The sequence below is a fragment of the Salvia splendens genome, chromosome 11, assembly GCF_004379255.2.
Source record: "Salvia splendens isolate huo1 chromosome 11, SspV2, whole genome shotgun sequence".
Taxonomy (NCBI): Eukaryota; Viridiplantae; Streptophyta; class Magnoliopsida; order Lamiales; family Lamiaceae; genus Salvia; species Salvia splendens.
In genome coordinates, this window is record NC_056042.1 from 944,896 (window position 1) to 1,053,605 (window position 108,710).

General features: G+C 39.6%; 10 protein-coding genes, 2 non-coding genes and 1 pseudogene across 15 annotated transcripts; 5 read left to right on the forward strand and 8 right to left on the reverse strand.

Moving 5' to 3' along the window:
- The first annotated feature begins 42,010 nt into the window (after positions 1–42,010).
- On the forward strand, positions 42,011–45,265 carry LOC121756003 (mannan endo-1,4-beta-mannosidase 2-like). The gene is made up of 5 exons (XM_042151456.1): positions 42,011–42,806; positions 43,571–43,768; positions 44,107–44,229; positions 44,317–44,528; positions 44,712–45,265. Exons 1-5 carry the CDS (start codon positions 42,435–42,437, stop codon positions 45,118–45,120), a joined length of 1,314 nt encoding a protein of 437 aa, XP_042007390.1. The 5' UTR covers positions 42,011–42,434; the 3' UTR covers positions 45,121–45,265.
- Positions 45,266–49,614: 4,349 nt separating this feature from the next.
- Positions 49,615–54,067, forward strand: LOC121754063 (probable serine/threonine-protein kinase At1g54610). The gene is made up of 8 exons (XM_042149398.1): positions 49,615–50,714; positions 51,346–51,630; positions 51,718–52,035; positions 52,142–52,369; positions 52,469–52,569; positions 52,686–52,800; positions 53,184–53,615; positions 53,735–54,067. The coding sequence occupies exons 1-8, from the start codon at positions 50,301–50,303 to the stop codon at positions 53,945–53,947; spliced, it is 2,106 nt and encodes a 701-aa protein (XP_042005332.1). The 5' UTR covers positions 49,615–50,300; the 3' UTR covers positions 53,948–54,067.
- A 2,776-nt stretch (positions 54,068–56,843) lies between these two features.
- LOC121756655 lies at positions 56,844–56,937 on the reverse strand. The gene has a single exon (XR_006041033.1). It is a non-coding gene; the product is annotated as a small nucleolar RNA snoR31/Z110/Z27 (small nucleolar RNA).
- Positions 56,938–56,996: 59 nt separating this feature from the next.
- On the reverse strand, positions 56,997–57,092 carry LOC121756656. Its single transcript, XR_006041034.1, has one exon. It is a non-coding gene; the product is annotated as a small nucleolar RNA R32/R81/Z41 (small nucleolar RNA).
- Positions 57,093–57,355: 263 nt separating this feature from the next.
- Positions 57,356–60,630, reverse strand: LOC121754065 (wax ester synthase/diacylglycerol acyltransferase 3-like). The gene is made up of 5 exons (XM_042149401.1): positions 60,448–60,630; positions 59,533–60,099; positions 58,408–58,761; positions 57,733–57,870; positions 57,356–57,626 (listed from the first exon to the last, which is right to left on the reverse strand). Exons 1-5 carry the CDS (start codon positions 60,628–60,630, stop codon positions 57,483–57,485), a joined length of 1,386 nt encoding a protein of 461 aa, XP_042005335.1. The 3' UTR covers positions 57,356–57,482.
- Positions 60,631–61,842: 1,212 nt separating this feature from the next.
- Positions 61,843–64,590, reverse strand: LOC121756015 (annotated as a pseudogene).
- A 1,148-nt stretch (positions 64,591–65,738) lies between these two features.
- LOC121754064 (wax ester synthase/diacylglycerol acyltransferase 3-like) lies at positions 65,739–69,978 on the reverse strand. Of its 2 annotated transcripts, none has more exons than XM_042149399.1 (6): positions 69,697–69,978; positions 68,807–69,370; positions 67,953–68,002; positions 66,839–67,142; positions 66,228–66,365; positions 65,739–66,138 (listed from the first exon to the last, which is right to left on the reverse strand). In XM_042149399.1, exons 1-6 carry the CDS (start codon positions 69,877–69,879, stop codon positions 65,995–65,997), a joined length of 1,383 nt encoding a protein of 460 aa, XP_042005333.1. In that variant the 5' UTR covers positions 69,880–69,978; the 3' UTR covers positions 65,739–65,994. The 2 variants fall into 2 exon arrangements, with proteins under 2 accessions (XP_042005333.1, XP_042005334.1); XM_042149400.1 differs by having other exon boundaries at positions 66,839–67,134; positions 67,945–68,002.
- A 6,170-nt stretch (positions 69,979–76,148) lies between these two features.
- Positions 76,149–81,237, reverse strand: LOC121753562 (transmembrane E3 ubiquitin-protein ligase FLY1-like). 3 transcript variants are annotated; one of them, XM_042148772.1, is made up of 14 exons: positions 80,732–81,237; positions 79,701–79,773; positions 79,302–79,429; positions 78,773–78,888; positions 78,587–78,647; positions 78,355–78,421; positions 78,188–78,265; positions 77,933–78,090; positions 77,749–77,808; positions 77,580–77,673; positions 77,296–77,463; positions 76,891–77,219; positions 76,693–76,809; positions 76,149–76,622 (listed from the first exon to the last, which is right to left on the reverse strand). In XM_042148772.1, the coding sequence occupies exons 1-14, from the start codon at positions 80,855–80,857 to the stop codon at positions 76,521–76,523; spliced, it is 1,677 nt and encodes a 558-aa protein (XP_042004706.1). In that variant the 5' UTR covers positions 80,858–81,237; the 3' UTR covers positions 76,149–76,520. The 3 variants fall into 3 exon arrangements, with proteins under 3 accessions (XP_042004706.1, XP_042004707.1, XP_042004708.1); XM_042148773.1 differs by having other exon boundaries at positions 79,701–80,000; positions 80,732–80,867; XM_042148774.1 differs by lacking the exon at positions 79,701–79,773 and having other exon boundaries at positions 80,732–80,869.
- A 3,248-nt stretch (positions 81,238–84,485) lies between these two features.
- On the forward strand, positions 84,486–84,932 carry LOC121756016 (extensin-like). The gene is made up of 2 exons (XM_042151469.1): positions 84,486–84,491; positions 84,585–84,932. Exons 1-2 carry the CDS (start codon positions 84,486–84,488, stop codon positions 84,930–84,932), a joined length of 354 nt encoding a protein of 117 aa, XP_042007403.1.
- A 3,501-nt stretch (positions 84,933–88,433) lies between these two features.
- Positions 88,434–93,968, forward strand: LOC121756331 (protein DETOXIFICATION 21-like). Its single transcript, XM_042151845.1, has 9 exons — positions 88,434–88,590; positions 90,359–90,645; positions 91,409–91,950; positions 92,424–92,510; positions 92,688–92,744; positions 92,820–93,058; positions 93,303–93,421; positions 93,601–93,687; positions 93,784–93,968. Exons 2-9 carry the CDS (start codon positions 90,388–90,390, stop codon positions 93,838–93,840), a joined length of 1,446 nt encoding a protein of 481 aa, XP_042007779.1. The 5' UTR covers positions 88,434–88,590; positions 90,359–90,387; the 3' UTR covers positions 93,841–93,968.
- A 1,149-nt stretch (positions 93,969–95,117) lies between these two features.
- LOC121756017 (toMV resistant protein Tm-2 netted virescent-like) lies at positions 95,118–95,705 on the forward strand. Its single transcript, XM_042151470.1, has one exon. The coding sequence runs from the start codon at positions 95,118–95,120 to the stop codon at positions 95,703–95,705; it is 588 nt and encodes a 195-aa protein (XP_042007404.1).
- A 1,348-nt stretch (positions 95,706–97,053) lies between these two features.
- On the reverse strand, positions 97,054–101,065 carry LOC121753855 (mitotic checkpoint serine/threonine-protein kinase BUB1-like). The gene is made up of 14 exons (XM_042149119.1): positions 100,923–101,065; positions 100,676–100,826; positions 100,231–100,388; positions 100,053–100,143; positions 99,697–99,807; positions 99,525–99,612; positions 98,865–98,968; positions 98,705–98,776; positions 98,538–98,627; positions 98,302–98,459; positions 98,137–98,197; positions 97,914–98,048; positions 97,558–97,679; positions 97,054–97,473 (listed from the first exon to the last, which is right to left on the reverse strand). Exons 1-14 carry the CDS (start codon positions 101,003–101,005, stop codon positions 97,284–97,286), a joined length of 1,614 nt encoding a protein of 537 aa, XP_042005053.1. The 5' UTR covers positions 101,006–101,065; the 3' UTR covers positions 97,054–97,283.
- A 1,863-nt stretch (positions 101,066–102,928) lies between these two features.
- On the reverse strand, positions 102,929–104,564 carry LOC121755547 (squamosa promoter-binding protein 1-like). The gene is made up of 2 exons (XM_042150858.1): positions 104,174–104,564; positions 102,929–103,322 (listed from the first exon to the last, which is right to left on the reverse strand). The coding sequence occupies exons 1-2, from the start codon at positions 104,467–104,469 to the stop codon at positions 103,106–103,108; spliced, it is 513 nt and encodes a 170-aa protein (XP_042006792.1). The 5' UTR covers positions 104,470–104,564; the 3' UTR covers positions 102,929–103,105.
- Between the last annotated feature and the right edge of the window lie 4,146 nt (positions 104,565–108,710).

Genomic DNA, 108,710 nt, shown 5'->3' on the forward strand with positions numbered 1-108,710 from the left:
AAAGTTTTAGTTCAGTTTAGAAGTCCAAATTCCTTCAAAGGCAAGTTATCTCGTCTTGCGATTGTTGGTTTCTCGGATTACAAAGATAACTACCGGGCGTAATACAACCCAAAAGAAAGGAAAGGAAGAACTGAACTTAAAAATACAACGTATAATCGAAACTACTAAACCAGTGTGATTAGCCGAGTCGAGGAGGCCTCTTCCCGCAAGACGAGATACGCCCCGGTAGTGCTCTTCGGTTTGGCGTGTCGTCCCCAAAGGTAAAACGGCTACGTCTCTATTGATGCAGCACCGCAATCAACAGAGCTCCGGCGAACTGGATGGAGGAGAGGGCAGAGCTTCGACAGAAAAAACTATGCAGGGAGAGGGAGAGAGCTTATGATGCAGAATGCTTTTTGAATTGTGTAGTGATGCATGGAATGGCTGGCCTATTTATAGGCTCAGTCCACTGCAGGGGGTCAACAGCCATGATGGCTGTCATCATGGCAATTCGTAACCGACGTCGGTTACAGACGTGTGGCAGGAGTGTGCCATCCGTGTGTGGAGCGTGTGGATTTCTCACGTGGCAACCGTGACTGTGCCTCGCTTGACGACGTGTCAAGCCACTTGGATTGCTGACTCGGCGGTGGTCCAAAAAGAATAGTTTGGGCCAAGCACCAAGCCCAAAGACCACCCAAAGACCAATTGCCAAGATCCAAGTCCAAGTCCAAGTCCAAGTCCAAGATCAAGATCGAGATCGAGATCGGGATCGAGATCGGGATCGGGCTCGGGCCCGGGCCCGAGGCCCGAGGCCCGAGGCCCGCGGCCCGCGCCCGCGACCACGAGCACGAGCACGAGCACGTGCACGGGCACGGGCACGGGCTCGGGCTCGGGCGGGCGGGCGGCGGCGGCGCGCGCGTGTGCCCGCGTGTGGGCTCTTTCACCCATCTTGGTCCACTATAATTATTAAGTAACATAAAGTCACTTAATTTATACACATTAAAGATGTGTTAATCCTCCAATGTGGGATAATTAACACTAGTTAATTATTCCCTAAGCTCCATCTCCAAGCTTTAATTAAAAGCTAATTATGCCCAACTTTAATCCACTATTTCTCACTCACCGGAAATCGGATTTGAGAAAGTGAATATACTACATTTACCTACGTAAAATGTAGATCGACGCTATGTCATTTAATTTCACAAAATTAAATGTCTCGTCACATTTATTATTTGGTCAAAATCCATTGACCGGGCATATTTAAAAACAACGTATAATCGAAACTACTAAACCAGTGTGATTAGAAGTCCAAAATACAACGACGAATGTTGGATCTTTCGGGATCAACACGAATGCTGGGGCCTTCGGGTCTCATGCGGGTGCTAGTCCCTTCGGGGCTGGTACGACCATGGCGGGCTCTATGCCCAACATGAATGGTGGGGGCTCTATGCCCAACCAAGTTGTTGGCTCCTTCGGGGGCAACGGAATTGGTTCCTTCCAAGGACCAACTGCGGCACCTTTGGCACCAAGAATGATGCCACCTGCCGAGAAGCCACCAAAGTTTGGAGGATCTGACTTCAAGCGGTGGTACCAGAAGATGTTGTTCTACTTGACAACATTGGGCGTCGCCAACTTCCTCACGGAGAACGAGCCGCCCGCGCCAAGCGACCAAGAGACTAGGCTCGAAGTCATGGCGGACTATGAAGCTTGGAGAAAAGGGGATTATCTATGTAAAAACTTTATTTTAAGTGCATTAGATGATAGCCTCTATAATGTATACTCCAATGTAACCACATCTAAACAAATGTGGGAAAGCCTAGAGAAGAAATATAGCATAGACAATGCTGCAGGGACTGAACAGGTTGTAGCATCCAAGTTTATGGACTACAAGATGGTCGACTCTCGACCCATCATGGAGCAAGTCCAAGAGCTCCAAATGATCATCCACTCCTTAGTGGCTGAAGGGATGACCTTGCCCGATAAGTTCCTAAGGTGCACGATCATTGACAAGCTCCCTCCAAGTTGGAAGGACTTCAAGAGTTATCTCAAGCACAAGCGAAAGCAGATGACCCTTGAAGACTTGATCGTGAAGTTGCGCATTGAGGCCGACGTGCGCAAAAGTGATCAAAAGGCTAAGGGCTTCACCCCAAATGAAGCCAAAGCCAACCTGTTGGAGCGGGGCGGTCCCTCCAACAAACGCCCTCGCCCAAACCGTCCAAACGACAAAGGGAAGGGAAAGCAGCCTTCAAAGAAGTTTGAAGGCGACTGCTACAAATGTGGCAAACCGGGCCACTTTGCCAAAGACTGCCGCAGCAAGAAGAAGAAGCCGGCAGCCCACGTCGTTGAGAAGGAGTTCAAGGACTGGGATGAGAACGACCTCATTGCAGTGGTCACTGAAGAGGTTAACCTTGTTGATAACAAGGGAGGCTGGTACATCGACACCGGCGCTACTGCTCATGTTTGCTCCGACAGGAGCAAGTTTGCCTCCTACACTGCTGTTGAAGGGAGGAAGATCAACATGGGGAATCAAGCATCGTCAGAAGTCCTCGGCGTTGGCAACGTGATTCTCATGATGACGTCTGGCCTAACTATCACTTTGAAGGATGTGCTGCATGTCCCGGACATCCGCAAGAACCTAGTGTCAGGATCAATACTAGTTAATAAAGGGTTTAAACTTGTATTTGAGTCCGATAGGTTTGTCTTGTATAAGTTTGGAAAATCCATCGGAAAAGGTTATGTAACCGATGGGCTTTTCAAGCTTAGTGTAGCAACTCGAAGTGTTGCGAAGCCATTGGCCAATAAGAATAAAGCATCTACTTCCTCTTATTTGATTGAGTCTTCAAATTTGTGGCATTGTAGATTGGGACATGTAAATTCAAAAGCCATTAAAAGATTAGTAAATTTAGATTTACTAAAGGCTAATGAATTGGATATCCAAGATAAATGTGAAATTTGTCTTGAAGCAAAAATGACTAAGTTGCCGTTTCACTCGGTTGAACGAAGCACAAAACCCCTTGAATTAATTCACACGGATGTATGTGATTTAAAGATGTTGCAAACTAGAGGTGGTAAAAAGTACTTTATCACTTTCATAGATGATTGCACAAGATATTGCTACATTTATCTTTTAAGAAGCAAAGATGAAGCAATAGAGGCGTTCAAAAATTATAAGAACGAAGTTGAGAATCAACTTGGTTGTAAAATCAAAATGATTCGAAGCGATAGAGGAGGCGAATATGTAGCCCCGTTTGAGGAGTTATGCAACGCAAGTGGTATAATTCATCAAACAACTGCTCCATATTCACCACAATCCAATGGTGTTGCAGAACGCAAGAATCGAACTCTAAAAGAGATGATGAATGCACTGCTACTCAGTTCAGGATTACCACATAACATGTGGGGGGAAGCTGTTTTGACAGCAAACTATATCTTGAATAAAATCCCTCTCAAAGGAAAAGATGTTACTCCTTATGAGTTGTGGAAGGGAAGGAAGCCATCCTACAAATACCTCAAAGTGTGGGGGTGTTTGGCAAAGGTGATGGTTCCTCCGCCCAAAGAAGTTACAATCGGACCTAAGACGGTTGATTGCATCTTCATTGGATATGCACTTAACAGTAGTGCATATCGATTTGTTGTTCACAAGTCTGAAATATCGACTATCACAGTAGGAACAACAATTGAGTCGAGGAATGCTGTATTTCTCGAAAATACCTTTCCTTGCAAAGATAAGGAAAAAGTATCAACCAATTCTGAGACAAGAATTGAAGAAGCCACTAGTTCTAAACAAGTGGAAGAAGAAGCCACTAGTTCTAAATCAACAGATGCGGAACCTGAATCGCGCAAGCGTGCAAGGCCCGATCCAAAAGATACAGTACTAAAGACGTGGTAATAGAGTCAGAACACCAAAAACTTTTGGTCCTGACTACATTGCTTTCATGTTGGATGAAGAACCAACATCGATAAAAGTAGCCTTTGCTGGCCCAGACGGGCTGCATTGGAGAGAAGCTGTTCAAAGCGAAATTGATTCAATTTTGCTAAACCACACATGGGTGTTGGTTGATTTGCCCGAAGGTGCTAAACCTTTAGGATGCAAATGGGTTCTTAAAAGAAAGTTTAAGGCCGATGGAACAGTTGATAAGTATAAAGCCCGATTAGTAGTAAAGGGTTTTAAACAAAAAGAAGGACATGACTTCTTCGATACCTATTCACCTGTAACAAGGATTACATCTATCCGGGTGCTTCTCGCTATTGCTGCATTGCACAATCTCGAGATTCATCAAATGGATGTAAAGACCGCGTTTCTGAATGGTGAACTAGAAGACGAAATCTACATGGAACAACCCGAAGGGTTTGTAGTACCTGGACAAGAGAAAAAGGTATGCAAGCTCGTGAAATCCCTATATGGATTGAAACAAGCGCCATTGCAATGGCACTTGAAGTTCGATAATGTGATGTTATCAAATGGGTTTAAAATCAACGAGTGCGACAAATGTGTCTACATCAAGAGCACTAATAACGGTCATGTTATAGTGTGTCTCTACGTTGATGATATGTTAATCTTGGGTAGCAACACTCAAGTAATTAACGATACAAAGGCCATGTTAAAGAGAAACTTTGACATGAAAGACATGGGTCTAGCCGATGTAATTCTTGGAATGAAGATTTTAAGAACGAATGATGGAATCATCTTAACACAATCACATTATGTTGAGAAGATATTGAATAAATTCAAAGCCTATGATGGCGCGCCGGTTAAGACTCCAATTGAACTCGACGTTCACTTGAGCAAAAACAAAGGCGAGCCCGTTGCACAAGAAGAGTATGCACGGGTCATCGGGTGCATTATGTACTTGACTAATTGCACTCGACCTGACATTGCTTGTGCCGTGAACAAGTTAAGTCGTTACACGAGCAATCCAAGCAAAGAGCATTGGAGAGCTCTTGTGAGGGTTTTGAGATATTTAAAACACACTCAAAATCTTGGGCTACACTTCTCGAGATACCCCCCGGTGCTTGAAGGGTACTGTGATGCCAATTGGATATCCGATAATAGAGACTCACTTTCAACAAGTGGATATGTCTTTACTATTGGGGGTGGTGCTGTATCGTGGAAATCCACAAAACAGACCTGTATAGCCCGATCAACAATGGAATCGGAGTTCATTGCCTTGGATAAGGCTGGTGAGGAAGCCGAGTGGCTTAAGAACTTCCTTGAAGACATTCCATGTTGGTCTAAGCCAGTGCCACCAGTGCTGATTCACTGCGATAGCCAAGCGGCTATTGGAAGGGCAAACAATGGTTTCTATAACGGTAAGTCTCGACATATACGTCGACGACATAACACCGTGAGACATTTGATCACAACAGGGGTGATTACAATTGACTATGTGAAGTCAATAGATAATCTAGCGGATCCGCTAACCAAAGGGTTAAACCGTGATCAAATGAATAAGTTGCTAGAGGGAATGGGTTTGAAATCCACAAACTAAAGAATTGTCATAGTGGTAACCCAACCATGATGACTGGAGATCCCAAGAACTTGGTTCAAAGGGACAACTAAGCTATGAGAGTTCATGGAAAAACACTCAAACTATATCTATTCCCTAGAGAGCAATAGAGTGTTGGAGAACTTGCCTCGTGGTAAAGGCTAAGTCTATGACTTTTAATGGTTCTTAAGGATCTCAAAGAGATGGAATTCTCAAAGAGACCAAGTATGGCAAGGTACTTGACTAAGAATCACCTACGTAAGTGCGAAGTGTGGTCGCTTCATAAAAAACGCACTTATGAATCCAAAGTGGTGTCCAAGACCGCAATGGACACAAAACGTGAGAACGGATGAGGTTGAGGTGTTTAAGTGTTAACACCATTGTCTCGGTGCACGCCGTGGGGGATTAGTTCAAAGCATCGCGCTACTAAGCCGCCTGTGTATCCGATGGTGTCGACTATGGAGGGTTCAAAGTCAACAACTACCTATCCTTATGCTTATATACCTCGCGAGGGTTGAGCTTGTGTCTGCATGCATATGCATTCGGCTATTTCCACTCATGTGGGGGATTGTAAAAAATCATGGATTAAATATGCCCGGTCAATGGATTTTGACCAAATAATAAATGTGACGAGACATTTAATTTTGTGAAATTAAATGACATAGCGTCGATCTACATTTTACGTAGGTAAATGTAGTATATTCACTTTCTCAAATCCGATTTCCGGTGAGTGAGAAATAGTGGATTAAAGTTGGGCATAATTAGCTTTTAATTAAAGCTTGGAGATGGAGCTTAGGGAATAATTAACTAGTGTTAATTATCCCACATTGGAGGATTAACACATCTTTAATGTGTATAAATTAAGTGACTTTATGTTACTTAATAATTATAGTGGACCAAGATGGGTGAAAGAGCCCACACGCGGGCACCGCAAAAGAAAGGAAAGGAAGAACTGAACTTAAAAATACAACGTATAATCGAAACTACTAAACCAGTGTGATTAGCCGAGTCGAGGAGGCCTCTTCCCGCAAGACGAGATACGCCCCGGTAGTGCTCTTCGGTTTGGCGTGTCGTCCCCAAAGGTAAAACGGCTACGTCTCTATTGATGCAGCACCGCAATCAACAGAGCTCCGGCGAACTGGATGGAGGAGAGGGCAGAGCTTCGACAGAAAAAACTATGCAGGGAGAGGGAGAGAGCTTATGATGCAGAATGCTTTTTGAATTGTGTAGTGATGCATGGAATGGCTGGCCTATTTATAGGCTCAGTCCACTGCAGGGGGTCAACAGCCATGATGGCTGTCATCATGGCAATTCGTAACCGACGTCGGTTACAGACGTGTGGCAGGAGTGTGCCATCCGTGTGTGGAGCGTGTGGATTTCTCACGTGGCAACCGTGACTGTGCCTCGCTTGACGACGTGTCAAGCCACTTGGATTGCTGACTCGGCGGTGGTCCAAAAAGAATAGTTTGGGCCAAGCACCAAGCCCAAAGACCACCCAAAGACCAATTGCCAAGATCCAAGTCCAAGTCCAAGTCCAAGTCCAAGATCAAGATCGAGATCGAGATCGGGATCGAGATCGGGATCGGGCTCGGGCCCGGGCCCGAGGCCCGAGGCCCGAGGCCCGCGGCCCGCGCCCGCGACCACGAGCACGAGCACGAGCACGTGCACGGGCACGGGCACGGGCTCGGGCTCGGGCGGGCGGGCGGCGGCGGCGCGCGCGTGTGCCCGCGTGTGGGCTCTTTCACCCATCTTGGTCCACTATAATTATTAAGTAACATAAAGTCACTTAATTTATACACATTAAAGATGTGTTAATCCTCCAATGTGGGATAATTAACACTAGTTAATTATTCCCTAAGCTCCATCTCCAAGCTTTAATTAAAAGCTAATTATGCCCAACTTTAATCCACTATTTCTCACTCACCGGAAATCGGATTTGAGAAAGTGAATATACTACATTTACCTACGTAAAATGTAGATCGACGCTATGTCATTTAATTTCACAAAATTAAATGTCTCGTCACATTTATTATTTGGTCAAAATCCATTGACCGGGCATATTTAATCCATGATTTTTTACAATCCCCCACATGAGTGGAAATAGCCGAATGCATATGCATGCAGACACAAGCTCAACCCTCGCGAGGTATATAAGCATAAGGATAGGTAGTTGTTGACTTTGAACCCTCCATAGTCGACACCATCGGATACACAGGCGGCTTAGTAGCGCGATGCTTTGAACTAATCCCCCACGGCGTGCACCGAGACAATGGTGTTAACACTTAAACACCTCAACCTCATCCGTTCTCACGTTTTGTGTCCATTGCGGTCTTGGACACCACTTTGGATTCATAAGTGCGTTTTTTATGAAGCGACCACACTTCGCACTTACGTAGGTGATTCTTAGTCAAGTACCTTGCCATACTTGGTCTCTTTGAGAATTCCATCTCTTTGAGATCCTTAAGAACCATTAAAAGTCATAGACTTAGCCTTTACCACGAGGCAAGTTCTCCAACACTCTATTGCTCTCTAGGGAATAGATATAGTTTGAGTGTTTTTCCATGAACTCTCATAGCTTAGTTGTCCCTTTGAACCAAGTTCTTGGGATCTCCAGTCATCATGGTTGGGTTACCACTATGACAATTCTTTAGTTTGTGGATTTCAAACCCATTCCCTCTAGCAACTTATTCATTTGATCACGGTTTAACCCTTTGGTTAGCGGATCCGCTAGATTATCTATTGACTTCACATAGTCAATTGTAATCACCCCTGTTGTGATCAAATGTCTCACGGTGTTATGTCGTCGACGTATATGTCGAGACTTACCGTTATAGAAACCATTGTTTGCCCTTCCAATAGCCGCTTGGCTATCGCAGTGAATCAGCACTGGTGGCACTGGCTTAGACCAACATGGAATGTCTTCAAGGAAGTTCTTAAGCCACTCGGCTTCCTCACCAGCCTTATCCAAGGCAATGAACTCCGATTCCATTGTTGATCGGGCTATACAGGTCTGTTTTGTGGATTTCCACGATACAGCACCACCCCCAATAGTAAAGACATATCCACTTGTTGAAAGTGAGTCTCTATTATCGGATATCCAATTGGCATCACAGTACCCTTCAAGCACCGGGGGGTATCTCGAGAAGTGTAGCCCAAGATTTTGAGTGTGTTTTAAATATCTCAAAACCCTCACAAGAGCTCTCCAATGCTCTTTGCTTGGATTGCTCGTGTAACGACTTAACTTGTTCACGGCACAAGCAATGTCAGGTCGAGTGCAATTAGTCAAGTACATAATGCACCCGATGACCCGTGCATACTCTTCTTGTGCAACGGGCTCGCCTTTGTTTTTGCTCAAGTGAACGTCGAGTTCAATTGGAGTCTTAACCGGCGCGCCATCATAGGCTTTGAATTTATTCAATATCTTCTCAACATAATGTGATTGTGTTAAGATGATTCCATCATTCGTTCTTAAAATCTTCATTCCAAGAATTACATCGGCTAGACCCATGTCTTTCATGTCAAAGTTTCTCTTTAACATGGCCTTTGTATCGTTAATTACTTGAGTGTTGCTACCCAAGATTAACATATCATCAACGTAGAGACACACTATAACATGACCGTTATTAGTGCTCTTGATGTAGACACATTTGTCGCACTCGTTGATTTTAAACCCATTTGATAACATCACATTATCGAACTTCAAGTGCCATTGCAATGGCGCTTGTTTCAATCCATATAGGGATTTCACGAGCTTGCATACCTTTTTCTCTTGTCCAGGTACTACAAACCCTTCGGGTTGTTCCATGTAGATTTCGTCTTCTAGTTCACCATTCAGAAACGCGGTCTTTACATCCATTTGATGAATCTCGAGATTGTGCAATGCAGCAATAGCGAGAAGCACCCGGATAGATGTAATCCTTGTTACAGGTGAATAGGTATCGAAGAAGTCATGTCCTTCTTTTTGTTTAAAACCCTTTACTACTAATCGGGCTTTATACTTATCAACTGTTCCATCGGCCTTAAACTTTCTTTTAAGAACCCATTTGCATCCTAAAGGTTTAGCACCTTCGGGCAAATCAACCAACACCCATGTGTGGTTTAGCAAAATTGAATCAATTTCGCTTTGAACAGCTTCTCTCCAATGCAGCCCGTCTGGGCCAGCAAAGGCTACTTTTATCGATGTTGGTTCTTCATCCAACATGAAAGCAATGTAGTCAGGACCAAAAGTTTTTGGTGTTCTGACTCTATTACCACGTCTTAGTACTGTATCTTTTGGATCGGGCCTTGCACGCTTGCGCGATTCAGGTTCCGCATCTGTTGATTTAGAACTAGTGGCTTCTTCTTCCACTTGTTTAGAACTAGTGGCTTCTTCAATTCTTGTCTCAGAATTGGTTGATACTTTTTCCTTATCTTTGCAAGGAAAGGTATTTTCGAGAAATACAGCATTCCTCGACTCAATTGTTGTTCCTACTGTGATAGTCGATATTTCAGACTTGTGAACAACAAATCGATATGCACTACTGTTAAGTGCATATCCAATGAAGATGCAATCAACCGTCTTAGGTCCGATTGTAACTTCTTTGGGCGGAGGAACCATCACCTTTGCCAAACACCCCCACACTTTGAGGTATTTGTAGGATGGCTTCCTTCCCTTCCACAACTCATAAGGAGTAACATCTTTTCCTTTGAGAGGGATTTTATTCAAGATATAGTTTGCTGTCAAAACAGCTTCCCCCCACATGTTATGTGGTAATCCTGAACTGAGTAGCAGTGCATTCATCATCTCTTTTAGAGTTCGATTCTTGCGTTCTGCAACACCATTGGATTGTGGTGAATATGGAGCAGTTGTTTGATGAATTATACCACTTGCGTTGCATAACTCCTCAAACGGGGCTACATATTCGCCTCCTCTATCGCTTCGAATCATTTTGATTTTACAACCAAGTTGATTCTCAACTTCGTTCTTATAATTTTTGAACGCCTCTATTGCTTCATCTTTGCTTCTTAAAAGATAAATGTAGCAATATCTTGTGCAATCATCTATGAAAGTGATAAAGTACTTTTTACCACCTCTAGTTTGCAACATCTTTAAATCACATACATCCGTGTGAATTAATTCAAGGGGTTTTGTGCTTCGTTCAACCGAGTGAAACGGCAACTTAGTCATTTTTGCTTCAAGACAAATTTCACATTTATCTTGGATATCCAATTCATTAGCCTTTAGTAAATCTAAATTTACTAATCTTTTAATGGCTTTTGAATTTACATGTCCCAATCTACAATGCCACAAATTTGAAGACTCAATCAAATAAGAGGAAGTAGATGCTTTATTCTTATTGGCCAATGGCTTCGCAACACTTCGAGTTGCTACACTAAGCTTGAAAAGCCCATCGGTTACATAACCTTTTCCGATGGATTTTCCAAACTTATACAAGACAAACCTATCGGACTCAAATACAAGTTTAAACCCTTTATTAACTAGTATTGATCCTGACACTAGGTTCTTGCGGATGTCCGGGACATGCAGCACATCCTTCAAAGTGATAGTTAGGCCAGACGTCATCATGAGAATCACGTTGCCAACGCCGAGGACTTCTGACGATGCTTGATTCCCCATGTTGATCTTCCTCCCTTCAACAGCAGTGTAGGAGGCAAACTTGCTCCTGTCGGAGCAAACATGAGCAGTAGCGCCGGTGTCGATGTACCAGCCTCCCTTGTTATCAACAAGGTTAACCTCTTCAGTGACCACTGCAATGAGGTCGTTCTCATCCCAGTCCTTGAACTCCTTCTCAACGACGTGGGCTGCCGGCTTCTTCTTCTTGCTGCGGCAGTCTTTGGCAAAGTGGCCCGGTTTGCCACATTTGTAGCAGTCGCCTTCAAACTTCTTTGAAGGCTGCTTTCCCTTCCCTTTGTCGTTTGGACGGTTTGGGCGAGGGCGTTTGTTGGAGGGACCGCCCCGCTCCAACAGGTTGGCTTTGGCTTCATTTGGGGTGAAGCCCTTAGCCTTTTGATCACTTTTGCGCACGTCGGCCTCAATGCGCAACTTCACGATCAAGTCTTCAAGGGTCATCTGCTTTCGCTTGTGCTTGAGATAACTCTTGAAGTCCTTCCAACTTGGAGGGAGCTTGTCAATGATCGTGCACCTTAGGAACTTATCGGGCAAGGTCATCCCTTCAGCCACTAAGGAGTGGATGATCATTTGGAGCTCTTGGACTTGCTCCATGATGGGTCGAGAGTCGACCATCTTGTAGTCCATAAACTTGGATGCTACAACCTGTTCAGTCCCTGCAGCATTGTCTATGCTATATTTCTTCTCTAGGCTTTCCCACATTTGTTTAGATGTGGTTACATTGGAGTATACATTATAGAGGCTATCATCTAATGCACTTAAAATAAAGTTTTTACATAGATAATCCCCTTTTCTCCAAGCTTCATAGTCCGCCATGACTTCGAGCCTAGTCTCTTGGTCGCTTGGCGCGGGCGGCTCGTTCTCCGTGAGGAAGTTGGCGACGCCCAATGTTGTCAAGTAGAACAACATCTTCTGGTACCACCGCTTGAAGTCAGATCCTCCAAACTTTGGTGGCTTCTCGGCAGGTGGCATCATTCTTGGTGCCAAAGGTGCCGCAGTTGGTCCTTGGAAGGAACCAATTCCGTTGCCCCCGAAGGAGCCAACAACTTGGTTGGGCATAGAGCCCCCACCATTCATGTTGGGCATAGAGCCCGCCATGGTCGTACCAGCCCCGAAGGGACTAGCACCCGCATGAGACCCGAAGGCCCCAGCATTCGTCGTTGTATTTTGATTGTTGGTTTCTCGGATTACAAAGATAACTACCGGGCGTAATACAACCCAAAAGAAAGGAAAGGAAGAACTGAACTTAAAAATACAACGTATAATCGAAACTACTAAACCAGTGTGATTAGCCGAGTCGAGGAGGCCTCTTCCCGCAAGACGAGATACGCCCCGGTAGTGCTCTTCGGTTTGGCGTGTCGTCCCCAAAGGTAAAACGGCTACGTCTCTATTGATGCAGCACCGCAATCAACAGAGCTCCGGCGAACTGGATGGAGGAGAGGGCAGAGCTTCGACAGAAAAAACTATGCAGGGAGAGGGAGAGAGCTTATGATGCAGAATGCTTTTTGAATTGTGTAGTGATGCATGGAATGGCTGGCCTATTTATAGGCTCAGTCCACTGCAGGGGGTCAACAGCCATGATGGCTGTCATCATGGCAATTCGTAACCGACGTCGGTTACAGACGTGTGGCAGGAGTGTGCCATCCGTGTGTGGAGCGTGTGGATTTCTCACGTGGCAACCGTGACTGTGCCTCGCTTGACGACGTGTCAAGCCACTTGGATTGCTGACTCGGCGGTGGTCCAAAAAGAATAGTTTGGGCCAAGCACCAAGCCCAAAGACCACCCAAAGACCAATTGCCAAGATCCAAGTCCAAGTCCAAGTCCAAGTCCAAGATCAAGATCGAGATCGAGATCGGGATCGAGATCGGGATCGGGCTCGGGCCCGGGCCCGAGGCCCGAGGCCCGAGGCCCGCGGCCTGCGCCCGCGACCACGAGCACGAGCACGAGCACGTGCACGGGCACGGGCACGGGCTCGGGCTCGGGCGGGCGGGCGGCGGCGGCGCGCGCGTGTGCCCGCGTGTGGGCTCTTTCACCCATCTTGGTCCACTATAATTATTAAGTAACATAAAGTCACTTAATTTATACACATTAAAGATGTGTTAATCCTCCAATGTGGGATAATTAACACTAGTTAATTATTCCCTAAGCTCCATCTCCAAGCTTTAATTAAAAGCTAATTATGCCCAACTTTAATCCACTATTTCTCACTCACCGGAAATCGGATTTGAGAAAGTGAATATACTACATTTACCTACGTAAAATGTAGATCGACGCTATGTCATTTAATTTCACAAAATTAAATGTCTCGTCACATTTATTATTTGGTCAAAATCCATTGACCGGGCATATTTAATCCATGATTTTTTACAATCCCCCACATGAGTGGAAATAGCCGAATGCATATGCATGCAGACACAAGCTCAACCCTCGCGAGGTATATAAGCATAAGGATAGGTAGTTGTTGACTTTGAACCCTCCATAGTCGACACCATCGGATACACAGGCGGCTTAGTAGCGCGATGCTTTGAACTAATCCCCCACGGCGTGCACCGAGACAATGGTGTTAACACTTAAACACCTCAACCTCATCCGTTCTCACGTTTTGTGTCCATTGCGGTCTTGGACACCACTTTGGATTCATAAGTGCGTTTTTTATGAAGCGACCACACTTCGCACTTACGTAGGTGATTCTTAGTCAAGTACCTTGCCATACTTGGTCTCTTTGAGAATTCCATCTCTTTGAGATCCTTAAGAACCATTAAAAGTCATAGACTTAGCCTTTACCACGAGGCAAGTTCTCCAACACTCTATTGCTCTCTAGGGAATAGATATAGTTTGAGTGTTTTTCCATGAACTCTCATAGCTTAGTTGTCCCTTTGAACCAAGTTCTTGGGATCTCCAGTCATCATGGTTGGGTTACCACTATGACAATTCTTTAGTTTGTGGATTTCAAACCCATTCCCTCTAGCAACTTATTCATTTGATCACGGTTTAACCCTTTGGTTAGCGGATCCGCTAGATTATCTATTGACTTCACATAGTCAATTGTAATCACCCCTGTTGTGATCAAATGTCTCACGGTGTTATGTCGTCGACGTATATGTCGAGACTTACCGTTATAGAAACCATTGTTTGCCCTTCCAATAGCCGCTTGGCTATCGCAGTGAATCAGCACTGGTGGCACTGGCTTAGACCAACATGGAATGTCTTCAAGGAAGTTCTTAAGCCACTCGGCTTCCTCACCAGCCTTATCCAAGGCAATGAACTCCGATTCCATTGTTGATCGGGCTATACAGGTCTGTTTTGTGGATTTCCACGATACAGCACCACCCCCAATAGTAAAGACATATCCACTTGTTGAAAGTGAGTCTCTATTATCGGATATCCAATTGGCATCACAGTACCCTTCAAGCACCGGGGGGTATCTCGAGAAGTGTAGCCCAAGATTTTGAGTGTGTTTTAAATATCTCAAAACCCTCACAAGAGCTCTCCAATGCTCTTTGCTTGGATTGCTCGTGTAACGACTTAACTTGTTCACGGCACAAGCAATGTCAGGTCGAGTGCAATTAGTCAAGTACATAATGCACCCGATGACCCGTGCATACTCTTCTTGTGCAACGGGCTCGCCTTTGTTTTTGCTCAAGTGAACGTCGAGTTCAATTGGAGTCTTAACCGGCGCGCCATCATAGGCTTTGAATTTATTCAATATCTTCTCAACATAATGTGATTGTGTTAAGATGATTCCATCATTCGTTCTTAAAATCTTCATTCCAAGAATTACATCGGCTAGACCCATGTCTTTCATGTCAAAGTTTCTCTTTAACATGGCCTTTGTATCGTTAATTACTTGAGTGTTGCTACCCAAGATTAACATATCATCAACGTAGAGACACACTATAACATGACCGTTATTAGTGCTCTTGATGTAGACACATTTGTCGCACTCGTTGATTTTAAACCCATTTGATAACATCACATTATCGAACTTCAAGTGCCATTGCAATGGCGCTTGTTTCAATCCATATAGGGATTTCACGAGCTTGCATACCTTTTTCTCTTGTCCAGGTACTACAAACCCTTCGGGTTGTTCCATGTAGATTTCGTCTTCTAGTTCACCATTCAGAAACGCGGTCTTTACATCCATTTGATGAATCTCGAGATTGTGCAATGCAGCAATAGCGAGAAGCACCCGGATAGATGTAATCCTTGTTACAGGTGAATAGGTATCGAAGAAGTCATGTCCTTCTTTTTGTTTAAAACCCTTTACTACTAATCGGGCTTTATACTTATCAACTGTTCCATCGGCCTTAAACTTTCTTTTAAGAACCCATTTGCATCCTAAAGGTTTAGCACCTTCGGGCAAATCAACCAACACCCATGTGTGGTTTAGCAAAATTGAATCAATTTCGCTTTGAACAGCTTCTCTCCAATGCAGCCCGTCTGGGCCAGCAAAGGCTACTTTTATCGATGTTGGTTCTTCATCCAACATGAAAGCAATGTAGTCAGGACCAAAAGTTTTTGGTGTTCTGACTCTATTACCACGTCTTAGTACTGTATCTTTTGGATCGGGCCTTGCACGCTTGCGCGATTCAGGTTCCGCATCTGTTGATTTAGAACTAGTGGCTTCTTCTTCCACTTGTTTAGAACTAGTGGCTTCTTCAATTCTTGTCTCAGAATTGGTTGATACTTTTTCCTTATCTTTGCAAGGAAAGGTATTTTCGAGAAATACAGCATTCCTCGACTCAATTGTTGTTCCTACTGTGATAGTCGATATTTCAGACTTGTGAACAACAAATCGATATGCACTACTGTTAAGTGCATATCCAATGAAGATGCAATCAACCGTCTTAGGTCCGATTGTAACTTCTTTGGGCGGAGGAACCATCACCTTTGCCAAACACCCCCACACTTTGAGGTATTTGTAGGATGGCTTCCTTCCCTTCCACAACTCATAAGGAGTAACATCTTTTCCTTTGAGAGGGATTTTATTCAAGATATAGTTTGCTGTCAAAACAGCTTCCCCCCACATGTTATGTGGTAATCCTGAACTGAGTAGCAGTGCATTCATCATCTCTTTTAGAGTTCGATTCTTGCGTTCTGCAACACCATTGGATTGTGGTGAATATGGAGCAGTTGTTTGATGAATTATACCACTTGCGTTGCATAACTCCTCAAACGGGGCTACATATTCGCCTCCTCTATCGCTTCGAATCATTTTGATTTTACAACCAAGTTGATTCTCAACTTCGTTCTTATAATTTTTGAACGCCTCTATTGCTTCATCTTTGCTTCTTAAAAGATAAATGTAGCAATATCTTGTGCAATCATCTATGAAAGTGATAAAGTACTTTTTACCACCTCTAGTTTGCAACATCTTTAAATCACATACATCCGTGTGAATTAATTCAAGGGGTTTTGTGCTTCGTTCAACCGAGTGAAACGGCAACTTAGTCATTTTTGCTTCAAGACAAATTTCACATTTATCTTGGATATCCAATTCATTAGCCTTTAGTAAATCTAAATTTACTAATCTTTTAATGGCTTTTGAATTTACATGTCCCAATCTACAATGCCACAAATTTGAAGACTCAATCAAATAAGAGGAAGTAGATGCTTTATTCTTATTGGCCAATGGCTTCGCAACACTTCGAGTTGCTACACTAAGCTTGAAAAGCCCATCGGTTACATAACCTTTTCCGATGGATTTTCCAAACTTATACAAGACAAACCTATCGGACTCAAATACAAGTTTAAACCCTTTATTAACTAGTATTGATCCTGACACTAGGTTCTTGCGGATGTCCGGGACATGCAGCACATCCTTCAAAGTGATAGTTAGGCCAGACGTCATCATGAGAATCACGTTGCCAACGCCGAGGACTTCTGACGATGCTTGATTCCCCATGTTGATCTTCCTCCCTTCAACAGCAGTGTAGGAGGCAAACTTGCTCCTGTCGGAGCAAACATGAGCAGTAGCGCCGGTGTCGATGTACCAGCCTCCCTTGTTATCAACAAGGTTAACCTCTTCAGTGACCACTGCAATGAGGTCGTTCTCATCCCAGTCCTTGAACTCCTTCTCAACGACGTGGGCTGCCGGCTTCTTCTTCTTGCTGCGGCAGTCTTTGGCAAAGTGGCCCGGTTTGCCACATTTGTAGCAGTCGCCTTCAAACTTCTTTGAAGGCTGCTTTCCCTTCCCTTTGTCGTTTGGACGGTTTGGGCGAGGGCGTTTGTTGGAGGGACCGCCCCGCTCCAACAGGTTGGCTTTGGCTTCATTTGGGGTGAAGCCCTTAGCCTTTTGATCACTTTTGCGCACGTCGGCCTCAATGCGCAACTTCACGATCAAGTCTTCAAGGGTCATCTGCTTTCGCTTGTGCTTGAGATAACTCTTGAAGTCCTTCCAACTTGGAGGGAGCTTGTCAATGATCGTGCACCTTAGGAACTTATCGGGCAAGGTCATCCCTTCAGCCACTAAGGAGTGGATGATCATTTGGAGCTCTTGGACTTGCTCCATGATGGGTCGAGAGTCGACCATCTTGTAGTCCATAAACTTGGATGCTACAACCTGTTCAGTCCCTGCAGCATTGTCTATGCTATATTTCTTCTCTAGGCTTTCCCATATTTGTTTAGATGTGGTTACATTGGAGTATACATTATAGAGGCTATCATCTAATGCACTTAAAATAAAGTTTTTACATAGATAATCCCCTTTTCTCCAAGCTTCATAGTCCGCCATGACTTCGAGCCTAGTCTCTTGGTCGCTTGGCGCGGGCGGCTCGTTCTCCGTGAGGAAGTTGGCGACGCCCAATGTTGTCAAGTAGAACAACATCTTCTGGTACCACCGCTTGAAGTCAGATCCTCCAAACTTTGGTGGCTTCTCGGCAGGTGGCATCATTCTTGGTGCCAAAGGTGCCGCAGTTGGTCCTTGGAAGGAACCAATTCCGTTGCCCCCGAAGGAGCCAACAACTTGGTTGGGCATAGAGCCCCCACCATTCATGTTGGGCATAGAGCCCGCCATGGTCGTACCAGCCCCGAAGGGACTAGCACCCGCATGAGACCCGAAGGCCCCAGCATTCGTGTTGATCCCGAAAGATCCAACACTAGTATTGAGCCCGAAGGCACCAACACTCGATCCATTAAAGGATCCGAAGGAACCACTAAAAGTGGAACCAACCGAACCACCAAAGGTGGAACCAGTGGACGCCCCGAAGGGGTTGTCCCAAACCCAAGGGACGGTGGATGAAGCGGCTGGGAAGCCAGAAGTTGGCATCATCGAGGGAATCGATGAAGTGTTGACCGGTCCAGTGGTCGCCATGGTGGAGGGAATGGCGGCGGCGGTGGTGGCAGCGGCGGTGTTGGAGTCGGTAGACATCTCCAGCAAAGGTGTTTAATATTTCGAAAGTTTTAGTTCAGTTTAGAAGTCCAAATTCCTTCAAAGGCAAGTTATCTCGTCTTGCGATTGTTGGTTTCTCGGATTACAAAGATAACTACCGGGCGTAATACAACCCAAAAGAAAGGAAAGGAAGAACTGAACTTAAAAATACAACGTATAATCGAAACTACTAAACCAGTGTGATTAGCCGAGTCGAGGAGGCCTCTTCCCGCAAGACGAGATACGCCCCGGTAGTGCTCTTCGGTTTGGCGTGTCGTCCCCAAAGGTAAAACGGCTACGTCTCTATTGATGCAGCACCGCAATCAACAGAGCTCCGGCGAACTGGATGGAGGAGAGGGCAGAGCTTCGACAGAAAAAACTATGCAGGGAGAGGGAGAGAGCTTATGATGCAGAATGCTTTTTGAATTGTGTAGTGATGCATGGAATGGCTGGCCTATTTATAGGCTCAGTCCACTGCAGGGGGTCAACAGCCATGATGGCTGTCATCATGGCAATTCGTAACCGACGTCGGTTACAGACGTGTGGCAGGAGTGTGCCATCCGTGTGTGGAGCGTGTGGATTTCTCACGTGGCAACCGTGACTGTGCCTCGCTTGACGACGTGTCAAGCCACTTGGATTGCTGACTCGGCGGTGGTCCAAAAGAATAGTTTGGGCCAAGCACCAAGCCCAAAGACCACCCAAAGACCAATTGCCAAGATCCAAGTCCAAGAGTCCAAGTCCAAGATCAAGATCGAGATCGAGATCGGGATCGAGATCGGGATCGGGCTCGGGCCCGGGCCCGAGGCCCGAGGCCCGAGGCCCGCGGCCCGCGCCCGCGACCACGAGCACGAGCACGAGCACGTGCACGGGCACGGGCACGGGCTCGGGCTCGGGCGGGCGGGCGGCGGCGGCGCGCGCGTGTGCCCGCGTGTGGGCTCTTTCACCCATCTTGGTCCACTATAATTATTAAGTAACATAAAGTCACTTAATTTATACACATTAAAGATGTGTTAATCCTCCAATGTGGGATAATTAACACTAGTTAATTATTCCCTAAGCTCCATCTCCAAGCTTTAATTAAAAGCTAATTATGCCCAACTTTAATCCACTATTTCTCACTCACCGGAAATCGGATTTGAGAAAGTGAATATACTACATTTACCTACGTAAAATGTAGATCGACGCTATGTCATTTAATTTCACAAAATTAAATGTCTCGTCACATTTATTATTTGGTCAAAATCCATTGACCGGGCATATTTAATCCATGATTTTTTACAATCTTTGTAAAAAATCATGGATTAAATATGCCCGGTCAATGGATTTTGACCAAATAATAAATGTGACGAGACATTTAATTTTGTGAAATTAAATGACATAGCGTCGATCTACATTTTACGTAGGTAAATGTAGTATATTCACTTTCTCAAATCCGATTTCCGGTGAGTGAGAAATAGTGGATTAAAGTTGGGCATAATTAGCTTTTAATTAAAGCTTGGAGATGGAGCTTAGGGAATAATTAACTAGTGTTAATTATCCCACATTGGAGGATTAACACATCTTTAATGTGTATAAATTAAGTGACTTTATGTTACTTAATAATTATAGTGGACCAAGATGGGTGAAAGAGCCCACACGCGGGCACACGCGCGCGCCGCCGCCGCCCGCCCGCCCGAGCCCGAGCCCGTGCCCGTGCCCGTGCTCGTGGTCGCGGGCGCGGGCCGCGGGCCGCGGGCCGCGGGCCTCGGGCCTCGGGCCTCGGGCCCGGGCCCGAGCCCGATCCCGATCTCGATCCCGATCTCGATCTCGATCTTGATCTTGGACTTGGACTTGGACTTGGACTTGGATCTTGGCAATTGGTCTTTGGGTGGTCTTTGGGCTTGGTGCTTGGCCCAAACTATTCTTTTTGGACCACCGCCGAGTCAGCAATCCAAGTGGCTTGACACGTCGTCAAGCGAGGCACAGTCACGGTTGCCACGTGAGAAATCCACACGCTCCACACACGGATGGCACACTCCTGCCACACGTCTGTAACCGACGTCGGTTACGAATTGCCATGATGACAGCCATCATGGCTGTTGACCCCCTGCAGTGGACTGAGCCTATAAATAGGCCAGCCATTCCATGCATCACTACACAATTCAAAAAGCATTCTGCATCATAAGCTCTCTCCCTCTCCCTGCATAGTTTTTTCTGTCGAAGCTCTGCCCTCTCCTCCATCCAGTTCGCCGGAGCTCTGTTGATTGCGGTGCTGCATCAATAGAGACGTAGCCGTTTTACCTTTGGGGACGACACGCCAAACCGAAGAGCACTACCGGGGCGTATCTCGTCTTGCGGGAAGAGGCCTCCTCGACTCGGCTAATCACACTGGTTTAGTAGTTTCGATTATACGTTGTATTTTTAAGTTCAGTTCTTCCTTTCCTTTCTTTTGGGTTGTATTACGCCCGGTAGTTATCTTTGTAATCCGAGAAACCAACAATCGCAAGACGAGATAACTTGCCTTTGAAGGAATTTGGACTTCTAAACTGAACTAAAACTTTCGAAATATTAAACACCTTTGCTGGAGATGTCTACCGACTCCAACACCGCCGCTGCCACCACCGCCGCCGCCATTCCCTCCACCATGGCGACCACTGGACCGGTCAACACTTCATCGATTCCCTCGATGATGCCAACTTCTGGCTTCCCAGCCGCTTCATCCACCGTCCCTTGGGTTTGGGACAACCCCTTCGGGGCGTCCACTGGTTCCACCTTTGGTGGTTCGGTTGGTTCCACTTTTAGTGGTTCCTTCGGATCCTTTAATGGATCGAGTGTTGGTGCCTTCGGGCTCAATACTAGTGTTGGATCTTTCGGGATCAACACGAATGCTGGGGCCTTCGGGTCTCATGCGGGTGCTAGTCCCTTCGGGGCTGGTACGACCATGGCGGGCTCTATGCCCAACATGAATGGTGGGGGCTCTATGCCCAACCAAGTTGTTGGCTCCTTCGGGGGCAACGGAATTGGTTCCTTCCAAGGACCAACTGCGGCACCTTTGGCACCAAGAATGATGCCACCTGCCGAGAAGCCACCAAAGTTTGGAGGATCTGACTTCAAGCGGTGGTACCAGAAGATGTTGTTCTACTTGACAACATTGGGCGTCGCCAACTTCCTCACGGAGAACGAGCCGCCCGCGCCAAGCGACCAAGAGACTAGGCTCGAAGTCATGGCGGACTATGAAGCTTGGAGAAAAGGGGATTATCTATGTAAAAACTTTATTTTAAGTGCATTAGATGATAGCCTCTATAATGTATACTCCAATGTAACCACATCTAAACAAATGTGGGAAAGCCTAGAGAAGAAATATAGCATAGACAATGCTGCAGGGACTGAACAGGTTGTAGCATCCAAGTTTATGGACTACAAGATGGTCGACTCTCGACCCATCATGGAGCAAGTCCAAGAGCTCCAAATGATCATCCACTCCTTAGTGGCTGAAGGGATGACCTTGCCCGATAAGTTCCTAAGGTGCACGATCATTGACAAGCTCCCTCCAAGTTGGAAGGACTTCAAGAGTTATCTCAAGCACAAGCGAAAGCAGATGACCCTTGAAGACTTGATCGTGAAGTTGCGCATTGAGGCCGACGTGCGCAAAAGTGATCAAAAGGCTAAGGGCTTCACCCCAAATGAAGCCAAAGCCAACCTGTTGGAGCGGGGCGGTCCCTCCAACAAACGCCCTCGCCCAAACCGTCCAAACGACAAAGGGAAGGGAAAGCAGCCTTCAAAGAAGTTTGAAGGCGACTGCTACAAATGTGGCAAACCGGGCCACTTTGCCAAAGACTGCCGCAGCAAGAAGAAGAAGCCGGCAGCCCACGTCGTTGAGAAGGAGTTCAAGGACTGGGATGAGAACGACCTCATTGCAGTGGTCACTGAAGAGGTTAACCTTGTTGATAACAAGGGAGGCTGGTACATCGACACCGGCGCTACTGCTCATGTTTGCTCCGACAGGAGCAAGTTTGCCTCCTACACTGCTGTTGAAGGGAGGAAGATCAACATGGGGAATCAAGCATCGTCAGAAGTCCTCGGCGTTGGCAACGTGATTCTCATGATGACGTCTGGCCTAACTATCACTTTGAAGGATGTGCTGCATGTCCCGGACATCCGCAAGAACCTAGTGTCAGGATCAATACTAGTTAATAAAGGGTTTAAACTTGTATTTGAGTCCGATAGGTTTGTCTTGTATAAGTTTGGAAAATCCATCGGAAAAGGTTATGTAACCGATGGGCTTTTCAAGCTTAGTGTAGCAACTCGAAGTGTTGCGAAGCCATTGGCCAATAAGAATAAAGCATCTACTTCCTCTTATTTGATTGAGTCTTCAAATTTGTGGCATTGTAGATTGGGACATGTAAATTCAAAAGCCATTAAAAGATTAGTAAATTTAGATTTACTAAAGGCTAATGAATTGGATATCCAAGATAAATGTGAAATTTGTCTTGAAGCAAAAATGACTAAGTTGCCGTTTCACTCGGTTGAACGAAGCACAAAACCCCTTGAATTAATTCACACGGATGTATGTGATTTAAAGATGTTGCAAACTAGAGGTGGTAAAAAGTACTTTATCACTTTCATAGATGATTGCACAAGATATTGCTACATTTATCTTTTAAGAAGCAAAGATGAAGCAATAGAGGCGTTCAAAAATTATAAGAACGAAGTTGAGAATCAACTTGGTTGTAAAATCAAAATGATTCGAAGCGATAGAGGAGGCGAATATGTAGCCCCGTTTGAGGAGTTATGCAACGCAAGTGGTATAATTCATCAAACAACTGCTCCATATTCACCACAATCCAATGGTGTTGCAGAACGCAAGAATCGAACTCTAAAAGAGATGATGAATGCACTGCTACTCAGTTCAGGATTACCACATAACATGTGGGGGGAAGCTGTTTTGACAGCAAACTATATCTTGAATAAAATCCCTCTCAAAGGAAAAGATGTTACTCCTTATGAGTTGTGGAAGGGAAGGAAGCCATCCTACAAATACCTCAAAGTGTGGGGGTGTTTGGCAAAGGTGATGGTTCCTCCGCCCAAAGAAGTTACAATCGGACCTAAGACGGTTGATTGCATCTTCATTGGATATGCACTTAACAGTAGTGCATATCGATTTGTTGTTCACAAGTCTGAAATATCGACTATCACAGTAGGAACAACAATTGAGTCGAGGAATGCTGTATTTCTCGAAAATACCTTTCCTTGCAAAGATAAGGAAAAAGTATCAACCAATTCTGAGACAAGAATTGAAGAAGCCACTAGTTCTAAACAAGTGGAAGAAGAAGCCACTAGTTCTAAATCAACAGATGCGGAACCTGAATCGCGCAAGCGTGCAAGGCCCGATCCAAAAGATACAGTACTAAGACGTGGTAATAGAGTCAGAACACCAAAAACTTTTGGTCCTGACTACATTGCTTTCATGTTGGATGAAGAACCAACATCGATAAAAGTAGCCTTTGCTGGCCCAGACGGGCTGCATTGGAGAGAAGCTGTTCAAAGCGAAATTGATTCAATTTTGCTAAACCACACATGGGTGTTGGTTGATTTGCCCGAAGGTGCTAAACCTTTAGGATGCAAATGGGTTCTTAAAAGAAAGTTTAAGGCCGATGGAACAGTTGATAAGTATAAAGCCCGATTAGTAGTAAAGGGTTTTAAACAAAAAGAAGGACATGACTTCTTCGATACCTATTCACCTGTAACAAGGATTACATCTATCCGGGTGCTTCTCGCTATTGCTGCATTGCACAATCTCGAGATTCATCAAATGGATGTAAAGACCGCGTTTCTGAATGGTGAACTAGAAGACGAAATCTACATGGAACAACCCGAAGGGTTTGTAGTACCTGGACAAGAGAAAAAGGTATGCAAGCTCGTGAAATCCCTATATGGATTGAAACAAGCGCCATTGCAATGGCACTTGAAGTTCGATAATGTGATGTTATCAAATGGGTTTAAAATCAACGAGTGCGACAAATGTGTCTACATCAAGAGCACTAATAACGGTCATGTTATAGTGTGTCTCTACGTTGATGATATGTTAATCTTGGGTAGCAACACTCAAGTAATTAACGATACAAAGGCCATGTTAAAGAGAAACTTTGACATGAAAGACATGGGTCTAGCCGATGTAATTCTTGGAATGAAGATTTTAAGAACGAATGATGGAATCATCTTAACACAATCACATTATGTTGAGAAGATATTGAATAAATTCAAAGCCTATGATGGCGCGCCGGTTAAGACTCCAATTGAACTCGACGTTCACTTGAGCAAAAACAAAGGCGAGCCCGTTGCACAAGAAGAGTATGCACGGGTCATCGGGTGCATTATGTACTTGACTAATTGCACTCGACCTGACATTGCTTGTGCCGTGAACAAGTTAAGTCGTTACACGAGCAATCCAAGCAAAGAGCATTGGAGAGCTCTTGTGAGGGTTTTGAGATATTTAAAACACACTCAAAATCTTGGGCTACACTTCTCGAGATACCCCCCGGTGCTTGAAGGGTACTGTGATGCCAATTGGATATCCGATAATAGAGACTCACTTTCAACAAGTGGATATGTCTTTACTATTGGGGGTGGTGCTGTATCGTGGAAATCCACAAAACAGACCTGTATAGCCCGATCAACAATGGAATCGGAGTTCATTGCCTTGGATAAGGCTGGTGAGGAAGCCGAGTGGCTTAAGAACTTCCTTGAAGACATTCCATGTTGGTCTAAGCCAGTGCCACCAGTGCTGATTCACTGCGATAGCCAAGCGGCTATTGGAAGGGCAAACAATGGTTTCTATAACGGTAAGTCTCGACATATACGTCGACGACATAACACCGTGAGACATTTGATCACAACAGGGGTGATTACAATTGACTATGTGAAGTCAATAGATAATCTAGCGGATCCGCTAACCAAAGGGTTAAACCGTGATCAAATGAATAAGTTGCTAGAGGGAATGGGTTTGAAATCCACAAACTAAAGAATTGTCATAGTGGTAACCCAACCATGATGACTGGAGATCCCAAGAACTTGGTTCAAAGGGACAACTAAGCTATGAGAGTTCATGGAAAAACACTCAAACTATATCTATTCCCTAGAGAGCAATAGAGTGTTGGAGAACTTGCCTCGTGGTAAAGGCTAAGTCTATGACTTTTAATGGTTCTTAAGGATCTCAAAGAGATGGAATTCTCAAAGAGACCAAGTATGGCAAGGTACTTGACTAAGAATCACCTACGTAAGTGCGAAGTGTGGTCGCTTCATAAAAAACGCACTTATGAATCCAAAGTGGTGTCCAAGACCGCAATGGACACAAAACGTGAGAACGGATGAGGTTGAGGTGTTTAAGTGTTAACACCATTGTCTCGGTGCACGCCGTGGGGGATTAGTTCAAAGCATCGCGCTACTAAGCCGCCTGTGTATCCGATGGTGTCGACTATGGAGGGTTCAAAGTCAACAACTACCTATCCTTATGCTTATATACCTCGCGAGGGTTGAGCTTGTGTCTGCATGCATATGCATTCGGCTATTTCCACTCATGTGGGGGATTGTAAAAAATCATGGATTAAATATGCCCGGTCAATGGATTTTGACCAAATAATAAATGTGACGAGACATTTAATTTTGTGAAATTAAATGACATAGCGTCGATCTACATTTTACGTAGGTAAATGTAGTATATTCACTTTCTCAAATCCGATTTCCGGTGAGTGAGAAATAGTGGATTAAAGTTGGGCATAATTAGCTTTTAATTAAAGCTTGGAGATGGAGCTTAGGGAATAATTAACTAGTGTTAATTATCCCACATTGGAGGATTAACACATCTTTAATGTGTATAAATTAAGTGACTTTATGTTACTTAATAATTATAGTGGACCAAGATGGGTGAAAGAGCCCACACGCGGGCACACGCGCGCGCCGCCGCCGCCCGCCCGCCCGAGCCCGAGCCCGTGCCCGTGCCCGTGCACGTGCTCGTGCTCGTGCTCGTGGTCGCGGGCGCGGGCCGCGGGCCGCGGGCCGCGGGCCTCGGGCCTCGGGCCTCGGGCCCGGGCCCGAGCCCGATCCCGATCTCGATCCCGATCTCGATCTCGATCTTGATCTTGGACTTGGACTTGGACTTGGACTTGGATCTTGGCAATTGGTCTTTGGGTGGTCTTTGGGCTTGGTGCTTGGCCCAAACTATTCTTTTTGGACCACCGCCGAGTCAGCAATCCAAGTGGCTTGACACGTCGTCAAGCGAGGCACAGTCACGGTTGCCACGTGAGAAATCCACACGCTCCACACACGGATGGCACACTCCTGCCACACGTCTGTAACCGACGTCGGTTACGAATTGCCATGATGACAGCCATCATGGCTGTTGACCCCCTGCAGTGGACTGAGCCTATAAATAGGCCAGCCATTCCATGCATCACTACACAATTCAAAAAGCATTCTGCATCATAAGCTCTCTCCCTCTCCCTGCATAGTTTTTTCTGTCGAAGCTCTGCCCTCTCCTCCATCCAGTTCGCCGGAGCTCTGTTGATTGCGGTGCTGCATCAATAGAGACGTAGCCGTTTTACCTTTGGGGACGACACGCCAAACCGAAGAGCACTACCGGGGCGTATCTCGTCTTGCGGGAAGAGGCCTCCTCGACTCGGCTAATCACACTGGTTTAGTAGTTTCGATTATACGTTGTATTTTTAAGTTCAGTTCTTCCTTTCCTTTCTTTTGGGTTGTATTACGCCCGGTAGTTATCTTTGTAATCCGAGAAACCAACATTGTTGGTTTCTCGGATTACAAAGATAACTACCGGGCGTAATACAACCCAAAAGAAAGGAAAGGAAGAACTGAACTTAAAAATACAACGTATAATCGAAACTACTAAACCAGTGTGATTAGCCGAGTCGAGGAGGCCTCTTCCCGCAAGACGAGATACGCCCCGGTAGTGCTCTTCGGTTTGGCGTGTCGTCCCCAAAGGTAAAACGGCTACGTCTCTATTGATGCAGCACCGCAATCAACAGAGCTCCGGCGAACTGGATGGAGGAGAGGGCAGAGCTTCGACAGAAAAAACTATGCAGGGAGAGGGAGAGAGCTTATGATGCAGAATGCTTTTTGAATTGTGTAGTGATGCATGGAATGGCTGGCCTATTTATAGGCTCAGTCCACTGCAGGGGGTCAACAGCCATGATGGCTGTCATCATGGCAATTCGTAACCGACGTCGGTTACAGGCGTGTAGCTGTAATGTGCCACCCGTGTGTGGAGCGTGTGGATTTCTCACGTGGCGTGGCAACCGTGACTGTGCCTCGCTTGACGACGTGTCAAGCCACTTGGATTGCTGACTCGGCGGTGGTCCAAAAAGAATAGTTTGGGCCAAGCACCAAGCCCAAAGACCACCCAAAGACCAATTGCCAAGATCCAAGTCCAAGTCCAAGTCCAAGTCCAAGATCAAGATCGAGATCGAGATCGGGATCGAGATCGGGATCGGGCTCGGGCCCGGGCCCGAGGCCCGAGGCCCGAGGCCCGCGGCCCGCGCCCGCGACCACGAGCACGAGCACGAGCACGTGCACGGGCACGGGCACGGGCTCGGGCTCGGGCGGGCGGGCGGCGGCGGCGCGCGCGTGTGCCCGCGTGTGGGCTCTTTCACCCATCTTGGTCCACTATAATTATTAAGTAACATAAAGTCACTTAATTTATACACATTAAAGATGTGTTAATCCTCCAATGTGGGATAATTAACACTAGTTAATTATTCCCTAAGCTCCATCTCCAAGCTTTAATTAAAAGCTAATTATGCCCAACTTTAATCCACTATTTCTCACTCACCGGAAATCGGATTTGAGAAAGTGAATATACTACATTTACCTACGTAAAATGTAGATCGACGCTATGTCATTTAATTTCACAAAATTAAATGTCTCGTCACATTTATTATTTGGTCAAAATCCATTGACCGGGCATATTTAATCCATGATTTTTTACAATCCCCCACATGAGTGGAAATAGCCGAATGCATATGCATGCAGACACAAGCTCAACCCTCGCGAGGTATATAAGCATAAGGATAGGTAGTTGTTGACTTTGAACCCTCCATAGTCGACACCATCGGATACACAGGCGGCTTAGTAGCGCGATGCTTTGAACTAATCCCCCACGGCGTGCACCGAGACAATGGTGTTAACACTTAAACACCTCAACCTCATCCGTTCTCACGTTTTGTGTCCATTGCGGTCTTGGACACCACTTTGGATTCATAAGTGCGTTTTTTATGAAGCGACCACACTTCGCACTTACGTAGGTGATTCTTAGTCAAGTACCTTGCCATACTTGGTCTCTTTGAGAATTCCATCTCTTTGAGATCCTTAAGAACCATTAAAAGTCATAGACTTAGCCTTTACCACGAGGCAAGTTCTCCAACACTCTATTGCTCTCTAGGGAATAGATATAGTTTGAGTGTTTTTCCATGAACTCTCATAGCTTAGTTGTCCCTTTGAACCAAGTTCTTGGGATCTCCAGTCATCATGGTTGGGTTACCACTATGACAATTCTTTAGTTTGTGGATTTCAAACCCATTCCCTCTAGCAACTTATTCATTTGATCACGGTTTAACCCTTTGGTTAGCGGATCCGCTAGATTATCTATTGACTTCACATAGTCAATTGTAATCACCCCTGTTGTGATCAAATGTCTCACGGTGTTATGTCGTCGACGTATATGTCGAGACTTACCGTTATAGAAACCATTGTTTGCCCTTCCAATAGCCGCTTGGCTATCGCAGTGAATCAGCACTGGTGGCACTGGCTTAGACCAACATGGAATGTCTTCAAGGAAGTTCTTAAGCCACTCGGCTTCCTCACCAGCCTTATCCAAGGCAATGAACTCCGATTCCATTGTTGATCGGGCTATACAGGTCTGTTTTGTGGATTTCCACGATACAGCACCACCCCCAATAGTAAAGACATATCCACTTGTTGAAAGTGAGTCTCTATTATCGGATATCCAATTGGCATCACAGTACCCTTCAAGCACCGGGGGGTATCTCGAGAAGTGTAGCCCAAGATTTTGAGTGTGTTTTAAATATCTCAAAACCCTCACAAGAGCTCTCCAATGCTCTTTGCTTGGATTGCTCGTGTAACGACTTAACTTGTTCACGGCACAAGCAATGTCAGGTCGAGTGCAATTAGTCAAGTACATAATGCACCCGATGACCCGTGCATACTCTTCTTGTGCAACGGGCTCGCCTTTGTTTTTGCTCAAGTGAACGTCGAGTTCAATTGGAGTCTTAACCGGCGCGCCATCATAGGCTTTGAATTTATTCAATATCTTCTCAACATAATGTGATTGTGTTAAGATGATTCCATCATTCGTTCTTAAAATCTTCATTCCAAGAATTACATCGGCTAGACCCATGTCTTTCATGTCAAAGTTTCTCTTTAACATGGCCTTTGTATCGTTAATTACTTGAGTGTTGCTACCCAAGATTAACATATCATCAACGTAGAGACACACTATAACATGACCGTTATTAGTGCTCTTGATGTAGACACATTTGTCGCACTCGTTGATTTTAAACCCATTTGATAACATCACATTATCGAACTTCAAGTGCCATTGCAATGGCGCTTGTTTCAATCCATATAGGGATTTCACGAGCTTGCATACCTTTTTCTCTTGTCCAGGTACTACAAACCCTTCGGGTTGTTCCATGTAGATTTCGTCTTCTAGTTCACCATTCAGAAACGCGGTCTTTACATCCATTTGATGAATCTCGAGATTGTGCAATGCAGCAATAGCGAGAAGCACCCGGATAGATGTAATCCTTGTTACAGGTGAATAGGTATCGAAGAAGTCATGTCCTTCTTTTTGTTTAAAACCCTTTACTACTAATCGGGCTTTATACTTATCAACTGTTCCATCGGCCTTAAACTTTCTTTTAAGAACCCATTTGCATCCTAAAGGTTTAGCACCTTCGGGCAAATCAACCAACACCCATGTGTGGTTTAGCAAAATTGAATCAATTTCGCTTTGAACAGCTTCTCTCCAATGCAGCCCGTCTGGGCCAGCAAAGGCTACTTTTATCGATGTTGGTTCTTCATCCAACATGAAAGCAATGTAGTCAGGACCAAAAGTTTTTGGTGTTCTGACTCTATTACCACGTCTTAGTACTGTATCTTTTGGATCGGGCCTTGCACGCTTGCGCGATTCAGGTTCCGCATCTGTTGATTTAGAACTAGTGGCTTCTTCTTCCACTTGTTTAGAACTAGTGGCTTCTTCAATTCTTGTCTCAGAATTGGTTGATACTTTTTCCTTATCTTTGCAAGGAAAGGTATTTTCGAGAAATACAGCATTCCTCGACTCAATTGTTGTTCCTACTGTGATAGTCGATATTTCAGACTTGTGAACAACAAATCGATATGCACTACTGTTAAGTGCATATCCAATGAAGATGCAATCAACCGTCTTAGGTCCGATTGTAACTTCTTTGGGCGGAGGAACCATCACCTTTGCCAAACACCCCCACACTTTGAGGTATTTGTAGGATGGCTTCCTTCCCTTCCACAACTCATAAGGAGTAACATCTTTTCCTTTGAGAGGGATTTTATTCAAGATATAGTTTGCTGTCAAAACAGCTTCCCCCCACATGTTATGTGGTAATCCTGAACTGAGTAGCAGTGCATTCATCATCTCTTTTAGAGTTCGATTCTTGCGTTCTGCAACACCATTGGATTGTGGTGAATATGGAGCAGTTGTTTGATGAATTATACCACTTGCGTTGCATAACTCCTCAAACGGGGCTACATATTCGCCTCCTCTATCGCTTCGAATCATTTTGATTTTACAACCAAGTTGATTCTCAACTTCGTTCTTATAATTTTTGAACGCCTCTATTGCTTCATCTTTGCTTCTTAAAAGATAAATGTAGCAATATCTTGTGCAATCATCTATGAAAGTGATAAAGTACTTTTTACCACCTCTAGTTTGCAACATCTTTAAATCACATACATCCGTGTGAATTAATTCAAGGGGTTTTGTGCTTCGTTCAACCGAGTGAAACGGCAACTTAGTCATTTTTGCTTCAAGACAAATTTCACATTTATCTTGGATATCCAATTCATTAGCCTTTAGTAAATCTAAATTTACTAATCTTTTAATGGCTTTTGAATTTACATGTCCCAATCTACAATGCCACAAATTTGAAGACTCAATCAAATAAGAGGAAGTAGATGCTTTATTCTTATTGGCCAATGGCTTCGCAACACTTCGAGTTGCTACACTAAGCTTGAAAAGCCCATCGGTTACATAACCTTTTCCGATGGATTTTCCAAACTTATACAAGACAAACCTATCGGACTCAAATACAAGTTTAAACCCTTTATTAACTAGTATTGATCCTGACACTAGGTTCTTGCGGATGTCCGGGACATGCAGCACATCCTTCAAAGTGATAGTTAGGCCAGACGTCATCATGAGAATCACGTTGCCAACGCCGAGGACTTCTGACGATGCTTGATTCCCCATGTTGATCTTCCTCCCTTCAACAGCAGTGTAGGAGGCAAACTTGCTCCTGTCGGAGCAAACATGAGCAGTAGCGCCGGTGTCGATGTACCAGCCTCCCTTGTTATCAACAAGGTTAACCTCTTCAGTGACCACTGCAATGAGGTCGTTCTCATCCCAGTCCTTGAACTCCTTCTCAACGACGTGGGCTGCCGGCTTCTTCTTCTTGCTGCGGCAGTCTTTGGCAAAGTGGCCCGGTTTGCCACATTTGTAGCAGTCGCCTTCAAACTTCTTTGAAGGCTGCTTTCCCTTCCCTTTGTCGTTTGGACGGTTTGGGCGAGGGCGTTTGTTGGAGGGACCGCCCCGCTCCAACAGGTTGGCTTTGGCTTCATTTGGGGTGAAGCCCTTAGCCTTTTGATCACTTTTGCGCACGTCGGCCTCAATGCGCAACTTCACGATCAAGTCTTCAAGGGTCATCTGCTTTCGCTTGTGCTTGAGATAACTCTTGAAGTCCTTCCAACTTGGAGGGAGCTTGTCAATGATCGTGCACCTTAGGAACTTATCGGGCAAGGTCATCCCTTCAGCCACTAAGGAGTGGATGATCATTTGGAGCTCTTGGACTTGCTCCATGATGGGTCGAGAGTCGACCATCTTGTAGTCCATAAACTTGGATGCTACAACCTGTTCAGTCCCTGCAGCATTGTCTATGCTATATTTCTTCTCTAGGCTTTCCCACATTTGTTTAGATGTGGTTACATTGGAGTATACATTATAGAGGCTATCATCTAATGCACTTAAAATAAAGTTTTTACATAGATAATCCCCTTTTCTCCAAGCTTCATAGTCCGCCATGACTTCGAGCCTAGTCTCTTGGTCGCTTGGCGCGGGCGGCTCGTTCTCCGTGAGGAAGTTGGCGACGCCCAATGTTGTCAAGTAGAACAACATCTTCTGGTACCACCGCTTGAAGTCAGATCCTCCAAACTTTGGTGGCTTCTCGGCAGGTGGCATCATTCTTGGTGCCAAAGGTGCCGCAGTTGGTCCTTGGAAGGAACCAATTCCGTTGCCCCCGAAGGAGCCAACAACTTGGTTGGGCATAGAGCCCCCACCATTCATGTTGGGCATAGAGCCCGCCATGGTCGTACCAGCCCCGAAGGGACTAGCACCCGCATGAGACCCGAAGGCCCCAGCATTCGTGTTGATCCCGAAAGATCCAACACTAGTATTGAGCCCGAAGGCACCAACACTCGATCCATTAAAGGATCCGAAGGAACCACTAAAAGTGGAACCAACCGAACCACCAAAGGTGGAACCAGTGGACGCCCCGAAGGGGTTGTCCCAAACCCAAGGGACGGTGGATGAAGCGGCTGGGAAGCCAGAAGTTGGCATCATCGAGGGAATCGATGAAGTGTTGACCGGTCCAGTGGTCGCCATGGTGGAGGGAATGGCGGCGGCGGTGGTGGCAGCGGCGGTGTTGGAGTCGGTAGACATCTCCAGCAAAGGTGTTTAATATTTCGAAAGTTTTAGTTCAGTTTAGAAGTCCAAATTCCTTCAAAGGCAAGTTATCTCGTCTTGCGATTGTTGGTTTCTCGGATTACAAAGATAACTACCGGGCGTAATACAACCCAAAAGAAAGGAAAGGAAGAACTGAACTTAAAAATACAACGTATAATCGAAACTACTAAACCAGTGTGATTAGCCGAGTCGAGGAGGCCTCTTCCCGCAAGACGAGATACGCCCCGGTAGTGCTCTTCGGTTTGGCGTGTCGTCCCCAAAGGTAAAACGGCTACGTCTCTATTGATGCAGCACCGCAATCAACAGAGCTCCGGCGAACTGGATGGAGGAGAGGGCAGAGCTTCGACAGAAAAAACTATGCAGGGAGAGGGAGAGAGCTTATGATGCAGAATGCTTTTTGAATTGTGTAGTGATGCATGGAATGGCTGGCCTATTTATAGGCTCAGTCCACTGCAGGGGGTCAACAGCCATGATGGCTGTCATCATGGCAATTCGTAACCGACGTCGGTTACAGACGTGTGGCAGGAGTGTGCCATCCGTGTGTGGAGCGTGTGGATTTCTCACGTGGCAACCGTGACTGTGCCTCGCTTGACGACGTGTCAAGCCACTTGGATTGCTGACTCGGCGGTGGTCCAAAAAGAATAGTTTGGGCCAAGCACCAAGCCCAAAGACCACCCAAAGACCAATTGCCAAGATCCAAGTCCAAGTCCAAGTCCAAGTCCAAGATCAAGATCGAGATCGAGATCGGGATCGAGATCGGGATCGGGCTCGGGCCCGGGCCCGAGGCCCGAGGCCCGAGGCCCGAGGCCCGCGGCCCGCGCCCGCGACCACGAGCACGAGCACGAGCACGTGCACGGGCACGGGCACGGGCTCGGGCTCGGGCGGGCGGGCGGCGGCGGCGCGCGCGTGTGCCCGCGTGTGGGCTCTTTCACCCATCTTGGTCCACTATAATTATTAAGTAACATAAAGTCACTTAATTTATACACATTAAAGATGTGTTAATCCTCCAATGTGGGATAATTAACACTAGTTAATTATTCCCTAAGCTCCATCTCCAAGCTTTAATTAAAAGCTAATTATGCCCAACTTTAATCCACTATTTCTCACTCACCGGAAATCGGATTTGAGAAAGTGAATATACTACATTTACCTACGTAAAATGTAGATCGACGCTATGTCATTTAATTTCACAAAATTAAATGTCTCGTCACATTTATTATTTGGTCAAAATCCATTGACCGGGCATATTTAATCCATGATTTTTTACAATCATGATTTTTTACAATCCCCCACATGAGTGGAAATAGCCGAATGCATATGCATGCAGACACAAGCTCAACCCTCGCGAGGTATATAAGCATAAGGATAGGTAGTTGTTGACTTTGAACCCTCCATAGTCGACACCATCGGATACACAGGCGGCTTAGTAGCGCGATGCTTTGAACTAATCCCCCACGGCGTGCACCGAGACAATGGTGTTAACACTTAAACACCTCAACCTCATCCGTTCTCACGTTTTGTGTCCATTGCGGTCTTGGACACCACTTTGGATTCATAAGTGCGTTTTTTATGAAGCGACCACACTTCGCACTTACGTAGGTGATTCTTAGTCAAGTACCTTGCCATACTTGGTCTCTTTGAGAATTCCATCTCTTTGAGATCCTTAAGAACCATTAAAAGTCATAGACTTAGCCTTTACCACGAGGCAAGTTCTCCAACACTCTATTGCTCTCTAGGGAATAGATATAGTTTGAGTGTTTTTCCATGAACTCTCATAGCTTAGTTGTCCCTTTGAACCAAGTTCTTGGGATCTCCAGTCATCATGGTTGGGTTACCACTATGACAATTCTTTAGTTTGTGGATTTCAAACCCATTCCCTCTAGCAACTTATTCATTTGATCACGGTTTAACCCTTTGGTTAGCGGATCCGCTAGATTATCTATTGACTTCACATAGTCAATTGTAATCACCCCTGTTGTGATCAAATGTCTCACGGTGTTATGTCGTCGACGTATATGTCGAGACTTACCGTTATAGAAACCATTGTTTGCCCTTCCAATAGCCGCTTGGCTATCGCAGTGAATCAGCACTGGTGGCACTGGCTTAGACCAACATGGAATGTCTTCAAGGAAGTTCTTAAGCCACTCGGCTTCCTCACCAGCCTTATCCAAGGCAATGAACTCCGATTCCATTGTTGATCGGGCTATACAGGTCTGTTTTGTGGATTTCCACGATACAGCACCACCCCCAATAGTAAAGACATATCCACTTGTTGAAAGTGAGTCTCTATTATCGGATATCCAATTGGCATCACAGTACCCTTCAAGCACCGGGGGGTATCTCGAGAAGTGTAGCCCAAGATTTTGAGTGTGTTTTAAATATCTCAAAACCCTCACAAGAGCTCTCCAATGCTCTTTGCTTGGATTGCTCGTGTAACGACTTAACTTGTTCACGGCACAAGCAATGTCAGGTCGAGTGCAATTAGTCAAGTACATAATGCACCCGATGACCCGTGCATACTCTTCTTGTGCAACGGGCTCGCCTTTGTTTTTGCTCAAGTGAACGTCGAGTTCAATTGGAGTCTTAACCGGCGCGCCATCATAGGCTTTGAATTTATTCAATATCTTCTCAACATAATGTGATTGTGTTAAGATGATTCCATCATTCGTTCTTAAAATCTTCATTCCAAGAATTACATCGGCTAGACCCATGTCTTTCATGTCAAAGTTTCTCTTTAACATGGCCTTTGTATCGTTAATTACTTGAGTGTTGCTACCCAAGATTAACATATCATCAACGTAGAGACACACTATAACATGACCGTTATTAGTGCTCTTGATGTAGACACATTTGTCGCACTCGTTGATTTTAAACCCATTTGATAACATCACATTATCGAACTTCAAGTGCCATTGCAATGGCGCTTGTTTCAATCCATATAGGGATTTCACGAGCTTGCATACCTTTTTCTCTTGTCCAGGTACTACAAACCCTTCGGGTTGTTCCATGTAGATTTCGTCTTCTAGTTCACCATTCAGAAACGCGGTCTTTACATCCATTTGATGAATCTCGAGATTGTGCAATGCAGCAATAGCGAGAAGCACCCGGATAGATGTAATCCTTGTTACAGGTGAATAGGTATCGAAGAAGTCATGTCCTTCTTTTTGTTTAAAACCCTTTACTACTAATCGGGCTTTATACTTATCAACTGTTCCATCGGCCTTAAACTTTCTTTTAAGAACCCATTTGCATCCTAAAGGTTTAGCACCTTCGGGCAAATCAACCAACACCCATGTGTGGTTTAGCAAAATTGAATCAATTTCGCTTTGAACAGCTTCTCTCCAATGCAGCCCGTCTGGGCCAGCAAAGGCTACTTTTATCGATGTTGGTTCTTCATCCAACATGAAAGCAATGTAGTCAGGACCAAAAGTTTTTGGTGTTCTGACTCTATTACCACGTCTTAGTACTGTATCTTTTGGATCGGGCCTTGCACGCTTGCGCGATTCAGGTTCCGCATCTGTTGATTTAGAACTAGTGGCTTCTTCTTCCACTTGTTTAGAACTAGTGGCTTCTTCAATTCTTGTCTCAGAATTGGTTGATACTTTTTCCTTATCTTTGCAAGGAAAGGTATTTTCGAGAAATACAGCATTCCTCGACTCAATTGTTGTTCCTACTGTGATAGTCGATATTTCAGACTTGTGAACAACAAATCGATATGCACTACTGTTAAGTGCATATCCAATGAAGATGCAATCAACCGTCTTAGGTCCGATTGTAACTTCTTTGGGCGGAGGAACCATCACCTTTGCCAAACACCCCCACACTTTGAGGTATTTGTAGGATGGCTTCCTTCCCTTCCACAACTCATAAGGAGTAACATCTTTTCCTTTGAGAGGGATTTTATTCAAGATATAGTTTGCTGTCAAAACAGCTTCCCCCCACATGTTATGTGGTAATCCTGAACTGAGTAGCAGTGCATTCATCATCTCTTTTAGAGTTCGATTCTTGCGTTCTGCAACACCATTGGATTGTGGTGAATATGGAGCAGTTGTTTGATGAATTATACCACTTGCGTTGCATAACTCCTCAAACGGGGCTACATATTCGCCTCCTCTATCGCTTCGAATCATTTTGATTTTACAACCAAGTTGATTCTCAACTTCGTTCTTATAATTTTTGAACGCCTCTATTGCTTCATCTTTGCTTCTTAAAAGATAAATGTAGCAATATCTTGTGCAATCATCTATGAAAGTGATAAAGTACTTTTTACCACCTCTAGTTTGCAACATCTTTAAATCACATACATCCGTGTGAATTAATTCAAGGGGTTTTGTGCTTCGTTCAACCGAGTGAAACGGCAACTTAGTCATTTTTGCTTCAAGACAAATTTCACATTTATCTTGGATATCCAATTCATTAGCCTTTAGTAAATCTAAATTTACTAATCTTTTAATGGCTTTTGAATTTACATGTCCCAATCTACAATGCCACAAATTTGAAGACTCAATCAAATAAGAGGAAGTAGATGCTTTATTCTTATTGGCCAATGGCTTCGCAACACTTCGAGTTGCTACACTAAGCTTGAAAAGCCCATCGGTTACATAACCTTTTCCGATGGATTTTCCAAACTTATACAAGACAAACCTATCGGACTCAAATACAAGTTTAAACCCTTTATTAACTAGTATTGATCCTGACACTAGGTTCTTGCGGATGTCCGGGACATGCAGCACATCCTTCAAAGTGATAGTTAGGCCAGACGTCATCATGAGAATCACGTTGCCAACGCCGAGGACTTCTGACGATGCTTGATTCCCCATGTTGATCTTCCTCCCTTCAACAGCAGTGTAGGAGGCAAACTTGCTCCTGTCGGAGCAAACATGAGCAGTAGCGCCGGTGTCGATGTACCAGCCTCCCTTGTTATCAACAAGGTTAACCTCTTCAGTGACCACTGCAATGAGGTCGTTCTCATCCCAGTCCTTGAACTCCTTCTCAACGACGTGGGCTGCCGGCTTCTTCTTCTTGCTGCGGCAGTCTTTGGCAAAGTGGCCCGGTTTGCCACATTTGTAGCAGTCGCCTTCAAACTTCTTTGAAGGCTGCTTTCCCTTCCCTTTGTCGTTTGGACGGTTTGGGCGAGGGCGTTTGTTGGAGGGACCGCCCCGCTCCAACAGGTTGGCTTTGGCTTCATTTGGGGTGAAGCCCTTAGCCTTTTGATCACTTTTGCGCACGTCGGCCTCAATGCGCAACTTCACGATCAAGTCTTCAAGGGTCATCTGCTTTCGCTTGTGCTTGAGATAACTCTTGAAGTCCTTCCAACTTGGAGGGAGCTTGTCAATGATCGTGCACCTTAGGAACTTATCGGGCAAGGTCATCCCTTCAGCCACTAAGGAGTGGATGATCATTTGGAGCTCTTGGACTTGCTCCATGATGGGTCGAGAGTCGACCATCTTGTAGTCCATAAACTTGGATGCTACAACCTGTTCAGTCCCTGCAGCATTGTCTATGCTATATTTCTTCTCTAGGCTTTCCCACATTTGTTTAGATGTGGTTACATTGGAGTATACATTATAGAGGCTATCATCTAATGCACTTAAAATAAAGTTTTTACATAGATAATCCCCTTTTCTCCAAGCTTCATAGTCCGCCATGACTTCGAGCCTAGTCTCTTGGTCGCTTGGCGCGGGCGGCTCGTTCTCCGTGAGGAAGTTGGCGACGCCCAATGTTGTCAAGTAGAACAACATCTTCTGGTACCACCGCTTGAAGTCAGATCCTCCAAACTTTGGTGGCTTCTCGGCAGGTGGCATCATTCTTGGTGCCAAAGGTGCCGCAGTTGGTCCTTGGAAGGAACCAATTCCGTTGCCCCCGAAGGAGCCAACAACTTGGTTGGGCATAGAGCCCCCACCATTCATGTTGGGCATAGAGCCCGCCATGGTCGTACCAGCCCCGAAGGGACTAGCACCCGCATGAGACCCGAAGGCCCCAGCATTCGTGTTGATCCCGAAAGATCCAACACTAGTATTGAGCCCGAAGGCACCAACACTCGATCCATTAAAGGATCCGAAGGAACCACTAAAAGTGGAACCAACCGAACCACCAAAGGTGGAACCAGTGGACGCCCCGAAGGGGTTGTCCCAAACCCAAGGGACGGTGGATGAAGCGGCTGGGAAGCCAGAAGTTGGCATCATCGAGGGAATCGATGAAGTGTTGACCGGTCCAGTGGTCGCCATGGTGGAGGGAATGGCGGCGGCGGTGGTGGCAGCGGCGGTGTTGGAGTCGGTAGACATCTCCAGCAAAGGTGTTTAATATTTCGAAAGTTTTAGTTCAGTTTAGAAGTCCAAATTCCTTCAAAGGCAAGTTATCTCGTCTTGCGATTGTTGGTTTCTCGGATTACAAAGATAACTACCGGGCGTAATACAACCCAAAAGAAAGGAAAGGAAGAACTGAACTTAAAAATACAACGTATAATCGAAACTACTAAACCAGTGTGATTAGCCGAGTCGAGGAGGCCTCTTCCCGCAAGACGAGATACGCCCCGGTAGTGCTCTTCGGTTTGGCGTGTCGTCCCCAAAGGTAAAACGGCTACGTCTCTATTGATGCAGCACCGCAATCAACAGAGCTCCGGCGAACTGGATGGAGGAGAGGGCAGAGCTTCGACAGAAAAAACTATGCAGGGAGAGGGAGAGAGCTTATGATGCAGAATGCTTTTTGAATTGTGTAGTGATGCATGGAATGGCTGGCCTATTTATAGGCTCAGTCCACTGCAGGGGGTCAACAGCCATGATGGCTGTCATCATGGCAATTCGTAACCGACGTCGGTTACAGACGTGTGGCAGGAGTGTGCCATCCGTGTGTGGAGCGTGTGGATTTCTCACGTGGCAACCGTGACTGTGCCTCGCTTGACGACGTGTCAAGCCACTTGGATTGCTGACTCGGCGGTGGTCCAAAAAGAATAGTTTGGGCCAAGCACCAAGCCCAAAGACCACCCAAAGACCAATTGCCAAGATCCAAGTCCAAGTCCAAGTCCAAGTCCAAGATCAAGATCGAGATCGAGATCGGGATCGAGATCGGGATCGGGCTCGGGCCCGGGCCCGAGGCCCGAGGCCCGAGGCCCGCGGCCCGCGCCCGCGACCACGAGCACGAGCACGAGCACGTGCACGGGCACGGGCACGGGCTCGGGCTCGGGCGGGCGGGCGGCGGCGGCGCGCGCGTGTGCCCGCGTGTGGGCTCTTTCACCCATCTTGGTCCACTATAATTATTAAGTAACATAAAGTCACTTAATTTATACACATTAAAGATGTGTTAATCCTCCAATGTGGGATAATTAACACTAGTTAATTATTCCCTAAGCTCCATCTCCAAGCTTTAATTAAAAGCTAATTATGCCCAACTTTAATCCACTATTTCTCACTCACCGGAAATCGGATTTGAGAAAGTGAATATACTACATTTACCTACGTAAAATGTAGATCGACGCTATGTCATTTAATTTCACAAAATTAAATGTCTCGTCACATTTATTATTTGGTCAAAATCCATTGACCGGGCATATTTAATCCATGATTTTTTACATAGTGGTCCTTCAGTTGGCCCCCCAATTCAAACTTGTATTCGCCCATTCTCACAAAACACACACATGCCATCTCGATGACTTTCCCTCGAGTTGAACGGCTCGTCCCGCCACACCCCCTATGCCCTCCGGTACAAGCCAGCGTTGCTAATGCCCTAATATCATTTCACAATAGTCATCAAGTATGCTTGCAGAACACACAGCCAGTCTCACTCACTTCATCACCAAACATGTGATGATGGAGATTTTCATCAACTTGAAATTGGTTAGAAACAAAGCAAAGATCCAAACAAATAAGATGACAAAAAGGAAGAAAATGTTGGGTGATGAAAATGACTTAATTTAGTTTACTGCCTAATTTAGTGCCACTGCACATGGGCAGAAGACTCAACTAAATTGTTTATGATGTCCTAATTTGACACTGCACCAAAATCTATGCACAAAAGTCTCACAAAGTCACCATGAGATGAGACAGAGGCATCTTTTCAAGGTGAATCCCACAAGTTTAGTATTCAAAAAGTTCAAAAAATAATCATTAAAGTAAGAAATATAATAAAATAATACTGTGAAGAAAGCTATGAATTCTAGGCATTTCTTACTATTAATGGATTTGTTTATTTTAAAAATAATCAAAATTGCAAAATGGAGAAATGAAAGGCAAATTTAAATTTGTAACTTAAGATTTTGAAATTCTGCCAATTTCTACACAGAGCCTTTATTGATGATCTACATAATACAAAAATATGTTTTTAATTAAAATGTAGAAAACATAGCTGTCACTATTAATTTACAGAAAATGCAGAAATAATAAAATAAGGTAAATATAGAATAAAAAATATTGAAAATGGAGTAATGGTCTACTTATGTATTAAAAAAAATAGAATGATGAGTGTTATAATGATTATTAAATCACAAGAAAAGTCTGAAATTATGAACCCAGATCTAATCTGGCAAATGCAATTGATACCAACATTCCACCGTCGCATTCATTAAAGATTTTTTCTTTTCCACATTGCTTTACCAGTTTTGTATATATATATATATATATTATATATAATATATATATAAGCTCGATTTCCCCCAATTTCTCTCTCTCACATCTCCTTCAACTGCAAAGATTGAAGGGATTCAGATTAATTGCACACACATACACACAGTGATCTTTTTTCTGCAATAAGTCTCATGTTTCAGTGACTAATTTGGGTAACTGAAATCTGAAGGCTCATTGATTTTGATTTAATTATTTGAACTTGGGCCAGAAGAGGATCTGGTCTTCATCTAGAAGCTAAAGATTCAGTGAGAACAGATCAAAATCATCAATGAATTAGCGCTGATTCTTGATTTAGTGCTTAAAGATTCGATTTTTAGCTTCTTTCTTGGTTTTGGGAGTGTCTAAATTGATGGTTAAGAGCAGGATGTTTGGTGGGAATGGGGTGCTTTACCCCATTGTTGCCTTTGCATCGTGTGTGGCCTTCATATACTTGTCGTTTGGGGATTTGTGGATCAACATTCATGGGGATGGGAAGTGGAGCTTTGTGGAGAGGAATGGGACTCAGTTTGTGGTGGATGGGATGCCCTTTTATTTCAATGGGTGGAATTCTTACTGGATGATGGATCATGCTGCTGATGAGTTTAGGAGAGGGAAGGTTAGGGAGATGCTGCAGACTGGGGCGAGGATGGGGCTCACTGTGTGTAGGACTTGGGCTTTTAATGATGGGGAGTATAATGCTCTTCAAATTACACCGGGCCGATTCGATGAGAGGGTGTTTAGGGTGAGTTTAGTGTTTGTTTGTGTTGCTGGAGTGATTGCTGATGTTGTTGTTTTCTTGGTGATTGGATTTGAAGGTTAACTTGATGTTGATATTTATCTTGATTCTTGAATGGAGCTTCGTTTATTGACAGTTTATACTCGTATGTAGTGTTAATTTTTTGCTGATTGAACATTGTTTAATGCAGTGGTTGAGTGGTTTTAGTCTTTATGTTGATTGTTTTGTTGAGCTTCGTTTGCGAATAGTTTATACTCGTGTGATGATTATGATGAGCAGTAGAGTGTGAATCTCGGTTTCTTGGTAATTGAGCACTGGCTTATGCAGTGGTTCTAGTCTTTATCTTGATTGTTTTGTTGGGCTTCGTTTGTGAATAGTGTATACTCGTATAATGATTATGATGAATAGCAGAGTGTAAATATCGGTTTCTTGGTAATTGAACGTTATCCGGTGTAGTGGCTCTAGTCTTTATCTCGATTTTTTGGAGTTCAGTTGCAAATAGTCTATACTCGTATGGTGATCGTATCATTTGGATGAGGTCGAGTGTACATCTCTTGCTTGAAGTTTGCATTGCTGTTTCTTGTTTGAGTTATTTGCTCTGTTCTTGCTTGAGAAGTTCAATTCTTCTGTTAAAGTTGAAGAGAATTAGAAAGCTAAATCTGGAATTTGCCAATCACAATCTCGAATTTGTTGCCAATAACATTTATTCTTTTCCATTTTTCGTCCTAAGTTTCGATTGTATAATCTAATGGTTGCCCAAATTGTCGTAGGCGTTGGATTATGTTATTGCAGAATCAAGAAGAAACGGGATAAGGCTCATGCTGTGCTTGGTAAATAACTTGCAAGCTTATGGTGGAAAGACGCAATATGTCAAGTGGGCGTGGGAAGAAGGCGTGGGCTTGAGTTCTTCTAATGACTCGTTCTTTTATGACCCTTCTATCCGTCGCTACTTTAAGCATTACGTTAAGGTATTCTTGCCGTTCTATCTCCTACTTTGTGCTTGGAAAGTCTCGTCTTAGCGTCTAGAATATGATCACTAATCCACTCTAAGAGCACGATAACAATCTGCGGGCTTCGTGAAATAGACGAAAGTAGATCCCTTTAATCGAAATGTGGATGTGTGTATTAAACATCTACTGTAATCTCGTTGATCAACACATTTAATGGTATCGATGTTTTATCTCCAATGTTGAATGAGCAAATTGAAATCGAAAGAAACCTTGAACGCCTTTTTTTCTTTCGAGATTTGGTGCTTAGGTTGTCGTTTCTCGTACATAATAGATGTACATTTGATAATTCTCGACAGACTGTTCTAACAAGGAGGAACACATTGACCGGAATCGAGTATAGGGACGATCCAACTATCTTTGGATGGGAGTTGATCAACGAACCCCGCTGTATGACTGATAAATCCGGTGATACACTTCAGGTAAACTCGAGATTTCCCATCGAGTTGAGCTTCTTTGAACTCAATTTTGCTCCATGTGGTAAAAATCGTTATCTCGTATGACTGCAGGATTGGATCGAAGAAATGTCGACTTTCATAAAAGAAATCGACAGGAACCATCTGCTTACAGTGGGGCTTGAGGGATTCTACGGACCTAAAAGTCGGAAAAGATCGACTGTCAATCCCGAGATCTGGGCATCTGACATTGGAACGGATTTCATTCGCAATTCAAACCTCTCGACTATCGATTTTGCATCAGTTCACATTTACCCCGATCACTGGTGAGCTTTCCCTCCACATGAATTTTGAAAGCTCGATTTTTTGTCGTTGTACAACTGATTTAGTGTTCTTGTTTGATGAATATCCGATTTGATCAAAGAAACGCCACAAGTTAGAGCGAAAACCGTGAATCTTGAAAGCTCGATTTTGTAATGTACGTAAAAATCAGTTGATCACCTCTGCAGGACACACAACCCGGATTTCGAATACAAGCTAAGGTTCGTCTCCAAGTGGATGATCTCCCACATCGAAGACGGCGACAAGGAGCTGAAAAAGCCCGTGATGTTCACCGAGTTCGGTCTATCCACAGAGAATCCGGACTTCACCCCTGCTCAGCGCGAGAGGTTCTACAAAGTGATTCTCGACATAATGTACAAGTCCGCTGGGAAGAACAAGTCGGGAGCGGGATCCCTCGTGTGGCAGTTCCTGGTGGAAGGGATGGAGTACTCCAACGACGACTTTGGGATCATCCCGTGGAAGAGGCAGTCGACGTATCAGCTCTTCGCTGAGCACTCGTGCAGGCTCGCGCGAATCCAAGGTGCACTCTCCACACAATTATATTACTTGAGAAAACTGTGCACACTAAGAAAATAGAAAAGCCACAGTTTCTTCCCTTTGATATGTTTTTTTTGCAATTTTTTCTATATTTTAGGGTGGAAAAAAAATATAAAAATATAAAATGAGTGTTACTGTTTAATTTTAATTTTTTTTAATATATATAGAAAGAGTGTTTGATTTAGTTTCTAGAAATTGGATAATTATTTTAATGAAATGCTGAAATTGCGGAAGAAAATGTGAATAATGTGGAAAAACTCAAGCTTCACGCATCATCCAACTACTTCTAACTAATGTGTATAACCTAATTAAAAATTGTAATTTTATTTAGTACATAATTGATAGTTTTTGTATTTGAACCTCCAATCGTGTGACAGATTTTGATCCGTCAGACAGTCTGATACGAGACTCTATAATTATGTAAATTAACATACTTAGGCCACCAGCGACTCGGGTTCCTTAATTGCTCCTTAGGCACGCCTTATCAGGATCGATCGTCAACTTTCTCTCGTCTCTTAACATTCACAACTATAATTAGTAAAAGTAAGAAAAAAAAAATGTGAGTGATGAGGGGCGCGGTGGATCTCACGGCCTCGCTCATCCCTCTGCCTCTCCATGAGGCGACTCGCGGAGGGCTCATATTGCAGCCCAAACTATGAATTATTTTCGATTGATTCGAGTGTAAGATCATGAATTCATTCAACAAAGTGATTCATATGATTTTGTACTTTAATTTCTTTACATTTTAAAACATCAAGAAATGAAGAAAGAAAGTTGTTCAAGTAGGTTTATTTTAGGTCAGCCAACTATTTCCTCAAAAAAGCTTGAAGAATACATTTCTATTTTATGAGCATTGCTTTTATAAAGCTGCTCAACCACAAAATCTCAGAGAAATAAATAAAAATATTGGATATAACGAAAAAAAAAGAAAGAAATAACAAACAAAATCTCGTTGCCCCATTTCAATCGTCCTCTCAAATATAGTATAGTAGTGAAGATAAATAAAAAAATTTATAAGAACACGCATTTTAGATTATTTTTGTCTATATAATTTCAAGATAGATGAGTTAGTTATCCTATTAAACTGATTCTAAATGTATAAATTATCTGATGGCAAAGAAAAAATAAAATAATTGAATTTTTGTAAATGCATTTCCTAGAAATTATGTGACATACATTCGATATAGGATTGTAAATTGACTTTCACAAAAGTATAATTGGTAGTAGAATTTACTAATTCTTACTTTTATGACAAAAGAAAAGACCTTCAATATGGAGTAGTTTTTTTTTTTGCTAACATAATACAGATTGAAAATATTGTGATAGGATGAAGAAAACAAAACGAAATTTGGGTTAGTTCGAACACTAAAAATTTTTAATGTTGACCCTTTCAAAAAAATCATACTATTGTAAAAAAAATGTTTTTAATTGAATTGTCCTTAAAATATTATTACTAGAGAATATTCCCCCCATAAATTAAGGAAATAAAATTGAAAAGCAATGGCAATCATTCATACATGCTGGAGTAGAGGATACGTTTGAGCATGAGCTACAACCTACAATTAAATAAGTCTCTAAGCAAAAAAATAAAAATAAATTATGTATAGGGTTGTCATTAAACAAGAATCAAATTTTAAATAAGAACCAGAATTAATATTTACCTTATTATATAGTATAATATGTTTTTGAATATTGACATATTTACCATGATGATATCATGTATCATCACATTATTTATTCTATATCATTGCAATATTTAAGCAATGTTATCATAAAATGAAAATAGTTCTAGACAAATGTGGTTGAGATCGTGAGAAGATATGTTGAGGAAATCACATCCCCCGAATCCCGACCGCTATTTAATTTTGTTATAGTTGACGGCAGCAGTGGACGCAGAAATCATTATCGATCGAGGCTGTAATTTCTAATTTTTTTCAAAGTATTTTTTGGATAATTTACATCATTTGTATGGCTCCTATTTAATAATTTATATTAATCTTGAATAAATTTCAAATACATTAATAAAAAAAGTTTAAAAAATTATTTCATTGAGAGCTTTAGCCACTCACTCCCCACTCCACTTGGATCCGCCCATAGTTGACGATGTTAGTCTTACGATGATATTGAGCAATATGTATAACGCTATCGTTATTAGGTTTGGACCGTTTATTTTTAGATCTAATGGATTTTATTTATGTTATAACTGTCGGTCTCACTTTTATATGATCCTAAATATATATACATAATATAAAATATATAGTATTGCAATAAATAATTTTGTGTGGAATAATGCCAAGCCACAAAAATTGAAGGTCTCACTTTTATATGATCCTAAATATATATACATAATATAAAATATATAGTATTGCAATAAATAATTTTGTGTGGAATAATGCCAAGCCACAAAAATTGAAGGAGATGGTTACTTTATAGCCAATGTGGAGTCGTTTTATCCATACAGAGCACATGTCAGCCAGCAAAGAAAATTCATTTTCCAAACACAAAAAATTAATTAAAGTCTGAAAATAAGTTCGATGCTATCTTCATATTTATACCATGAAACCCTCAACAATTGCAGCCCCCACACTCTTGAATATTTTGTCATAAATAGGACAATTATGTTTTAAAATAAATATACACAAACTATTATCATTATTTTATCTATGATAGTGCTACATATGTCCCAAATGGCAGAAAACAATTAGAGCTTTGAATTGTTCAAATATTTATATATCTAGAATGTCAAATATGTACGACCAAGCATAAGTTGATCAAGAAAATACAAGTTTAGTTACTTGATGAAAAAAAACAAATAAACAAATAAAGTCTTGTTTTCAATGTTGATTTTTTAGGAATTTGAATGATGATGCTTCTTAGCACTAATTATTTTTGTTCCTTTTTTTTTATTTTTCTCATGAACAAGGAATTGATTTTCCTAAAGTTAAATTTAAATATAAATAATTTACTATATTTATTACTTTGTTGATACATTGTGTCACCAAACCTACTTTTTTCTTGACTTCTCTTCAATGACTTACTAGATCAAGACAACTATATATATAAGAAATATTAGTGAAGCAAATTTGACATCTCAGTCTTAATTACTAAAACGCAATAGATATATAAGGCAATATTTGGAATTTAGCAGCTAAATGTTTGTCTTATTTATCCTTAAAAATTGTTGAATCAAAGTATTAGGTAGGTTTGAAACAATTAACTACCTTTGACAAAGGTGGAATACACAATTAAATAATAGTTTGTTAAATGTAAATGTGGGTATAGTTGTTTGGCCGAATTCATTATAGGATATTATCAATTCTTAATTAATTATAACTTTGATCATATAAAGACATTATAGTCACAGTGATGATATGTTACAATATAACATGAGGTTATACATTGCAATCAAACATTAAAAATGTATTCAATGATATAATGTTATCTCCCTATCATGTACTACAATATAACTAAGTATAATTAACTAAGATGTAATTATTATTACCAAATGTAATTTTCCTATTTGATAGCGGTAGGTTTAGACTTTAAGACTAGAATGTTTAATGCTAATAATAATGAGTTGATTACTCATTAATCATTATTGACAAAGTACCAAACATAAGCTTTATTTTTATTTTTCACCAAATTCAGTTCACTAAGAAAATCAAGAAACCCAATTCATGTTATAAAAAACACAAGAAGATTATTGAGATTATCTATCAACAATCCTATGATTTAGAGTAGATTATATTAAGTTGATTGAGTTTAATCAATAAAAAATCAATAATGGTTGGTTACCTATGGTAATGATAGAATAATTGCTTACACATTCGAACTTATAATTTATCAATTAAAAAAACGCCTTTACCAATTAAGTTGTTATTTATATATAAAAAAAAACTTCAAAAATTTTGGATGATTGTGGCATTAATTTCCAATAAATCCACTCTAGTTTCCAATATGAGTGGGATAGATTGAAACATGGTCAATTTTCTTTGGTTGATTCATTAAAAGTAGAGAATAAAAATTTGTGATTGGCCTTTTGACTCAAAGACTCACATTTGAGGGGAAAAGATCCCATTCAATAATTTGCAAGAAATTTAAATATCATAATATTAAAAATTTTCAATAATGTCACACTTAATATAAATCAAATTGGTACACAAAATTCACTTTTTATCGATAATGTCCGTAATATACTTCCCGATTTTCAGAATATATACGTGTGATATAACGTGAAACAACTTTATGATATGTTTCACGTATCATAGATATTTTAAAATTCTATTAAATTTTGGCCTTTGTACATTAATAGTACTATTGATAAGCCCATAAATAAAATTGAATATAGTTTTAATATACCTTTAAATTTTACTTATTTGAACAACTTCCATATTAACTCATTTTTATTACTTTAAACACACCAAACTTTCCCAAAAAGATAAAAATAGCATAATATTGATTATCTGTCCCCTATAAAATGGTAAAAAAATAAAGATAATAAAAAGATTTAAAAAAAAACTAGAGAGAGAATCCAACGCCGTCTTGACTAAGCCAAAAAGCTGCTGTTTTTCCAGTGTTAGAGAGAGAAATCGCCGGCTTGCTTCTCTGTTTCTTTTTTTAATTTATTTTTAATTTCCGAATATCGAATTTTGGCCCATCGATGGTGCTCGAGGTGGGGTCGTAAAATTGATTCAGTATTCGTAACAATTTCTGCGTATAATTCGTAAATTATTTTAATTTACTGAATTGTGAGCTTCAATCGCAGATTACTTTACCTGCGAAAAGGAATATCGAATATTATTCACCTTTTTCCCCTTTGTTTTTTTGTCTGTGTGAGTATTATATACATACATATATATACACACTACGATCATGTCGAACAGTCAATAATTGCGCAGATTATTGTAGCTTTTTTAGACCAAGTCCTCGTTTTTACTGCCAAGAATTTTCTAAAACATCACCAATCACCTCATTTCTCCCCCAATTTCAGGTCCAATTGAAGGAATTGGATTGGGAAATTTAGGCGTTTCACTTTTCTATTGCTTCGGATTGCGGAAAGCTGAGCTCTTTAGCTCTAGGTTAGATAATTGGATTGAATTCAATTCAATTGATTTCGATATTGAATTTAATTTTGGTGGGTGTGCCAAAATTGGGATGGGGTTTGATTATCTGAGCGTGTGAAGAGGGTTTTGTTGGTTTGATTTTGAAATTGGGGGAAAATGGGTTGTGTTTGTGGGAAGCCGTCTTCGGCGGTTGAGGATAGTGAGGTGAGCCCAAAGCAGAGGGAGCTGAGTAGGAAGGCGTCTGAGCTGCGTATGGCGAGGGGGGTTTCGTCGAGGAGGAATGAGAGTTTCTCAATGAAGGAGAATTTGGAGAGTGGTGATGTGAAGATTGGGCTGATTGATAGGAAGGTTAGTGGGTCTAGGAAGGTGAGGGATGATTATTATGAGAAGAAGAGGAAGGAGAGCTGTGAGGATCTAGGTGGGAATTTCCCCAACATGGGGAGCCTCCCGAGCGCGGTGGTGGGCGAGCAGGTGGCTGCTGGGTGGCCGTCTTGGCTGGTCGCGGCGGCTGGGGAGGCCATCTGCGGATGGGTTCCGCGGAAAGCTGATACCTTTGAAAAGCTTGATAAGGTACATGATTTGGATGTGCTAACCTGTTTAATGAATCATCTTGATCATTTTTTTCGGTGTAAAAGTGGATGAATTGCCTAATTTTATTGACTGTAGTGCTATAAATGGTGAATTTGTGAGCTGTTTTTGATCTTCTTTAAAGTTTTTGACTTTGTGTAGCTTATCCTTATGGTTGATTGAGCGTTCGTTGTCGTTTTTTGGATGATGTTTCTGGTTGATTAGCAACAATATTTGTGTGTGATTTGGTAGCATGATCAGAGTGAGATGAGAAGATTGTTGATGGTATATGACTTTTGTTAATTTTTGACTTTGTATATTGAATTGGTGATAGCTTGTGCATTCTTCGTATATTTTGTGGATGATATTTTCGGTTGATTAGCAAGAAGATTTGACAGCATGTCTGAACGAAATGAGAAGATTATTATGTTAAATTTGTTTAGTGCATCATGTTTGTTATTCCTTCAATACAAAAGTAGTTGAATTTCACTAATTTTATGACCTATTATAGCTAAAAATGCTAAATTTAAGGTTCTCTTTGATCTTCTTTGAAGTTGTGATAGTTTCGAATGTGTGTATTTTACCCTGATATGATTGGTTTTGGTTCTTGTGTGATAGCATTTTGTTATTGCAGATTGGTCAAGGGACTTACAGTAGCGTGTATAAGGGCAGAGATCTCCTGACTAACAAATACGTGGCTCTGAAGAAAGTGCGTTTTGACAATATGGATCCAGAAAGCGTGAAATTCATGGCAAGGGAGATTCTCATCTTGCGAAGGCTTGATCACCCGAACATTATCAAGCTGGAAGGCTTGGTCACTTCAAAAACGTCTTCGAGTTTATACCTCGTCTTTGAGTATATGGAGCATGATCTCACTGGTCTTGCGTCACTGCCCGGCGTCAAGTTCTCAGAGCCACAGGTGATAAACGTGTTTTTTTACCATGATGGGACACCAAGTGGAAGAATCTGTTTGTTCTGATGTTCGTTTGTTTCCTGTTCGTTTCAGGTGAAGTGTTACATGAAACAGCTATTGAGTGGGCTGGATTATTGTCACAGGAACGGTATCCTGCATCGTGATATTAAGGGTTCGAATCTCTTGATTAACAATCACGGGATCTTAAAGATCGCCGATTTTGGCTTGGCGAGTTATTTTGATAATCACAACAAAATCCCTCTCACAAGCCGTGTTGTGACTTTATGGTATCGGCCACCTGAACTTTTGCTCGGAGCGACTCAGTATGGAGTTGCTGTCGATTTATGGAGTACCGGCTGCATACTCGGAGAATTATACGCTGGCAAGCCCATCATGCCTGGTAGAACCGAGGTATTTACACAATAAATTGAAGCTGCTTATATCTGGAATTCGTTTCTGTTATGACCTTTGAAAACACATTATTAAACTTTGTTGCATATGAAATTGCATTGTTCAGGTTGAGCAGCTGCATAAGATATTCAAGCTTTGTGGTTCGCCTTCTGAGGATTATTGGAAAAAATCGAAGTTACCCCATTCTCCCGTCTTTAAGCCTATTCAGCCTTACAGACGGCGGATTGCTGATACCTTTAAGGATCGTCATGATGCTGCTGTAAAGCTTATGGAGATCCTACTCTCAGTCGATCCTTCTGATCGAGGGACTGCAGCTAGTGCTCTCGAGAGTGAGGTGCCCTCTCTCTCTCTCTGGATGAGACGTACTTTCTTAAAAAGTGTTCTTTCGAAGCCAAAGTTTACTGTGTCTTACTGATTCTATGTTTTTCTACAGTTCTTCAAAACATCTCCCATTCCATGTGATCCATCGAGTTTGCCCAAATATCCTCCAAGCAAAGAGATCGATGCAAAACTGAGAGAAGAGGAAGCGAGAAGGTCTGTGCTCACATCTATTAGTTCGAATCGTTTAAGGTTTTTGCTTAACATCTTATGCACACATACATCCCCTTTCGTCCTTGATTGATTGTGTTGTTTGGGCCATCTTTCGACAGGAAAGGAGCTGCTGGAGCTAAGGGACATAAGGGTGACAATGATTCTAAAAAACCGAGAGAATTCAGAAGTGTGGTAGGGCTCGATCCCAATGCTGAGTTGTCTAGGTTAATCCCGGTATGCTCATCAAGATTCCTTACGACTTTGTTACTACTCTTACATTTGAGAAGTCAAAACCACACGGCCTAACATGATTGAATCTTTGACATTTGTACATTAGTTACACGTCACTTAAACATCGATCCTAGTTGTATGACCAGTGGTGTTCATTCATTCTATGTTTGCGTACTGATATAGCTTTCCCGATAGATTGTTAGTTCTCTAGAAACTACATCCCGTAAACTTAGATATGTAAAATGCATCTCGTAAACTTAGATATGTAAATACGTAGAAGGTTGTGTTAGGTTAATTATACTTGGTGGCCCGAATTTTTGCCTGTTGGCGACTTTCTCGATATTCACATTCTATATCGATTACTGATTTCGTGAATTGTGTCTCAGAGGCATGGCCACGCGGACTCAAAGAGCCGTAGCGAATTTTTCAACACTCAAAAGCAAGACGCTGCTCCTGGTTTTGCAGTGGATCAATCGGGACGAGCACAGGGTCTGTCCGAAAGGAGCAAAGATCACCTGCCAAACCCGAGGGAGAGAGTGATTTCCAATTCCGGTCCTCTTGCTCCACCTGTGAGCTGGACGTCGTCTGGGAAGAAAAGCAACAATATTTCCGTTGCTTCCACCAGAAACGGTTTGTCACCTGCAGAATGCCGAAACAGTTTAGGCCCTCAACGCGTCGAGGCTACAAATCAAGCAGGCAGGTTCTCGCAGTCGTTCGGAGAAGCTGTGAGAAATCACGACAGGAGCCGGCAATCTCAAATACCTCTGGGCTCTCACCAGGCCGACTACGGAAGAATCAACACGAAAGAAACCGTCTTGGTACGAAAATGCTCGTATATCTTACAATAGTTAAAAATTGTCAATAAATTTTGTGTTTCATACGATCAGCAGCTATCGGCTATCGTCTAACGCGATCCTCGTCTATTCTTGTGTCTTAGGACGGGCACGGTAAGGAGAGAACGATCCATTTCTCGGGTCCTCTGCTTGCCCCATCGAACAACATCGAGCAGGTGCTCAAAGAGCACGATCGCCGGATCCAAGAAGCTGCTCGGCGCTTGAGGCACGAGAAGACGAGGGCCGGTAGAGTTCGGCCCCACGAGACGCAAACGTCGTCTAAACAGACGCACGTCTCGAATCAAAGCGCCGGATAGTCCGGCCGGTAGGAATCTATACATATATATATTCATACATATAGTAAGTGCTTCTTTCACCTGTGTAAATCATGTACAGATTGTGAGGATTGTTTTTTTATATAATCTTTTTTTGCTATATTTTTTGAATGATCCAATCACTAAATCAAGAGCAGGAACTGATTCATGTGTTTGATGCCATTTTTTAGATTCTGTTTGAAGTAGGAAGAGAGACCAAACAAGTTCTACTTATTCTTGATGGGATTGGATTGTTCAATTAGAGCTCATATTTTGTTGCAATTAAGAACTTAATTAGTTCAATTTTGATTTGTAGTGTTTTTTGTAATTGCAAAATTAATTTTACTAATCGTTTCACGGCGGATTCGAATCTGAAATCTAAAATTTTTCCTTTAGATGTTAACTACTCTACTGCTAAGCCAATACATATACGAAAAGAAAGATTGCCGTTTCTTAATTTTGCCACTTTTCCGTTGTGTGTTACTATATCGCAACTTCGGATATGGAATCCTAAATAATCAAATTGTGTGATTAATGAGGCTATAGGTCTCGGATTTGAGTCTACAAATGATACTATGAAACATGGAATTACAATGAAATAGTAACTATGATTAACCAATATTTTGTGGTAAAAAAATTAACTAATACTATTATAAAGTGATAGCAATGGAATACATATTCAATGTAGCTGTCATTGCACGCTCATTGACTTATATTCATTCGTGATTATATTAAGAAAGAAAAGGTCACATACATTTGTATCATTGTATGTGTATTTTTTAATTTGAAATTTTGGGTATATTAAATTCGACAAGTACGCACTAAATGTAGCAATATTTGGTGGTGGATATGCATTATCTCCATCAACTCTCAAACTTCGAATAAATAAATAATTGCAACTTCAACTAATCAAAATTTTAAAAGTCAAGCCCAATTATTTCGATTTCAAATATATGTAACTATTAAGTTAGACTTTTGTGTTATGGTTGATTCTAGACTTTCATAATTAGTGGAGAAAGTTGCTGCGTGATGGCGATTGCCAAATATGGATGTACACAAGTTAGGTTTACCAAATTTTGTGTTTGATGAGGATTGCATAGTGGTCCATGTCGCATGAAATCAACCAATTCGGAAGTGCCATGTGGAATGATAGTTTGATTTTTTTCCCTTTATGTTGTAACTGCTTTTTGTTATTAAGAATTTTTGTTGCATGTCATATTTGTAGCTTATGAGTTGAGTGTTTGATACTTGACATGAAAATTGATGTAACATGTAAATAGTGTAATATGACCCAATTTGGTGAATCCATATAGTCGTAGCTATAGAAGAATCCAACTCAAGGAAACATGTTCTTAAACACAAACTTGTCATATACTTATTCATTTTATACAAAAGAAATGCTCGCATCCAAAAATTAGCGAGTAAGGAAGTAGTTCAAAATGAAAATAATGAAATCATTATATAAGAAAAAACAAACGTTCTATCCAAAATCACTACAAAAGGATAAAAGCGAATAAACATAAGAAATCAACGCAAATGAACAACACTCTAAAAAACCAAAGCAAATGAACAACACTCGTCCTAGCGTTATCCGCCAACCTGATAACCACGTACAACAATTAACATAAAAATCCACGAACTTAAACAACTAAACCATAGACCCGACTGTTTTATAGTTCTATATCTTGTTCCAATGACTAGGGTTGTGAAAGAAATATCTCAAATTCATCATATTTCTTTCTCTTGCTACGTCTCTATTTATTGTAACCCAAGCTTTTTTTTTCCTAGATTTATTACTGTGAATGAATTCAAGAAAAATTACAAAAATAGTTCCAATATTACACGCAAATGGTAATTTTTAATTTTACCGCTTTACATTCACAATTTTAAAAAGAAATAGTCAAATAGAAGCCCAATTCAACAAACAAACTGGTCATAAAAGCCCACTCATTTTAAGTATAGGAGTACATTTTACTATTAATAATTCAGCCTATTATGTTCTGGATTAATTATTGGGCTATATTTCTGTCACCAAAACAATATTTAAAATTTTTAATCATAAAATAGTTTTAATTATTAATAGTACTCGTTTTTGCTTTGGCTACTATTAAGTAGCTTAGTTTCAATTGTGAACATGGTGTGATGGTGACATTTAAAAATAAATTAATCTTTCTAGTCCTCTATTTGATCATTTTGATACCAACACAAACTAAACTTTTCCTAACCTCCATAAAATTAATCTTTCTAGTCATTCTCTCTTTATAGATCGAATTTATGTCGTATAAAATCGTTATTTTTCTATTCATAGATATAATGGTATCTAGAATCAACCTTTTCCATTTATAGGTACAATTTATGTCATTTTGAATAAATCATTTACAAATCAGAAAAAGAAAATTTTGGGTTAGCAAAAAGGGTAAAAATCTAAAAAGAGCAATTTTCATTTTCGACTAAAAATTAAACATGTTAATTGGAAAAAGTAAAATGGATGAATCATCGGTTCAGGAGGTTAACCGCGGAACCGTAACCACCGGTCCCGGTTCCAAACTGGAACCGTGACTTTTTTCTTGAACCGGAACTGTCATAATTTGAACCACGGGCCGATTTTAGTTCTAAATTTTACGAACCGAAACCATCCCAGAACTGCTGGTTCTGGACGGTTCCAAACCGGAATAGTGAAATCTAGCCGGAACCACGAAAAACCGCCGGAAACCAACAGTTCAGAACCATGAAAAACCGTAAAAACCGTCAGAAAACCGGCGGTTTAGAATCGGAACCGGAACTGTCGGTTTTTTAACCGAAACTGGAACCGTGAAATAGCCTCACGGTTCAGTTCCGGTTCCACATTTCTCGAAACCGGAACCAGCGGTTTACGAACAGTGGGCATTGGGCATGTCTAATGAGAAACGAAGTACTATCTTTTCTCATACGCAGCATTGTCGGTCTGCGTCAGAAGGTGTCCTAATATTATTCATGTCTCATCATTTTCTCATCCGATTATCAAATAATTTTAAAAAACTGAAAAAAATATAATCGAGAAAGAAAAATGAAAGGACGAATCAGAAAGAACGTAGCGAAGTGAGAAATACATAAAATCGATCAAGTGGAATTCACCATCACGCATCAATTCTACTCATCATCTTCCTCCTATACATAAACCAAATCAAATTGAATGCAAAAACATGAGAAAGAAAGAGATACAGAGATGTGAGAGAAGTGATATGAATGGTTGAAGCATGTGTGTTTATATAGGTAAATTTGAAGACCTAATGGGCCAGTTTAGGCCCAGTATATTTTAGGATGCGTTTCTCAAAGCCCAATTAGAAGACCTAATGGGCCGCTTTGGGCCCAGTATGTGATGTGTTTGTGCACCAAAATAAGGTTATATACAAAAAAAAAAAAAAAATTCAATTTTGATCCCCAATTTTTCAATGTATATATAATAGTAGTATCAAACACTAATAAACACATAAAATCCCCAATATTTCAATGCATACAAATATTCTTTCATGTATGTGTATGTATAGATAAATGTAGTTTAAGCTTCAAGGGCAGCTTTATAGATAACATCAAAGGCAAATTCGATACATGACATCATTTCATTGTGGTCAATGAAATCTTTCTCTGTTGTCACTGCAATCCTCATATTTCCCATATAGCTTATCATTGTTATCGTTAGACTCTGCATCCAAATTAATCAATGTAGTAATTTACAGTATAAAGTCATGTTAGGTAATTTGTAAGGAGATTTCTAATAAACAAATAACTCAGAGGGTTTAGATTCGTACCTGAGGTGTCCCTGCAACGACGGAGTATAGTCCTTTACAAAGGTTATTGGCCAACGTCATTTGTTCTATGGGCCCGACCAAATTCGATATCGCCATGCTTGTGTTCTTTAATGTTCCAAGGATGTGTCGAGACGCTGCCTGTTACATGGATACCAAACAAATTAAAACTGGAAAAAAAAACTGCAGCCTACTTTTCTTACAACAAGCTAATTAAAAAAATTATGAGGACAAGGTAAGAGGTTTACCTAATTTATTAATTATTGAATAATTTATTAAATGTCTAACCAACAAAAAGATGACTTTCATCCAATGAAAACGCCGTCCATAAAAAATAGTTTTATTTTGAATTGTCCATAAAAATTAGTCACCTGCTACTTTTAATAACTCTCACCTTGAAGTGTACCATATTTTCTACTATCACAACTCCAACTACTTTTTCTCTCTATATCTCATTTATTTTACCAATTTTGCATTGAACTCTGTATCTTACAGATTAAACGTTTATAATTTTACTGGAAAGTTTTACAAAATATTTATCTTTTTAACTTGGTGGAAATGTTCAAGTATAATGTGATAGAATGACGAGCAAAGCAGTTTAGAACAAAAACGTAAAATGAAATCAATATATAGACAAAAACAAACATCATTGTCAAAAAGCATAAAAATTTACCATACCTGGTGACCTCTAACCATTGTAATAAAACGAAGAAGCTGCCCAGTTAGGTAAACCGCGGGAGAGTTCTTCTGTCTCTTGATGATCCGGTGAGCTTTTTTGACAAAATGAAGCGGGTTGAGAAGCTCGGCCCTAGTCAATTTAGGCAGAGGAACTTGTAAGAAAGCGAACCGGTTGCCCCATGGTGAGTCCGAATTAGGTCTGATCATCTCATCTATTGATTTGTAGCCTCCAATAGCTCTAGTGTTGAGCAAGACTAGGGCTGTTGTCTTTGATTTAATTGATTCTTCATCTGCTTTTTGCATGTATAGTCGAGTCCCCAATATTATCACACCAGTTATGACGTCGTTAATAGTCTGCAATAGTTCAAAAATCCAGATACAATTAGTGGGAAAGTAAAGTAAAAGGATTAAGCCAAATGAGCTATCATAATATGTAATATATATCCCTAATTTGTTAATAAAAAAAGGAATTGACTTTATACGACATATGTTTTAAAGATAATTGGCAAAATAATAGAGAGGGAGGGAGAAAAAAGTTGATAAATATGAGAAAGAGAAGAAAATATATGAAGAATGTAAAAAAAAATTGATAAAGTATGTGATCGAGGAGAAAAAGTGGGTAAAGTATAAGCTAAAATGAGATTATTTTGTGTGGAAACCTCCAAATGGTAAAATGAAATTATTTTTCGTGCAAAGAGAGAGTATGTATTTTTGTTACCAATTTAGTGTATGGGGTTGTTGTGTAAAGAGCAATAGGCTGGAAATATTTCATAAGGTTTAATTCTTATGTACCAGGGGGAAGAGCTAATTAATGACCATAACATTAAGGAAGGAACTGTTAAATACTCCCTCCGTCTGCGAATAGGAGTCCCGTTTTTCCATTTTAGTCGGTCTGCGAATAAGAGTCCCGGTTCACTTTTACCATAAATGGTAATAGGGTCTCACCTTCTACTAACTCATTTCACTCACAGTTTATTTAAAATTAATATATACACTAATACAAGTGGGACCCCTAAATTTTTTTTCCACCCACTTTTCTTAAAACCCGTGCCGCTAAGAAATGGGACTCCTAATGACGGACAGATGGAGTATTAGAAAAAATATATTGTTGGTTGAAATTCTTACCACATTGAGCTTGCTCTTTATTTGCTTGAGCTGGTCAATAGAAAAAGTGGTTGTAGCGGTCGCGATCGGCCGGAATTCCACACCGTCGGCTCCCGATCTAATTGGCGAGTTATCGTCCTCCATGAAGGTGCTCTTTAAGAGGCTACCCCCAAAATCGCAAGCCGTGTGAACAAGGCTGGTAAAAAACCTAGGAATCCGTCGCAAAAAGCAGCTTTTGTGACGGATTCTGGTACGTACCCACGGAAATGTCAATGGCATCGAGGGATCATCCGCACATCGGAGGCAGGAGAGGAGGGCTCCCATCAAGGAGTAGCCGTCGCCTAAAGAGTGGTGGAGCTTGAAGATCACGTTGCCCGCTGCATTCTTGGTAGAGTATTTGAGTATGTGGATTTCCCAAAGTGGTTGATGCAATGGGAGTTGTTCCGCCGCTATTTTCGACAAGTAGTCGTTGAAACATTCGTCGTAGTAGTCCACCGACATGCCACCAGGGAAAGTTGGGACGATGATGTGGTCTTCCACATTCACCTCTACCTTCTTCCATTTCCTTTCTCCTTTCTTGTTACTAACCTAATCATTTATCATTACTTCAACAACAGTTCGATTCTGGCGGTTTTCTATAAAAAAATTCAACCTTTTTTGGGCATGAAATTTTAAAAAATGGTACTCCCTCCGTCCCGGGCTACTCGCTCATTTCCTTTTCGGCTCGGAGATTAAGGAATGAGTGTATAGGAAAGTCAAAAATGACGGCTGTAGGTGAAATTTTTTACTAAAAATGGAAAGAGTGCAAGTAACTTGGGACACCCAAAAAGGAAATAAGTGCGAGTAGTGCGGGACGGAGGGAGTATTTAATAATAAACTGAAAAGAGAATAAAGTACGAGAGATAATATGTAAAAGATATTATTGAAATAACATACCATAACGGAGGAGAAACGAGGGTTTATTGGCAAGAAAATATCTTTGAGGAGAGACATAGTCATTGAATCATCAATTTCATTTTCAATTTCCAAAACTCCTAAGATTGTAAGTGATAACGCAGAGCTCCTCAAGTATTGAGCACTTGGGCTCATTGGCTCCAATATTTCTTCTTCACCCTCCATAACCTACGACTCTCTCTCTCTCTCTCTACAAATCTATATATATAGTATAAATTGAAATAAATAAAAATACTAATTAATGCTTATTAATTTATTGATATACTTCTTCTATCCCTCAAAAATACCAGCACATTTTAGGATGACACGGGATTTAATGCATAATTGGCAAAGTAGCTAAAATATAAAAATAAAAAATAATTAAAATATTACTATTAGATCCGCTTATTTAAAAAGAAGAAAGTTACTAAAAATAGAAATATTTATTTTATGGGACAAAAAAAATGAAAAAATTAATCTGTTTTTATGTGACCGAAGGAGTATATATTTTTAATGGGTAAATAGCCAAATAAACCATGAAGTTTGGTCAAATTATGGTCTATCCCCCAATCTTAAAAAATAACCAATTATATCATAGGTTTGAATTTTTTTTAATTGTCCCATTGTTGAATATTAAAAAATATTTGAAAAACTCTTCATCCGGTAATTGAATATTAAAAATATTTGAAAAAAAATCTTCTTTTCTTAATTGATTGGTAATTCAATTTCATTAGTTGTGATTAATCATCTTTCAATTTCTTGTCATCATCACTACAAATTTAGATAAGACGTGTATGAACTTTGTGCAGCAATTAATTAATTATTTAGACGTTGATATTATGATATATACTTGTGACTAAATTGTGGGCCGAACGTAAACTTCACTAAAATTTAAGGTTATTTAAAAAATGAAAATGAAGTTTTGGTCATAAATTATAATTAATCCAAATCAATAAATTAATGTTCAGTTCCACGCCCTAAATTTCTCACGTTTTTATATATTTTCTTCATCCACCAGTAAATGTGGCATAAAATTTCCATTAAGCAAAAATCGGACCTATAAAACGACATCGTATTAGCAAAGAGGAGGATATTGTAACACCAGTAAGATGGGCCTTCACATTTTTATGTTCTGGATATTTACCAACATAGGCTAGTTCAATAATTAAAAAAAGGGGGCCTATAAATTCCCAGCCCATTTATATTTTCTATTTTTGCCATTTATATGTCATAAATCTTACAAAATTTATTCCAAAAAGTAACAAAGCCCAATAATTGGTAACATCATATAGTAGCTAGTTATATGACGATCCAATTTTATCCCTAAATTTCCAATTTATACCATATAAAATAAAATAAGACATGATAAATATATATTCATGTATGTATGTATGTAGTCTAAACTTCAAGGGCAGCTTTGCAGATAATCTCAAAGGCATATTCTATGCATGACCTCAATTTATTTTGGTCAATGAATCCTTTCTCAACTGTCAATGCGATTCTCGACTTTCCCACGTAGATTATCATTGTAACTGATAAAATCTGCACCCAAATAAATCAATAAATTGTAGTATAAGTGTGTAACCAAATTTATTTGGTAAAACGTTTTTCCTTCAATTAATATGTCAAGGGGTTAGGGGGTTCAGATCTGTACCTAAGGTGGCACTGCAACGACGAAGTACAGTCCTTTACAAAGGTTATTGGCCAAGGCCATTTGTTCGACGGGCCCAACCAAATTCGAAATCGCCATGCTCGTGTTCTTTAATGTTCCATGGATATGTCGAGCAGTTGCCTATTACATAGACACGACACGAATCTAAAGGGTGTGGACAAATTAGAATATTACTTAATGTCTGTTTTTTAATATATTGACAAAAACAAACGCGTAATCCTAAAGCAAACACGTTGGCCAAATTAAATTTAATCCATACCTCGTGACCTTTGACCATGGTAATAAAACTAAGAAGTTGCCCAGTTAGGTAAACCGCGGCAGAATTCTTCTGTCTCTTGATTATCCGGTGAGCTTTCTTAACAAAACCGAGCGGGTTAAGAAGCTCGTCTCGGGTCAATTTAGGCAGCGGAACTTGTAAGAAGGCGGAGCGGTTGCCCCATGGCGAATCCGAATTAGGTTTGATCATCTCATCGACTGATTTGTAGCCTCCAATAGCCCTAGTGTTAAGCAAGACTAAGGCTGTTGTCTTTGAGTTTATTGATTCTTCATCTGCTTTTTGCATATATAGTCGAGTCCCCAATATTATCACACCGGTTATGACATCATTAATAGTCTACCATTGTTCGAAAAATTAGATATTATTAGTGAAAGAATTGAAGTAAAAGAGTTAGTGGCAATAGAAAGTAAAGGGATTTTAGTAGTACATATAACATAAAACAAGAATTCTAGTACTACTATTTACCATTAATTCAAACCTAAAAAAATTCATATTCATTTAGAACTAATTTAATTTCCTGCTTTTGTTGAGAAAAAAAGAAAAAATACATTTTGCTTAGTAATAATATATCAACAGGGTTCTTATGGAAAAAAATAATAATAATAAAAAAATAAAAAAATTCTTATCTTTTGGGGAAAAGAGGTAATTAATGCCGTTACGTATATCTCATATATAGACTCACACGTTAAAATTAAATGTACCATGGGAAGAATATACACATATATAGCTAGAAATCTTTTCCTTTTCTTAAAATAGAAACGTCTTAATCAGCTCTCTCTTCCAAAAATTATGGCGGATTTTTAAATTAAAAAAAAAATGTTTTAAGAATTGAAGTATTTGAAACTAATATCCTAACATCCATAACCAATTGATGAAACGTGTCTACTTAATTTAAATGAGTGTGACACTATAAGTTTATAATAAACATTAAGAAATGGATATCTAGAAATTCTTACCACATTGACCTTGCTCTTGATTTGCTTGAGTTGATCAATATAAAATGTGGTCGTAGTCGTCACGATCGGCCGGAATTCCACACCGTCAACACCCGATCTAATAGGAGAATTATCGTCCTTAATTAGAGTGCTTTTGAAGAGACTCCACCCAAAGTCGTGGGCCGTGTGGACCAAGCCAGTAAAAAACCTAGGAATCCGTTGCAAAAAGTTTTTGCTACGGATTCTGGTACCTGCTGACGGAAACGTCAGTGGAGTTGGAGGCACGAAAGGAGGGCTCCCATCAAGGAGTAGCCGTCTCCTAACGAGTGGTGGAGTTTGAAGATCGCGTTTCCCGCTGCCTTCTTGGTAGGGTATTTGACTATGTGAATTTCCCAGAGCGGCCGTTCCAGTGGGAGTTGTTCTGTCGCTATTTTCGACAAATATTCGTTGAAACATTCGTTGTAGTAGTCCAAGGACATGCCACTAGGGAAAGTTGGGACAATGACATGCTCTTCGAGATTCACTTCCACCTTTTTCCATTTCCTTTGCCCTTTCTTGTTGGTAACCTAATCAATTATCATAGTCCATTAGTTGTGTTATCGAATAAAGTTCCTCGAGCCCATTGATTTGGGGACATCAGATGACGTTACCAATTGTATTTAGAAATATTTCTAATTCAAGAACCGTGATTTGAGTTATAAAAAATTCGAATCGGAATCAGTCCAACAAAGGAAATGATAGCTTTAATTCAAAATCACTGACTTTCGATAGTTTTTTTTCCAAGTTTTGTCCCAATATTTTTCCCGGTTTTTGGCTAAAGCCGGTGGTTAAACACTGCTTACGGTTCCCAAAATTGTGGAACGAGGCTTATTATGCTTGTTCAGATATAACATGTGAAAGGTGGGACCAGTTGAACCAACGATTCTGGTTCAACTATGCATCCATATGTGTATATTTCACAGAATGGTCAATGGTTCAAACCCTACTATTCATCTACATTCCGAGTCAACAAAAAATTAAAAGAGTGTAATTTTTTACATTAAAAAAAAGAATATATATGTCGGTAATAGTAACATACCATAATCGATGAGAAACAGAGGGTTTATTGGCAAGAAAATATCTTAGAGGAGAGAGATAGTCATCGAATCATCAATTTCATCTTCACTTTCCAAAACTCCACAAATGGTGAGTGATAAAGCAGAGCTCTTCAAGTATTGAGCACTTGGACTCATAGGCTCCAAACCTTCTTCTTCACCCTTCATAATCTCTCTCTATTTCTCTGACACACACACACTTAAGATCTAAGTATATATGTCCTATATATGGTATACTAAATGTAGAATATCAAACCACTCATAAACCTTAAACGTTGAATAACATCATTATATGATAACCTGAAGTTCATTATAATGAACTAATAACAAACTTATAATGAACTTCAGATTTCTAAACTATGTATGATGATGTCATTGTTTTTAAATCTCAGAATTCCCTATAATGAACTACAAATAAAGTTGTAATGAACTTCGCGTTATTATATAATGATGTGTTTGGCGTTTAGTGTTTTAAACTAGTTTGGTATATAATACAACCCTATATATATATATATATATATTTATAGAACCTCAATTATATAATAATTGATGTGCAATTTATTGCTATGACTTTTGAAAAGTTGTTAATTGCAATGGAAAAAAATGTACACACCTTTGAATGAAATTATGGCATGTATATGGGCATGTGGCTTCGTTTATACCTTGTAAACGATGATTGTCAAGATGTTCAATTATGGCTGATTGTGATTGATATACGACTAACGTCCGTAATTGTTCTCCTATAATTACAAAATATTTTTTTAATCTTCCATAATAAGTGTACGTGTTAGTTTATGATCTAAACAATATGTTTTGGTTCATAATTAATAATTTAAAAAATTAACGGTCAATATCGTTTTGACCAGATTAATTAGCGAGTTAAATATCATTCTAATTAACTATTTTAACCTAATTAATTATTCTTTAAAAAATTAATGTATTTTTTCTCTTTTATATTAGATGATATACTCCCTCCGTTCCCACTACAAGTGATGAATTTCTTTTGGACACGGGAATTAAGAAAATGATATGTATTGAGTTAAAGCGGAGAGAGTAAAGTATGAGAGTGGAAAAAGTAAGAGAGAATATAAGAAAAAGAGAATAAAGTAAGAGAGAAGGAATAAAGTATGAGATGGCTGAAGTTTTGTTTTTAGCTAAAAAAATTGATCACTTGTGGTGGGACAACTCAAAATGGAAAGTTGATCACTTATGGTGGAAGGGAGAGAGTAGTAATTAACACCATCCATAAAAAATAACTTTGGAATTGGACGACACAAGTTAATTTTAGTACAAAATTATTAATTTAAGAGAAAATAGAAAGAAAAGTTGGTTAAAGTATTATTAGTAAAAAAATGAGACACTGTCTTATTCGAGATTAGAAACTTATCACAAATACATATAAATTCCCATTCCAAAAAATTGCATGAAATAGTTACTCCGTATAATAACAATTGCAAAGAAGAATTACATTGAATCATATCCCATTTTGTCCCCAAATTTCCAATGTATACCAAATAAAACAATATAACACATAAATATGTATTCATGTATGTATGAATAGATAATTGTAGTCTAAGCTTCAAGGGCAGCTTTGCTGATAACCTCCAAAGCATATTCGATACATGACTTCAATTTGTTTTGGTCAATGAATCCTTTCTCTGCTGTTAATGCGATCCTCAACTTTCCCATGTAGCTTACCATTGTTATCGATAGACTCTGCACCCAATTGAATCAATAATTTATTTATCAAGTCATGTGCACGTTCGAAATCAAACTTATTTGGTAAGACACTTCTAGATCTGTACCTGAGGTGGCCCTGCGACGACGAAGTACAATCCCTTAGAAGTGTGATTGGCCAATGCCACTTGTTCTACAGGCCCGACCAAATTCGAAATCGCCATGCTCGTGTTCTTTAGTGTTGTGTGGATATGTCGAGCCGTTGCCTGTTACATGCACTATTAAACCTCATTTTCTTAATTTGCGTACTACTTTTCCCACTTTTGTTCTATGACTGATGTGGGACATTAGAGTCAGAGAAGAATATGTTCAAGTCATAGAAATGAGGAGCAAATTAGTTCATAACAAAAATAATACTCCATCCGTCCCTGAAAATTTGTCACTTATTTCCATTTTCTTCCATCCCTAAAAATTTGACACATTTTACTTTTACCATTTTTGGTAGTGAACCCAACATTCCACTAACTCATTGCTACTCACATTTTATTATAAAACTTATATATAAATGTAGGACCCACATACCACTAACTTTTTCAACTCACTTTCTATTAAATTTCTTAAAATCCATGTCAGGCCAAATGGTGACAAATTATGAGAGACGGAGGGAGTAGTACTAAATTTTATTATATAGACAAAAACACAATAGCTTTTTCCAAAAGCATAAAAATTTAATTCATACCTCATGTCCTTTGACCATTGTAATAAAACGAAGAAGCTGCCCGGTTAGGTAAACCGCGGCAGAGTTCTTCTGCCTCTTGATGATCCGGTGAGCTTTCTTAACAAAACCGAGCGGGTCGAGAAGCTCGTCTCGAGTCAATTTAGGCATGGGAACTTGTAAGAAGGCGAACCGGTTGCCCCAGGGTGAATCCGACTTAGGTTTGATCATCTCATCGATTGATTTGTACCCTCCAATAGCCCTAGTATTGAGCAACACTAAGGCTGTTGTGTTTGATTTAATTGATTCTTCATCTGCTTTTTGCATGCTATGCGGCACGGATACGGATACGCGTATCAGTATCCGAAGGATACGGATACGCGGATACGGCTCTTTCCCAAACAACCCGATACGCGGATACGTTTTAACTATTTTTTTAATAAATAATAATAGTGCATAATAAATTACAAAATAGATATTCTAATGTTATTATACAAATAAAAATAATAAAATTACAAAATATTAAAAGCTAAAGTCAATTTCTTTTATGGTCGATTACACCACATCGATTTTTTGGTTATACTTATCCATATTACCAATAATATTGATCAAAATATTTATTTATAGTTACAAAATTAGACAAAGTTAATGGAGTAATAAATTGGCCCAAAAAATGAGCCCCAAATATACTCCTTTTCCATCGTGACTACTTCTTGCCCAATCCATTCTCCCATTTCCAATTTTCTTCAATCCCTAGTTGAGGCAATAGCGGCGCCTCCCCTTTCTTCTTCTTCTTCTTCTTCTTCATATCCGATTAACTGTCAATTTTGTTCCCAAATCGGATTGAAGTTCGTAAATTGAAAGTTGCGAAGTTCTTCGACAGAGATGGACGTTGATTTCGAAGAGGAGAACCTCAGATCTTTGCAGATAGAGGAGGATGAAGGCCCAATACGGCCCAGCTCGCGGATACGCCGAAGGATACGTATCGAATCTGAGGTTTCCCGGCCCAATACGGCCCAGCTCGCGGATACGCCCAGGATACGTATCGACGGTGTATCCGTTGCGTATCGGTATCGGATACGTATCCGATACGTGATACGGCAACAGGGTGGCGTATCGGTGTTATATAGTTTGCATGTATAGTCGAGTCCCCATCATTATCACACCAGTAACAACATCATTAATAGTCTGTCGATGTTAAAAAAAAATAAGATGAAATTAGTGAAAATATTGTAATAAAAAGGATTAGTTGCAATCGAAAGTAATGTGATTTTAGCAAATACATGTAAAAGTAAAGGCTAATAAGTTAGTATTTGATTATTTATAACAATTGACTTTGTGATACTTATCTTCAACTGTTAACCTTAAATCCAAATCTATTGTTCTGTAAATATCTAATAAAACAAAAATTCCACTATAATTATTTACGTTAAACTCAGACATCAAAGAATATTTCGTATTCACTTACTTTTTTTATATGTTTTAGAATTGAGTGCAACGAATTTAATTTCCTGGTTGTTTGTGAAAAAAAGCTAAAATATATTGTTCATACTAACATTTCAATAGATCTCCTATCTTTTGGGGAAAAGAGACAATTAATGATATTAGATATATATCAAATATAAACACACAGTTAATATTAAATGTAGCGTGTGAAGAATATATACAAAGTTATCATTTTCTGAAAATTGAAAAGTCTTAACTAGCTAGTTATTTCACAAAATAATATCGCATCTTTTATTTAAAAAATGTTTTGAGAATTGGATTATTTAATTTGAATTACTTACAAATTCCAATATGTGTGTGTGTGATGTGTATTTGCAACATCCATAACCAATAGTACTATATGAAACGTGTCTACAGTTAAGAGGCAAATTAAATGAGTGGGGCATTATAAGTTTTTTTTGAGGGAGACATATTAATAAGTTAATAATTCCAACAGTAAGAAGTAGATATATATATTTATACCTAATAAATTCTAGAAATTCTTACCACATTGAGCTTGCTCTTGATTTGTTTGAGTTGATCAATAGAAATCGTCGTCGTAGTCGTTGCGATCGGCCGGAATTCCACCCCATCAACACCCGATCTAATCGGCGAATTATCGTCCTTAATCAAGGTGCTCTTGAAGAGGCTCCACCCAAAATCCTGACACGTGTAAACGATGCCAGTAAAAAACCTAGGAATCCGTCGCAAAAAGCTTTTGCGGCGGATTCTGGTGCCCGCTGACGGAAACGTTAGCGGCACAGACGGATCGTCCGCACGCTCGAGGCAAGAGAGGAGGGCTCCCATTAGGGAGTAGCCATCGCCTAACGAGTGGTGGAGCTTGAAGATCACGTTTCCCGCTGCGTTCTTGGTAGGGTATTTGATTATGTGGATCTCCCAGAGCGGCCGGTGCAGTGGGAGTTCTTCCGTCGCTATTTTCGACAAATACTCGTTGAAACATTCGTCGTAGTAGTCCACCGACATTCCACTAAGGAAAGTCGGGGTGACAACGTGGTCTTCTAGTTTGACCTCCACTTTTTTCCATTTCTTTACCCCTTTTTTGGTAGTAACCTAATCAATTAAAGTATCATAGTTGTGTGTTACTAATAAAGTTCAACAACCGTCGATTCCGCTTTTAAAAAATTAGAATAATCGCAACCGGCCCAACAAAGGAAATGACAATTCCAATTCAAAATCAGCGATTTTCATCATATATTTTTTTACAGGATCTTAAATAATTCCCGATTTTTTTGCCAACGTCAGTGGTTGATTTTTTAACATAGGAACCAACGATCCGGTTGGAGGCCGAATCGACGGTTCTGGTTCAACCATGCATCTCTAATTGTATGTTACATTTTAGAAAAATAAAATGTGTAGCTAGGGTAATAGTAATGTACCATAATCGAGGAGAAACGAGGGTTTATAGGCAAGAAAACGTCTTTGAGGAGAGACATAGTGACTGAATCATCAATTTCATCTACGATTTCGAAAACTCCACATATTGTGAGTGATAAGGCAGAGCTCTTCAAGTATTGAGCACTTGGACTCATTGGCTCCAAACCTTCTTCTTCATTCTCCATAATTTTCTACTCTCTCTCTCTCTCTCTCTCTCTCTCACACACACACACACACTAAAGATAAATGTGTGATATTATGTCATCTATATAAGGAATGATAAATGTAGTTGATGAACTCGAGTGGTGGAAATGGGTGGATATATATACACATATAGAAATATCAAATAATAATTTATTGATATGCAATTTATGACTTATAATAAAATGTGGTCGTTAATCATATATATGGACATGTGGCTTTCGTTTACACATTGTAATATATCTTCAAGATGATTGTGAAGATGCTTAATAATATCTAACTGTGATCGAGATATATATAATGACGTTACGAATTTTTTCGATAAATGTAAAAAATGCTCAAAGGCGGGAACTGATGAGTTGAGCCCACCAAAATTAGTGACAATATTCCAACATAGCAACACAAAAGTTAACAATTGGCAAAAATCAACTAACACATCACAACTCCAAATGCAGCAATTAAAGAGGGATCTGATTACCACAAATAACACGAAACATAAAACCCGATAAATATTGTAATTAAATCAAAACCCTAAACTGCGCTAATCATCGGTTCTCGAGAATTTAAATGTGTGCGATGGCATTATGGATATATTTTGGCGATGGCAATACATGATAATGTTCTATTATATTTTGGCAATGATAATGTATAATAATGTTATATATTAACATAGCCATGTTAAAAATGTTTTGTGCGACAGTATATATCTGTAAGTTGTTTTTATTGTTCTCAACCAATTACCATAATATCATTGTCTGTTCATGAACTACTACTTATAAATGTTTGCCATGTGACAAGAAGACCATATTTCCATTCTTTTGTTTATCTAAAACTAGAGGTGGCAATATTCAATTTGCAAGCAATTAATTAAACTATTTTTTTGTATTTGATTAAAAATTAGATATATTAATATTAAATTCAAGGGACTAATTATGCATGCATATTTATTTTAAGTAGGGTTTGTGTTACAATATTGACTTCCATGCCTTCTCCAACGTGAAATTTCTGTTGTTAGAATGGCTAAATTAAAGTCCAATTGTTCACACACACAAAGAAACTTGGTCAATATAAATATGGAGTATGTGAAAAGGCTAGATTAATGGGACTTTATGGAGAAATGAAAAGAAAAGGCTGGAATATTTAATTCACAAAATTTGATAAAATTCTTGTCGGTCCAAAAATTTGAAAATGTATCAAATTACGAAGTTTCAATTTTTCCACAACTGTCTTACTCGTGTAGTCGTGTCCAAGACAGTTTCTTTCGGTAAGTTCAATTAACGTCGTTTCGTAGAAGAAAAGGAATAATCAAGAAAATTTTAAAACGATGTCGTTTTGCACATATACGAGACAATTGCGAAAATTTGAAACTCTGTGATTTAATAATCGTGTTCAAATCTTATCTTACTTAGATCGAAATTTGACCGCACTTAGTAGTGTGAGTACTTTCAAGTTTCAACTCAATCAAATAGACATTTAATTGGCTCGCAAAAACACTCTGTCAAATGGAAGGTGGCTCGATCTAGACATGAGCTATTTATGGTGATAACTTGCTTGATTTGGACATCCAACTACTTCGATTTGATAATGCTTCTCGAGGTTTTTGTCTTTTAAAGGATATGACAATGTATGGTAATAGATGATCTAGATTTGAATTGAATCATAGTATTATATGTTGAAGCTATTTTCTTGCACGAACTACAAATTTTATTATCGAAGCTAGCTATAAGTAGTTCATGATATTTACGAGTGTAGAAATCGGTGCATTTCATTTAGAATTAAAATGAAACCACATCTACGTATGTGTGTTGTTCTAGTGATAGAGATGTTAATGTTTGAAGTCAATATCTCGGGTTCGAGTTCATCGTGATGCGACCTTTAAATTGATGTTGATTTATCGATCATAAAAAAAGCCACACCTTAAATGGATAATTGAAGTACACAAAAATTAATTCTATCGAAAATTAGATGGTACAGATTAATTACAATTAGCGTACATTATATTTATAGAATATATACATTTGAGATTAAATGCAAATCTATTTTTAGTAAAAACTGCAAATTTTATGGCTGAACCTATTCAGTTCATTTATAGATTTTAGTGCAGTTACGAAATGCAAGAGTTCGCAATTTTCACCAAAACAAACAATATGACATATTTATATAATTATATTTCATATATACACATAAAGAGTTGAAATCAAAATAAAATTAATTTTTTAATAAAAATTATGAATTTCATTACTGAACCTATAAGTAATGCATGAAACTTACACCCAATGTAGAGTTCAATTCACCTTATTTATAGATTCAGTGCAAGCACTACAACAAACTTACATTTTAAGCACACAAAAATTGAGACGTAATTACTAGCATTTAATTTTTTTTAAATAATCACAATTTATGGTATAAAAGAAAGCGTTCCTAAATTGAAAAATAAATTATCTTAAATTTTTTACTTTTTTTGGATGCTTCTATTTGTGTCATCTTATTTTAGTTAAGACACCAATAATGACACTTTATGAACCGTTGGTGATATAATTAGAAACATATAATGCAGTAAAAAAATTTCCTTAACAATTCTTTTTGTTGCTGACAAAACCATTTCTTCACAATATATTTGAGACTTTTGCTTGTAGAAAAAAAAAATCAATGCCATCATGGTGTCTCACTAGTATACAATTTTCAAATTTAATACTTCATGTTGATAATTTTTATTAAAACAATTCTAAATTGATTATCCTACTATTTATTTAACACCAATTACTGTTTCTCAGTAACTCTTTGTACAATACTGTGTCTATAGTAAATTGGTTCTGACAAAATAAATTGAATAGAATTCAACCAATTCAACATTTCATCTACGCAATTAATTATATGTCCTAAAATACCTACTCTCGCTAAAATTCAATTCAAAATACCTACACGTACATTAATACCTGTTTTTCAAATAAATTCTGAACAGGTAGCACATTAGTAGCATTGAATGCTAGTATAAATTATGACAACTCTATGCCAATATGTAACACTTTCTATATATATGTACTCTTAGACCATCCACTACGCGTCCCGCGCCGGACTCGCGTCTCGTCCCAGAGGGACGGGTCCTCTGCGGGACGCGTTGCAGCGACCATCCCGTCCCTAGCCCGCGCCCGTCTCGTCCCGTAGCCCGTCTCGTCGAGACACGGGACGCGCTGTCCCGCCACGCGCCAGCGACACGTGTCTCGTCCTCATGCGTGCGTGACGCCCACTCGTTGGCCCGCGAGTGGGCGTCGTCACTGATGACGCAATAATTCATTTTTTTTAATTCGACTTTTAATTAAAAAAAAATTCAAACGGTAATATTACCGTTAAATTTTTATTTTCGTTTTTAAAATTTTTTTTATATATTTTACTCTATAAATAATCCTATTTCATACTCATTTCAAACACAAACACACATCTATTCCTCTCAAATCCTCTCTATCACTCCAATTTCCATCTTCAATCAACTCAAACAAATGGATCATTTTGAGCAAATGCGTCAATTAATGGAACAATCACTCGAAGAAGATCGACGACGAGAGGCGGAGGAAGCCGCGCCACCCCACGACGCTCCCGGAAGTACATCAATCGGAACCGGGAGGAAGCCGCCGCACGGTTAGTACGCGACTACTTCTACGATAACCCGATTTGGGGAGATACCTACTTCCGTCGCCGTTTTCGCATGCGGAAACCGCTATTTCTCCACATAGCAAATACTTTGGCGGCCAGGGAAGAGTTCTTCCGAGAAGGGTTCGACGCGGTCGGCCGTCCCAGCCACACGACGCTGCAGAAATGTACTGCAGCCATCCGGCAGCTTGCGACTGGACAAACGGCCGACATATTCGACGAATACCTGCACATCGGAGACACCACTGGGCGCATGTGCATGCTCAACTTCTGCAGAGGCGTCCGGGCAGCCTCCAGTGACGAATTTCTCCGAAGGCCAACCACGGAGGATTGTCAGTTCCTCCTCAACCTGCACGAACAAGTGCACGGATTCCCCGGGATGCTTGGCAGTGTCGATTGCATGCACTGGCAATGGAAGAATTGCCCGGTGGCTTGGAGGGGGTCCTACACGAGCGGCCACAAAGGCACCCACCCAACCGTTATACTCGAGGCCGTTGCCGACTACCGGCTTTGGATCTGGCACGCGTACTTCGGGGTTCCTGGCTCGAACAACGACGTAAACGTACTCCAACAGTTCGACCTCTTTACCGAAGTTTTGGATGGTAAAGCGCCGGCCATCAACTTCGTCGCCAACAACCGGCGGTATAAAATGGGGTACTATCTCGCCGACAGCATCTACCCGAAGTGGCCGAACTTCGTGAAGACGTGCGGCAGGCCTGCGAACCCAAAGCAGGCTCTTTTTGCGCAGAAGCAGGAGGCTGCGCGCAAGGATGTGGAGAGGGCGTTCGGGGTTCTCCAAGCGCGCTTCAACATCATCAAAGCCCCGGCTCGTTCGTGGTTCATGGAGAGCATGGTCGACATCATGTATACGTGCATAATCTTGCACAACATGATTGTCCGAGACGAAGGACCCGATGCGGGAAATTGGTTCGACCCCGAATCTCCCGGAAGCTCAACCGCAAGTAGTCCGCCGCGAAGTGGAGCGCATCCGTCTATACAAGAACGGTTGGCTATTCGGGCAAGGACACGCGACTCTAGCGCCCACACCCAACTCCAAGAGGATCTAATTGAGCACATTTGGGAAAACTTTGGCGGAGCAGATTATATTATGTCATTTTTATTTTTTTAGAATTTTAATTATGTCTTCGTTTTTTTTAATTTTAAGTTGTAATGTTGTTTTAATTTTAATAAAGTGTGTTTGTTTAAATTGAATTGGGTTGAAAAAAAAATTATAAATGAAATTGAATGAATAGTAATTAAGGGACGGTATAGAGACGGTTAAGGGACGGAGCGTTGCAGGTTCCGTCCCTTAGTTAAGGGATGGATGAAAAAAGGACAGCGGGGCCCTCAAATAGTGCTCAAATAGTATTTAAGGGACGGTTTAAGAGACGGTATAGAGACATCGTAGTAGATGGCCTTATCCCCAAAACAAGATATGTAATTTAAATGAAAGGTAAAGTAGGGCTGGCAAATCGTGCGGATTTGGTCGTTATCGGGTCAACCTGATAATGACCCAACCCAATAAGGTCTAACCTGAACCCGACCTGTTAAGGAAACTGTAAATCCGAACACGAACCCGACCTGCTACCTTCAAATCCGAACACGACCCGCACCCGACACGAACCCGTTATCGACACGATATAATATGGGTTGACACGACACGATAACAACCCGAACCCGATATTACACGATTAAAACCTAATATTACACGATTAAACCTTAATTTTAACCTAATTTACACAATTAAAATTCATTTTATACTATTTAAACCTAATTTATAAGAAATTAAAAAATTAAATTAATATATATTTTTTTAAATAATAATAAAAATAATAATATTATTTCTTAATGGGTTACCCGCATCCGACCCGCATCCGACCCGAACCCAACCCGAAATTATCAGGTTCTTAATGGGTCAACCCGATAAGGACACGGATCCAATAAGACTTGACCCCAACCCAATAATTTCATGCGGATTCGTGTCAGATTATCGTGTCGTGTCGAAAATTGTCAGCCCTAAGGTAAAGTAATTAAATCACAATATTTGGTCTTGTCAATCTCATAACGTTTTAAAATGTAGGACCATTAAATTATAAAGTTTCAATTTTTCATAATTGTCTCATCTATATATAATACAATATTGTTTAATTTAACGAAACAACTTTACTTCCAGCACCATCAAAAGATGTACCCCCTCCGTTTCTTAAAAGTAGCAACTATTTCCATTTTGGGTCGTTCCATAAAAATAGAAACTTTAAAATCTTTCTATTTTAGGACATGAAGCCCCACAATTCACCAACTCTACTTTCACTATTTTTTCACTTCTCCTCTCTTACTTTACCAACTTTTCTCACTTACTTTACCAATTGTGCATTAAAACTCGTGCTGTTTCAAATGTTTATATTTTTTGAATACGGAGGGAGTAATTTGTATACAAACTGGGTAAATGAGATAAACTGAAACATTGTGATTTAATATTCTGTTTTCATATGTTATGAAATTAATCAAAATTTTACCAAATTTCATGATTTAAATAACTATTATCTCTTAGAATCATATGCTAAAATTATACTACTTTATACAACTATATATAGTTGCCTTAAGGTGAGGAAATTATCATGTATGCATGTAAGTATATATACACTCAGAAGATGGTGAGAAAAAATTACATCTGCAGTTTCTAAAACAGGCTGTTCTCACCTTTTTACAAGAACAAACATTTGATGCATTTTGTCACTTTAACCTACCTAAAAATGGGCTAACAAGAGATCAAGGAACAAATTTGAACTCTACATTTGCTGTCTTTCTATTACATACAGCATACACGGCCCGTCGCCTTCAGAGGTCGTCGTTGAGGCACGTTCAGGTGCGTCTGGTTGCACGGAAACGAAGCAAGAATGTCGACGATTAGAGTTTAGAACATTTTATCAATGTTAGCTAGCAGCGCGATTTCGCCCTGTAACAAAATCTACAATTTCTACGCAGGCGGAAGGGGACGGCGGCAGGTTGGGCATTCCATTTTTATGTCCATCCATCTCTGCAAACAGCTGCCGTGAAAGAAATGGTCGCACGGCGTCACCTGAAAAGAACAACGGAGCGATTAAGAAGACGTGATCTCAGAACACCGCGAAGAAGATTTTATGGCTCACCATGCAATCGTTCGAGCGTTGGCTGAGGTCGATTGCGGTCATGCAAATGACACAATCCGTGGCGTGGTTCGACCCTTGAAAGAATCGCCTGTAGTAGCTATATTTCTCCGGTAAAATCTGCCAATTACAGAAATTGGTAACCAAATCACGCACGCACGCACGAACGAACAAACACATACGTACACGAATTTGACGAACCTGGCGAGGAATGAACCAACGGGACCCGAGGTAATGCTGTAGGAGGAGAATGAAGACTTGCAGACCCATAAAAAGGGCTAGACAGATGCACCACGTTCCGTCGGGCTCTATTCGCATGAAATTATGTGGGCAGCCGAATACGTATAACGGAATAAAAATTCGAGTTAGAGTCATCCCTAGGATGTAATGAGGATGCAATGGCTTCCTCGAGTCACGAACTACGTTAATCACTATTTGCGGAATCCAGAACGAGTGGAGGAGGAGAAGGATGATCCGCAGAAAATTGTGAAACTCGTACATGACAAGAATGCCGCCCAGGAGGATCCCGTCTGCGAAAGATGCGAGAAACATCCGATTAAAGTCGCCTTTTGCAACAAGATGATGAGAAATGATCAAGTTACTTACAAAAACGACTGTAAAGAACTGAGAGCTCGCGCCTCATAGCCTCCCAATTCTCTCCGTTGTTTGATGGTCTGTTCGCCTTCCAGATCGCAAGTAGGTACCGCATTTCAAATATTGAGAAGACGACGAACTTGAAAAACGCAGCAGTTGCAAAAGCGTTAAATAGAGATTCTGCAAACGAGCAATCATCGCGTTTTACTCCAAAAGGCTATTAACGACTAAAGTAGGCACAAAATTTTGTGCATTCGGATGCACGGGCACTAAAATAAGTGCTGAGATAAGCGTACCGACTAAAATTCCGGCAGTGAGATGCAGAAGGCAGAGATAAGCATCCATTATTGCCTGATGACCGATCATCACAAGCGAGACTTTGGCAGCCCCCTGGAAAGGTTTTATCGAGTTAGCGTTACAAAAGACGAATCATCAAGTATCGAGCATGGTGAAAACCAAACTTACTGATTGGGTGTTGCTGTGTTCCATTTGCCGGATCAACAACAGAACTTCGAGGAAAGATATCTAGCACGTGAAAAGGTTAAAGAATCCAACAAAGGAGTCGTAACAATACGAGATCGTTTCATCTTTCCCTGGATAAATATCAATTATCGATAAACTCGAGATCAACCAACGTGGGAAAGGATACAAAGGTGACCATCAAAGTGTAGTTAACTGCTTTGTTATAGTAGACCTCGACGTTGACAGAAGTCGCATTTAAGAGCATGGGCGAGAAGCAATCTACGTCGTCATCCACTGAAGGGCTCTCCATTAGTCCTTCTAGATAATACTTATCTTGATCTCCACCTAAGTATAAGAAACGTTAAAATCGGGTTAAGATTTGTATCGAATAACACGTTTTTTTAGAGAAAATAATACTCCAAAAGTCGGTTAAACTTATTACCATTATTTCTAGAAGACACTCGTGAAATTTGTGCAGAGATTTCAATGTTGCAGTGTTTCTCCATTTCGTAAATTGGGGCTATGAAAGAATAGCGAGCAATTTTTAGAGAGCAAGTTCGACTAATATACCAACTGATAACGAAATACAATAATAAAAAACGAGCATACAATGTTTCCTCTTCCAGATTTTTTCTCGCGGAGATTCCTGAAACACCTGGGACGAGAAAACTCCGAGCTGAACTAAGAAGAAAAGGCCAACATTAGCAATCAATACATATTTGTTGACAAACCACCATCGAGGTGTATTTGCTTTCAACATGATGCCATCGAAAAAGTGTCGAATGCGAATAATTAAACTGAAGCAACATACGAGAAGTAATGTTTTCAAGGGAGATATTACCAAGTGATAAGGGTTCGACAATAAATAGTCATCTTCTTGCCCAAACTCACTCTCTTTTCCGCTGCAGAATTTCTCCAATGTGAGGATGAAAAGATATGCATAAGGCGAGCGGTGAACTTACAAAACACAGTTAAATAGAGTAGGAGAAACAGAGGAAAACGGAGTAGTAGAAATAAAGGAGGCTACCTGTTAGCCACCATCCTTAGTTGTCGGAAAGGCCATATATACACACCCTCTACCCTGATTTGAGATCCGCGAACATCATTCTCGTTGTCAAACACATCATGGAAAATTATAACTCCCTAGAACATCACATTGAAGACGGACAATTACATTTGGAACATGTGATACTGAAAAAAATAACCCGGAGAAAGAGAAGGCGTTATAAAGTCCACGACACCAACTATAATCCAAGTTTACAAAATGCTTTCACAAACAGAACATTTGGAAGGGTGGGAATTAGAGACATTGAGACTTCTCGGAGCATCAAAGATTTTTCTGGATAATAAAGGATAACCTAATTAAAGTGGTGTTATGTCATAAATAAAAAAACTTTAAAATGTACTGAGCATAAGGTCTATATCGGGAACCAAATAAACGTTCACATTTCCAAAATGAACAGTCATCCAATGAACAAGCAGAAGATCTGTATTTGGGTATATAATAGTTTTGTTTCATCTCACGTGTCAGGCTAGTTAATGTATGATCAAACTACCTGCACATAGTGTACACCTGTTATTTTTGTCGGTGTACTGATTAGCTCTAGTACCGAATTGCCACTGGACTTCCTAAAATCAGCGAACTTGGAAGAGCTATTTGCGGAATCTGGAAACATCCAGCTCCCTGCACCACACGAATTCATATATTTAGGTAATAAAATATAATGGGGAGCAGCAATACTAGAAACGACATGAAAATATACTGGATTTAAGTAGCTCGTTAAATCCCAACCAAATCAACAACTATACTGAAAGTATAGCAAGAAAGTTATCAATAAAATGGTACTACCTTTATAAAAATTCTTCAATAAATCACATATGATAGAAAAGAAATGTAGATTTATTTCAACATATATATGCAAATGAATGATCGTTTAACGATTCAAATAACAAACCTTTATATGTCCCTGTTATATTCCAAGAAGAAAACGGCCCTAATTCTTGCTTTTCCTTACCTATAGGAAGCCACTGGAGAAGTAAAGAAGCCCAAACAATTAGAAGTTAACACTGATAATGTGAGAGCTTTATTAAAAGTAAATCCTAAACTGAACCACATTAGACATAAAATGTAGGGTGAGAAACATAAGTTGGTATGTTTCGTCTAATTCTAGCAAGCAATTCATTGTCGAAGCTTGTCAAACCAAGGGGAAAGGCGATCATCATCTGTGAAAGCTCCTTATAGCATGGAATTTTAACTGAAATTAGGAAAGATATAAGATGCATTATCAACTTCATAGGCATTGTTGGAAAAAACTTGGCGCTAGTCACCTAGATGGCAAAATTGGATGGTTCGAGATTCTCTAGTAAAGCATATCTGCTGGACCAGATATACAAACATAACAACATCTTAGAAGCTGTCAACATTTAAGGATTTCCCTTAATTCAGTAAAGTTTTTTAATAAAATTTGATGACACAATTTATGCATTCTAAGTCTTGAATAACCATATGCAACCTGAATATATCTACTTCTTTCAAATCCATAACAACCATACAATATGGACAAAAGGCTCTGCCGGCAACCAATTACAACAACATTCACGTTCGACACACCATAAGCCTCTCAATCACAACACCTTACACACCATAAGCCTCTCAATCACAACACCTCTAAATCACAAAACCCGGAAAAAACATGGCATTGCACCACTTTTTCAAAAATCTTCAAACACCAGCAACAGCTACATAAATCACCACCATCACAATTCATAATTTTAACCTTTTAACAGCTACACACAAAGCAATACTACTGTGGAAGTTCACTATGCATTAATGTATGTTATCAATCAACAAGAATCACAATCAAAACAATACATCACACAAAATTCATAAATAACAACATTTTGCACAACACTAAAAAACCTAACATTACAAAAGGCAAAAAACATGAAAAGGGCAAAAATTTCACACAAACACACGCACACTAACCTCTTCACCCCAAGGCCGTCTCTGCCTTAGAGGCCTCAAACCACTCACAGGCCACGTCACCACTAAAACCCCAAAACCAATCCGAAACAAAACCCCCCAAAAATTCCAACTTTCCATCACACCCATTTGAGAGCTGAGCTCAATTTCTCAACCTCAACTAAAATCTCCGAAGCCCATCACTCGAAAAGCCTAAAAATCGAGTCTTTTTCCAGAGAGAAGATGATGATAGGTTGCTGACCAACAAACTCAACAAGAAAAAGGATGAAATGCAGCGATCGGCAACAAGAGAAAGCGAGAGCTTAACAACCTAACGAATTGGTAGTTATAAACTCAAGAAAAATAAAAGGGGAGGAAATTAATAAATGATCGTTTGTATTTGGGTTGGAAACCAAATCATGCTGTCAATTTCTTGAACCAGAAATGAACATATAATCCAATCATTAATTAATTCAACTGACTGAATTTCCAATCCAATTTTCTGAATTTCTGAAATTCTTTCAGGCTGTTTTGTACTGGTTGTTGGTAAAACCGAAGTCAAGATTAATTTAAGAATATTTCGTCGAATCCGGATTTTGTTTTTATTTGATTTTTTTAGGGGGAGTCGTAAAGAATTAAATTAATGTTTATAATGTTAACTTCTTTTAATTTATCGTTAAATTAATATTTTTAATTTTTCCACTCATGATTAGTTGATGTATTGAAGGTTATATTAGTCAAATTGAAATGACTGAAATTGTATATTGTGTTTATATTAATAAATTTATAAGATGGTTAAATTATTAGAAATTGTGTTATAAATTATAATTACGATATATAAGGTGTGACACGATTAAAATTAGCAATATTCATAATTTAAGATCTAAATTATGGAGTAGTGTATTTAATCTCGTATACTAATTTTAGTTTAACTTTGAATAAATCGAATCTATGCAAACATTAAAGTGACAAAATATAATTTTAAGTGACATTCAAATATAAAATGTGAAAAATTATTTGAAATAATTTAGTTGGAAAATCATAAATTATTGGTAATTACAACAATAAAGTAGTACATGAATTATCTGAACGACCAATTATCTAGCTAGAGCTGTCTAGTATATATAACAATTAACAAGTAAAATTTCCCTTAATATGTGGATTTATTTCGATTATTCATTGGTTATTCAATAAATTGAATGCAATTCAATTTGGGAAAGATAATTCTCCGTACTTCAGATAAATAAATATTTAAACATATTTCTTTTTAGTGTAATTTTGATATTTTGTGTTTTGCCATTGAATAATATATTGGATTGTTTTCTAGTAATTTAACATCCATTAAGTATACATTGATGGCAACTTTATATTATCATAAATGCTACTTACATTTTTTTGAAAGAGATATTATACTAGTACTACTTAATAAACATTCATTTTATTTGTTGTCTCTCTAGATTTAGGGAGTTCAAATCTATCAATTGTTTCTATATATACACGCACATAATATATACACCAATTTTTATGTGATTGTTCAAATCCAGATACTTTAAAATTGTATCAACCAATAACAGTCATTGGTTCAATTGTATAAATAACACAAAAATGTGAAGTATTTTTGGAATTAAACTTATAGTGTGTATATCTACGATTTGAATTTGATACGTAAACAAAAAAATTGTTAAAATTCGTTGTTTTAGGTATGAATTATTGGGGGAATTGCCAAAACACCATAAACATTGGTCAAATTATTGTCCGTTCCCCAATTCTCGAAATCAATAGGAAAAAATCATTAAATTGGATTTATTCGTATGTTCATATAGAAATCGTTGTCGTTTGGTTTAAAACATCAATAATATATTGCACGTAGATGATCAGATTTTTTCGTCTCGATATAATTGCGAACAGATCCAACCTCTTGGTGTTTCCTATATAATACACTGATTATGGATACTACATATGATGGGCCTCATGCCCAAAATAACTTGCTTTAAGTGGCTAAATGTCTTCAATTAATATATTGGGCCTAGAACTTAGGTTAAAGAGTGATTAATTTGTAAGAATAGAAGTCCAAATAATATTTAAATCGACGCCTATACGGCTATACCTAAATAATAAATTAAATATTTTCGGATAGTCAGTATATATTTCGTTTTGGGTTGACACTTGGTTTTCCAAAAGTGTATCAAAAAAATCAAATCTTTTTTACAGCTTTGTGATTTTTGTTTTTTTTTCCCTCCGGACATACATATTTAGGAGTTCGAGATACATTCGGCATGCTAACCAACCCTTCCCCAGCCCCTCGTGGTTCGTAGACAGGCCGCCAACCAGCCGGGCACCTCCGGCTGGTCTACGCCCGTGAACAGCCGCCATCTGAGACGGCGCTACCAGAGACGGGTCTACGCCCGTGAACAGCCACCACCCGAGACGGGTTCCAGGCCCATTAGCTTGCCAAGCCCCAAGGCAACCAGCCTTGTAAAGGCCCACAGGGGAAATTAATCCCAAGTTAGGCCATCCAGGATTCGAACTCAAGACCTCCTGGATGGTCCGGTATCGTTGCCACCCTCCTCAATCACTTGAGCTAGGCCCATAGGGGAAATTAATCCAAAGCTTTGTGATTTTTGTTGTCCCTTGATAAATGATGAAAATCCCTTGATTTATGATAAATTTCATTTTAATTGATATGTCCATCAGAATTAACTTTAGTAATTAACATAATCTTTCCATGAAAGCCCCAAATCCTCACTCTCGATTCTCAATAATATTGTTTTGTATTTTGAATAAATATTGATGAATCCATTCAACGCCAAATTCATAACTACATACCATTTAAAGTGATCCAAGTAAAATCAAATTAGAGCAAAAGTCAAGCAATAAATATCGTTTTCTACCAAAGGTAATATACTATTAATGTAAACTTTATTTCAATCAACACAGATAAATTGGATTTTGTAGTATGGTAAAGATTCATTAACTCACCTCCAACTTCAAATTAAATACTCTATCTTATTTCGTCACTACAAATTCATCTCATTTAAAATTCAAAACAACATTAATCTCAAATCCTCAACCAATCCTTTGAAACGACCAATTTTGCTTTAGAAAAATGGTGGTTTGTGCATCTACATTGATGTTGTTGCTTGTGTTCTTGTTTGGATTAGTAATAAATTTGTCTCTTGCTCATAATCACGTGTATCACGTGGGCGAACATGATGGTTGAACATTGATGTTGTTGCTTGTGTTCTCTTCTCCTTTTTTCTTTTCTTTTTTTAAATTTTATTTTAGTCTCACTCTCTCTATCTGAATGTTTGTGATAATCAACAAGATTCATTAAATAAGAAACATTAGAATTTGACTTGTAAATATCTTTTTTAAGTGAGATATGCATCCTAAATTTCCATTCTTGTTTTGAAAGAAATATCACTATAAACAATTGCAGATTCAGGTGAAGTCGGGGGTTCAACCTTATGGTCTTCCTTCTAAATATATTTTGTGTTTAAATTTATACAAAATTTTCGATCCGGCCCCTTCTTCTTCATCAGAGGCCATCGGTAGCCATCCTCTGCTGCGCCCACAATGGTGCCCGAATTTTGAGTAGCCATCGGAAGGGGGTATTTATATTAAATTTTCGAATTTAACATTTAAAAAAATAAAAAACGCGTGTCATCGTCCGCCGCGCCCACAATGGTGCCCGATGGCGCGGACGATCGTCCGCGCTTCTTCCGCGCCCGAAGCTTAGGGCGTGGGCATAGGGTGCGCCCGAAGGCGGGCACCCACAATGGAGGTATCGGGCGCGCCCAAGGACGATGGCACGCATCGGGCGTGCCATCGGGCGCCCATTGTGGGTGCCCTTACCGATGGCTACTCAAAATTCTAGCTCACTCGATCCGGCCCCTTCTTCTTCATCAGCGGCCACGACCAACGATGCGAAAACAGCCAAAAATTGACCGACGTTGTCCTCTCCGATCACCACGCGCCGTCCTCCACCGCCCCTTCTCTATCCCCATCCGCCAAAACCCCATCTCACGCGCCTCCGCTCCACCCACCGTCTCACTCTCCATCACCCGCCGCTCAAAAAGACTCTCTACCACTCCCCCACTCGCCCTCACCCATAACCCCAGCTCACGCGCCGCCGCCCTCCAATTACTCGCCCTCACCTTCCCCCACCGCCCAAACCCAAACTCACGCGCCGCCTACTCAGATGCCGGCGCCGGCTCCCGTTTGATTTTTAGGTTGATTTTTAGTTAATTTCATAATTTTTTTAATTTATTGTGGCAAAATCAAATATGTGCATCTTGTGTACAATACTAGTATATCATTATATTTTTAAGTGTTAATTGAAAAGACACTGATTTAGTCATTATATTTTGATTTTTGAATGTTGGTTAAAAGTTAAAACAACGATGATTCATCTAAAATAAAGTGGTTTTGTTGCCATATTTGATTTTGTCACGTAAGTTTCATTTTTTTACTAGGATAAATGCGAAAAAAGTAAAATTAACTGAATGACTAAATGCTAGTATGATTTAACTCATATTTTTAAGTATGATTTTATTTTCAATTTCCAAAGTTATGAAAATGACTAAAAGTCAACTAAATGCTAGTATGATTTAACTGAATGTTATACACACACATAATATTATTAATATATAGTATATGGTTTGAATTAAGGTTTAATTAATTACTTTTTCATTTTTAAGATTTTGGTAAGCATTAACTTACTCAAAATCGATTATATCTCTTCATTTTCATTTTTTACACACAATTTTATCCATAAATAAGGGTTTTAATTTGTTCCTTGGGGTAATATTATCAGAAAATGTTTATTCTGAAAATACTCTTATACCCACTTAACATGCATGTATGGTAAGATTATGCGTATCTAAAAATAGGGATGTCAATCGGGCCAACCCGTTCGGGTTGTCGGGCCATTCGGGTACGGGCTATTCGGGTTATGATTTTTTCGGGTTATAAAAGTTCGACCCTAACCCTAACCCTTCGGGTTTCGGGCTAACCCACCGGGTTATTCGGGCCAATGAGTATTTTTAATTCTTTTAATATTTTCAAAAAAATAATACTTATTTTAAATTTTCTTTAATTATATACATATTTTTAATTAATCATTCAACAATGAAATACGTATTTTTAATTTTCTTTAATATTTTAAAAAAGATTAAGTTATTTAAATTTAAATAACTTATTCATTACATAATTATTTACAAAATATCTATCAATAGTATGTTTATGTTTATGTATTTAAAAAATAAATCAACACTTTATTTCAAAATTCAAACATAAATCAATTCGTAGAAAATTAAATAAAATTTTCATAACGTTAGAGGTGCATCGTAGATGTAACAAAAATATTTTGAATTGTTAAAGAGTGAATTATCAAGATGCTAGCTAATTGGAGTAACTCTAAGTTTTCTTGAATAATGACTGGTCAAATTTAATTTATTCCAGCTGTAAATAAGTCAAATAATAAGTTATCTTTGTTTTAAGAATCATCAAAGTACGCATAATTCAATGACGAAGCGGCGTCAAAACACTTTGCAATATTATATTGGAAATATACTAAAAAAAAGCTTTTATATACGAGTATTTATGAATCCATGAACCACATCGTGATTTTTTTCGTGATCTTATATAGTCGGTTGACATATTTGGATTTTGCATGGTTTTAGAGGGTTGTCTTGGATGATTTTGATTATATTTCTATATTTTGGTATGTTTACATCTTTGTTGAGAAATTATAGAAAATGGATTAGAAAATGTACACAAAATATGTGGATGTGCAGCAGCCTTGTTTGAGTCAATGTTTATCGCGATTTTGAAGTCTGATAAACCTCTAATACATATCATTCTCTTCGTCTTCGAAAGAGCTTCGCGTGGATATATTGCACGCCTCAATCGGAGCTTTGTAGAGAAAGTTATGACCGTTACAAAAATTGCTCGTTGTGCAGAAGCCTTCAACCCGACGGGCCGCCGTAACTCGAACGGGTCAGCCCGCCTAACCCGACAACCCGAATGGTCAGCCCGAATGGCCTGATTTTAAATTCGGGCTGTGAAATTACAACCCTAACCCTGTATTTTTATCGGGTTATTCGGGCCGGCCCGCGGGTTCGGGTTACATTGACATCCCTATCTAAAAATACATAACGTGACATTTTCTACATAGAATATTCCAATATAACAACGTGACATGAGAAAAATCAAATGCACTATAAATTTGTAATTTATTAAATGTTTGAAAAAAAATCATAGATTAGACACATGCAGCGGCGGATGGAGGTGGGGTCGAGTGGGGTCGGCCGACCCCACCGCCATCCCTGGTGAACTGCCGGAATACTCCTCCCAACGGCCCCCGACCCCACGGCGTTCGGAACTCTGCCCCATGATTCATCTTCAAGCTGCGCGCAGCTTTTGCACCTCTGTTGTTATTTCCTCTACTGCTAAATCTTTTATGCGTGTGTTTAGGTTTGGACCTTTTCATTTATTTTAATTAAAACATGCAGGGAATTCTTTCTTCATAAATAATTTATCTCTATTATAATGGTTAATACTTTCTTTACAAATTACAACTAAGATTGCTCGGTATCTAAATTAATTTTAATTCAAACTGTGCAAAAAAAGATTCGGTGCATTATATTATAGGAGTATAGTTTATTGAACATCTTGTAGTCATGTTTTATTAATTAATTTATTTTATTATCGTAGTAACCGATAAATTTTAACCTAATTTTAATAGATATTCTTTCCGTCCGATAAAAATATGAATATTAATGAAACGGAAATTAATGTATAATTGTTAAAATAAGAGAGAAATGGAAAGAAAAAGTAATTATAGTATTGTTAGTGGAGAATGTGGCTCATCTACTAGAAACGGAAGTTACGAAATACTATAAAAGGAGATAATTTTATGTGACATTCCAAAATGAAAATGTATTTATTTTTATGGGACGGATGGAGTAATATCTATCTTTTACTTTTAGTTATTGATTTTAGTTACCTTCTATTTTAGATTAATAGATACTCAATTCGTCCCACAATAAAAGTCATATTTTGTCATTTCGGTCCGTCCTACAATAAGAGTCACATTTCATTTTTATCATAAATGGTAAATAGGTCTCACATTCCACTAACTCACTTCACTCACATTTTATTATAAAAAAGCAATATAAAAAAGTGGGCATCATGTTCCACTCACTTTTCCTACCCACTATTATTTACATTTCTTAAAACTCATGTCTACTTCAAATGTGACTCATATTATGGGATGGATAGAGTATTCATTTTTTAAAAAATCTCGAGTTTCCATCAACTCTTCTAATGCTAATGGCGAACAAAAACAATAGCAACTAGAAGATATATTCGCAACTAATTTTGACAGTTTCATAATATCGTAGAAGTACATATAAAATAGATATATTTCATTTATAATGTATCTTTATAAATATATATATTATTATATTTTATTATTTATTTCGACCCCACGGCATTTTAATCCTGGATCATGTATGGGCTTTTGATTGGTAAAAGTTACTACAAATATTGAGACATTAAGTAATGGGGATAAAAATGTGTTCCATAGCAATAGAGGTGGTGGACCCAATTGAATGCCTCCAACACCAAGAAAACTCTATCTACATATCTTCTTGTAGTAAATTATTAAAAAATAAATCATGGAATCTGCGAAAGTAATATATCAGCTGACATGATGCAATTATTTGTGTAGTTTTTCTCTTCTGTTCATTATTCTACTACGTCATCCAATTTTGAACTATTCTTAGTTGTTACAAAATCAACATTTATTTAGAAAGTTCAGTTTAATTGATCACCTCTTCGAATTCTTCAAGCAACCTCAAAATCTGCACTCTTCTCCTGTGAGTCTCTCTCTCTCTCTCTCTCTCTGGTAGCTATCGTCGTAGGTTTGGTTTGGGGTCGTCTGTGTTTTTGTTAGGGTGTTGTTTTGTTGTTGTTTGGTTTTAGGTTATTAGAGCATTTTTTTACGTCAAAATTTGTTGAATCATCCATCATTTGTAAATGTTTGCAGTGAAAATCAATCTTATATATACTCATGATAATTTTTTAGCTAAATTCCCACTTAATTTGTTGTCGGCTGTAGCTTCTACTATGTTGTTTTGTTGTGGTGTTAGAAATAAGTCAATCACTCCCTTAAAAGGGCTCATGAGAGGGGAGCGTTATCTGCTTTTATATAGATGAGAAACGATCATCACCAAGTTGATATGGGAAAGATTTAGATATTTAACACGCCTTTGCACGTGTGGGTCGGAATGAAAATCGTAATCATCAGTAGACAAAACAAGATATAAGAATTCATCATCGATGTGGGACGGAATTAAGATCAGACTTCCTTTCGTAAGGTAAAGAGATTCATCATCGACTTGAGTCTGCTCTTATCTCTATAACAAAATTGAGTCACTCATCCCCTTAAAAAGGCCTCATAAGGGAATGATTTATCCGTACTTTTATACATTAGATAAAGAGAAATTCAAGTCGACGCGAGACACGATTTGTGATTTAATAGAGTGTTTGTTGCGACTATTATCTTAGTAGGTTTGGTTTGGTGACACATATATGTGTTTTCGTTGGGGTTTAGTTTTGTTGTTAGTTGATGTTAGTTTTAAGATAGATATCTTCTAGGTTTTTGTTTTGTCGAACCATCAGCTCGGGAACCAATTGGCTTGGATGATTTTTTTGCATCAAAAGAAAAAATTAGACACCAAAACTTAAATTTTTGAGTCATCAAAACTTATTGAATCTGCCCTTTGTGTTTAAAATAAATAAAGACTTGCAATTATATATGATTTGATTTATCTTCTAATTTTTATAAAGATTTGTGATGCATTATCTTATCACTTTCATTTAGATTAAATTAATATATCTACAATCTTCAATGATTGGTATTGAAGTTGGACTAGTTCGTTAGAGTACAAATTATTAGGTATCTGTTTTCAAAAATCAAAAGTCTAATAGTATGACAATTTAGATGTTTCTCGAGATCTTATTGCATAATAATAATAAAAATAAAAATAATAATAATAATAATAATAATAATAGTTACACATCCTAATAGTATGACATTTTAGATGCTTCTTGAGATCTTATTGCATAATAATAATAATAAATAATAATTATTATTATTGTTATTAATATAGTTAACCTATCATGTAAGTCTGTGTTATCTTCTATGACCCATCCAAGTTCGCAATTTTTTCCTTAAAATACAAAGATATGTATATCACAAATTTGGTGGGATAGCATTCTGTCCCATTTCTTGTATACCAAACAACAATGAAAAAATCCTCATACGAGCTTATCGTGACACGAAGCCCGCATTTCTTATTTTACTTTGCAAATCTTCTTATATAACATCTTTCTTATCAAACGAGCCCTAAGACTTTTGAATTTTGAATTTAAATGCTCAAATTTATTGGTATTAACCATTCCTACTTATTCGAGTGAGCTGGTTGCCTCCAACAAACACATAATTATAGGCATAAATAAAACTATAGTACTACTATTTAAATAAAAACGTGTGACCACTAGCAAAAAAATCGATATGTATTCGTACTATAAATACGAATAAATCACATTATGGCTGATTAGCATCACTCTCTCGACCTGCAGAGCTAGGAAAAGAGGCGAAGCTCTCGTAAATGGCGGCCGAAATCAGCGAAAACTTGCTGATTAGAAACGTTGAAGAAGGAGGAGATAAGAAGAGCTCAATAAGTGACCGAATATGGATTGAGAGCAAGAAAATTTGGATAGTGGCGGCGCCGGCGATGTTTTGCCGGTTTACGACGTTTGGAACCGGCGTGATCAGCCAAGCCTTCATCGGCCATGTCGGATCGAAGGAGCTGGCCGCCTTCGCTCTCGTCTTCACCGTCTTCGTCAGATTCGCTCAAGGCGTACTGGTACGCTCGTGTCTCTCTATTCAACATTATCCTTTAGTCACAATTGATATTGTTCAAATACTCCATTTTAGCTAATTTTTTTAATGAAAATAAAATTATATTAAAATTATGAAAATTAACATTTTTTTAACATAGCAATTTCTAAACAATTTCATTTAGAGTTCAAAGTTGATGATAGTCGTCACTTTTTTATAGAAAAATAGATACTTCATAGTGATTTGAACTCAACATAATATTAGGGGAGAGAAGAGGAAACTTTTTTTTATTTATTATAGATTTATTTCTATTCAATATGATTAGGGTCATATTCATGAGAGTGATCAGAAATTTAACTTATTTGGCCATAGTATATTTTAAGATAGTCCCCAACCACTGTGACATAAACGTATACATTTGTAATAAACAAATTCGAGATAAAGTAAAATAATCACTTATTAAATGCAAAATCACTCAAATGGAGTACTATATCAGTACCAAAATATGATATCACTTATTCGATTATTTCAGCAGTCGAGTAAGATCAGAACGTGACATCACTTACGCACTTATTCAATTGACATAGTTATGATGGCTCATTTCACGAACTTTTTATGTGGATTCAAATTTTAATTGAGATTTAGAGTTGAACAACCTAAAAATCTGACGAGCTGACTCATCATTTCGTTATTTACGTTTAAATTGGGTAATTTTTTCATAAATTTACGGGTATTCGAAGCATCCGAGCACATTTTATGGAAAATGCTGAAAGTCGGACGCAATGCAGCTAGGGATGGCAAACGGGCTAGAGACGCTCTGCGGGCAAGCCTACGGGGCCCAACAATACCACATGCTCGGAATCTACCTCCAGCGTTCGTGGATCATCTCGATCATCGCCTCCACGGTCATCCTCCCCTTCTTCATCCTGACGGCGCCTATCCTCAAAGTGCTAGGCCAGGAGGCAGAGATCGCTGACATGGCGCAGGCGATGGCCACGTGGATGATCCCGGTGGTGTATTCGTTCGTCCTCGCCTACACCTGCCAGATGTACCTGCAGGCGCAGAGCAAGAACATGATCATCGCCTACCTGGCCGCTGCCTCGCTGGCCCTGCACGTCTTCCTGTCGTGGCTGCTCACGATGAAGTTCGAGTTTGGGGTCACCGGGGCCATGGTTTCCACGGTGGTCGCCTTCTGGCTCCCCAACCTCGGCCAGCTGGCGTTTGTCGCCTGCGGGGGTTGCCCCCAGACGTGGAGGGGGTTTTCGATGCTGGCTTTTAAAGACCTCTGGCCCATCTTCAAGCTCTCTCTGTCCGCCGGCGCCATGCTCTGGTGAGTTGTCACACAGATCGAGGCAAGAGGCGGAGCTAGGATTTTAAAAATAGATTGTCAAATTATATTTAAACACATATATAAAACATTGGAGGGAAATATAGAATTAATACAATGTAAATAAAATATAATAATAATAATAATAATAAAGATAATTGTTAAAGCGGAGCCAAAGGGTCAAGTCCTTGGCTCTGCTTTAGCAAATATGGGGAGTTGGTGGGCTCGAGCACCCCCAAATTGGCTTTTAATCTAAAATTTTTGATGTTATGCATCGTACTATTAGAATAGTACGATGCGATGAGTTTTGATCTTAATGTTATTTACTTATAGCGAAATTTTTGACTCTGGCACTGACACTGATATTATCGACATTGGCATTGACACGTGTTAAGAATGAATATGTGTGTGTGTGTGTGTGTTTTAAGGCTATTTTGAGATGTTGATGATGATTAGATTGTGTTTTTCTTTGGCAGCCTTGAAGTGTGGTACTACCCTGTGATTATCCTTCTCACAGGAAACATGACAAATGCTGAGGTGGCTATTGATGCCCTCTCTATATGGTGAGAGTTCTTGATTTTATTTTCCCAAATTCTATAATAGTATAATCGAATCGAATCGAACTAAATATTAACATTCTCGTATTCAATTTTAAGCTTGTTGGGCTGAGCCCCGGGCTTATCTAGCTAACGAACTTTAATCGAGTCGAGATCTAATAGCTTGTTGCATCTTTTCTATAGCCTCAATATTAATGGTTGGGAATTGATGATATCTCTCGGTTTCATGGCTGCAGCAAGGTACCATACTACTCTATTGTGTGTGTTTTATTATAAAAATGGTACTGATTGATTATTGGATTCGACCGTTCTTAGTGTTCGGATATCGAACGAGCTCGGAGCAGGGAACTCGAAAGCTGCAAAATTCTCGATCGCGACGATTGTGATCACGTCTTTCAGCATAGGATTAGTGTTGTTTGTTGTGTTTCTGGTGTTTAGGCGGCGCGTGGCTTACCTATTCACCGATAGCGAGGAGGTCTCTGCGGCGGTGGATCACATGGGACCGTTGTTGGCCTTCTCCATACTCCTCAACAGTGTCCAACCGGCTCTTTCCGGTTAGCATCTGTTACCCCTTTGATCGTGAAGATTTACGGTGAATGACATGAGTGCAATATTGGAGAGTCATGAGAACTGACTGCACTGAACGTATAAAGTATCTCCACTTAACTGCACTCAACGTCATAAAGTACATTTCAGTGTTCTTATAATGCTGGTGATACTTTATACGTTGAGTGCATTAATTTTATACCTAAATTAAATGTGTTATTCTGACAATCGGAAAATATGTATACGTGGCAGGTGTTGCAATAGGATCCGGATGGCAGGGTACGGTTGCATGGGTGAACCTGACCACATACTATATTATTGGGCTTCCTGTTGGAATTGTGCTTCTATACTTCCTCGATTGGGGAGTTGAAGTATGTCCTCGACTCAATCCTTTATCTAAATTTTTTGACAAGGATGCCAAACGACGTTGTTTTGAGATCTTCTTCTCAAAATTTACGTGTAACATTACAATTTTATTTTTCATTAATTATTTTTTTAAAAAAATCATCTTTTTTCACATTGTGTCTTACAAAATGCACTTGTTTTGTAGGGCGTTTGGATCGGGATGATGATAGGCGTGCTCATTCAGTCTCTCGTACTAGTTTGGATTACTTATAGAACCAATTGGGAGAACCAGGTCAGAGATACCTCTTGATTGAACTATTTTAACAATATTTTCTGTAAAAAAAATATTTTACAATTTTTTATTGATCTTAATGTTTGTGTGGTAAAGGTGGAGGTGGCTCAAGGAAGAGTAAACAGATGGCTCGTGAAAGATGAACAAAATTAATGATGTGGGATTAGAGATCCAAGGGCTTGATGAATGGTGGTTCCAGGAAATGCTTATGATTTTTAAATAATACAGTATTTTTTTGTAGTTTATTAATTCGAGAATGCTAAATATGGAGTATTAATTAAGTGGGTCCTCTTATATTGCTTATAGTATCATAAATTATAATCCAAAATCAAGACCAAATCTTCCCTCTTAAATTTAAAAATGAGTGAATGAGATTAAATCTTACGAATTTTAATAAATAGTAGACAATATCTACAAAAGGGTAAGATCGTCATTCTGTTATCATATCATATTTTTCGTGTTTTTTATATCAACATAGTGTATTTATTACAAATATCAACACAATGACATGAGTATTTCAACACAAGTACATGAAAATATAAACACAGTTTTATTGAGTTTTTACATGCATTATATTGAGATTTTTTGATATATTTGTTGATAAAAAATCTACTTATCAATATATACAAAAACTAAAATAAAAATCATCAAATTTCATCATCCGAGTGTCGTCGGAACATATGCAATTGAGATCTCGTTAGAATCCTTATAAAATTACCTTTAATTTGATACGCCCTCCGTCTCACAAGAATATGCACTCTATCATTTTTAGTCCATCCCACAAGAAAAAGCACTTTCCAATTTTAGAAACTCTTTTCACTCTAATGGAGGTGGGGCCCATTCTCCGCTAACAATACTTTAATTACTTTTTCTCTCTACCTTTCTCTTACTTTCCTAATTTTGCATTAAAACTCGTGCCGAACCCAATTTGTATATTCTTAGGGGACGGAGGGAGTATATTTTTTTGCGAAAAATAATTTAAATCGAGATGATTATGTAAATTTTAAATTTTAGGATAATTTTAAATCTTAATTTTGGATTGCTAATTAGTTAGCTATTGATAACCGTCCCTTAATCGATATAAATAATATTGTACTATTTGCTTTTAGAGCATCCACAAAGGTGAATGTTCCGGCGGACGTCGGACCGTCCGTGCGGGACGTCCGCCATTAGGCAGCATGCATACGGATACGGACGTCCGCTGCGGACACCGGAGTTCCGCGGCTTTCGGGGACGGTAGTCCCGGCGGACGTCCCGATTTTTTATTGTTTTTTGTGGATGTCCGTCAGGATGTCCTTGGGGATGTCCGTCATTGTGCAGTGAGATATCCTTATGACGTGGCAGTGTAGTGGGAAGTCTCGGGATGTCCACCGGGACATCCGTCCCATTGTGGATGCCCTTACAAAAGGGAATAAACCATTGTAGATGATATGTGGAACCTCAAAGCCTGGGATGATATGAATGTGAAATCCTTGTTTCCGGATACAAACAATGGAAGCCGAGTTGTTGTGACAACGAGGAATGCGAATGTAGCCAATCACTTGGGCGATTATCGTGTTGCAATGAGTTTTCTGGATGGAGACAGTAGTTGGGATTTATTCTGTCAAAATGCATTTGCAGAGCAGCAAGGTTGCCCTCCTGAGTTGGAGGAGACTGCAAAGAAGATAGTAGCACGGTGCAAAGGACTTCCCCTAGCAATTGTTGTTGTCGGAGGCCATCTCAGGAAGTCCCCAACGGCTCTAGCCTACTGGGAGAATGTTGCACAATCAATTTTGTATTCTATAGGGAACGTTGAGCAATGCTTGAATGTATTATCTTTGAGTTATCGATACTTGCCTGCTCATCTAAAGCCATGTTTCCTACTCCTTGGAGCATTTCCAGAAGGTGAAGAGATTTACGCGCAGGATGTTCTTAAACTTTGGATTGCTGAAGGATTTATACAACATTTTGATGATCACATATTGGAAGAGGCTGCAGCTGATTATTTATGGGATCTTCGTATCAGAAATCTCATTTAGTGGATAGATTGGACTATAAGGGAGCCATGCTTTCATTTAAAGTACATGATCTAGTAAGAGAAATGTGCCTACAGACTGCCAAGAAAGAGGAGTTTTTTTCTGTGTTGGAAACTTCAGTAGCCATAACTAGGGAGCGCCGAGTTGTAATCAGTGGAGAGGTGAATCCTGAAACAATAACCTCGGATGCTCCAGTCCGTTGCCTGATACACAATGAAGGTCATTACGATATAAGCATTCTGTATGACTTGAAATTGTTGAGAACATTGAGTAAGGTTGTTACGACATCAACAAGTGAGTCTGTTTTCCAGCAAGTTAACTTGCGGTATCTTAGTGTGGATCTTGTTTATATCCCCCGCCCTGTTCTTTATTATCTTCCCTCGTCGATATCATTGCTTTGGAATCTGCAAATATTAACAATTATTGTACCAGATCAATCGAAAGTGTTTGCACCGTATGGGATTTGGGAGATGCTACAGCTTAGGCAGATTGAGGTCGACACGATTTGTCTCATTGATCCGCTTCCTATGGATCAAGCAAATCAGTTGGTTATGAGAAATCTATACACACTTTTCAAAGTGGAGAATTTCAGGCTTAGTGAAGAGGTTTGCAAGAGAATCCCCAATGTCAGACAACTACGGTTATCCTATTGTGATGAAGTGAGTTGGTATTACTGTTCCTGAAATCTTGGCTGCTTCCATCAGCTGCAAAACCTAGCATTGCAGTTTGATGGCAATTCCAAGTGGCGTGAGTTCGCTACGAGCCTCACTTTCCCAAGTTCTCTTCAGGTGCTGCGGTTAAGTGGTTGTGGTGTCAATTGGGAAGAGTTGACAGTGATGGTTGGATCATTACCCCATCTTGAAATGCTTTCGTTGTTTCCAAATTCAGTCGCTGGATCTGTTTGGACACCCGTTGAGGGCAAGTTCTGTCACTTGAGAACCTTGATGATTTATGGTTGTAGTGATTTAGTTTGTTGGAATGCTGACAGATCCCATTTTCCAGTCCTTGAAGATCTTCGTCTACGAGACTTGTCTGAACTGATTGAGTTCCCTTCGGACATGGGAGAGATAGCAACGCTCGAATACATTGGTTTGAGATTTTGCAGCACATCTTCCACCATTTCAGCAATGAGAACATTGGTGGAACAAGTGGAGCTTGCTAATGAGAGCCTTCGACTTACTGTGTATTTTCAGGGTGACGAGGAAACAATTGAGAGCTTCAAGAATGAGATTCAAGAAGAGGGTCTCACCAGCAGTAATTTGATTCTGCGTCTCCTCAGTCCCTAATAACTTCCATTCAAATATTTTGTTCGTCCAGTCACATCATATTGTGGAATTCAAAACTACGAATATAAACTGAAATTGTTAGATTCCATTCACTCACCTGTATATATTACTATAACTTTGATGAAAACATATAGAGAATGCACTTTGCATCTAATATGCTCTACAAAACACACACACACACACACACACACAAGATCAAAACCTTACTAACAGCGTAAACAACTTCGTTGCATCCCAAATAAAAACTAAATACAACAAGCACAGTGATATGACTAATTATCATTGCACGTTTGTCCTAAGATGAACACAAAGATATTCTTTGTTTCACTAGTAATTCCTTCAACTTCTTGATAAGCTTCTGATCCGAGCACATGTAGTCCTGTAATGACTCCCTCAGAGACTGCAGTAATTTCCTGTGATCTTCATTTGGATGGGAGTTCAGTAGCTTTGCAAACAAGTTCTTCCAGAGATCCACGTTCCAATACCTAAACAAACAAACAAGTGTTGCTCATGGATTCACAACAACGTGTTGGAAGGTGAAACGAAGAGAGTGAACAGTTTGCACGGACCGCTTGAAATGTGCTTTGGGCTGGTAATGGAAGCCTCCTTCTGGAGATGCACTCTTCTCAATCTCCATGTATTTGTTGTGTAGCATCATGTGAACTATAACGCACAGGCCATACAAGTCCACCTACAACTCAATCCGAACATGTTCATTGTCATGAATTGTATAAATGTAGCATGTATATATGGCTAGACATCAATATAGATGTAGAACCTTGTGCATAAACAGCATCATCTTCATGTAATGTTTGTGATTATATTCAAGTACAAGTGTTTGATTATCATGAATATTTTGTAGCATATATATATATGGCTAGACATGAATAATCAGCAGATGTATAGCCTTGTGGATAATATATACCTGAAATGTCCAAGGTCTTTTTTCTTGCATTTCGATGCAGCGGAAGCCTGAAGTTCTGCTATCACCCATGAATTTGGTGCCTTCGGGGAAGGAGCTCAGATCTATACCTCTTCCCCAGTCCACAAGGCATAGTCCCTGAATTATGGAATGGAATCATGAAACTTGATAATATGGGAATATGTTACTATGTGAATGTATTATTGCAAAGATATCTAGAAATAACCTGATCGCCCCATGTTCCAGCTCGAAGGCGGAAATCGTTTACATCCTCCGTTGGATCATCCCTACCATTGTATATTATCATAGTTGTAGAATTAGATAACACTGAAATGATTGAACATGTCTAAAAGAAATACTCCAGTTTGATAAGAAAAATATCACCAATTACCTAGAATATCGTATGAGCAAATTATCAGGTTTGAAGTCGCCATGGATCATTGCAGCACAATGCAGAGTTTCTAGGATTTGAAGCATCTCAATGGTGTAATAAATGCATAATACTTCGTCCATGGACCCGCCTATAACATCATTAGAGTTTATGGCATCCTGCAGATGATTGGATAGGAATAAGTATTAGGTAAACACTTCAAATTTACAAAAGAATGAAAACAAGTAGATACAAACCAGTAGAGTCCCATGAGAAAAATAATCAGTGACCAATACGCTATAGTCAGAATAGAGATGCAATGTGTGAGCAAAGCCAAAACTCTTCCTCTGAAAACCAGAAAACATTAATTAAGAGTTACGACTAATAGATACTAATAGAAATTGTTCTTACTGTATTTACATACTTCTTTTTCAGGAATCCGAATATCAAGTTGACGGTACATATAAAACTCCCAAGGAAATGGTGGCTTTTGAATCTGTAAGAAAATGGAAGCTTCAGACAAGGGGGAGTGATCACCCTAGATTGAAATCTATATGGTAAGCTGGAATGAGCATTACAACTACCTTAAGGGCAACAACATGATCAGGGCTGCTGTCCACATATGCTTTGAACACCTGAGCAAAGCCACCCTGGCCTGCACACCCTTTGATCTGATAATTTTCTCCCCCTTCAGGCATGACGAATCAAAACCAGACTGAAGTCAACAGCGGAAGGAATATTATGACAGGATTGGTAATTTGGTAGAGTACAAATATCAGCATATAGCAGCTACCATGCATGCTTAAACCACTCAAGACCAAGAACATAGTGGTTCATTAAAGAATTTTATTGCTACCACTGAATCTGTGTTGATTCACTATCCTAAGATCAACTGTCTGTATAGACAATACTATAACCTCCATCTTCTGGATGCCCTTGGTTTGCTTGTAACTTCATCTTTTCACTGTCCTGCCTCAAAGTAGCTTAACCAAGAACCATTTATAGACATTGCATCTAATATTTCTGGTACAACCCCAGGTGGACCAAGCATGAACCATTGTATAGCCAACAACCAGGCAGGGCATTTGGTGTTATTCTATATGCTCCAATACTAGCATATGCATATGCAGCTAAATCAAATTAGCCATTAGAGACAGATAGAGAATCAAATCAACATACAAAAACATTTAAGAACAGAATATTGATGCTTATGTCAATCATGCATTTTATAAAAAAATGCTTACCTATATTGATGCTTTTGTTTTTAGCTGATTTCTGCAAGGTGGATAACGCAACTTTTCCAGGATATGCTTTATTACTTGATAGGTATCCCTAAAAAATATGCAATTTTCTTTAGATACCTTGAAAACATTTACACATGAAACTTCATGTACACTCATAGATGAAAGGCCTCACCTCATATTGTACAACTTTAGAGTTCATCTTCTGCAGTAGGTTTTTGAGGGTTGAGACAGACCATGGATTAACAAAATTCTCTCCGTCCTCTACAGAAACACCATTTTTCATCTGTCCAAAGGTGAAAAGAACCTGATTTGTCAATATTTTCTTATCTTTGTAACAGACATTATTCTCTAGTGAGTATATAAGTAAATAAAATACTCCGTAGTAAATTAAACTACAGACTTGCTTGTAAGCATCAATACCAAACACTATGAGAAAATTTGTTACTTCAAAAAAAAAGGTAATTCCCTTTCCTCTGTAGTCTTTAGTATAGTGTCTGAACAGGATAGGATGAATGAATTCTGTCATACCTTTTGAAATGATTCGTTAGATACCCTTTCAGACATCCTCTCGAGAAATAGAACCTGAGCTTTTTTAAGTCTCCCCAGTGGCTCAGCATTTCTGATAAGCAAGAACACCTTTAATATAGTGGAATATAAAAAAAAATCATACTATTAAACTATCAATGTCAATGACAAGTTAATAAACCTTGAGATGCCAAGATGATAAATCATACAAGCATCTATCAGTTTGCCTTTCGCTTCCAGAAACAAAGCGAATGATTCATAAAGCAGTGCTTTGCGTACACAAATCCTGTGCTCCTCCATTTCCTTAAAAACTCTTTCATAATCTGAGCTACCATCCATCTAGAAAGTATACAAAGGAACATGAATATTCTCAAAAAAGAGAGGCACATTTTTTACATCAGAAACTAGCACATTTATCCAACAGCATTTCTGTTGCATCAGATCACGAACTTAATCCATAAAGTGCGAATTCAACTTAACCAAAAATATCTTACAATTCATAAAATCACTTAATAAGAGTGTATATTCAGCTGAAATGAATAATATACAAATTATAATAAACCAAAAACATAAAACCACAAAATAGAGAAATCAAAACGATTGACAAAAAATAGGCTAAACATTACATAGAGGAACCAGATCTTGAGAAATCTGATGTCGTCTCGATACCGCGGATCGGACTTGAAGCTATTAATGCAATTCGCAACTAGCGCATCGAAATCCGCAAAATTGATTTGGTCGCTCGAATTTTGACTTCGCAATGCCTCATAAATAGACCTTGAATTCGTATAAAAAACAAATAAATTGGGGAAAACTGCAAATCTGTATGACAAAAGTGCATAAAATTTTAAGTGAACAAAGCAGATGACTCACTGGAGCGAAGGTAAGATAGGATCATCGGCAGCGGAAGAGGATACGCCGCTAACGTTGCCGGAATTCGTGGAAACGACGGCCATGATTTCTCAGATTCTTCCTCCGACGTGAAGCAGGAGAAATGAGTGTTTGAATATTTGAAATGTGAAATCAAGCGGGAGTACCTTTCTTTCTTTTTGGTCCCTGCAGTTATCTTAATTACTTAAAAACCCCTAGGCCTCATTTGCTTTTTAATATTGCAGCAAAAAAAGGCGATTCCGTCGCCTTGGCGGCCCCACACTCCGGTCCGACATCGTATGAGGGGGTTCAATCAGGGTACGTAGTAGCCCGTTAAGGGGGAGGCCTTAACCCACTGGCTGTCAGAAGCTCATCTCCCAACGCCTCACATTTGTGCCTGAGAGATGGAAGCAACTACACGACAGCAGTGAGATTCGAACCCAGACTCATTGCAGCAAGATGTACCCCTCCATTGCAGCAAGATCCACTGGCTGTCAGAATCCCATCTTCCAATGCCTCCATTGCTTTTAAATATTGATAATAATACAAAATGACTATGATCATAAATATAATTTCTAACTATTATGATCATAAGTATATTACATATATTATGGTGGTCTTTGAGAACTCTTCTTAAAAATGAGAGCTTAGAACCAATTAAATCCTTTAGATTTCTTAAACCAATGTGAAAATGGTGTAGTTGTCCTTTAAAGCTAAAATAATTATGATATATTCAAAATTATGAAAGAAAATTATCAATAAGTATACTGATTTGTATAATATTATAATTTTGTGACTGTGTCATTTAAATGTTGTTTGAGTTGGTAATGATTTTGAATTTCAAAAGTGCAATAATAATAGAGGGTGAGTTGGTAATGATTTTGAATTTGTATATTTTTTGGTGTTAATTAACTTTATTATTATTATTATTATTATTATTATTATAAAATGGGAATAAATAAATTGACAAAAAGACGTAGATAAAGGGCATGGATGTTTAAGTCATCCATCAAGATATAGTACTACTCCACATAATGTTAAATAATTAGAATATTTATATACCCAAAAATCTGAGTAATACACCATATCATAATCATTAGGGATTTCAATCTAACCCGAAACCCTCGGTTCGACCCGAATAACCCGACAAAATCATAGGGTTAGGGCCGAAAAATCGCAACCCAGATACAAAATAGGGCTACATGGGCTGACCCGTTCGGGTCGGCAGGTTATGCGGGCTGGCCCGGGTGGGTTGCGGGTTAGCCAATGGGTTAAGCATTTAAAATAAAAATATAATTAAAATTTTAGGTTATATACTTACATGAAGTATATATATGATAATTACAATATTAAACGCAACATTTATATGAAGTATATATGGTAATTATGTCTTCTCTCTCAAATTGAAAGTTAGTGTTATATGGAATATAGATGTTATTAATATTTACTCATATTAAACCCTGCATTACGTTTTTCCTCTCGAAGACAATGATCCGGTTGAAGTTTCAAAAGTTATTGATGTAGAAGAATGTCATTCAACCCCATAAAGTTTATCTGTACTATCTTTTTCAACTACTTAGAATTTATTTTTGGGTATACAATTAAGAATGTCATTCAACCCCTTTGAAATGCATGGTTTCTATTTAATTGTGTCGGATTCACGTATGCTACTAATTAGCGATATGTTTATGTATTTTTTTTTTCAATTTTCAATTGCTATTATTTTTTTCTCTTGATCACTTTGATAATACTTTACTATTTGCGACAATCTGTTTTTTTATAAGTTAGAATATTGGATTGGATAGAAAGCAATCCATAAAATCACTTTAAACCCAAATAGCCTGTGGGTTAGCTCGAAACATGATGATTTAGGGTTAGGGCGGAAAATTTTAACCCGAAAAATTCACAACCCGAATAACCCGCACCCAAATAGCCCGACAACCCAAGTGGATTGGCCCGAACCCGAACGGGTTAGCCCAATTGACATCCCTAATAATCATATACAAGTCTTAACAAACAATAGAGAATTAGAGATAGCCCATTATAGATCTCAAAATTATAGTACATAACTCTAGACCTCATAAAATAAATAAAAGACATACTAATTAATTAAGTCTTTAATCACTTAATAACATATCATGATGAGGATTAATGACAGAAGAGAGGGAGCTCGGTGAGATTAATAATTATCGGACATGGAAATGTTTGTAGGTTGAATTTTCTTGGACAGTCATTTGAATCCTCCCTCTATCATCCACTTGCCCACACACCATCTCCTTCCCGCCGCCGCCGCTCGTAGACCCTTCTCCGTCTCCCGGATTCTTCCTCCTCCTCTCATTGTGGCCGGCCAACCGCTTCCGGCAGCTCCTCTTCGCCTCGTCAAATTCCGAGAGCTCATGGAACCTGCGCCGTAAAATCGCATGGGTATGTTAAGATATTCGAGATACTGGTGGATAAGAAAAAATAGTCCAACACAACAAAGAAGGTCGTCGCTAGAGCCCGAAGGCAAAAATGGGTGCGGCCATTTAATGGTGATCGATGACTCTTGAAAGACATAATTTAATGGTATTTTTCGACCCGGATCACAGATGATTGGTGGGGCCCACCCCATCTAGATCCACCGTTGATTATAATAAAATGATAATGTCAATCTCTAGCCTAATTAATGCCCATATTGGGCAATTTCATTCCAATCACACTTCCGGCACCGGTAATTTGATAATAACATCATCCAAATATTTATACCGAGACAAGACCACTAAAAGTAACATTTTTCATAACAACAATCATTTTTACCAAAGTAGTAGTAACTTTTATATAGTACTAATAAATACTATGGAAAGCATCATAACTTACTACTCCCTTAATCCAACAATAGAAATCTCATTTGTCATTTGGATTCATTCAACTCTCATTTAAACTAATAATATATACTAAAATCATACTCCCATTCCACTATTTTTTTAGTTCATATTTACTTATATTTTTAAGGAATTTGACTCACTAAAAAACACTAACAAACAATTTTATTAAGGAATTTCTTTAAAAGATTATTTAAAAAACTAATTATCTATATTAGAAACCAAAGCATTTACACACATAAATACATCAATTACAAAATCAAAATTTCAAGAATTCATGCATTAGTAAATAAAATTAATAATTCATGCAGTAGTAAAACAATTAAATCAATACTTATAACTTAGTTAGAGAGAAAAAAAGATTAAATCCAATGGAAAAAAAGGGAAAAAAACCTGCTGCATTGCTGGCAGAAGCGCTGGCGGATTCCGGCGACGACGGCGACCTGCGCCTTGGCGTGGAGCTCGCAGACCTTGTGGCGGCGGTGGTAAGCCTTGGCGGCGGCGAGATCAGCGGAGCACTTCTCAGCCTGGCAGCTCTTCATGGATGCCACGTCAGCGGCCTTCTTGGCGCCGGCGACCCTCTTCCTCTTGTCGTCCTCAGGCGCCACGTCATCATCGTCTGAGGCGGGGGCGCAGTCTCTCTTCATCATCTTCCCCTTCATGGGCTTGCCTTCATTCATCATGTTCATGGAAAATAAATAGTAGTGATCAAATGTTAGTGTTGGGTGGTGGGGTGATGGGAATTTTGAGAGGAAAGGTGGGGTGATGGGGTTAGATGCTTGAGGACCACAATTTCCATTCTTTTTTTTATAATAAAAAAAATATATTTTCTATAATAAAAAAAATATATTTTCTATAATTATGTGTGTGTACTAGCATTGGTTGTTGTGAAAATCATGAATTTTGGTCACATTCTAGTATGTCATGTGACAACTTTGAAAATCAATCAATGAAACTATAATATTTAGATTTGTTCGCAAATTTTCCACGAAAAAAAAATTGGTGAAATTATATATGATATGACAAACAATGAATCATAGAGTGACGTTTTTTCATTGAAAACACCAATAATGTGTTACACATGGCGATCTGATTTTTGGGGATAATTGAGAACAAATCCAAATTTCAAGGTTTTTCTGACTGACTTTCAAAATTGGGGATAGACCAAAATTGGATGAAACTTCACAATTATTTTGACAAATTACCGTATAAGTATATGTGTGTGTGATGTGGAATGTCAAGAACAAGGCATCTATCTCTATTGTTGTGTATGTGGGGAAGCTACCTAGTGAGTGAGTAGAAGATCACATCAAGGAAAACGACGTGGGATTTCTATCGTCCATGGCGTTTTCATGCTTTTTCTTATGGGTTGTGAATTGATTAATCATGTATATATATGTGTGTATACTAGTAATGTATATATATCTTCTTCATAAGCTTCAACTACACACAATTATTGGAGTATTGCATTATAGGATCATGGATAAATTTATGTAAGTCCCATAATGTGTCATGAGAAAAGGTTTTGGCCTTTTGGGGTTGTCGGTTTTATACATCTTGTTGTAATGCATTGAAAGCATCTTGTAGGAGTACATGTATAGTTGTATTGGTGTATAACGATTGGTTTAATTGAGGATCAAAGACACATAATTTGAGGATTCGAATGCACTGAAGAATGTTAGTATTGGCGTCGTAATACATAACAATCTATTTATTAACACTCAATCTCACCAAACAAGTGCGTTTACCTCGGAACACTAGTATATCAATTATCATGAGAGAGAGAGCATTTATTCTAGAACTCCCATGTTTATTGCTTATAGATCTGATGTGAGACAGATGTGAGACACTAGAGCCTCGTAACAATTAAACCATTTAAGAGTCAAAGAGTCATCATCTTCATTGGTCACTTGCTGATGTGGGACATTGAACTCCGTAACAATCAACCCCTATTAAGGGGCATCGTCCTCATAAATCGACTGGCTTATTTCTCAGACCACCACTATGTGTTGGCCACCACTATGTGTTGGCCACCACTCTTAGTTCGATCTCAAATTTCGTCTGTCAAAGCGGGCTCCTTTCTCACACTATCATTCTATGGGTCATTACTACGCATTGTTGGGTCTCTCAACAAGTGAAAGCATCAAATGCTACAGAATAACTCAATTCAAAAGACCGGTCTATAAACTCCATATATGTTAATTTACAATTTATGACGTGCACGACAAATATACTCTGTATATAAATATACACAAAGAGACTACTAGATCGATAGTGAGAAGGATACCATGAAAAGAGGCCCTTAACATCAAACACGAGGATCCTATCCCATCAAGAACTCATCCACAAATTAAAGTCTCACAAAAAAAAAGAAAAGAAAAAGAATACCCAAGAAACAAAAAAGGGATGTAAATTATAAAGCTCCCGTGAGTGGGGATATGAGGTGGCCCCCTCCACAGTTCAAATAAAGGGCAAAAAGTTACACTATAGTTATAACAAAAATTATAGTTAGGGTTTGTTAATTTATGTGAAATTTTTTAATCAAATTCCACAATTGCATTTCCTGTGCTGTGATTGGACAGAGCTCATCCCACTGTCCCACTTTGTTCAATCAAATATCGAAACGTGGTAGAGCTCACTGTGTATAATTTGTAGAGAGAGAAATGTGGTCTCTGTCCTTCCAAAGGTACAACCCTCTAATGCACTAGTGGTGGGGATGTGGATTGCACTGCATAGACATAAGAGGCCAACCAATTTATCAGGTTATTGGGGTTGTACCTTGTTTGTGTTGAGAATTTAAGCTCATGGGGTCCAAGTTGTGTACCTTTTCAAGGTACAACTCTTCAATGCCTCACATGCATGGTGCTTGTTTGTTTCCTTGTTTGTTTTTTTGATTTTTTTTTTGGTTGGGTGAGATTAGGGTACATGTGTGGAAGAAGTTGGAATGATCAATGCTTTTTGTTGGTTTATTTCGTGTTTAGCCAATGATGGATTATATTTAACTTGGGGTGGGGGTTGATCGATCTGTCGCTGGCCTATAGTGGCGCTAATCCTGCGGTGCAATAATTTTGTCTGGCCATCCAGATTCACTTTTATTTTTTGCGGGTTATTCATTATCAGCGACGACCGTGATGGGTTTAAAATTTGTTTGATCACATGTGCTGGACTCGATAAATGACTTGAGGAACAAAGATCCCTAGTATGATTATGGAAAAATATGTTATACTCCATCCGTTCCACAAGAATATACACTATTTCCTTTTTAGTGTGTCCCACAAGAATATACACTTTCTAATTTTGGAAAGTCTTTTATCTCTAATAAGGTGGGACATCTTCTCCACTAACAATACTTTAATTACTTTTTCTCTCTAAATCTCTCTTGCTTTACCAATTTTACATTAAGACCCGTGTCGTCCCCAAAGTGCATATTCTTTGGGGACGGAGGGAGTAGTATTTCAAGAGGGTTGAATACGAGGTCATTCGTTGAAAAGTACATTATACTTAAAAGAGAGACTAACCAAATTCTTGTGATGATCTATCTCAATATCAATTGGTGGTTTTTCTTTTACTTCACATTTTCGATTCGAGGTACACATATAAATATCTCAATTTGTCTCTTCTCATGTGAGTCGTTGTATTTTGTCAATATCTTAAAGGGAATAAATAAACATATATATATTTTTTTGGTAAAGAAATGCATGCAAAGCCTGAAATTAACACTATTAACGGATGTAAGAAACACCTATGCTATCATGGATCAACCAACTACGTAACCCCAAAGGCGGAGTATCTAAAACATGAACTCCTCTAGAAAAGCTGTAAGTAAAATGAGACAAAAAATCTGCTGCAGAGTTACATTCTCTATGCACATGCCGAACTGCGACTGAGTCAAAATCTTGAAGAATGTCACGTACCTTTTGTACTAAAGAGCGATAATTAGTTGAAATCTCGAACCTGCCCATAATCATTGACACACCAACAAAGCTGTCACTCTCTACCTTTAGCTTCTGAAATCCTCAAGCCTTGGCCAGCTCTAATCCATATAAAATGCACCAAATTTCCGCCATCAAGATGGAGCAGCTCCCAATATTAACAACAAACCCAAGTCTCCAAGTCCCCAATCCCCTAAGGCCATCCACAACGCTGTTCCTATACCGTTCCTTAAACCACTATTTGAGGGCCCCACTGTACTTTTTTACTCCATTCCTTAACTAAGGAACGGAACCTGTAACCCTCCGTTTCTTAACCGTTCCTTAACCGTTCCTTAAATTACTATTCATTCAATTTCATTTTTTTTATTTCCAACCCAATTCAATTTAAATAAACACACTTTATTAAAAAACAAACACACAACATTAAAAAAAATTTAAACTTTTAGAAAAATAAAAAGCACACAATTAAAATCCTAAAAAAATAAGGCCGTGCAATATTTGACGCATTTGTTCAAAAGGATCCATTAGTTTGATTAAATTTGGGAGAAGGAAAGCAGAGTTGATTTGAGATGAAAATTGGGGTGGAAATAGAGAGGAATAGATGTGTGTTTGTGATTGAAATGAGTATGAAATAGGAGTATTTATAGAGTAAATAAATAAATAAAAAATAAAAAATAATACAAAATGGATATAAAAAAACGGTCACATTACCGTTGCAATTTTTTTTTTTAAATTCGATTTTTTTTAAAAAAAAAAATTGAATTATTGCGTTACCGGGACGAAGCCCACTCGCGGGGCAGCGAGTGGGCTTCACGCGTCGAATGGGAGGCCGCCACGTTGCCTCGGCGCGTGGCGGAACGTTTCGTTCCGCGTTCCTCCGGAACGGAACGCGGCACGGCATAGGAACGGCATGGGCACGGAATGGCGACGGAACGAAGCCTGCAACGCGTGCCGCCGTGGAACCGTTCCGCCGGAACAGCATAGGAACCGCAACGGCA

Coding starts and splice junctions, on each gene's coding strand:
- LOC121756003 (XM_042151456.1), top strand. CDS start 42,435: ATGGTTAAGAGCAGGATGTTTGGTGGGAATGGGGTGCTTTACCCCATT. Junction 42,807..43,570: donor TCGATGAGAGGGTGTTTAGG/GTGAGTTTAGTG, acceptor AAATTGTCGTAG/GCGTTGGATTATGTTATTGC. Junction 44,529..44,711: donor CACATTTACCCCGATCACTG/GTGAGCTTTCCC, acceptor TCACCTCTGCAG/GACACACAACCCGGATTTCG.
- LOC121754063 (XM_042149398.1), top strand. CDS start 50,301: ATGGGTTGTGTTTGTGGGAAGCCGTCTTCGGCGGTTGAGGATAGTGAG. Junction 52,801..53,183: donor AGTTGTCTAGGTTAATCCCG/GTATGCTCATCA, acceptor ATTGTGTCTCAG/AGGCATGGCCACGCGGACTC. Junction 53,616..53,734: donor ACACGAAAGAAACCGTCTTG/GTACGAAAATGC, acceptor CTTGTGTCTTAG/GACGGGCACGGTAAGGAGAG.
- LOC121754065 (XM_042149401.1), bottom strand. CDS start 60,630: ATGGAGGGTGAAGAAGAAATATTGGAGCCAATGAGCCCAAGTGCTCAA. Junction 60,100..60,447: donor CTCGTTTCTCCTCCGTTATG/GTATGTTATTTC, acceptor ATAAATGATTAG/GTTAGTAACAAGAAAGGAGA. Junction 58,762..59,532: donor TAAAGAGCAAGCTCAATGTG/GTAAGAATTTCA, acceptor GAACTATTGCAG/ACTATTAACGACGTCATAAC.
- LOC121754064 (XM_042149399.1), bottom strand. CDS start 69,879: ATGGAGAATGAAGAAGAAGGTTTGGAGCCAATGAGTCCAAGTGCTCAA. Junction 67,143..67,952: donor ATGATGGGGACTCGACTATA/CATGCAAACTAT, acceptor CGTGCCGCATAG/CATGCAAAAAGCAGATGAAG. Junction 66,139..66,227: donor TCGTCGCAGGGCCACCTCAG/GTACAGATCTAG, acceptor AATTGGGTGCAG/AGTCTATCGATAACAATGGT.
- LOC121753562 (XM_042148772.1), bottom strand. CDS start 80,857: ATGGGTGTGATGGAAAGTTGGAATTTTTGGGGGGTTTTGTTTCGGATT. Junction 78,422..78,586: donor TGTCGAACCCTTATCACTTG/GTAATATCTCCC, acceptor TTCTTAGTTCAG/CTCGGAGTTTTCTCGTCCCA. Junction 77,464..77,579: donor CACTGCCGGAATTTTAGTCG/GTACGCTTATCT, acceptor GCTCGTTTGCAG/AATCTCTATTTAACGCTTTT.
- LOC121756331 (XM_042151845.1), top strand. CDS start 90,388: ATGGCGGCCGAAATCAGCGAAAACTTGCTGATTAGAAACGTTGAAGAA. Junction 90,646..91,408: donor GATTCGCTCAAGGCGTACTG/GTACGCTCGTGT, acceptor GACGCAATGCAG/CTAGGGATGGCAAACGGGCT. Junction 93,059..93,302: donor TGTCCAACCGGCTCTTTCCG/GTTAGCATCTGT, acceptor TATACGTGGCAG/GTGTTGCAATAGGATCCGGA.
- LOC121756017 (XM_042151470.1), top strand. CDS start 95,118: ATGTGGAACCTCAAAGCCTGGGATGATATGAATGTGAAATCCTTGTTT.
- LOC121753855 (XM_042149119.1), bottom strand. CDS start 101,005: ATGGCCGTCGTTTCCACGAATTCCGGCAACGTTAGCGGCGTATCCTCT. Junction 98,628..98,704: donor TTCGGATTCCTGAAAAAGAA/GTATGTAAATAC, acceptor TCTGGTTTTCAG/AGGAAGAGTTTTGGCTTTGC. Junction 98,198..98,301: donor TTGCTCATACGATATTCTAG/GTAATTGGTGAT, acceptor ATACAATGGTAG/GGATGATCCAACGGAGGATG.
- LOC121755547 (XM_042150858.1), bottom strand. CDS start 104,469: ATGAACATGATGAATGAAGGCAAGCCCATGAAGGGGAAGATGATGAAG. Junction 103,323..104,173: donor TTCTGCCAGCAATGCAGCAG/GTTTTTTTCCCT, acceptor TTTACGGCGCAG/GTTCCATGAGCTCTCGGAAT.